The 121,896-nt window shown below is 40.4% G+C and overlaps 1 protein-coding gene across 1 annotated transcript; it reads right to left on the bottom strand.

Annotated features, from left to right (window-relative positions):
* Nucleotides 1-356: 356 nt before the first annotated feature.
* On the bottom strand, nucleotides 357-120,012 carry LOC139744472 (uncharacterized). The gene is made up of 60 exons (XM_071654908.1): nucleotides 119,555-120,012; nucleotides 70,976-71,161; nucleotides 70,129-70,336; nucleotides 59,740-59,902; nucleotides 54,445-54,558; nucleotides 53,821-53,976; nucleotides 52,408-52,452; nucleotides 50,877-50,915; nucleotides 49,766-49,828; nucleotides 49,179-49,253; nucleotides 47,152-47,253; nucleotides 46,054-46,110; nucleotides 45,485-45,592; nucleotides 43,967-44,074; nucleotides 42,974-43,051; nucleotides 42,408-42,506; nucleotides 41,699-41,797; nucleotides 40,784-40,882; nucleotides 39,303-39,347; nucleotides 38,745-38,843; nucleotides 37,916-37,969; nucleotides 37,213-37,257; nucleotides 36,137-36,190; nucleotides 35,236-35,289; nucleotides 34,678-34,731; nucleotides 33,686-33,784; nucleotides 33,254-33,298; nucleotides 32,567-32,620; nucleotides 32,145-32,198; nucleotides 31,011-31,064; nucleotides 30,543-30,650; nucleotides 29,946-30,035; nucleotides 28,528-28,581; nucleotides 27,648-27,701; nucleotides 26,707-26,760; nucleotides 26,234-26,287; nucleotides 24,899-25,006; nucleotides 24,019-24,072; nucleotides 23,616-23,723; nucleotides 22,796-22,849; nucleotides 21,944-21,997; nucleotides 20,900-20,953; nucleotides 20,375-20,428; nucleotides 19,669-19,776; nucleotides 18,941-18,994; nucleotides 17,851-17,904; nucleotides 17,088-17,141; nucleotides 16,413-16,520; nucleotides 15,857-15,910; nucleotides 12,604-12,675; nucleotides 11,602-11,655; nucleotides 10,711-10,782; nucleotides 9,585-9,602; nucleotides 8,806-8,826; nucleotides 8,062-8,551; nucleotides 7,452-7,564; nucleotides 6,440-6,469; nucleotides 3,610-3,678; nucleotides 2,155-2,370; nucleotides 357-897 (listed from the first exon to the last, which is right to left on the bottom strand). Exons 1-60 carry the CDS (start codon nucleotides 119,667-119,669, stop codon nucleotides 754-756), a joined length of 5,256 nt encoding a protein of 1,751 aa, XP_071511009.1. The 5' UTR covers nucleotides 119,670-120,012; the 3' UTR covers nucleotides 357-753.
* Between the last annotated feature and the right edge of the window lie 1,884 nt (nucleotides 120,013-121,896).

Below are 121,896 nucleotides of genomic sequence, written 5' to 3'. Positions count from 1 at the left end.
TACTACCACAGTCCTACTGAAGTTCTTTTTCCTTCATAGATTTGTTCTGTAAAAAAAGACAAAAGACAACTCTGTGTGTTATTAAAAAATATCAAAACTTTTTTTTTATTCACATTTTTTTTTTCATAGTTAAAAGACACTTCTGAAATAAAGTAAAAAAACACAGATGCAAAATGAAGTTGTATCTGTTTGATAAAAGAAGAAATAAGAAATAGCACCATCAAATACATGGATCTCGATTAGAAAGGCTGGATCCACACAGCTAGACGTCGGAGACAGTCACAGAGAAGGTAACAGAGAGACATCTATATAAAATAATACAAAACAAATTACACACTTCCCCCATCACGTGGGGCGAAAGGGTTTGCCAAATCGTAATTATCCTGGAGATGCCAGGCGCAGCTGCTGGTTTACCCAGGGGTCGAATGTTTGCAGAAACGTCTTTCTTTGTTTACGTTTTTATTTTTTTCCTGCTCTTGTTCTCCCATCGCGAAACCATTTTTTTCCCCCAAGGCCTGATTTTTTTCCTCCCTTTCCCTTGTCAAGTTTCACTATTGTCCCCTCCTTCTTCACCTTCTTTTTTTTTGTTTGATTTTTTGGTACAACTCTGCTTTATTCATCCGTCTCCTCCTCCTCCTCCTCCTTTACCACTTCGTTGGTTCTTTTACACAAAAAGTTTGAACTGTCCCGTCTCGTGATCCTCTCCCTCTCACTAGTAATAATAATAATAATATTAAGGCACACATTGCTGGCTTAGTTGAAGCACACTGGCCCGACGGTGTAGCCGAATTTCTGGGTTCGCTTGCCGTAGTCCAAGGCGGCGAAGTCTGCGATGGGCAGCTGATGCAGCCTCGACGTCGCAACTTCGAGCGTGGTCTCGCCCAGGGAAGGCTTAGTCTGGAGAACGAGACACAAGAGGACGAGGAAAAAACAGAAGGAAAATGTGAAAGGAAGCAGTCTTACAACTCTGTAGCAGAGCTGTCAAAATACTATTTGTGAAACAATATTCAGTATGTCTTCTTCAGAAAAGAAAATGAAATTGTGCGTGTTTTTAAAAACGTGTTCTTTTCTGAAATTTGAATTTGTATGCTCAATGTACTCTTTTTTTTTAACCAAAGAAGATTGCTGCTGTCGAATTAATGTGTACTGTGTGTGTGTTTTCCGACATCCCCCCCCCCCCCCCTTTGACAAATTCCACAGGCGCGCAAAATTTTCTGGCTGCTCGCTGACTTTTTACTTTCAAGTCTCGCGCAACTTTTGAGACCAAATTTGTCGCGCCCCGGCATACCGTTCCGAAGCCATACCCCTTCAGAAAATTTTCGTCAACCCCAAAATTGCTCAAAAACGTGATTTTTTGTACAAAGTCAATACAAATTGTGTTTTTTCAATTAATTCATATAAAGATTCATATTTTTAATTTTAATGGCTTAAGTCAATTTATTTTAGTATAATTATGCTTTTAAAAAATGTGTATGACAAATTCTGCTGAAAAAACAACAAAAACAAAAGTTCGAAAAAACAAAACAAAAAAATTGATAAAACAATAAAAAACATAACAGATTAATTTTGATACTGAATTTTTTTTATGCACAAATGTTCGGAATGTCACTAGGAATATTCACACCAAAAATCAGCATTCCATAAGCTTTTATAAGCCAATTACAGACGAAAATTAGGTTTTTTTGCATATATTTGCATAATTAGTTTAAAATAGAAAATGCAATTTTTTTGAAAATTTAACTGAACAGTCTTGTAGATTACATCCGGCTTTATGTTCATGCAAAACTTTGCGGCGATCGCGCGATCAACGGCTGAGATCTGAAGGGGGGGGGGGGGGCATAATGCCCCCCCCCCCCCCCCGAATTCAAGCTTCCTATTAAATAGCCCAGGTAAGTTAGGGTTAAAGAGTTTACATTCTTCTGCTTATAAAGATTGGTAAGTATTTTCCTCCTGTTTTGAAGCAAGAAGGGTGGTGGCTTTGTTTTTCGTTTCCTTTTATTTCGTTTTATTTTAAGAAGACCCTGCGGGAAGTGGTATTGCTTTTATCTAGCTATCTACTGCAAATCTGTATACAGAGACATTTTTCTAAGAGGGATAGCCATAACTGTAAGTTGTCCAGACAGCAATGGACAAGAGGTCAAGTTCGGGACCGACCTTGCACTCGTCCTTGATGACCGTGGGTTCATAAAGGCCGCCTTGTGTGAACTCCTCGTCGTTAGCGGCCAGCAGTCGCAGGGCCTTGGCGTAGTTACCCTCCTCCTCATCGTACCACGCCACGCTGTTTCGGCACTCGTACGTGAAGGTCTGCGAGGCTTTCGAGCTCAGAAGACGTAGGAACGTCAACTGCACAACGCCTCCTTGGTAGCCGATCTACGGAGGGCACAAGATTAATATTTCGCAAAGAACGAGGGAAGGGAAATGGAACAGAGAAAATCTGTCAGAAATATTCATTTCGAGGAAAGAGAGAGAAAAAGCAGACCAGCTAAGATTTAGGCCCACATATACTTTCAGCTAACCTACCATGACAGGAGTATTGATTGCACTGTGTATTCTTTCAATTCAATTCAATTCAATTCAATTCAATTCAATTCAATTCAATTCAATTCAATTCAATTTATTTCACATCTTTCAAAAAAAAAACCCAGAATGATAGACATATGAAGGGTTTGTTCGCAAAAACCGATAAGTCCATATTTGCCAAATGGAGATATTTGCGATTAAAGGTCAAGAAAAATGAAGAGAATAATAAGAAAATATTTGCTTCTTTTGACCATAACTTAAAAAATGTACATTATATGTAGTGACCAATATATCATTTAAAAGGTATTATTTTGTACTTTATGAAAGGGATCGTACTTCAAAATCCTCAAAAATGGACTTATCGGTTTTTGCAAACAAACTGTTCATATGTATAATATGTACAGAACAGAACACAGTAATATACACAAAACAAAGCATAAGCAGTACAAGGACAGTTACAGTGAAGTATAAACACAGTAAAAACAGTAAGATCTGCAGCAGATGTGTGGGAATGACAAAAGGCCATTGGCCTGTCTTTTCATTGTGTATGTCAGGGAGGGCGGTTTTAAGTTGCTTCTAACCACAAAAGCAACGAAAAGATTCAATTCATAACTGACTTTGTTCCTCTGGTGCTTTATTTGGACTCACAAATTCCTGCATTAGTGTACCGGTAGTCTCGCATACCATCGAAACAAAATATATTTTCAATGAGGCAAATGACATGAATTCCTGTAGCTCCTACTTCCTATTAAAAGAGCGATAGTTAACTTAATCAGAACACTTTAAAACAGGAAAACAATAGATCTCGCAGGGTTCGTTATCATCTCAAAATCCCTTTATTTAATCATTATTGTACACGCATTTCCCACAAAAATTACATCCTAAGTAAGAATGAAAAGCCACTTGGGGGAAAGCGAACAACGATGCGGACTACTCATTTGCCTCCTTTCAAATCGAACTGTCTCAATGACTCGTCAGCGACAAATCTCAGACTAAATTGGCCAACACAACACTACGCCATCTAACAACTTCACAGGCGGTTCCATAATAATCGTCTTCAGATAGACACCATATACATAATGAGCGCACCTCTCGGCCTTGTAAGGTGTCTACGAACCAACTACCCGGTGGCACCTTGCGATATCCCTTGGTCTCCGTCTGAAATATACCAGCAAAGATTAAAAAGAAAAAAAAAAAGAAAATGAAAGAAAAAAGAAGGGAAGTACGGGAAGAGACACAGAATTGCAATAAAGCAACTACACAGGCAGTAGTCCTCATACTGTTGTTGTTGTTATTTCTAATTGGGGGTTGTTTGTTTTGTTTGTTTGTATTTATTTATTTTTTTTGGTCCGGGATTGCATTGATAAACGTTGACAGCAGAATGATGCCGAGGTAAATGTAGATGTCTAAGGGTACACTCCAAACACATGACGAACAAACACAGTATAAAGTTGTGTTTTTGTTCTTCTTTTTTTCCCTACGTATGGGGCAATTTTCGTTTTAGACTATGTACAGCGTCTGGTCGAGGGCGCCCCCATGTGGTGAGGACTACTGATGAGGACTACCACCGTTTCAGCATGTGAAACATTTAAAAACATGCAGAAGGAGGAAACTTCGTCATGAGTTACCAATGTCCTTGCCGCATGCCGATTCTGAATAAAACGGTAATGATAACAAGAATGAAAATGGCATACGTGTATTAATGCATAAATGGAATGACTCGGCGTTTCAAAAGAACACACGAGAGACAAAACAGAACGGTGGGTTATCGAGACCTGAATAAGGTCGCCGGGGCACAGTTTAGTCTTCATCTTAAAAACTGGTGACGTCACAATAAGGAGGTCGAAAGAGATTCGTCAAAATCGGCGACAGTACCGAGAGCATGGATGTGCTATTATTTAAAAACTTCCGATGTGCTCCGATTTTTATGTTGGCTTCGAAAAAACCACCCAGTGCATTTCATTGCACAAGTTCATTAAGACTTTACTCTCTCTGACAATACAGATATTTCGGTGCCATTTCTTAGAATAATGTTCACATCAATTGTGACGTCAAGGAAGAACAAAATGCACTGGCCTTTAGTTTTATCAAATCAGATATCTTTTCTTTTTTTCTTTTATGGTCTATGCATGTTTACTGGTCCAATATGACGGTGTGACTTTCTGGGAAACCAACGTAATTTTTTTTTTCCCATTTGAATTTCCTGGTGTAGGTTAACACTCTTTTTTTCTTTTGAAGAATTACGATGAAATAACGATTCACGTATTGGCGAAAAAAAGACTAACTTGACTAAAGAATCGAAGCCCGACTTTATCGATGGGTCATACCACTTAGTTATGAAATGCAAAGTTCCATTACACCATATATAATTTTGGGAAAAGTTCGACATTTCAAAATAGCAATATACCAGGATAAGCCTCCCTACAATTGATTGCATGCCATACACTGCCGGCAAATAGCACAGCTAAAAATGCATATCATTACCAAATAAAATTATATCATATACAATAAATTAAACATATAAAAATATATATCATTTTTTATACATCTTTGTTCTTGCGTATTTAAGAGGACCGAAACACGGCATGTCTAATTTATAACAAAGTCGATCTCCGAGCATAACAGCTAAACTTAACAAAAATGGTAACTCTGACATCATGACTAAAACAAGACCACAACGAACGAGAACATGACCACGGACTGAACATGTTACAAGACGGTGTGTTCATAATAGTGGTGTGATATATCAAGGGAATGTTCTGCAAGATTCGCGAAAGGGTTGCCGTCACGAGTGCATTGTCAACATCTTGTCGGCTATTAATTCACAGTATTGATAACGTCTCAATGTGCGTATTCGCTATGGAGCCTGAATCCGCACGACTCTCAAAGAACGTGACAAATAATGATGCTCTCCGCACGCCATTACCAAGTAGCTAGCCATTTTCAAATGTTCACGGTTTGTCAAAATTCATACCTTCATCATTACTGTGCTTTTAACTCACCGAATAATTTGCCTGTAAATATGATAGATTTGCTCCACTTGATTCTGCCATAGACATTTCAAACTAAATTTTAAGGTATTTTTTTCTTTGAACGTCATTCCTCAATACAATGTACAGGAGTTGTCAGGAAAATTTAATTAGGGTCATACCCTCTTTGCATTTCTCATACTTTATTTACCCTTTACAATTGTCTGCACTGTCGCGGATCTTGCAGAACACACCTGAACAAGAAACAACTGTGGAAACATAAGTATTGCACAAAGAACTTCCAACAGCCATCAACACACTTCGTCAGTACATCTCTTAAGAAAGGGACACACAAAAAAAAAGCCCACACAAAAACAAAACAAAACAAAACACTTGCTCGAAGGTAAATCACAGGTGATAAATGATTACATGGTGAATCATTTTCTTAGAAGAATTCCAAGTTTGAGTTCATGCAAAAAAGGTTATAAAGTGAAGGCTATGAGATTGGGAAACATTGAATGTTCCTATGAAATAGAACTGCAATGGTTTCATACGTGTGCACATCCACATAAAACAGAAACTCTAAATAGGAAAAGAAAAAAAAACAACATTTAGAATAAAGTCAGACATATTTCCGTCAGTCGGTGAATATGGCAGTTGTAAAAAGAATATAGGCCTTAAAACACATTCTTTTCTCCTTTTTTTTTGTTGCAACAAAACGAACTCAAATGCTGCTGCCACACTTGACGCGTGTTCTGTCAATACAGTTTGGTATCACGTAACTTCGAAGAACTCTTAGAGAGCACGGGACAACGGTTGTAAGAGTTACGGCATACAATTTTGAAAATGACATTATGTTTTTACAATGCCATGAAAAAAATAAAAGAAATGAATAAAAACAACCAACAACAACACAAAACATTGATAACAAGGTTTGGAAGTACAAATACCGAATTTTCTTCCGTGTAATTGTAGAGGTGCTGTGGACAAACAAGACAAAGCAGGGGGAAAGCAGAAAAATGCAGATATGGTAAGACGAGGTCTTTAACACAAACAAAAAAAGTTTGACAACAGGGGTACGTAATAGTATGCAAGGGAACCAGCATTATACTCAAGGTATTATGGTTAGGTGAGGTCAAAAAAAATTGAGTACATTAGTGTGCCTCAATACTGCAAAAGATGGATGCCGGGGAGTCATCAATAATCAGACTAAGATTGAAAAAAAAGCAAAACAAAACAAACAAAAAATTACACTCGGGCCGTGTGCACAAAACTATCAAGATATTCAAAGTGCAAAGCCTTATTCAAGCGAAAAAACCTTTAGAATGACTATCGAGATGATTGTCGACACATACGTTAACAATTATGGACGAACTTGGGATTCACACATCTTGTGCGCACAGACATATTGAAGTGGGTTTTTTTTTCACATAACCAATGTCATGTCATAGTGAAACTACAACCACGTAAGTTTCGTCCTCGACTGATGGCCAACCCTACGCTCCAAAGATTTATCTACATGCACACAGCACTTTTGTTTTTCGCGTGATTACCATATATAGATAAAAGACAACTACGGACAACCATGGATATGACTGAAGACACGAATTTACATCTCGTACTTTACTAGGATCAAGTGAAGAAGTGGAGTTGCATATTTTTTTTTTTGGCAAACTACGTGGTCATGGAATAGTACAGTTTACTCGAATCGTTACGTGAAGGGTGAAGCGTAATGGAGGAAAGCGGGGCAAGCATTTCTACAAGCAAAAATAAAAAAAGAGAATAAAATCATACTAAAAACTAATTATAATCTAATGAAGCTGCTTTGGCTATGGATTACTTTTTTTTTACATTTCTAGTTACATTTCACTTTCGCTCCATCGAGTCTTATTATGCTTTTTCAGGGGGCGTGGCTGGACCAACTAGGTCTGGAATGGAGAGGAGAGGGGGGCAGTAACTCACCTCTCTAGTGGTGTTATCGGCTGAAATGCATGTCTCTCCGCCGGCTGTCATATTGCAGTAGGCGTAGAAGGCGTCATCGGGACACCCCTCGTTGGGGTCGATCCAGTAATAACCTGTAGGAGAGAGAAGGTTGAACGGAGAACCGATTGTCAAACTAATAATGTAACGTTAATGGGGGGGGGGGGGGGGCTTTTACCCGTGCTTACGTCACCCTGCGTTAACCTCGGCATAAAGACAGCATTTTATCATATCTAGTCTATCTAATTACCCGTTTCAATCTTAATGAGGCAAAGAGTCAATTACAACAATGCATCAAGGAGCCAGCGTAAAAAAGATGGGTGCCTCCCTAAAATCGTTAAAAGAGTCCTTTCGAGTATTTATTGCAATCATCAATGATTTTCAAACCCCATTCAGGGTCAACCTAACCCTTTAAAATTTCTGACTGACGCGGGAAATTTCGGGAACATTTCTGATGGCTACTGAACATTTACAGTGTACAAACCCCAACCCCATGGTGTAACCCCAACCCGCGGTTTAACCGAACCATCACACCAACAGGCTGCCGTCGGTGCTCTCTCCCTGGGGAGTAACCCTGTCGCGGTTTACTGACCATCCTCAGTATTCGGGTGGCACATGTGTAGGTCTTTGCACGTGCGAGCCGGGTTCGCTTTCGTGCCGTTGGGCTTCTTGATGCCTTCCACGTCGGTTTGCAGCTTGTCCAGCGACCGGAACAGCTCTTCCATGGCCATCACGTACGGCTGGGGCAGGTTCTCGAAGCCCGGCACGTAAGGCATAGGGATATCCTGGATGCTGGGCAGCCCATTACCCGCCAGAATCTCTTCCAGGTCTGAGTAGAGGTTGTTGTCCTCCGGCGGGACGATGGACCCCAGCGAACGCTTTCTCCGCTTGGTGCCGCCGAACGGGCTGCTACTGCTCTGCTCCGAGTAGCCAGATGTTATTCCTGTGGCCGTGTCAGCGCCGGCGCCGGAATCGGGGTATCCGCCGCCACCGCCGCCGCCACCGCCGAAACCACCGGTGAAGTCGGGGTAGATATCCGGTCTGAGTGTGAGCATGCCGCGATCTAACATGGCTTGCAGGTACTACCAGATACACAGAAAATAATAACACAGGTGTATCACTGAGAAGAGAATTATACTTGCATATGGATTTTATGAAATCTCTGTCAAAGATGATGGAAAAGACAATATTCTATCAAGAACACCGACAATAACTGTCACTCATAGTGACACACTGGTGTTTGGTTTGCCACAACAACCAACACTGCGATTTCACTGATGATAACATTCATGAGTAGAAACAGAAACGTGGCTGAGAACAAAATGCGTCTCCTTACCTCAGCCGTGGCCGGGGGACCCTGTGTATGCAAACAAATTGAAAGAAAAACAAATAAATAAAGTACGTGTTGGCTTCTTTCAAGCCTAAAATTGCGCCTTTGATATTGCTTTACAGAAAATCACACACCACTTTGAATGTAAAGTGTCATTAATAGAGGCCTTGGGAATCAAAGCGATGGTACTCCAAAATGTTAAGTTCCAGCTTCTAATATGCTGCTACGTAGTGTTCCATTCATTTTATTTTTAATGTCTTTTTGTCCCTGTACATTTAGTAAACGAACTTCGTACTCCCAATGAACACACTATTTCATTTTTATGCTGTACCTTACTATGCCTTTAAACTTGAGACTGCATAACCTACATGTGTAGAATGCATCTTACTTCCTAAGTATAATTTCGCGGGCATTCATCATTTCACCATGGCTTGTATACCGTAATACACTAGAATGTACGTAACATTCGAAGACACGAACGACTTAACACAGCTGTTGGCTGCAAACCGAACAACATGCACACAATTGGAGAACCACTCACATCACAACCACCACGTATAGTTTCCACAGCTGAATGACCAAACATTACCACCACCATCACCATAAAAAAAAAAAAACAACAACAACATCACCACCACCACCACCAACAACAACAACAACAACAGCAACAACGAAAACAAAAATACAAATACAAATCTCCCAAATATAGAAAAACACTGTATGGCTACAAAATCGTTTTAAAAAATAAATTGAAAGTGAGTGAAATAAATGATGGACAAACTTACAGGTGCACCGGCAAGTCCCTGTAGAATGTCAAGAAGAGAGGGAGGGAGAGAGAGAAAAAGAGAGAGATATCAGAGCGTGTTAGATGCCCTGAAACTTAATTCAAAGCATAATACAGTCAAACCTGTCTATAGCGGCCACCCAAGAGAGACGAAAAGAGTGGCCGTTATAGACAGGTGGCCATTATAGGCAGGTTATCCGACTTTTGTGTGCACTGCGTACATGAATTGTACATGTATCATCGTTGTATACATCTATGAGTACTTACATGTACATGTATATGCGCACGCGTGTTTTCATGCATTGAACAATGCCGGTGTATCAAGTTTGTGCACAGTAGCATGCGCACAGTCGTGAAGAAAGCTTTACACTAGTGCATTATTATGACTGAATGAGTGATGAATGCAGCGGTGGCGATCACTGAAGGTTGTCCATGACTGACTGGGATGGCTCAGTACAAAGCAGAAAACACGCTGAATTATCGGCTTGGCTACGGTCCATGGGTCCTTGGCCGCAATAGACAGGTTAAAATCTACCGCGGGAAACAAAATTTGTGGCCGCTGGCCGTGTTAGACAGGTGGCCGCTATACACAGGGTCTTTAACAGGGCTTTTCTCTCCGCGGGGAGATTTTTCAGTGGCCGCTAAGGCAGGTTTGACTGTATTATTGGAACCTCAATTCCAGTATGCTTTCAACAGCAATTTGCTCATATTGGACACATGACAGCATAACCCAACAGAAGAAGAGGTGTTACAGCGAACGCTCAGGGTCTACTAAGACACAATAATGAATATTACGTGGTGCACTGTTGCATGCACAGAGCAGACAGTGGCTGCCTTCACATCCAGAGTTACGCAACTGTGTGGACGACTATGTCAGGATTAGATAGCAAGAGATTATCAAGCAGTGGGGTGAAGATAATGGGGTATGAGTTGGTTTTTTTTTCCACTTTGTCTGTCTCTGTACAGAGGGAAACAAAGTGAAGAAAATTTATGCCCCATATTTCAGGATTCTTGAAATATCATCATAACCGTTGTTTTTCGTATACCCTTTCCCACTTGCGAAACTGCTTGCCAGCTGTTACACAGGCAGGAACTGAAAGGAACAAGGACAGAGGTTCGATACTCACCGGCGGTCCTCTTTCTCCCTTTGGACCAACTTCTCCTGGAGCACCCTTAGACCCAGACAGACCGTCCCGACCCTGTCACACAACAAATTGGGATGTTCAGAGGCCCGGTAAACGACAGAACACATGACACTTAATACAAGACATACTAACCGGCGTCCCAGGAGGGGCAGGAAGGGGTTTGGATAAGTGCTGGCAAGCAAATTTATGAACTTATGCCTATGAATACTCTGATTGATGGCTGACTTATAAAGCTATAAAGTAATACCAAAGTAATGTCTCCATCACCCATCGGGGCGGCGGAGGCATATAGATTTTTTTGTTAAAGGAGCAAAAAATATCGGTTTAGACTTTTCCGTGTCTTTCTGCCAACTGACCTGGAGCCAGCGATATAAATTCTGACATTGATCAACTGATTGCAAACGCCGGGGGGGGGGGGGGGGGGGGTATATTATAAAAAAACATCGAAACAGGTTCCCATGCTTTCGATCCTCAGCAACTAGAAATGTTCGTCGCGTTTATTTCAAAGAAAAGAGCAGATACACAGTCTACATAGGTACTCGTTGGCATCAAGGCTGTTATGATGGATCTCAACTGACTAGGCACAAAAACGACATTAAATGCTCGACTGCTTTTTCATGGATCCAGGTCTTTCATAATTTGATGGCATGATGGGAGGAGGCCAGTAACAGACGAATTGCAGTCTGGTTGTTTTTCTTCGTCCTCTTTTCATTTTTATTCTCCCAATGGCACCCTCGATTTACCTAGGACCACACAGCAAGAAAATCCATTTACAAAATCATACATTATAATAAAGTCCGTTACAATGGCAGCAATTACCACAGCAACAAGACATATAACATTGGCTTATCAGCTGTTGCCATGGTACTTTACCGGAAGTCCGGGCGGTCCTTCTGGTCCTATTATACCACGGGGGCCCTCTGATCCCTGTAGAGGGGAAAAACAACGCATAAGCGTACTCACTTCAACTAATTGATAATAGAACATAGGACATGATGATTGGATAAATCGGGTTGGTTTTTTCTTCTTCTTCTTCTTTTTTTACGAATGAACGTGTCTTGCTTAGAGTTGAGGACAATAAAAATATAATGGCATGTGACATGCCATTATATTTCTTTTAAACCTGTCATGCCTTTTGTGTATTCTTGTCAGACAACTTGACACTTCTCCCAGGCCTGTAAAGTCGTGGAAATAATCTCTCGGAAGGCGATACATAAAATTATAGACCATCATTGAATACTTTTGGTAGCTATGCATGACTCCTCATGATCAACTATTATTTGACTTGTCTTAGAGAAGTTCTTGTAATGTCACTTACTATATTGGTACGTTATGTTTGTAATAATTTTCATGACATATTACGTTCGCATGATTTTCTCTTTTGATGGTTTGTGACACGAAAATAACTTCATTCATTAACCTGCAGTATTAGAAGGGTGTTTAGATTCGCCTGTTGCGGTTTCATGATTTATTAGTACTTGATGTAAGCAACATTCATCTCCACTTGTCTTATGTTACGAGTAAACAGTTAACATTTCACGCTTTCAACGTTCCGCCTTCTCCTCATGATGTGCAATAATTCTGTATAATAATGATAATAATAATAATAATAATAATAATAATAATAATAATAATAATAATAATAATAATAATAATGATAATAATAATTCACATTTATAAAGCGCAAAATAATTCACAAAATTCTCTTTGCCTTTGACATAACAAATACAACCGATCATGACAGAACATATTAGTACAATAATTAATACCTGAACGGGTAAGTTTGTTCAAGTTGTAACGTTTGCGAGTATATAAAGTACGCTATAAATATTCACTGATATTTCAAAGCCGAAGAGAGGAGTGAGAGAGACTTACCGGGTCTCCCTTGGGGCCTCGTGGACCACTCTCTCCCCTGTCACCCTTGTCTCCCTTCTCTCCCGGTGGACCCTCCTCACCAGTTCGGCCGAGTAAACCACGGTCTCCCTATATCAGGTGGGTGGAGAAAGAAGATGGGAGGCCAAGGTTCAAAAACTTCCAGATGATTTCGCCAAGAAACGGTAATGTACAACATTATTACATCGCTGCTCAGAATTTGACACCTTAAGTGCCCTGTACACATCCTGTAGCCTTGAGGTCCATTCAACCCAAGAATGGCAAATACAAGCTATTAAAAGCATGAAGCATGAAGCGCTTCCTCACGTAGATTAGATCGGCGACGAACATATAAAGATATTCAGAGACGTCAAACCCAGAGGTTTGACGCATTCACACGACAGAACGGGCACAGCGAATCACATCTATGGGCACTGACTCACTGAGCTCTTACAACTTGCCAGGCATTCAATTCAACTGATAAACGGAACATCACTTCAGTTCCTTACGTTAGATTTTAACAGCTTCACACTTGTGTAGACCTACTGGATTCTATTCATATTGGCACATTTACACAAGAACCACATGACATTACTCTTTCTAATTGTCAACTGCGGAGAATCAATTGTGTGACACCGACAAGTTTTACATTCACCTAACACAGTACAGTCATTTACATATAACTGTAAAGAGTGAACAGTGACAGCTAAACAGCCATACGGTTTATCAAGGACCTCAGACTTCGAGAAAGGAAGACTGAAAAAAAAAAACTAGAAATGTTATGCCTCCGCCATGATGCTTGATTTTTCCTAATGCGTCTATAGTACAATCTCTTGACAATATGTGTGATGACAATTTCACATACCTGGCGAAATATTGAAATGAAAGGTTTATCACAAATGTGTTGAATGTTCACTTCCCTTGAATTAGGTTTAATATATTGTCTAAGAGTGCAGGTACATGTATGTATTTGGGGATTTGACGATTTTGACTTTAGTTTTAAATGGATTGAGTTATTTTCAAGGTATGAAGAAAAAGTGTGATTTCAGTATCAAATAGAAAATTTCTTGAATTTTAGCCTGGCCTTCGACCCTTGACCTCTGACCCTATGACCCTAAAATTCCCAAGAGAATCACTGTCAGGTAGAACATGCATAAAATGTACTAAATGTCATGATATCTTGAGTGACTTTCAAGATATGGACGAAAAAGTGAAAAAAGTTTCAAGAAAAATTCTGCGAGCATTGCATCAAATATGAGGGAAATAGTGAAATTTTGAAGAGTTGACCTTGACCTCTGACCCCCAGGCCTTTGACCCATGACCCATAAATTCCCTAGATAATCCCTGCAAGTCAGTACATGCATATGTACCAAGTTCCATGAAGATACCTTGAACCCATTTGTGATATGGAGAAAACAAGTGATATTTGAACATTTTCACCAGACCTTTGACCTTTTGACCTCTGACCTTGTAACCTGTACATTTGACCTTGACCTTTGACCTCTTGCCGATATCACTCAAAATCTACTGAATTAATTGCCCTATCATACCTCATCCTTGGGCAAAGTTTGGTGAAATTTGATTCATCTAGTCTTGAGTTATTGCATAAACAGAGAAATTTCAGGATTTGACCGTGACCTTTGACCTTTGCTCTCCGGCCGATTTCACTCACAAACTACTCGAGTAATTGCCCCATTATACGTCGTTCTTGCACAAAGTTTGGTGAAATTTACTTATTCCAGTCTTGAGTTATCGCGTAAACGGATATAATTTCATGATTTGACCTTGACCTTTGACCTCTGGCCGATTTCACCAAAACTCTAATCAAGTAATTGCCCCATCATACCTTATACTTGGACCAAGTTTGGTAAAATTCCACTCAATAATATTACTCAAGTTATCACGTAAACGAATGGGGACGGACGGACGGACGGACGGACGGACAGACAGACAGACGGACGGACGGACAACCCGAAAACATAATGCCTCCGGCATCCTTCGAGCGGAGGCATAAAAATGCATATCTGTGCGTTCTCGAGCGTCAAGCAAAGGGGGCTAAACAAGAGGAGGACCACACGAGTTATTCCAACCAAATCCCGGTAAAATCTCTTTGATTCCAACCTACCTTTGGTCCAACGGGACCATCGTCTCCCCGTTGTCCCGCTGGTCCTTGCAATCCCTAGAATAAATATAAAGAGAGACACATGATGTTTCAAGGCACTGCTGATAATCATAATGTTGATGATGATGATGACAATGAAGCTGATGATGCGGATCATTACAACAATATATTACTATAAATAATAACAATCATTAACATCAGAGTATCTTCAATGCCATCGGTATCGTTGGCAGTCAAATTTTTTTTATGTTAAAAATATAAACGAAAAATAACGAAATGTAAAACGATACGCTAGGCATCCTTGGTTCATAAACAAACAGCTAACAACCATTACTACCATGCAGTATTACTGTTCATTCCTAAAGTACGAGAGTGGCAAAAGTCTTTATTGTACCTTACACCGCTCTATCTCTCTCTCTCTAAAGAGTTCTAACGATCTAAAGAGTTCTACCACCAGATCCTCTATACTCACAACTTGGCCTTGACCGCCCGGTGCACCTGGCGGGCCTGGTTCACCCGGATTACCCTGTTGGGAGAAAGAAAGAGGACGAATGGTTATAAAAGCAACTTTTTAGAAAAATGTTAACTATTTTGGTATGTAAGTGCTAAATATATTTTTTGGAAATAATTTCTAATTATCTATCACCTGTTTCTCCTGCGTTACTGCATTAAAAGAGCTAAAATATTACGTTTGGGGTTTTCAGTCATATTACTAGGATCTGTCCCACTAACAGCAAGTATCAGTATATTGCACTATTCCCAAGACTCACAAACTAACTTTCTTTCCCAATCCTATATTTGCATGTAGATTACATACACCTTTTCGTCGAGGTCTATAGAAAAGACTCTAAATAATTATCTATCAACATTCCTTGGCTTGTTGACAATGACTTCGGAATAGACCTAACCTGGGTAAACAACGCAGATCTGCGTTGTGGTTAAGAAACCTGGATTTTTCGAAAATATAATTTTGATATAAAATTCAGTAACGCAATGTGTAGCTTTATCATGGATGACTTCACATCAAATTGGAGATTTGCTGCTAGCTACCACGCCCACTGGTAACGTCCTCCTACTTTCGCAATAAGGGATATGCGAAATATAATAACTGTGGGACAAAAACTAATGTTCTACCTCTGGTCCTGGCAGTCCCCTCAACCCTGGTGGTCCTTGTGGTCCATTAGGACCCTGTGGAAAGAGAATACAACGGAAAAATATGACAAACTTATTAAAAAATGTACTAACACTGGTACTTAGATAGACAGGTATATATAGCTAGACAGATAGATAAACAGATAAATATATAGATAGATAGATAGATAGATAGATAGATAGATAGATAGATAGATAGATCGATCGATAGATAGATAGATAGATAGACAGATAGATAGATATATAGAGAGACAGACATTATTGTACATGGTAAAATATAGACAGGGAGATATATAAATCGATGTATTGATATATGACAAGATATACAAATAAAAGTATTTTAATGTGCAGACAGATGAATAATATATGGGCCATAGATACATGAGAAGATAATGTCGGGAGGTGAACAGATCGCAAAACAGCAAGATATGCAGAAAAAGAGAAAGAAAGAGATAAATATAAATGACAGACAGAATGGCAGACAGGCAGACACTAAAGAATTACAAAGAGACAGTGAGAAGGGAATATGGATTCTTACCGGTGATCCTGGAGGACCAGGATCGCCACGGAGACCAGCTGGACCATCTTCACCTGGGTCTCCCTTGGGCCCTTCGCGTCCCGAGGGTCCTTGAGCTCCAGGTGCTCCCTAGTCAAACGGGGGAAGCAAGACAGCAACAACAGCTTACAACAACAAGTTAACCTCATGAAATCCCAGAAGCTGCATTTCTATTGTTTGTTGATGCATCTCTTTAAATCAAAATTGTTTTATCGTTGTTCATGTTTTCATGAAGTCAAGTAAAACACTGTCCTTCATTTGAGCTCCTTGTTTATACATAATCGTTCATTTCAACTGCTAAACTTTAAAACAGATTCTGGTTACTAAATTTATTACTGATTCTAAAATTGGTGTCACACTTTATAAAAGATTGGAGCTCCTGTTTCTCCCTAAATTTGGCAAACTCTTCATTGAATTTTGTGCAGATTAAATCAAATCTAAACGGTTTATTTTTTTCAATAAACGATATACAGTAAATCTTAAGAGGTCTAGTGGGGTAAGATGATAATATCTGTAGCAGAATCACTCCATGACTTGAAGTGAAATGAGTCAAGTGATAACTGAGACACATCAGATCACGAGATTACAACAAGCTCACAAGCTACGGAGGAAAAAACAAACAAACATCAACACATCTATTGACCCGGAAGTACTCACTGGCCGCCCTCTTGGCCCGGGTCGTCCGGGATCACCTGGTACTCCTTGGAGACCCTGAATAAAGCAACGAAAGTATAATGTTAATGACTATCTAATAAGATCCCCTTATATAGCATTTAGAACTGAGAGGAAGAAAAAAAAACCACTTACTAACAAAGCACACAATGCTGTCTTTTGATTCAATGATTCAATGATTCAAACTTTATTTTTACTTTTTAAACAGAATGTACAAAGAAATGCGTGAAATTTGACATGCGTGTCGTTGGAAATATACATTACCCACCAGCGATAACATATTCATGTTCATGAATTGCCGGCAATTGCCGGGAATCGGTATCTGAAAACATCAAGAAATATTAACCAATGAAAGTAAGTCACCTGACGATTTCAAAACCCGTTACCATGGTTACTATTTGCTACATAATCATATCCTGCTGAAACCGTTCCCTTCCTTCGGAACGTATTTATCAAAATCATCCACTTGATTGTTCACTCTGGAATCCGAATGTGAAATCGAAAGTTGTTTTTTTTTTATCCCATATGTATCGATCTATGTCCAATGTTCTTGGCTTAATATTCCCAGATATCTCCAGGAAACCTAAAGCTCAAACATTCAAAGAGAACCACATGTTGTTGATAAAAACAAATCGAACGCGGTCAATCCGACAAACCTACGAACTGTAAGTAGTGTCGGTGATTAGATACGTTGGGCAAATTTTTCACCACGGCAACAACTTTGGTAAAATATTGATGTTATACTTACGATTGGTCCAGGATCTCCATCAGAGCCAGAAGCTCCGGGCTCACCAATTTCACCCTGTGAGCAAAAAGAAGACGTAAGAACATTATTCTAGATGTCCAAGAAGGGGAGGAAAATGCACATATGAGTGCACATACTGCAGATCTGCGGGGGTTCCTAAGAGCAGTCATGTTTATACTTGCACGTTATATGCATCTCATATAGGCTAAATAATTTCCATATCATGTAGGCTTCATAATATTCTCTAATATAGTCAGGATTGAAGAGATATCAGAAGTTTTCAGGAAGCCACCGGCGGGATCAGGAATGCTTGAAAACTCTGACATTGTCTGTAAAAATACCTTTCATTACAGGTGATGCATCCATAGTAAATAATCTTACCCGTGAAAAACACATTTCTGTCCAAATGAATGAACAGACGATAAATATTCGTATCAATATTGTATCAGTACAGAAGATGTTCATCATCGTGGTAGAATCTGAAAGAAAATAAAGTAATCGTTTGTCACACGAAGCGAGGTAAACACAAGGTATGCGTACGACGTTTCGGCCGCGAATTCTGCTGGCCTTCGTCTGGCAAAGTAGACCGAGCGCTGCAGTGCATGCCTATTTACATGGCTGGTGGAAGGCCAGCAGAATTCGCGGCCGAAACGTCGTACGCATACCTTGTGTTTACCTCGCTTTGTGTGACAAACGATTACTTTATTTTCTTTCAATATTGTATCACCTTTACCCGTGAGATCTTCAGACGTACCACAGATTTTTTTTTCAAATACTTTTCATGTAAACACATAACTGTAGCTGCTTTCTATTCGCCTGTCAGCGTAAAACAGGTCTGGAGAAATCGAAATGTAAAGCTTCATGGTCCGTTTCATTTCTGCTTCTTGTTTTCATTGAACATGAGCTACATACGTTGGACAGATGCAACATTCTGCCTCGAAGTGAAAACACCAGGAAACAAACTGTACATAATACAACTTTTGACAAAATACTTCATGGGAAGTCGTGAGCATTCATTTCTACCTCACGACGCAACTTACATCCATGCAACACAAATATTTTGACGCATTTAGTTCAGAAAGTGAATTTTTACCGGTGGTCCTTCTGGGCCGGGAAGACCCATTTCTCCAGCGAATCCAATGGGCCCCTGAAATGGAAGAGAAAGAGAAGAAACGATGACAGACACAGAAAATACATATAGAATATTAGGAGTTTTTGTACTGTGAAGGACGCGAAGATACCTGAAGACTCCTTTAAACGCAGAATATCACACGATTATTATATAGAAGTTCATTGAGGAAGCAACGGTACTGGACAGATAAAACACTCCCCAATGCATATAGTTCCTGCATATTATGGTCCTACCCTTTAGTATATACTGTCAACATTATTCAAAGATTAATTGATATGACAAGTGAAAACTTTACATCCACCACACATGTCATAATCTCTAATTCTCGGACGTTAATTCAAATGAGGAGTTAAGTAATATCATTTCCGTCTACCATCTATTGTAATTCTTACGTAACTAGGCCGTAATTATTGAAAGACACGTATTGAGGAAGTCACGGTAAGCCAATAATTAAATCAATCTATACAAAAAAAAAAAACGACAACAACTGTTATCTACATGAAGCATGCGCAATTTTCCAACCAGCATTATTCATCAATGCCAATATCATCATTCAGAAAACTGTCTCATCACAAGGCAAAGGTGAGGAGGATGCCTTGCGGAATTCTGAACGTACGTCCTCGTATAGGTAACTACAAAAGGGCAACAGTGATATCGACAAAACGAAGGAAAACATATTCTCGACTTACGGGGTTTCCCTTGGGTCCCTGAGGTCCCTCAATACCACGTGGTCCAGCGTTGCCAGGGAGACCAGTTGACCCAGGCTCACCCTTCTGACCCGGATCTCCTTTGAAACCCTGCAGACAAAAATATTCCAGAAAAACTTTACTTTTCTACATATTCGATTTGTAAAGATTTCAAGGTTTTTAAGCGCGTTCAGAGGTACAATCTTCATAGAGGAAATCAACACTCAACGATGGAAACACGTAAAATGTACCTACCGAAAACAGTCCGTCCAGTTCAAGATATGTGTGTACTCTCACATTCGACTGATGCGTTATACATCATACCAAGACAGAATATCGCGTTATTGATCGAATAGTTGAATTTTCGTTACGTGATCAAGTACTTGGATACTGGCACAGTGGAAGAAAAACGGAATAAGATGGACAGAAACGATGTGGAATACACAGATTACACGAGTGGATAGAAAATTCAAAAAGAAATAGGATGATTGATAGATTAGATAGATAGATAGACAGATAGATAGATAGATAGATAGATAGATAGATAGATAGATGTGAAAAGGAAGTCATTTCGTAATAGTTACTAAAAACTTTGGCACCTTTTCTGAAGAGCCCATGACATCTTCGGACAACCCTTGGAAGCAAAACTTGGATCAGAAGAGAGAGGGAGAGGGGAAAAAACATCCCGTCGAGGAAAACAGATACATACCCTTGGACCATCGCGACCTGTTCTTCCTCTTGGGCCGGGGTCTCCTTTGTCCCCCTAAAAATGATGGTGAAGGAGGAAAAGAAAGAGAGTTGTATTGCAAATTTTTGGGGGGAGAATCGAAGGAAAACTTCAGTATGACGAAGGCAACATTTGGGGTAAAATACAAACAAAGAGACAAAGAATGGTTAAATATATAAAATACATGATGTAATGTACAGTTTTTATGTTTCTGAAACCATTTTCCTTCTTCATTTTTCGTTATTCAAATGGGTGTAAATTTCGATTCGTCTGTACAAGTCATGTTTTTAATCTTTGCTGCACAATACAACTTTGTTATTCACGAAATCATTATTCGTCATTGCCAATCTATCAACGATGTTTAACGAAACTATCGTAATCATCACAACATCTTCAAGTCACTGATATCATTCATATCTGTATCAAGATTGTACCAAATCCAACATAATTATGAACGCACATTACTGACGACCATTGCTCCGGTCAATTACGCCGGATGAAACTTACCTTCAGACCTGGTGCACCGTTATCTCCTCGGGGGCCAGGTAAACCTTGAGGACCCTAAAGTTGGATGAATGAAAAAGAAAAATCACCAATAAGATAAGATCCCGTTCGCCATAAGTTTACTTCTTCAAACCTTCGTAGAGTTAAGTAATTATCCCGTCATGTTAGCCTGTCTCCATTCACATCATTTTTCTGAAGCATAATAGTAACCACAAGAATCGGATTATCTGCAAATTACTATGAAGATTTCACTCTCTGTTATTTCTATTCTCTTTAAAGAGGAAAAACAAATGTTCGTCATGTGTTCCAAAAGCATCGAAAATAGATAACAATCAGAACGTCTCTGTTGTTCCGTGTCATACAAGGGCAATATACTCTGTATATATTGCCTATTCATGTTATGATGAAATAGCTACACGAACGTAATTAAATGAATCATAATAATTTCTTTCACCAGAAGACACATATAATTGATGCATCACATGAAGGCAAACTACGTACAATATGCATCAATAGGCACGGTCAGACTGGCAAAAGATCGAGAAGTTTAAGATCGCGAAGTCTTCGCGATCTTTTGTCGTGCGGTCACACTGGCAGGCAAACTTGGATCAAGAAGTTTTGGTCATTGGTACGCGCGCGCAAGAAAGAAGAAAGAGCGCGCCGTCCGACGGCTAGTGATTGTGACGTAACAATGCACATCTGTACATGACAATGGCCTCGCGCTTCGGAGACACCGCCAGCAAGCAGATCGAGATGTTTGACGGGGGTGAGGGAAATATCTCTAGTTAGAGTGGAAAGTTTCGGGAGTAGTTTCGCGGGAAGGTTGCGGGAAGTTTGCGGTCACACTGGCAAAACTTCGAGATCTTAAAGATCGCGATGTTAAACTTCTCGAACTTTTGCTAGTCTGACCGCGCTTAATGCGCACAAGGCTTCGAGGAGTCGCAAAAATCATTCTGCTATACTGTATATCAAAGTCATTCTCACACGCAGTATCGCATTTAAATAGAGAGGGAACTCGAGGCGAGGGGTAAGATTCTGATGTCTTACCTCGGAACCCGGAGCGCCTCGTTTTCCCGGCAGACCACTAGGGCCTGGCGCTCCCTGCAGAGAGAGAAATAAAGGAAGGAGAAAAAGGTTATATCGCAATAACAATTTTTTTAAAAAGAGCACTTCAGAGGCATAGAACGAGATCGCTGGAGAACTACTCGATTATCACATGGTTACCAGATATATTCTCATGCCTTCGGGAACGGGGTGGGGGGTTCCTGCACAGAACATGTGGGGAATTTTAGAGTCACACTCACAGGTGAACTGGTTATGATGTAAACCCTGGATTAGAACTTATCTCACTTTCTCAATTGTAGTTATGATTCTACGATTGTGTTCCTTAGTTCTTTGATTTATTCAACCGCCAAGCATTGGAGAACAGAATACCTTCAATGTGTTTCCAGCGAAGGCAAACTATCAATTTCATAGTGTAAACTTAACTGAATAAAACGAAATCACGCTAATATCACGTAAGTACTTCAAAAGAATGTGCTGGTTGAAATGATGCAATACAACGACTCCAGCGTGGAATGTGCTTGTAAAACTGAGAGTTTGATACGAGCAATTTCATGAGCTATCACACCGTTAAAGACATCATTCAAGAAGATAATCTCCATTTCGTTAGCTCTACCAACTATACCACAAGGTATCAATACAAACTTTTTGATCTACGGTTAAGAAAGATTATCCAGTTTCATACGGAAACAGCTTGTGCCATGTGTCAACTCCTTGAGGACTGAAGAAATACTAGAGTTAGAAAGATACCCTTAAAAACGTAGGACATCGTACTCTTCGTGATTTCATTCTTCAGGATTATACCTCAGTCCAAGCACAAAACACTCAGTCACTTACCGTCAAACCTGAATCACCCGGTTCTCCTTTCATCCCTGGGGAGCCAGGTAAACCCTAAATAAGAGAGAAATTAAAAAAAATGAAATACAAATATGAAAATAGAGTGAAGAATGCCTTGGATTGTTGTCATAATCAAATATATATTACGTGTTGTACACATTATTTCATACATAAAAGCAAGAGCACTTGGTTACTGGATACGATTAACTTTTTGCCAAACCACATAACAATACCACCAGTTTGATTCAATGACTTTGTTGGTTTGTTTGCAAAAAAAAAAATAATAATAAAAATAAATAAAAATAAATGAAAATAAAAAACTAAAATAACAAAACAAAAACGAAAGTTATATAGATTTTCGCTGACTCCAAATACTTCAAACGTCATCATTATGATGTGCGTCTTTTCAAACAACGTGACATGTACATGTATATCACATACTAACATCTCGAGAGCTCTTTACCCTCAAAATTTTTGACGTCGCATGCTGCCAAAACAGAAATTCGGATTACTCGCAAAAACCTGGCGTGTGCTATACAGTAGTGGTACAAAGATGTAAAAGTGTTTAGACGCTCCAGTGATGTATAGGGTAAATTAAGTACGGGTAATCCGCTTGAAAAATTCGGGATTTTTTTTTTCCCCCGTAGTCAAAATAGAATAAATGGAAGTCAAATTTTGGGAATGCTTCATTAATGGAACAATGTACATATAACAAAGAACACTGATCTTATTCAGGATGATTTAAAAGAAAAAAAAATCCAAAAATGTCCCACTTCAAAGGTGGGCGAAGGAAGGCCATAAAACCCCGCACGTGACTTACCTGTAGACCGATGGGTCCGGATGCGCCGGAGTTACCGGGCGCCCCTTCCTCTCCCTTCGGACCACGAGGTCCCGGCTGGCCTGGGATACCTGGATCCCCGTCATCACCCTAGACATGGTCGACGGAGGCAAAACAGAAAATATACACGTGATAGATAGATAGATAGATAGATAGATAAATAGATAGATAGATAGATAGATAGATAGATAGATAGATAGATAGATGGATAGATAGATACAAAAGAATAGATGGTTATGTCATTCCATTTCTGTTTTATTACGTTCATGCTATTTCAGGAATTCACCACACCACAAGAAAGCCAAGGAAGGAATTTCTGCACACCTAGACGCGTTCTTAAGACTATGAGAGAAACATTTTGAACAGTGCCAGAGGCAAAACTTACCGATGGACCAGTCTCACCAAGGGGTCCACGCTCTCCTGCAGGACCAGGTGGTCCCTGCAAAGAACAGGAATCAAATTCAAAATATATCAAGATTAAGAATGTCAAATAAAAATATCATATCTGATAGCAAGGAGAGAAGGAAACCCTAAAAGCAGTGGTGCATCCACGCGGGGCGCACCGGGCGCCCCCTTTATTTTTTGTTAAAAACAAAAGGTATAAAAAGAAAATCAAACGGGGGGGGGGGGGCGGGGAGGCATGCGTCCCTTTAATTTTGTTAAGGCGCCTCCCCTTTACAGAATTCCTGGATCCGCCCCTACTACGCGTCTCATACCACATCATAGAACTGGGAAAGGTCAAATTTACGATTAGTAAAAAAGCGACTCACTGGCATCTGCTCGAGCCAGCTACCACTGACATGGAGCATGGATTGAATTTTTACAAAGTACAAATACACTATCAAAATGTATCTAAAATTTTGCTCTTGTGATAATCCAATACATTATATCTATAATAATATTATACTGTAATCGCTAATATCATCTGCACCATTCTTTGCTCCATAATTGCACCTCATATTATTACATGTCATTGTGACATTATAGCTATCGACATGAGTCATTTCAATTAATTATTAGCAACTGTTCTTGACGAGTTCATACACTGATGCACGTAGTTCTACATGTTTAGATGTTTAGATTTTAGAAATTTTTAGATGTTTGGGTTCCACAAGATCATACAATCGTCATGCTTCAACGCGCGCGCAGACCAATAGACTGATAGCACGTACATAGCCTAACGCTGTACTGAAGGGATAAAGCCATTGCAGAATAATCTGAGTGACATTTTGCCTTCGTGACAACGTAACGACGTGACAACTCACCCCTTCTCCGCGCTCTCCTTTGGTACCCTTGGGCCCAAGCGGGCCAGTGTCTCCCCTGTCTCCCTCAACTCCGGGCGGGCCAGGCTGACCAATAGGTCCAGGAGGTCCCTACAACACGAAAAGACACGTCACTGCTACGTCACTAATACCAGCGAACGAGGTTATGACCCTACATTCACGTCACTGCTAAAATTGTAACTTCATCTCTGTGAAGGACATACTTGTCGTGATAAGTACATTAAATATAATCTAAACACAGCACACGATCGTAATGCCTATCTAAACTGGACTGGGTTGTAAATTATTAAAATCACTCGGCACGAAGAAAACTTGCGGGAGATGTTCGTTCAACATGTCGGCATTCGTATTTGAGGTTCATCGCAGAAATTTGTCTTAAAGTTTTCATACAGATAATTCACCAGTGTATCAGTAACCAATCGATCATCAAACGATCATAACTTGAAAATGACGAACTTTGATTAACCCTAATCAGGCTGGGGGGGGGGGGGGGGCGGAATCCGCTCCCCCCCCCCCCCCCACGTTTCGCGCAATATCTTCGCAGCGCGATAAGCTCCCGCCGCGATGTTTCATGACTTTTTTCTTTCAAGCGTCGCGCAACTTTGGAGACCAAAATTGTTGCGCCCGCGCGTACCGTTTTGACGCGACGCCCGTTCAAAAAAAAAATTGTCAACCCCAAGATTGCTCCAAAACGTGATTTTGTGTACAAATCCAATGCAAATTGTGTTTTTTTTTTCAATTAATTCACATAAAAATTCATATCTTGACTTAGAATGGACGAAATTAATTTATTTTAGCATAATAAAGCTTCGAAAAATGTCTGTGACAAATTTTGGCCAAAAAACAAACAAAAACAAAAGGTCGAAAAACAAAGAAATACATAAGAAATTCAAAAAACAATCAAATACATAAGAAATTAATTTCGATACAGATTTTTTTTAATCCTATGTCTCAGGAGAATGATACAAGAAACATTTTAAAAAAGAAATTAGCTTAATTAGAGAATTCATAAGTGATTTAGAACCCCAAACTGATTTTATGCATAAATTACAATAATTAATTAATATAAAATATAAGAAAAAATTTTCGGAGAAAGCAACCATACATTTTGATAGTATACGTCGCGGGCGTCGCGTGTGCCGATTTTCGGCGCGATCACGCGTTCCATAGGCGAGATCTGAAGGGGGGCGGAATCCGCCCCCCCCCCCCCCCCCCCCCCCAGATATAGCATATAGCCAAAAAAGCCCAGCCTGATTAGGGTTAAAGACAGGGAGAACACAGAAATAGTCAGCGTCTTAGTTTCCATGTGCCACTCACCCTGGGTCCTGGCAAACCATCTCGACCAGCCGGTCCCATGGGACCTTCCTCACCCTGAAAAAGGTAGGAACAAAGACAGCAATAAATTAATCACAACAATTGAAACAGAAATGTGAGCATACACCAATCCAGTCAAGTATACGAGATTTGATAATTGGAGATAATATCATTATGTTCCTTTATGTTCCCAAATAGTTTCCATTACTTTTCGCAGGAAATTGTTGAACTCGTGCGTCACAGTTCATCTACTATACGACATGATACGTATATCAGGTTTTTAGGTGTGTATGCGTTTTCTTTTATATCTTTTGTGTTTGTGTGTGTCATCCAATATCGTACAGTATATCGGTGTGCATTACAACGTTATGCTGTGCTACTTTGAGATAGTACTAATGGCTACAGAGAATGTACTGCAAGGGGAGGACACAGTGAACGAAGGGACTCGTAGACACTCCCCGAGAGGGCCTACTCACCGGATCTCCCCGCTCTCCTGACGGACCGATGGGGCCTTGGTCTCCTGGTCTTCCCTGTAATCCAAGGACAAAAGTAACAATGAAACGATTAATATTTTACAGACAGGGATGCAAGTTCGAATGGCAGATATGACGTAACAACCATCTATCAGAAGCTGGGTTGTTGGTGCAGGAGAGGACCTGTCATGGGATACTGTCAGGGTTTGAATTCAGTCTTATGCCCGGAAGACTGGTATCCCTGTACAAAAAGTTGCACATTTTTTTTTAGGACAAAATCATCATATGGTATGAACATTCCATTCAACTATGAGATGCTACTGTGTTTCGTGCGCATCTATTCCACTACGTTCAGAGTTGTTCGAGAATTCAACAAGTAAAAGCATGAACCCGTATAGGCCGCTCAGATAATAATTATTCATCACTTTAAAGGGATCGTATAGTTTTGGTTGAGACCTAATTTCAGGGTCTAACATTTTTGGCGAGATAATGAGAAACCTCTTATGAAATATGAAAGAGCATGTAATTCCATGAGGAATTCATCGTTTATATGATGAAAATTGGTTTTGAAATGGCTGAGATATCCAAAACAGAGCGATTCTAATAAGTGTGGGACCCGACTTTTATTTTGATCGCTTTATTTTACTTTGTTTTTGGATGTTTCAGTCATTCCAAACCCGATTTTCATCAAATAAACTTTGAATTTCTCTTAAAATGGCATGCTCTGTACTATTTTTTAAAGTGTTTTCCTGGTATCTCGCAAAAAGTTAAAAGCCCAATTCTCATCTCCACCAATACTGTACCATCCCTTTAACATTCCAACCGGTCGAGGTTCTCGTTTCACTCATTCAAGAAGTCCTCACTAAGCAGGGTGCACCTCTACACCCCCAACACACACACCTCCCAATTCTTGATATGTGATGTAAGAGAGATGAGATACTTACGGGAAGACCGGTTCCGCCAACTGGACCAGGCGGTCCCAGCTGCCCTTGAACACCCTAAAACAGAAACGGGGGACAAAATACGACTCGAGATCATCAATCAAGGAGCTTCCTTCATCTCACATTAGCTTGACCTTGTGAAAAACAAGCATGAAATAGAAACAAGCAAGTAAACGTCACACTCACTTTAAACACATCTCTATAGAGACATTGTACTGGCACTGCTGATTAAGCTATACTTATCCTCTGATGTATGGCGATATTTTGGAGCATTTCCCTAGATGTTATAATTACTAGTATATAGAAATATGCTGTATATTTTATCACTGATCTACAGTGAAGTACTTTCACGGGCAGCAGATGTCTTCCATTTGGTACCTGTTTAAATCCTATCACTATCCAGTCCTATCACTCAACAAAACGGGGAGGTTTCGTGGATCACTCCAAGAGAATAAGAGAGGCCTTTGGTAATTTTTTAGGGCATTTTAAAGTGATATTAAATTAAGTTTGAAGGGGGTCTCCTGCAGAATCTTGAAGACTTGGTAACAACTGTAAGAGAAGACATGAAAACACGTAATTCGTTTTTGTAGATAAATCTTGGTCAGACACGCCACTACTGACATTCTTGGCTCATATCTATCCTGCCCTTTTTTATTGAAATGATAGGATGCATATTATTTAGTCTAGTAGAGCACAGTACAGGTTGTTTGTTGTTTATTTTTGTTTGCGTCTGGTTCTGCTGCTACTGATGATGGTATATCGCTGCTTTTAAAGACTTGTAATGGAAAAAAAGTAATCCATACAATGTTACCGATTTAGTTACAATTATTGATATCAAATCACAATACGAGCCTCTGGTTCCCTGTTCGCTGGTGGTACTTACCGCGGCCCCGGGTGGCCCAGGTGGGCCATCATTACCCTTCAAACCCTCGACACCCTGAGAGAAGGAGAGAAAAAGAAGGAAAGTGAAACAAATCAAAGCCACTTTTCATCGTCATCCACTGTACAGGTATACAGCGCAATATAATCATGCATGTGTGTACATCACTGATTTCATAATACTACCATAATATTTTTATGTGAATGATATTAAGCAGTACAACTAGAGAAGTTCCTGATAAATTACATTTATTATATATCAGAGACAAGGCACTGATCAGCAGAAAACCTGGGGTGGTATTCTGAGGTCGTAATTAAGTCTGTAATTAACTTCGTGATTAAGTCGTGAAGTTAATAGGCCCTTAATCATGGGCAAAATCGGTATTCTGAGGACGTAATTAAGGTATAATTAAGTCCCCTGTAATTATCTTAGGTCCCTCCCATCTAATTGTTATTCCATCCAATCAGACGAGTTGTTAGACGCCAAAATGATGATTACACGCGCAAATATGCCCTCAATGCGCGCTCCTCCACGCCCCTGTAATTACAGCCCAAGAGCTCCGTGCGCACACTCCGGTATTTGATTACAACCCCTCACCTACGCACGCGAAGGTCTCAACCTCTTTCCTCATATAAAGTGACAAAATTCCTCGAAGATCGGCTATATTTCTTTTTTTCTCTGAATTCTACGGATACCATGATAACAAGATTCAACCGCTCCTCGGTTACCGAAGACGGTGAGCATCGCTGTGGCAGAGAAAACACGATGTAATGCGTGATATCGGAGTAGTTAATGACACTCTTTGGTATCATTAAGTTTTTCATTAACTTTCATACTTAATTACACCCTCAGAATACCGATTCGTAATTAAGTCTGTGATTAAGTCCTCTCAGAGGTGCACGCGCATTGATACGCGCAAACGCGTAGGTCCTTCCCGCCAAAACGCTTGTTGCTATGGTAGTTAATATACCCCCTACTTAATCATGCTCTCAGAATACCAATTCGGTAATTAAGTGCTAATCAGACACTTAATAAGCTCTCAGAATACGGCCCCTGTTCTAGCTTTAATGATAAGTAAGAGAGTAATTTTGGATAAAGCAATGCAGTTGAACTGCACAATGGTACCGTTCATCCTTGCAGTTCATAAATTAAACTGAAGTGAAAGAGATTTATGCCGACTGCACGCAGCTGGGGGAATGGCGTTTTTTTGTTTTTGTTTTTGTCTTTGTTTTTGTTTTTGTTTGTTTTAGTTCTCTCCAAAGGAATAAGCAATGCAGGATAAGGTTCTTTCCTCAAAGTAAAAATACTGCTGCCAGCTACCGGACTCAAATTAAGGAACTCAAGATTTGGAGATCGTTGCTTTAGCCACTGAGCCTCTCTTGTCTTTTTTTTTTTTCTTCTTTTTAAAGTCTTATTCTCACCTGTTCTCCGCGAAGACCCCGTTCTCCGGCAAAACCACGGGGACCCTCCGGACCCTGGATGCCGGGTGGTCCAACTGGTCCAGGAATACCCTGGGTTGCAGGAGAAAATAAAATGCAAGCCATTATGAACATCGAAAATAACACTACACACTATACGGTAATGTGAAAAGCAGATCACACAATGCAATTTAAGACAGTGTACTTTTCAGGCTGTATTTATTTTCTTCTCGCCTCTCGACCGCTATCTTTCTTTCTGGCTTTTGATTACAGCTGTTATCATAAATTCAACATAATTGTGATGTAGTGCGCGAAGCGCTTTTTACCTCGAGGACTTTATCTGCCAAAGCCACTAAAACGCACCTCACAACTAAGAGCGGTAAGCTAAAGAGGTATCTTTTCTTACAGAAGTACTTAATTCATACAGGAAAGACAGAAACGAAATGATTATCAACATATTTTGAAATCGTAGATAAAAAGAGCAATAACCGTACGTACTGTGATTTACTTCAATGACTGTAGTACTCAGTCGTACTGAGAAATATATGCCATATAAAGATCTGTTCCCTCTAAGCCCAACACAATTATCACCCTGCGTACCTGTGGTCCTGTCTGGCCATCCGACCCTGGCAGTCCAGACTCGCCCGGTGGACCTGGAGGTCCAGGGAATCCCGTTGGTCCCGCTTGACCCGGGTCTCCGGCAGTTCCCTATAGCGGGAACGGAATAATGCAGATTCATTGGTTTGTACAACACTGAGTAGCTCCACACAACGTGCATGGAATCGAATCTAACATAGTGTATATCAGTAATGATGCAACAGAATACAAAACACTAAAACGGATGATTGTTTATTAATCAATTTATTGATTGTTGTTAATTTAGTTCCCGAATGGGGGCGATATTCAATATTCACTTATCCATACATGAATAGATATTGAGGTTTTCAGACAGCCTCTTGAAGAATCAGGGACTTTGCAGTTCTGCCATATTTGAACCTTGGAAGGAAAGAGCATAAAATTAGAATACATCGGCAAAATGGTCTATTTCTCCAGGATGATGTTACTTACCTGAGGTCCAATAACACCAGCTGGTCCGGGTGATCCAGACTCGCCATCATTACCCTACGGTGGAGATAAACAAAATACTTTAAATATGATTCCAATCTCAGACAGGAGAAAGCTTTTTTTTTTCATCTTCTTTTTTTTTTTCGAGGGACGATTCTTTTTGTGATGTTATTTTTATTGTTCCATTATGCAGCAGTTCAATGAGCAAGCGAGGAGAAAGAAGAAAAAAAAATATGTTGCACTTTTCAGTTAAAGACTGTTTGATAGACAGTGTAATGGGAAGGTTGGCCCGATTTAATCGATCTCAATTCACTACTCACTGGGGTATATTCGAAAACCGCGACTAGCGCAGGTTTGCTAGAACGGAAAGCAGCAAATATAAGCACCGATAATAAGCGCAAGCACCGATAATAAGCGCAAGCTCATTGGTAACGTCCGGCTCCGGACGATATTCTTCGACTGCGTGCGTGCTGCGTAAAAAGCTGCACACAATTCATTACGGGGATTTCCGAACATATCCGAGTCGGACCAACCTTCGCAATACACATTCTCCACACGATACCGGGTCTGTGAGGGTTCAGAGATAGTTGGAAGCTCCTGATATTGGATCATATTCATGATGTTGGCAATGAAAGTGATGATGGTAGAGGTGGTGTTGGTGGTGGTGATGGCGTTTGCAATGGCACAGTTGAATGGTGTGGACTTAATGGTGATGGGATGGTAATGGTGATGGTGATGGTGGTGGTGGTGAAGGCATTGGTAATGGTGCTGATGTCATGGTGACGGGGTGGTAATGGTGATGGTAGTGGTGGTGGTGGTGGTAGTGATGGCGCTGGCAATGGTGTTGACGTAATGGTGATAGGGATGGTAATGTATAGTGGTGGTAGTGGTAGTAGTGGTGAAGGTGTTGATAATGGTGCTGATGTAATGGTGATGGGGATGGATGGTAATGGTGATGGTAGTGGTGATGATGAAGGGGGTGGCTAACTGATGGTTGCGGTGATGGTAGTGGTGATCATTATAGCGGTGGAGATGATAACGGCGATAGTGGTGATGATGATGTTGAACGGAGTGGTAATGGTTTTCAATGGATATCATGCAGCAATGGTAGAGAATCTGTTCCAGATAACAACCTACCGACTCTCCCCGCGCTCCGGGGAATCCAGGCATGCCGTCCTGCCCGGGTGGGCCCTGAAAAATCAAGCAAAAGGAATCTGATAGCATTCCATTGCCAAGTATCATCCCTTAGCCATTAGACCTCAATCACAGATAATTCATAGAAAGGCAAACAAACGACTCACCATTATGATGATTTTTTTTTATCAGCATTTAATTCTATTTTACATTCACACTTCTTTTGAAGATTGTTTCGAAGTTTGTTGGACTTTTAATGACGTAATACAAACAAATGAAACAATCTAGTAAAGATATTACATACATATATTAATATATATTTCTGAATTCTGAATGTGTATGTCTCTCCCTAGGGGAAAACTGTTAATCGAATTGATCTTAACAAGGACAACCGTGAACTTTAAAAAAGCATTATTCTATCTTACAGGGGGTCCTCTTGTTCCGGCGAATCCACGCGGGCCCTGCTGGCCTGGTCCTCCCTAGAAAAAAAAAAGAAGCGAAGAAAGAAAAAAGTAAGTTGAACATAGTAAAGTAAAGAAAAGTAAACAAGCTTTTAAAACAGATTCGAAAAGTAAGGTAGGGGAAACATTTGCGTTCAAAACGAGAGATCGTGTATTCTTCCAGAAAGAAAAAAAAGAAAAATTTAAATTACAGCGGAGTGCGTCGTCATTTCTCACTTTTATTAGCCATGGTCACAGTAGCATTCCAAATATGCATATAAGAATGTATATCTGTCTGTCTGTCTGTGTGTAAGTAAGACAAAAAGTGAATATGTATTATAATATTCACTTCTTTTCTCACTCAATAACTTAACTGGAGGAAATTTCTACCATTCATCCTGTTGTTTGCTTCGACATGTACTTTTGAAGTCAACTCTTGCAATTAGAGGCACAGGGCACTGTCCCTCCATTTTTATTGAAAGGTCAAAAAGATCTCTGATGGATTGATTATGTAAAAAAAATTAAAAAGAAAAAAAAGAAACATCAATCTAGACGAGAGAATGGTCTAAATTGTAAAACACACACACACACACACACAGACACACACAAAACAACAACAACAACCAAAAAATATAGCATTGGTAGGAGTTGATAATGCATCTCTTTACTCACCTGTTCACCGGTTGGTCCGGGTGGCCCACGCTCTCCTTGCTCACCCTAGGAAGGAATAGAAGATAAGGCGGGAAAATTGAACATTCAACAGACGACCGGTTCACGACTAGAATGCGTGGTGGTGGTGATGGTTGGGGAAGGCGGGGGGGGGGGGGGGGGTGGAGCGGAAAGGATGGTCTACTGTCTTATTATGTTTTTCAATCTTTTCCTGTTATGATTTCAAGTCTTTCAGAATCTAACTTGGCAAACATTTTCACTCTCTCGAAAATTCTCTTGTAAAAGTTGTTTGTAGACACAACAAGAACAAATCACTTCCCCTGAGAAACTGTTCTTCACTATTGATTCATGCTGATTTCACTGTAACTGAGTTTACGAGAGAGAGTGATAACAAAGACATTGGAATTGAAACTCTTTCCTACCAGTAACACTTACCACTTCCCCCGGTATTCCTTGGATACCCTCGGGGCCCCTGACCCCAGGGCCCCCGACTGGACCAGGCTCACCAATAGGGCCCCTCATGCCCGGTGGACCCTGGAAGGACAGAAAACAAAAATGACATTTTCTTTTTTGTGTGTGACGATAACCACATATCAACGGATTCTTTGCGGAGAAATTGGACCGCAACGCATCTGTCAGCAACATGCTTTCTTTGCATTATGAGTTGGGCTACATTTAGGGCCGCAAACTTTCCCACATCAAAATAAGGGCGGTTTAAAAGAGAAAAAACACAATCACAGAGGTGCTGATGGAGGTACGAGAAGACGTTCTTTATGTTTTCTGAGAGCTGATCCTGTAGAATCATACAGGCGTAGCAGGCCCGTACATTTGATTTCCATTGCTATCGCCTGCTGATAGAGTTTGCAATGACGTCATGCCATGTAACCATGGTAATGAGTATTGTAAATTACAGCTACTGAAGTAGAAGAACTCATGGTATCTCAAGAAGCCATGGTATCTACGGAGACTAGTGAATTGTGAGCAGAAGTTGCCTGTAATATCATCACTCCCGCAAGAGAAAGCTGGTCTTAACTTCAGGTGAGGAAAGACTACGGGACTTTTCTTACATTTTTCTCTTTGCATAGCTTCAACTTAATCTTTTTAAATGCCGAACCCGAGTAGGCACACAACCGAGGAAACAAGTCCATCGGTGTCTCATCTTCATTGCTGTTTTCTATAGTTGTTCATTCTTGAAACTAAGATTGCATCGCTAACGTGGGTCCAAGCGACGACAGTGTAAATCAACTCTTGCGACTTGCATCACCGCATCTTGACCGGACCAAATTCGGTCAACGCAATGCAATGGTGAACCGTAGTCTGACGCAGTTATATCGCATCATGCGAGCATTGTCACATCATAATTTATATCATAACATTTGATATCAAATCAAATCAAATCAAATCAAATCAAATCAAACTGAACTCACTCTTGACCCCTTCCTTCCGAGACGACCTCTCTTCCCACGTTTGCCATCCTCTCCCTGGGGAATAAACGCAAATAACAGACATCAGTATTAGCTGGAAAAATGTTGAAAGAGGTTACGCTGCAACACACTTTTGTCTATACATGGGTACCTTACCGAACAGAGATATCGAATGAATTCTTGAATTAAATATATACATATATTTTTTCTTTTTTTTTCCTAAAAGTGACACTCGAATTCTTTCAAAGTTAGCTTAAAAAAAATGAGACGTCTTTCAAGGCAGGCAACTACGTTTCTTGTTCTGAACAAATATCAATAAAAAGGAATACCAAATCGCTCCGTCTTTCAACTGGAAAAAAAAAACCCACAAACGCCGCCCAAGATGATTATACACTGGTGAGAATGCTCACTATCATCGAAATCAATCGAAGATAAATTTACAATTTGTACAAGTAGAACGACAACAACAATGAAGAGTGACGACAGAGTTATTGATTGTTGGCTTGTTTGTTTGTTTGTTTGTTTGTTGTTGTTGTTGTTGTTGTTGTTGTTGTTGTTTACCTTTTCTCCAACGTTGCCAGGGTAACCAGGCATACCGGGAGGACCCGGTGGACCCTGTGGAACAGAGAGGTATAGAAGAATTATCAAATTAGGAAATACTAAGCGACGAAACCAGTCGAAAAACGAAGTGTTACAACACTTTTCATTAATTTCCTGCAAACGCAATCATGTTTGCCATAATGAGATACTAAGATTCAGTTAATTGCATGTATACACACTTTAATTCCGTTGTCTTTTTCCCACATTATAAGATCACAGTGACCATCAAGCACCTTCATTACCAGTTATGTTTCAAACTACCATGCGTTTAAGTTTATGTCAAAAGGGGCAATAACTATGTAGGAATTCGAATAATTATTAGACAGGCGCTTGCAATGATAATACCTGCTCTCATTTTATGAATGCCACAAATAGTGTATTTCGTAAAATTCTTGGAGGCCGAGCAAATCAACGAAATTAACAGAATGAGGGACAAATTGTTGCGCGTCGAACACATACAAACAAAGCTATCGCACATTATAAGATTAGAGATTGAGCATGTTGAGAGACACATGTAACTCTTGACAACCCCGTCAATCTTACATTACTTGACTAGTGACGAGAACAAAATCGTCATACTGTTATTTCTTCTTTGTTTAGTTTTTCGGCACTGTATTTCCTTATCATCAAGCTGCTTGGTAGATGTATATACATAAATAACTAATTTGAAATATTAATTCTTTGTAATATAAATATGACAAAGAAATGTCCCTCCTAACGCACTTCCCTTTCAGCACGTCAAAATGAAAGTAGCGGAGACTACCATCAGACATTCTTCAAAAAGAGTAAAAATTTGCTACGCCGAAAAACAAAAATAAATACGACAGCATAAAAAACAAAACAGCAGCCAAACAACACTCACTGGATCACCGTGCTGTCCAATAGGTCCAGCTTCTCCGATGTTTCCTTGTTCTCCCTGCATCAGAAAGCACATGAAAAGTATCCCATTGGTTTCTTTGCTTCTTGGCGCTCTTTCACCAAAGTTTATAATTCATGAAGTTTTGAATATGTATACGCCTTCTCTCAGTCTACGTTTCTTTTACAGAAATAAACTTTCCTGCTCAATTAATGAATATCCTTGATTATACTTTTTTTTGTTCAGTTTTCATTAATATAGTTAACAGGTCGTTCATTCATTCATTCTTTCATTGACTTGTATAACTTCTATTTCCACATCTTTTTTTTCCTCTACAGAGGTTCTTTATTCATCCATTTCCAAAGCTTTACATCGAGCGATTTCTTTTTTAAACAATGAATGGGCACATACTCAACAAGTACAGTAAATGATTTCATCATGTTTGATACAATCCCAGAAACATTATCTAACAGTATTTCATTTCTAAAACTAATCCATATTTTCAAACTATTGAATGAATGCCCTTGAAATAAATGCCTCATGTATTGTTTATAAACTGCATACTGCGCATATATCAATATTTTATTTATATTTGTTACATTTGGACTCTTTGATTCCACTCCAATAATCAATAATTTCTCGTTTAATAAAATTGTTTCTCTAAAAGCGAACTGAATAAAATCAGTAATCTTTTTCCAAAACATAGACACTTTAGGACACTCCAGGAGAACATGACTAAAGGTTTCTGTTTCAGAGCAAAATGTACACAAATTATCACTTGCAATTTTCCAGATGTGGAGTGATATGGAATTAGAATGGAAAATTCTATTTCCATATCACTCCACATCTTTTTATTGAATAAATGAAAAAGAAAGCAGCAAGACACAGACACTCTTTTCTCATTTCAAACTTCAAAACGTTATTGAATTCACCATTCCTGTTGGATTGGCTAATGAAAATTCTGAATGCTGAAGATTTGTATTTCTTCGATAATAAACTCTGCATAGGGCACTGCCTCACTTTGCATCGATACCATAACTCGAGAAAATGCGAGACTGAAAGACCACCACATCAAAGTTTACCTTGGGGCCGACCCCACCCTCAACACCACGTGGTCCTGGAACTCCCTGGGTCCCTGTAAGAAAGAGGAGAGAAAAGAGGTAGCTCGAAAGCAAAAGATGAAGTTATGAAGAGAGTTTAAGTTTGATGCACGTCAGTACTTCGTCTCCATCATCTGGTCTACTTCTTATCAACATTCTTTATTACATCACGGACCTGTGGAATAATTCTTTGTCTTCGTTTGATTTTTTTTCCTGCACGTGCATTTTACGTCACTAAAAATGGGGTGATTCACCATTTTGCAAATACTCCCCTGCCATCCCGTCGCCCCCGAATCTGTGGAGCTTTTACCCAAAGATACCAAAACAGTCAAGTATGTGTGTGTCTATTATTTGTCCAATTGAAATGAAATGTCATGAAAGAAAAAAAAATATAAGGAACTTAAATCTATGCGCTCAGGAGGAGTACAATAGCTCTTCTGTGGGAAGTCTCCGCAAGAAATCCGATTCCCAATCGGTAAGACTTCGCCGGTAACCTAGCAACTGTGACCAGCTTTTGGGATTTAGAATCACTTATAGCTCATATATAGCTCATATAATGCTCTTGAATGAAAATCTTCACGAATTCAAAAAGTTCATTCATAAAGATAAGTGTCATCAGAGACTCAAGGGTTGAAAGCTGCGCCAAACTTTGGATACGTCCGGGGGTAAAAGTTGTTCATCATACCCTTTCTCCTTTCATTCCCATTTCTCCCTTGAAACCATTCAGTCCAGCATCTCCCTAGAGAGAAGAGACAAAAATAGTACAATTGATTTTTGCAAGGATCTCATAAAAAAAAAAAAAAAAAAACATGCAAGAAGCACACGCATATACCATCTCTTTTCCAATATCAGAATGATTTTGAACAAATCGTTTCACATTGGTTACGCTTTTGTTCATATTATTCTCTTCCGCTTTCAAAATAAAACAAGGTTTATACGTATTATTTGGTATTATAATTTCATTGTTGCACCAGAAAGAATTTGTCAAATTGGAAATCAAATTTGAATTGAATTGAATTGAATTGAATTAAATCAAATTAGATTAAATCAAATCAAATTTAATCTAATTGAACTGAAATGAATTGAATTGATTTGAATTAAAGGGAATTGAATAGAATTTACCTTAAAAAAGCATCTCCTGAACCAAACGTTAGGAATTTAGCTTGTTCTCTTATCAGTCAAAATGCATTAGACTGTGTTTGTGAAGCCAGGCGATTCAAAGTTCTCACAGCAAATGGAAGGAATGCTAAGGGCTGGCTTCATCTCTCGCCACAAGATGATAACGGCAAGTTTGACCTGACACTTGACATAATTATAGAAGTACAACTCTTCATCTCATCTTTCCATTAAAAATAAGAAGAAGAATGATGGGATATAACTACGAGGTTTCGACTTTTCTACACATAAATCGGTTTAATTGAGGGTGAGGATGCCGATGTTGCTCACTAATGGTAAGAAAACCCCCAAACCCCCAAACAAACAAACAAACAAACAAACAAAAATTACTATCTTACCGTGTTCCCCTTCGGCCCCGATGATCCCATCGATCCTCGCGCTCCCTTCACGCCGGGAGGTCCCCGGTACCCGGAGGGTCCAAGGGGTCCTGGAGCTCCCTAAATAAAAGAGATTCCAATGAGGGAAGGCATATAACGCATATATAAATGTCTGCTGTGAGAAAGTACGCTTGAAGGGATCTTCTTCTTTACACTCCTCCTCGACCTTCGTTTCTTCCTCATTCTTCTTTCCCGTATTATACTTGCCCATCCGTTCATTATCATTATTAACAGTCATATCTTTCATCAGTTTTGCTACATTTTCTGCTACTTCGTCCGTCATCAGTATCATCGATATCACTGTTATTTCTACCTTTGCAACGCTCTGAATACAATACCACTACCAACCATAATTATATACATGCATACACAAATCTTACTCAGTATTTATATAATATACACTAAATTATATGTGTGCACGAATGTATGCAGACCTAGTATGTATATAACTATGTACATATTAATATGATTCACACAGAAAAACTTAAATTTTTCACAAGATATAAAAGATAATCTCACCATGTTCCCTTTGGGACCGCCTTGTCCATCTTGACCTGGGTGGCCCTGGAGGGAAAAAAAGGGGGGGGGGAATCAAATGTAAAATATTGAGTCCTGATGCTTTGATAGCACTAAGTAATTAACACATCAGATAGATTTGAATACCAAAGACTAAAATCATGCTGTTCCATTGACTTAAGATTACATATTCCTACAACTCGGAATTACTTTTTACTGTTAAAACTCAGTGTGTTGAAATTATCTGCTACATTTTTTGTTTCTTTTTGTTTCTTTTTTTTTTGGGGGGGGGGGGGGAGGTGGGCCTTCTTTCCCGTTTTGCAAAAGTAACTAAACTTTCTGGTGTGGTCACAACACTGGCATTCACAGATAGCAAGAGTTCCCACAAACAGGTGAAAATGCCTCCAGAAGAAAAAAAAACCCACAAAAACAAAAAACAAAAAATTAAACACGTAGACCTCTTTAGTAAACGCCATCCCATCGACACCAAAGAAATCAATAAAATAGTCGTTGTTCAGAGTCTTCATTTCACGTTCAACCGGGATACTTTGATACATGGTAGGGCCTACTACACTTGCTACCAAAGAATCCGTCTTTTCTGTGCGTAGTTTCAGTGCCATATTGGACGACGAACACAAAGATAACAATATCTCCTTAAAGGGATCATAAAGTTTTGGTTGAGGCCTAATTTCATGTTTCTAACATTTTTTGGTGAAATAATGAAAAACCTCTTATGAAATATGAAAGAGCACGTAATTCTATGAGGAATTCAACATTTATTTTATGAAAATTGGTTTTGAAATGGCTGAAATATCCAGAAAAAGAGCGATTCTAATAGAGTGTGGGACCCACACTTTATTACGATCGCTTTGTTTTACTTTGTTTTGGATGTTTCAGTCATTCGAAACAGGATTTTCATCAAATAAACTCAAAATAAACTTTGAATTCCTCTTGAAATGGTATGCTCTGTACTATTATCATAAGTGTTTTCTTGGTATCTCGCAAAAAGTTAAAAGCCCAATTCTCATCTCCACCAATACTGTACCATCCCTTTCAGCATATAAACAATTTTTTGATCAATCTTGAATATTGAATGGTATTGATTATATCAAAATTCATTTATGCCTTTTGTGCTGCTCACAAAGGTTGATGATCAATGATCTGCCTCTATAATACATCGGTTCTTTCCACCGCGAATATCATTAAGGACAATACTACAAGTATAAAAGAGTACTTTCAATGACCTAAACCCCCTCCCATCCTTCCATGTCCAAGGTATAAAGAAGGTTAGGAAAAGGAGACAATAATCAATTTCTCATACTTTCACTAACCCAACACTATCAGGGAATTAGGGGGACAAGGGACACGGGTTACACGATATACACGATAGCAGACTGCCACAAACCCACTTACCCCCCCCCCCCCCCCCCCCCCCCCCCACCCCGGCAAGTCGACTGAATGAGCACGCGGGAAATTCAACTCACCGGTGGTCCATCAGAACCTGGAATTCCCGGAACACCTGGCTTACCGATGGGCCCCTGGACACCAGGAGGACCATTTGATCCCTGTGGGCCCATTGCTCCCTGGAAAGAAAGAAGGAAAGAAAGGTGTGGTGTGAACCGAAATAACAACCAAACAAACATCAATTGACATTTGTTATACAGAGTTTATATGTGAGTCAGCGTTGTTTACAAATTTTACCACTTGCTCTGGATGCGTTTTTGTTTTACTTTGTTGGTTTTTGCTCTTTCAGATGGTGTTATCTTCTTAATTATGTTTCTTAATCGTCATTAATTTTTTTGATCATTTCGTCGTATTGACGCAAGGTCAAGACTAAGCACTCTTATTGTACCTTATTTACAGACTGTACTACAGTATAGGCTATAATTACCTTAAAAGAACATAAGGAGTTCATGTAATTGTCCAGGAGTCTCCTAGAGAACTATCAGGAATGTTTGTAAGGGATGCTAACATTCAAACATTAAATTAAGAGGGATTCAAAAGACCAAATGGTATAGATACTTGTGTCCACATGCATCTCAATGGGGGAAAAATCCGAATCGGGGATACACATATGAAGAGATAAGAACGTTTGAAGAGGGTCTCCTGCAGAATGAGGGTCACTCGGTAGATATGCAAAAAAAAAAAAAAAGCCACTTGCCCCAAATTAGGGAGGTTTTTGTATCCTTTCCGCACTAATGCGAAGATTTGGTTGACATTTGATTTGAATTGAATTGAATTGAATAATTATGAATTGAATTGAATTGAATTGAATTGAATTGAATTGAACTGAATTAGACATTTCAGGGAGCATCCTGCAGAATCAGGGAAGCTTAGTAGACCTGGGCTGGTATAACTTTGCGAGTCCTGGACTATAGTAGTTTGTGGAGTGAACTCACCGCCGGACCAGACTTGCCAGCTGGACCAGGACCTCCTGGGACACCTGGTAGACCAACAGGTCCCTTAGGACCAGGATTCCCGGGCTCGCCCTCGATTCCCTAGATTGAAAAAACAAACGTCATCACTACGTCATAATTAGGTAAGCTTCTGCATCAGTGTGGCCTATTCGCGGGCACACCTAGTATCATTTAGGCAATCATCCCGTTTTAACGACATAGATGATGTGAGACTTGTTTGATCATATCATATATATGTCTAATAGAATAACGTCATCTCATACCAGTATGTTACGTATAATTTTTACGTATAATTGAAATTCAATAAATGGAACATTTCCCGTAGAAGATGTATAAGACGAGGGCCAATTTCTCTCACGGATTTTCTCAACTGGAAAAGCAACTCTAATTTCATGTTAGTTTGATGTGAAGTGTAAAACATGCAAATAGAATAAAAATGATGATATTTGAATTGGACAAGGTATGACACACATGCACATATAGAAAATTAAAACATATAAGTATACAGAGTTTTTCTCTCAACTGTTTTAACGAAACAGCGATACTTAACCAAGATAATACTTCCAACTCAAATTCCATTTGGAGGAACTAGTGACATAAGAACACACTGATAATAATATGGTCCAAAACATATCAGTTTGATAAAGAAATATGCAACATGCCAGGTCGTGGTCCCGACTTCTGAACTTACCGGTATACCCTGAAGTCCTGATGAACCTCTCAGACCTGGTGATCCCCGCGGACCCGGAGGCCCCGAAGGACCGGGATCTCCGTACGGTCCTTCCTCTCCCTGGTTGTAAACGGAACAAAAAACACAAAGCCGTTGAAATATCACGTCTGTCAAAAATCAGCACACTGGTCAATGCTCAGAGAGAATCCAAAAAGAGGATCAAGGGCGCTACCCGTGTGTGAGATTCACTTCACTAGGTGAAATTCATTCCAAAACTAGATGGGTCGGCTCCCATATTCCAGTGTCAGGATTATACGAAGAGATACTTTATTTTGTATTTTGTATATTGCGCGTAGTTAAAGCGGGCATCATTTAATTTCAACATTCGTCCAATCTGCATGCTCCCGCGGTTCAAATAAACGAAAGCTAGGTCTTGAATAATATACACCTTAGCATGCTTCCTTTTGGCTCTCGATAGGGACATTAAGGTGGAGAACAGAAAAATCATGTACAAAACGTATGTACAGTTGTCAACACCTTGATGAAAATTAATAATCACCGTATTCTGGATTCAGCCGAGAGGCTACGAATGAGAAGGGTGATGTCTTACCTCTCGTCCCTTTGGTCCGGGAGTCTCCCTGAAATCCTTGCTCTCCTGGTCTACCCTGTAGCGCAACGAGAACAGGTACTAGAAACATGATGAAAGGACTCGTTCGAAAATTTGGACTAGCGTTACGTTATACATCACTGTTATAATGATACATTTCACTCGACCCATCCACGTCACACATTCGACAATGACAAACAGACCTAAAACCCCAAACGAAGTGTTGCTGCTCTTTCATAAAGTGAAATCCTAAACTATCAAAAAAAAAAATATCAGGCGTGACAACGATCATTATAATCAATGTACTAATTGCAGTGGAGGCAAAACGATTGCAAACCTTTAATTTTGGGACATTGTGTTATTCTCATAGCCGTTGGAAATCATTTCAGTCGTTGTAAACTTCAATCAAACGTTCTCCCTACTAATGTGCTTAGATCAAATTTTGACGTGAAACTTAGTGCTTTTCAGTTTCTAATCACTCAGGGGTTAACAAGAGTTGGATGAAGCAGGCATGAAACTCGACTTTCAACAATGACGAAGTTTTTCAAAAAAAAAGTGGAATAAAGCAACAGAATAGCATATGCAGCATCAACTCTGCAATCAGACTTATGAGACACTTTTCTTTTGGGGGAGTATATTATCAATAATTAATGCAGTTGTGTGCGTAGTCTTCTTTCAAGAGGCCTTTGTTTTTAGCACTGACCGCCGTGAACGATGAGCTGTTGGTTTGACTCATTACAGTAGTGACCCTCTGGTTACTCCTTTGGCAATCACTACAGAGGGGTCTGGAGGGTTTTGGAAGAAGGCTATGCGTGCTTGTTTCATTACATGATATTATGACCTAGACAACGGGGATATTCAGGGAGAATCTACCATATCATATACAAAAGGCTCTGCGTGCTTATTTCATTACATGATATGATCCAGACAACGGGGATATTCAGGGAGTATCTGCCATACCACATATACGTACCAGTGCCCCCTTCGGCCCGGGAAGGCCCGGAAGCCCATCGAACCCGCGGTCTCCCTTGTCGCCACCAAGACCCGCTGAGCCTCGTAGGCCGTCGGTTCCTGGACGTCCCTGTGGACATACGAACAAACAAAAAAATCAATGTGTCATTGCAACTTTCTCGTCGGCAATCAATGTGCAGTGACTGTAGTAGTTACCATCATTTCGCGACAACAGGTTATCATAGTAATCATAATGCGATGTTGACAATCAAGTATACAGCCTCTTCTGTTTAAGCCTTCTTTTCCCACCACAAGGCAACTCGCCATTATCACCCAAGCACTGCGACTGACACATTTCTGAAGCTGGCCCATGCAGAACAGATGGGTTAAATTATCTTGGCCATATCCCGCGGATGAACGCACCACGCATTCAACCAGAGTCCCGACTTATACCTACTGGTGCGCTGTCCTTACGTGGGAAGTGAGAGGAACGAGGGATAATAACGGAATCCTGACCAGGACGAGATTTGGGCTCTGTTCGTAAACCTTATTCCGCCATGTTAAAAGTTTTACTTCGTAGTTCTCCTCTGTCTTAGTAACGGAGGCTATGTTGCTGAAATTCAACGCGGCAACCGGAACTCCATTAACTCTACCGTTTTCGCTGACAATCATTGTACTACATAGTGTGTCTGTAGCGTTTTAAAATTATAAGTCTTGAGTGAGGTGAACCAATGGTCTGCGACAGACGACAGGAATATTCGGCAAAGCATACCATAACGACCGTCTCGTGATTTGGCATTCATTGCATGCAATGTCTGACTTGCTTGGATATTTTCATATTATGATAAAAAGTATCTATAAAACATTGGATATATTACGTTCCAGTTTATCTTTTCTTCTTCGTACAATTCAGGATAGGACGTGGTGAATCGCCTCGACACTCCTTGTTTATGTGCTTCATACAAACTGTTTAAGCCAGACTAGAAGTAACCTGGCAAGTACACTTAGTGTAGGGATTTCGTGTAGGGATTTGATCAGGGTTTTTGTTTCGGATAATTAGTTAGGTTAGTTATAGGTCTTCTTGTCTTATTGATCATATAATATCTTGTATTACGTGTGGGGGGAATGCACCCTACAAGCACTGCTTTTTAGCAATCCTCTCCATTTCCAACATTTCCGTATAACACTTACAAGTTTTTGTAAACTTATCCTTTATTTTGCATATGATGAAATCTATGTATTCAATTTCTGTAATATATTTATATGTTTCTGTTGGAAATGAAAAAATAAATGAATGAATGAATGACTATAGAGAGGTGAGGAGACCAATAAGAAACATACGATGTGATGTATCACAAGTTGTGATTACGAGGTATCTGCTACATGGGTGCTGTGTTTGTTATTTTTTGTTTGTTTGTTTGTTCGCTGTTGTTGTTGTTTTGTTTTGTGGGGTTTTTTTGGGGGGGGGGCGGAGGGGGAGGTGTGGGTTTGTTTTAGTAGTGTTGATGTTGTTTCTTTTTTAAATTTTTTTCCAACTTACCCGTTTGCCACGGCGTCCGGGTGAACCTGGAGTTCCTGGGGGACCACGGGGACCAAAGTCTCCCGTACTACCGGGATCTCCTTTTGGTCCATCGGGACCGGGTGGACCCTGAACAGGATATCAAAGAAAAAAAATTAAGAAAACTGAGCTTCTTCAATATTTCATAAACCAAGGTCGCGTTCAGCACTCACCTTCGCATGGAAGTCTCACCCTAAGAGCAGTCGTTCAGGGACTGAGTAAATTTAATAATATTGGGCATACCAAAATGACCAGTTGAGTTAGCAAACTGAAACACCGTTATCCGTACAAAAAAAAAGGGAGAATATCTTTTCAAGTATGGAGAAAACATCAAGACATTATCAATCCTTTTCCCGTGGTTAGAAAAAAAAAACAACAACAGGTGTCCCAACAACAGATATAATAATAATGAAAGCACAATAATGTAAACTCTGCTGCCACAATATAAAACAACAACATCATCATCATTTAAAACAACAACCGTCGACATCACCACTGTCCCGCTAAATGCAATTCCAGTGGCTACAAGATATATGATATTCTTTACTTACCAAGGGACCCATGTTACCCTCACGACCGGGCGGGCCACGTTCCCCTCTCATGGCAATCTAGGAACAATAATAACCAGAGAAAAAAAAAAAACTTTGAATGAAAAGTGAAATAAACGACACGGTCGCTGAATATCGCACATTGATGGCCATCGTGTAGTTTTTTCAAGGCATTATTTACCATTTGCAGATGAAACAAAAACCCAGCTTTAGTGCTTCAAAATATTTCTAAAATGTAAGTCAGGGATAGAAACAACCAATGTAAAAATTTTAATCAGTATAATCAATGTTATAAGTATTGTTAAATGTACAAAATGTGAACATTAAGTATAATAAAAATGTTTCTAGACTAAACCGTCTACAGTTAAGGGTTAAAGAGAAAAAAAGTGATATCTTATGAAACACAGAAAAACAAGGAGTAAATGACAAAGATAGATAGATAGATATATAGATAGATAGCAGGTAGATAGATAGATAGATAGATCGATAGATAGATAGATAGATAGACAGATAGATAGGTATATAGCAGATAGATCGGTTTATAGCTAAACAGGTAGAGAAATAAATAGATAAATAGATAGATAGATAGATAGATAGATAGATAGTTTGATTGATTGATTGATTAATTGATTGATTGATTGATTGATTGATTGATTGATTGATTGATTGGTAGGCAGATAGGTAGATATATACATATATATATATACATATAGATAAACAGATAGATAGATAGGTATGTAGCAGATAGATAGATCGGTTTGTTGCTAAATAGGTAGAGAGATAAATAGAAAGATAGATAGATAGATAGATAGATAGATAGATAGATTGATTGATTGATTGATTGATTGACTGATTGGTATGTAGATAGGTAGAGATATATATAGATAGATAAATAGATAGATAGATAGATAGATATAAGATAGATAGGGAGTAGATAGATTGCTATATATATATATATATATATATATATATATATATATATATCAAAGGCAGATAAACAGAGACATGAATATTTTAGGTACAGAGAGAAGGTGGTAAATTCAGAGGGAGATGGATGGGCAGAGAGCAACGGGAGAAGGAAGAGAAGGGTAAAAAACTCACCCTTTGCTCCTCCAGCACCTGTCTTATGGCTGCCAAATTGGCCTGACTGCCTGGACCCTTGCTTGAAGACGCAGCATCCGTCATAGCTGACATCACCGCTTGCTGGTGGATCGGGGATGGGGGTGGGGGGGGGGGGGGGGAGAGACAAACGCGGAAAGGTTACATAAAATCCGTACACAGTCCTTTTAGCCCATTTCCTCGTATTAGTCAGTTGTCTCTCGTCATCTTCCGAAGTTTGGCTATTATGTAACCTGTCCCTCTGACTTCTTCCGTCTGTCTTCTCTCGATTTGGCTGAACCTAAAATCTCTTGTTGGCCGACGTTCAAGCACAGTACTGGGCCATCATTTCGACGATTCGGTAAACATGAACGCTTGAGGACAGGGCAAATGCTCCTCGAGAAACTATGCAAACTCATATTCTTGTTCATGTAGACGACCATATAAATACAAAAGAAATAACTCGAAATGCCAATACACTACGTATGCCGTCATACGCACTACGATGGGATAGGGCACAAACAAGTGTAAATACCATTACTTCGAGTATGAAAATTCAATCTTGTCGTCAACAAGATTATAAACATTTTTTTTTTCGAGATATATTTGCCCATAATTTTACAGGCATATTGATTTCCTTGTCTTATCTTTTCACAACTACGCGATGTGATGTCGCCTTTGGTTTAAAAGCAGTAACTATGTTCCTCCTCTTTATTCTCTTTCATCCAGTTTAACTAACATAGCACCAGATCGGACTGCTTGTATCAGCCTAGACGATTTTATGATATTGGAAGCACGTCGTTTTAATTCATCACGTAAAAATATCATTCTCATGTAAAATAATACATTCTTTATGCTTAAAAACATCATTTTTAGCTCGCATCATTATTGTTTCACACAACATTATTGTAAGCAACTCTTTGATTTATTTACCATAATGTTTTCAGTAAAGTCTGAGCTGCCTACTATTATGTAGTCCAGGCGAGTGCTACAGTCATAATCGGAGACTGACGTCAATTTGATGAGAATATACAGCTCAAGGCAGGCGACCATCAAACTCAACAAGATACTCTTCCAAACGGAAAAACATTACATAACCAAGGTCTCGTTGGACACCGGAGAGTTCCTGTGAATAGTAGAGCCTCGAAATTAATTGAAGGGGCAAAAGTCGTACCCCAATTGTATCCAACTCGAAACCTGCATGCCTTTCGAACACACTTTAACGCGTAACTTGAACTAAAAAAAAAAAAAATCATAACACTGCCGGGAAAGGAAACGTACCAACAACCAACACACGAATTCACAAAGTTTCTCATATGATACAAGTGTTTTTATAATTCACATAATTACGCGAAACATATTAATACTATTACTATGTTGCCCACAACCATAGGGTGACAATCTTGAAACTCATATCAGAATCAATGCCCAGTATTTCTGTGTATGTATATGGAAATCTAGATAGTGTTATATACCACATCGATTCAATAAATACGCATTACAAGATTTGAATGTTATCCATTCTGAGTATATGCAAAATAACGATGATGATATCAAGGACAGTATGTCTGAAATGGGCTAATCTGGTGTGTGCTAGATGCAAGGAATACATGAACATCAACAATCTACCAATCTACGATGTCATAATGAAAGCTTCTCAATTCCACAAGTAAACGACATTTATATAACAAATAATACATTACAAAAAAAATGATAATAACAATCCATTCTGAAAGGGCAAAGTAACGATATGAAAGAGGACAATTAGTTTACAAACAAGAGAAATGTCCCCATATGTTTTTTTTTCTTTTTATCATCTTATTGTCAGCTATTCTATTGATCGATAGATCTATCGATATCATTATTTTACTGTCAGCTATAGCTAATTGCATAGTTTGTAATGATTTTTATAGTGTCAGTATTTGGTGTTATCATCGTTCAGATTTGCTTGTTATATTTTTATATGTTACTTTTGATTTTTCTTGAAAGATGGAAACAAATAAAATGAAATGAAATGAAACGATTCTCACCGGAATGATGAAGCTAGGGCCCGGAGGTCCTCTTAATCCAGCGACACCGTCTGCTCCGTCCCGCCCCGGGCTGCCCTGACATGGGAACCAAGCAAAGCGTCAATTCTATTAATCATTCGAGCGCTATACATTATACACATTTCTGATGGATTCATCCGTGTCAATTTATTCACAATGTTCTTTTTACTTACCTTCATGTCAGCTTTGAAATGATCAATACATAAAAAGTTATATTTCCTAGATCAGGTTTTCAAGCGGCTGTGTTTCTATCCAACGTCACAACAAAGAGAAGATGTGTTGCTTGTGTGCTTGCTTTGACTGCTGTTTTTACATTTTGAGATTTGACTCATACCAAGGTAAATCTAGACTTAAAAAAGGACAAAAATATACAGACACGATTGCTGTAACTTCTCTTGAATATAAAACTTTCCATCAAATTTCAGGTGTCAAAATATAAAAAATAACTCTTACTTTAAAGATTGAAATCAGTCATAACGAAGCCTCCCTAAAAAGTTGAACGAGCGTTCTCAAAACTCGTAACTAACTACGCATTTATGCCCCCATGCTACCGCCGTGAAGACACTCACCCGTTCTCCCTTCTCCCCTGGTGGTCCCCTGGATCCTTCCGGCCCTTGAGGTCCAGGGTATCCCTGTAAGATGACCATGGAGAAAAAAAAAACATACCAGGAAGGAAAAAAAGTAGCAGTTCATGTTCCAGATACAGGTTTAAAGCTTTACACATAAAAGCTATAGACAGGGCTGCCAACAAACATCTACACATCAAGCTCAGGGAGATTTCATTGGAGCAAGCAAGGAGATAAAAATTTTTAACATGCCTATTAATAGGTTTGGGTAATTCGAAGATCTTGTATATTGTCATGGTATTTTGTCCTATCAATACACGAACAGATCTTGTGATGGTAGCATCAGAGAGGTAGTCTCTTTCCACCACCCTGGTAGCATCTTGTTGAAGCAGCTTTGTATACTTGTAGTAAGTCATATCTGGCACCGCCCAGGGAGGTGAGACGAAAAGCTTACCTCGCTGCACCGCCGGAACAATAGGTATTCATTCACTCAAATTAGTCAGAGCAGCTATTAGTCATCATATAAATGATCGTTCCCCTTCCCTTCTTTCCAAGAGGCCAGGGGATTAATCATTCCCAAAACAAATCACGGGGCAACCCGTGGAATCCAGAAGCAGCATCAAACCCGAGTGAGATCGAAATCAAAGATTTATACCAGAAACGTCCCTATTTCGTCGACGATTCAGAATGGCAGTTATGAGTGTTGTTCTAACACAACCCACAGTGTTTCTCATTTCGCTTAATGAGGCGCATTTTATTATTCTTGTAAAAAAAAGGGGGGACACGGAAGAGAAACTCACATAATAAAATTGCAATGATGACATAATGCTTTATTATGTTGCTTTATTTACTAAGTATAGCATCTACTTCGTTTCTATAGTACCCTACCGCTATCATAACATTGACACTGCCAGGACATGTACTTGCCTAGTCACCCACATTAAGAGGCCGGGGAATAGAACTGGGTCATTCATGTTGACACTGGGTAGGATTCAAACCCACGATTTGTTGGTGAAGCGCCTACAGCCTAATGCACTCTACCACACAAGCTCAGTGCGCCTAGTACTGTATATCCGTGATGAAAAGCCAAAAAGATCAACAACATAACACTTACACGTGGTCCGGCAGGTCCAACAGGTCCAGGGTAGTATTCCTAGATTAGATGGAAGAGAACATTGGGGTAGGATTATTTCGTATCATTCGTGGAGTTATAATGCAACTGTGATTCGTAGTTTTATATTGAAAGATGCTGGGACATCCTCATCATCACACATGGTGTCCTCCTCTGATGCACTCTTTTCAGTGGTCCTGTATTATCATGAGGAGGCGTCGGTCCCTGACCGTGGATGACAAAGAGATGCTAGCTTCTACATTATTAGCAATGGAATGTGGACAATACATATGTTCGGGGAAAGAGCTGTCAATGCACTGAAAGACACTGAAACATCCTCATCGCGTAGAGGAATGCCCTCCTCTTCTCATACCCTTTGAAAGATCCTCCATAACCAGGAGGAGGTGTAGGTCCCCTCTGACAGTGGATGACCCGAGATGCTATCTACAAGATAGCAATGGAATGTGGACATTACATTCGGGAGAAAAACAAAATGCACACCAGGGTAGGTACCTGTGGCCTATTTAAAAGGGCGTCTTCCTCACAGCGTTGAGTTTTGCAGACATATATTTCTGAGAAGCATTTAAATCAAGTTCGTGCCATGAAGATTATTATCATCCATTGTCTAGCACATGAAAAAAGATTACAAAAGACGAGCAACGAATTTATATGATACAAAATAAATATGGGGAAATAATTGCTGCCCTCTATCGACATGATAAAAAGGATCTAGCAAATAACCAATGTAACCATGAACAAATATTGCCGTAGATGTCTTACTGATTAAGTCAAATAAATAACTATCAAGTTAAATGATAGGATCTATATATAGGGCTGACAACATTCACAGATCATAAGCAGGGACATTCTAAAGAGCAACCAGCAAAAAACTCTCAATGGGGAGATGTAATTCACAAGTTAGGACGGTTTCTATAGTCCCTCCTCGGGACACGGGGAGAAAATATCGAACTCATCGGGGTGCCTCAGACTACAGAGCCAGAGGGACTTGGTAGTTCTGTTTATGTACAGGATACAGTTAACCATTTCAAAACTTTGTCAGCTATCATTTAAAAACGAGGTAAAAAAAAACACGAATCCCCAGAAATCCACCCAAAGACACAGACACGAAAAGAGACATTAAACGCAACTAACACTCAATGCAGCTGAAAGGTGTACATCCATTACTGCAATATAATTATAATCTATCAGTACAGAGGAAACAAGCAGATAATCAAGCAAACAGACAAACAAAAACTTACGACTCTGATAGACTACGGACCTGACGAAGCAAAGGGTTTATGGTAAAAATATGTTCCTAAAAACCTCGTTATAACACTGTTTTATTTGATAGAATGTATATTGTTTAGTAATTCATAATTGACATGATTGGTTTTTGTATGCTGCTTTTTCTTATTTTTTTTTCTTTTCTTGTTTATTTCTATTTGTATAATCATGTTTTTGATCTCTGTAATTTTGTTTGATGTTGTTTAATAAAAAAAAAAGTGAAAGATAAAAAAAAACAACAACAACTTACGACTCGGCTCTCTCCTTTCTCTCCCTTCGATCCCTTCGTTCCTCTCTGTGAGCAAATAAAGAAAAGGACAAAATTAATACATCCAAATTCACGAAGGAATGGAAACACATCAGGTACATAGTGATGCCAAGCAATATGAAGCATTTTGAAAGGTTAACTCGCAAAGGTCAATGTCGGCTCCCTAACTCAACATGCCGGCGACACTGCTTCTGCATTGAGTGATGATGTTATCGTAGTCTTTATGTACTCAACTTATAATTTATGTGTTATTTCACATTGTCATGGATGCATATTGCAAATACAACACTGTATAATTTGTGTGGAAACTTTATAAATAAAATGAAATGAGAACATACCTTATCATTGTAATTAAAAGAGCGCTCATGCAGAAACAAACATGGATAAAATCTTATCAGAGTTATCTGACAGCTCTAAAACACAACACAAACCACACAAAAACAAACTAGGAAAAAGGAGCTTCAGGGCCGCATGTTATTACCTCGGTGGTGTAACTGGGACTATGTGCAAGTTGATATACTCGTATGAAACACATCTTAACTGTTAAGGATCACAAAATTTACTTCGACAAAGTTTGGTGTCTCTTGGCGAACCCTCCAGCCCCTCCAACGACCCGACCTAACCCCGCCGAGTGACCCTCGCTCTAGTGAGGCCATCGCAGTAAATATACTGTAGCTCCACTACCTCCCCACCCCCCCCCCCAAAAAAAAATGCTCATGTCTTGCGACTAGCTAAAACTAAACTATTGTTGTTGCTTGTTTAGTTTTGTCGGTTTGTGTCTGTGTGTGTGTGTGTGTGTGTGTGTGTGTGTGTGTATTTGACCTTGCAATCACAAACAACTCGCGTCCCAACTATCATATGCCAAACCTTGTTACAAGGTGTCAAACTTGACGATGAATTTGAAAACGGCTTAGTCCGAGTCGTATATTTCTCCATATTTCAGTATAAACCTAAGTGAAGTACGCATATCATCTTTCTGATTCTGTCACAATTCAATACGCTGGTATCAACACCAATAGTACTGGGGAATTATAGCTAGAGTTATAATGCTGCTGCAATAATCAACTGTCCTCAACAGTCTATGTAGCCCTGGTATGACTGTATCATAATTGTCATTTTTTTCTTTATTATTATCAATGTCAGAATCATCGCATTTTGTTATTATCATTATTACCAAACATAGGCCCCAAGTTTTCAACGTCAGATATTCCACGAACATGTCACAAGTTTGGATAATAAGTGCTAGCACTTCTTTCAATTCTTTATGCTCCTAAGAAACGGATTCCACATCCCTTTTTCACTTTCTTTTCTTTCTTATCAATACATCCATTCGTGCAGTACTTTGTTAGGGTTTTGTGCGCGTGTGTGCGTGCGCGTTTTCTCTGTACAACTCACTTCACCAACTGCGCTGATTGGCCCGTTTTCACCGGCCACGACCACGTTGAGGGTTGCCGGGTCGATGGACGCCTCGTAGCTCCATTCTAATCCATCTCCCGAGCCGTAATACACGTTCGTCGGTCCGTTGACTTGCTCCCCACGCCTTTCGGGTAACTGAATCAAGCAGAGAAAAAAAACCAAGAATCGAGTGCATTCGAGTTATCACTTCCTCACCCCCCCCCCCCCCCGCCCTTTAGCACCAATCCCGCCAAAGTGCATGTCACTATCAAAAAGGCAAACTACAGTCAAAAGTGCCTCAGATTCTACCTACGGTATCGGCCACTAAAATCCCCCCACTCCCCGTAAAGACCCTGTGCATAGCGGCCACCAATTGCCACAGATTTTAACCTGTGTAGAGAGGCCGCAGACCCATAAGGAGTCGCAACAGAGTCGATGATTAAGATGATTTCTGCTTTGAGGCCAAACCAATCCTGCATGGCGATCAAGATCAGTTCGCCACTGCTGTTTTCTCCCGTCATTCAGGCATAGAATTTGACTATATATAAAAAAAAAATCTTTCTTATTGCATGCACCATTGACCCAAAGTTTTGCTGGCTTCTTACAGTGGCCCGTTGTTCTCACCTGTCGTTCTTCGATGAAGGTGTTTGCCGGTCGGCTACATTCCGGGTCGTAAACAAAGCACTGCTCCGCGGCGGCGGAAGGATCGGGGATGATCAACGCTTGCTGGATGAGGCCCTGCGGAGGACGTGGACAAAGCAAAACACAATCAATCTAAAGAAACCTACAACACCAAGTCATGTCAACTTCCCAAGGAAGGTATTTTACTCAACTTTAATGGTTCGGCAATGTAATACATACAATAACAAACAACAAACAAACACGCAGGTACCGATGCCAATCTCAGTGACTGCGGAATGTGTTCATGATTTCAACTGATCCATTGGTTCTCAACCGTTCGTCTGTCGTCATTCCGTCTTGGGAACAAGAGACGGACTCTACATTCTAGACGCATCAGAATGCTGGTGCTTTGAGGACCGCTGAGATGATTTGAAGTGGCAGGATTACGTCCATCGCGCTTTTACTGTCCAAGTGGCCAATTCATTCTTGCTATTAAATGTCAAATGTAGTTTGACCATTCAAGCGCAGCATAGATCGTTTCGACCCATGTGCTTTTCGACAGATATACCAGTACTTACAACGTATATTATCATCTGATTTTATTTCAATGTCAGAACGCCGTACCGCGATAGATTGGTAGCTTTGACGACCGGTTTGCTTTAACAGTCGACGAGTTTTCACCTTCCAAGGTGACCTACGCATTTTTATGGTATACAGGTGTCCCACATAATCTGGATCACACTGGCGCTGGCAATTGAGAGCTCCCTTGTGGGCTTGCCATGTAGGTTAATGTCATAGCCATCCCACAGGTATGTTATGACGCTGTTTTGGGGAAGCGCGATTCAGCGATTACCGACCCCATCGTAATGTTCAAGGCCATAATCCACATAGTTCCTCTTCAGTAGTCTGAAAACGCAAGTGCTGTCTTTCTTTAATGCTCAGTAAAGCAATGCTGAATTAAAGGGGTACTTCCTTGATTTCTTACATAGACCCAAAGATAGAAATATAAAAGCCCTACAGCTGTGGTGCGATGTGTGCGTTTTGGTTTGTTTGTTTGTTTGTTTGTTTGTAGCTTATTTCTTTCTTTCCTTTTGTGATGATGGTATCCAACTTACTTAATTACAGCAAGCTACACAGGGAGCCTACAAAACAGCAACGTTGCCAAACATACTTTGAATGATAACCACACCACTTCAGCTCGTTTTTTATTTGCTGTTTGGTTTGTTTGCGTGTTTTTCTCCTTTTTATTTTTTAAAGACTTTCGCGGGCGAATGCGTACTATCGATACCAACGGGGTTGCTAAGAATAGTCAGTCCTGTGAGGTTATAGGGCGATAACCCAACTCATTTGTTTCACGGTCAGTCACCGTGGGAATGTTGTACCGGGAAAATATTTTCTCCTTCCCATTCCCATAGTGGCATAGCCTGTCTCTATGCTAGCACACCTAACTACACGTACAACCACCTCCAAACACCTACCATATATGTGTACAAGTTGTTGCATAAACGTTTAGAGCTCTGTAATCATTAAATCACCCTTCGTGACATAAATGGATAAATACTCCGTTTATTATCAGAGCAATCACAGTCTACCCATTAGGCAAATACTTTATATTCGAGCTGACAATTCACGGTAAGTACAACAAACACGTCGTCCATGATGTAATGAGTCTTTGTAATATAAAAAATCTTCTAGGCAGTTCATCCTGAGAAAATACTTCATTAACTAATCTGTCCCCCACAACAACAACAACAACAAAAGCGAAACTCACATGAATTTTATCATGAAAATAACAAGCAGGCCCGAGGAAGTAATAATTGCATCTTTCATCACACAAAATCGCCTTTTTTTTTCTTCGTTAAAACGAGATGTTGTCTGCGGCAGTGGGTCGGCGGAAGACGTTGGGAACTGATATTTTCATCGATCTTTGATACTTGTTTCTTGTCACAGTTTATTTTTCTGTAAGTTGTCTTTATATAAATCATTATACAGTGTATTTTACAGTGGATCCAAATTTGTAACATTCGAGACCACTTCGCTGCCCTGCCCCCAAAGTAGACGTTTCCTGTGGATTCGGTTGTCTGAGGACCCGGAGAGGGCCAAACCAGAAAGGAAAAGGGGGAGAGTGTGGGGCTGTATACCAACTTCTTGTATACAGTCTCTCCCATCACGGGTCACCTCCTGAGCTCATAATGTGTGTCCCGGGAGCGCTATCAAATGTTCACTAACTGCAAAAATTTCAAGAGGCTGAACTTTTTCGGGTCAACCTAGCCGCCTTGCGCTACTTTTTTTCTTTAGCCAGTCTACGAAGGACGCAAGTGCCATCTGGAATTTGTTTCCATGTTGGAGAGACGAGACTAAAATATGAACAACGACAGGGTTACATTGGGCGAAAATTTAGTAGCTCCAAATAGCAGACTTGACAAAATTGTCCCCTAAAAACATCTCTCAATATTTTGCTCCGGAGATAGTAAGAGAAGAACGATTTCGCGAAAATTCAACTTACGCCCTTTTGCAGAAGTTGAAGAGCACCTGTTCGTTCTACGACCGGTAGAAGACCATTTCAACTCCAGGGGGTGGACGATCAACACGTGCGCATCATGTAACATACTTGGCGCGCGAAAATAACTGACACTGCTTTTGTTCAAATAAATAATGTGTCTTGTAGCATGTCCATATAGATCCATGCTTGTAGGTACAAATCGCCAAGTCTGGACTTGGTATTTGTAGAGGTAGGCCTACTTTCCTATTTTGTGAGTGTGCTTGACAGCTAGCAAGAAAGTCCATTAAACTACTGAGTATGCTTCTGGTATTGTTCAGGGCGGAGGTACACAATGATAGACAGACAGACAGATAATTATAAAGACAGAGATGTCACGTATATCCTCGTTCTGAGTGACGGCATCCCACTACAGAAATCCGAAAGAATCTCGCAAGTTTACTCTCGATCTAGGGTTCGCTGCTTTTCTCTTTTGCGTTTGAGTGAACAACGCAAGAACTACGAACCGACATACATTTTCGTCAAATGAATATTCGTCTTTCCATCATATCAGAGCATCAATGCACTCTTTTTTTAAAGCCAGTTTATACTCGTAATCAATCCTGTGAACCGGCTTTGGGTAGGGAAGGGGTCTGCCCTAAATATCCCCCAATAGCGTCTGGATGCATGCTTTTGCTGTTACATCTGCACGACTATTTCCAATACGACCAAAGACGTCTGTGCACTTCTTGTTGTTTCTTTCTTCTTCTTCTTCTTCTTCTTTTCCTTCGTCTGTTCCGCACTTTCATAGAGGTTTGCCACATAACGTGTACAGTTACAGTGACCATCTGTCTCTTGGTAGCGGATAAAAACATCGTAATAATGAAAACAATCTTCAATTGTCGTTTCTACTTTATTTCACTCACACACACACACACACACACACTTTCTCTCTCTCTCTCTTACACTTCTGTCTGTCCTCTTCCTATTAATCTATCTGCCTGTCTCCATCTTTACTCCTCTCTATCCAGGTTGTAAACAGTACGCCTATATTCAGTTGCGTAGTTCGGTCTGTCCAAGCATTCATGATTCTTCCTATTGTTTTCATTTTTCACTACTCTCTACATTCCTCACTTTCCCACTTTATAAATACTTACAAGCAATTTCGATATAACCACATCGCAGTCATTACATCCTAATGCCCCACTGCAGACATATTTATGAAAATAATGCCTCCGGCACCACTTCGTGGCGGAGGCATAATAAATGCCTACGTAAGGATCACTGTCTTTATTTGCAAGAGGATCAAGCGACAGTGACCAGACTAGGACGTACCTACACGCCATGAACCGCGGCTTCCACAACGGTAGGGTGTCCATGGCAACCATGGTTTAATCTGCACGCAATCGGCTGGTGATAGCTGGCTGGAGGTAAAGAGGGGGATACATTTCTCCTCGCAAACTACCTTCGAGATGTGCGGTGCATTTAAAAAAAAATTGCATCGTAACGTCTTTTTCCACAGACACAAACGGTGGCACGCTTGTACCACAACTCCCAAATCCGTCCATGGAAGATCTTTGAGGCGCGGTGACCCAGACAAAACCCCTTGCATTTACTTTTTTTTTCTTTTTTTGAACGGTGGAGCCACTTGAGACCTTCTGCTGTAGCTTTCCACAGCTTGAAGCCGAGGTCATTGATTGATGTCAGTTGAGCAGGCTGGTATGATCTCTTGACTTCCTCGTGGTGAATTCAAGAATGCGAGACCATTATCTCTCCAAACAGAGTGAGTGTAATATCTCTCATGTCTGAATGTGTCTAGTTGACGTCCTTCCACGTACCAGTCACCTCCTCCCGGCCACCCGGCCGCGTCTAACTCGGCACTTTGACAACAAAATTCTCCCTTTCCCATTCATCAGTTCCTCAGACTTGGGAAAGCCCTTTTATCCAATGATCTTTCTGTCTTTTTGTCTCCTGTATCTCTATCATCCTCCTGTTTTCTCTAGCTATATTTGCTTCTCTATCTGTATGTCTGTCCAACTGGTCTGTCTGTCTGTCTCTCATTGCATGTGTGTGTGTGTATGTCTCTCTCTCTCTCTCTCTCTCTCTGTTCTATTGTTCGACGGTGCTGGGAGAGCAGACGATATCGTCACGATTGTCGCGAGGGTACACTTTTTATTCGGTGTAGGCCTACCCATTTCCGCAGTAATGATAATTTATGGCTGTGAAAAGTTTCTTTAATTAATCCCTCTCAAGAGTCCAGTATCTGTCCAAAAGACGTGGACAACCGAAGCGTCTTGCAGGCTCTTCAGTAAGCACATTGCTTTTTGGTTTCGGATGTACTATATGAAACTATGGAGCTAACTTTTGACGTCAAAGCAAAGGCCGAACAAGCAAGAAGCTTGCGAACGAGCAGGAATCGAACAAAGTGCTGAATATGTGTTTCACATTGGAAAGAAATATACTACCAATAAGACCGTTCCGTGTCGTGCTGTCAAAACTTTACAGTTTTTATACAATCTTTGCTCCAAGTCTGACCTCACGACGAAACTTTTGTTAGTTAGGCCTATGTAATTCTGAACTATGTAGGCATGTAGTGGCAGGAAGAGTAGGTAAAAAAAAAGAGCAAAGAAAGATTACGGACATTTACAAACAAACGCCAGCACACGCACCCAAACACGCACAATCTAACGCACTTATTAATAGGGCCTACTAACTACTGTATCTCATACACAAGCACAGTATCACACACAATCGCACAGACACACACCCACCCACACACACAATCACACAAGAGCAGCAAATCGGAATGCCCCACTCACTTCGAAGTGTGTTCCGCTGATGCTGTTCCCGAAGATGAGAAGGCCGTCGAGGTCGATGTTGGAGGGACCGACCGACCTCTTGATCGTCTGCTTCTGTGGGTTCATGCAGTTGATTGTGAGTGTCACTTGGTCGCCGCTGACCCGAAATGCTACCCGATGCCACCTAAAGGAGACCAAGACATAGACGAAACGGTGTAAGTTTAGAGAATGAAGTAGTAAGAATAACTAATTACAATGGAAATAATGATAATAATATTAATCAATTCTAAGAATAATGAATTGATAATGAAGATAATATCACTATCATCAAAGCAATAAAGACGTCCACAGCACCATGGATAATTTAATAAACAATAGTCGTACTGTATATTAATCCTCCGAGACAAAATCACAGAGGTGGACACTGCGTTGATTTAACCTCGTTCTCAATTATGAAGCATCACAATAGAGAAAGAGAGGATACTCGTACAAATACTAATGGCTCGGTCACAAATACCATTGAGAACTGTTACGAACGCCGTACGAACGATTTTAGACAATTTCGTAAGATGTTCTTAAGAAGGCCGTACGAAACCAGCGTTCGTAGACCGTTCGTAAGTTCATAGCTTGGTGGATGGTCTTGTCCACGTTTTTTTTTTTTTTTCGTACGAAACCCTCTCTTCGTAAGGCGGCCGCACGAACTAAAGAATTCGTACGAACAGTGCCATTCGTACGAACGCATCGTTCGTACGAACCTTTGTGACCGTAGCTAAACATGATTACACATAAACCAAGACGGACTTTCCTGTGTATCTAGAAAGGATAATGTAAATGCTTGGAGCATGTAGCTCCATGGGATAAGGTAGGCCTATAATTGTGTAGGCTCAGAAACGAGAAAGGTGAAATTTCTTCACTAGGAGTATACGGTAGAGATGTTCCGTTTCAATACTAATCCTTGAGGCCACCTAAAAAAAAAAAAAAGAAATTAGATATGATGGAACGCCAACGTCCGTGTGCAGTACCAGTAGGTCGATTATTATGACAAATATGTATCCGCATCAGCATTTACATTTTAAAGTCCTTTGGTGGCGCAGCGCAAAGTGTTTTTTTTTTTTTCACGTGCGTCATGATGAACCCTCCTCCATCCCAAAATAAAACAAACTCTCACACACACATAAAGAAAGTAAGAAGGACCAAGAATTATGTGATTTTTTGCCATGGTTTTGATTTTCGACCACACGAAGAGAGAAAGACAGAGAGACTTGGTAAACGGGAAGAGCAACACTCGGGAAAATCGTCTGACCAGCTGTAGGAGATTGTAGAGGCGAAAGACATAAAGAAGACGGATGGCATCGACCACAAACTTCCTGCTACCTTCGACTCGGCAGATGGGTTAGCAAGACATGGTATGCTGGGGAAGCGTGCCATCTGCCCGTGTCATCACAATCAGCGCCCATTTCCAAGGGGCAAGTCAAGGGGAAGAGGTCTCCAACCTGTCCGTTCGATACGCCGACAGAATTTGTAGTCAATTTTGGACGGAAACAGCCACTAATTGAGTCAAATAGCCCTAACGCGCCAAGTGGTCTTTCCTTCGAGGGTCATTATCATGCAAAACCCACCCCAACAGGGACAAGCACACACACTTTGATATCATCAACTCCACATTTGAGCCTTCACCTCAAAATGTCATTGACATTGCGTAGTACAAGGTTGTCAATGATTTCACTCATGAGGTCATTCACATTTTGATGTAGGACACAAACGCAACTTGCGAACTTCGTAAGGACGGATTTCCGGTGGCCTTATCCTTCATATCATAGTCCCGTGAAGTCTTCTGTTCAGGTTGGTTTGTACTGTCGACAAGACATCGTTCTGTAAACCGTTTTCTCAACTTTTTGGTGATACTGCTCTGGAGAAGGAGGGTGGGACTATATAAAGTAATGACCCGGAGGTGGTGGATGCGGCTTAACGGGCTATGGATGAGGATCTTGGGTCCGAATCCTGACCGGTGTGTTCATCTTTTGTTGAGATGTTTTGCCCACCATATACCACTTGAGCCAAGTGAATAAATGAATAGATCCCTGGCAATGCTAGGGTAATGATGATGGCAGGTGACTCTATGGAAGAAGTGTTTAGACCGAAGAGGCTAACTATGTTCGTTAAATAAGACCTTATCATTATCATCATAATAGAAGAAAGAGATTATGCATGTAGAGAAGGATTGATCACAGAGCAATAGACAGGACATGGAAAAGGATGGAGACAGTGCTTTGGAGGATGATGAGAATAAGCCGATAAGGATGAGAAGTTACTGGAAACTGAAGAGGAGAGAACAAGAAGAGGCGGAACATTTTCTTCTTCTATTAACTAATAGGAGTAAAACGGATGGCAGGTTCCAGCACTGTCAAGATTACCCACGTCGCAACAACTCCCTCCTAAAAGCAAGAGCAGCGAATTTAGGAAGCGTCCACTTGCCCTTGTGGGTTTACGCGAGGGAGGAAAACAGAGAAGAGGGCATCATCTTTAATGGGTCACCACTTAACAGCTTCACGCCCCAATTTTGGACGATTGAGTTATAATGACAAGTTGCGGCCTCGTAAGTATCAATGGCTTCGCATTCCTTCTGACGATGGTATTGTAATATTGACGAGATTCCAACCAATCTCCCAAATTTTCTCCTCTCTGATTGTAGACCGTACATCTGTCGCTGCCATCCCCAGCTGCCGCTTTTAGAATGACGCGGGGTCAAAACCCGGTGAAAGGTCATTCTCTCGGATATCTCCACGTGGATTCTCCTCCATCTCTGCGTTCGGGCTGATTTTTTTTTTCCAAGACGTGATGTTTTGACTTCATCACGAGAAATCCTCACGTTCCCGTCCTCTTGGGTCTCTTGTGGCTCTCTCTCTGATATTGAAAGATTCAAAGAAAACTCAGATCGCATTGCGAGAAGTTATTTTGAAACAGTGCAATTTGCTCCTAGCAGGCAAAATCACATCATGTAATTATATTGATGTATCATTCATGGCACCATCGTGGTGGCAAAATGCCAGGAACAGCGGCAGAACAGACGTATCATCATCAGTCAATATTCACGTATCAAAATACAGGAAGGTAGAAAAGGGCAATCAGAAAGATACCGCTATTTCACATGCACTTCTTAATCTAATCTGATTACCAAGATTTCACAGATTTAATATTCTCTTGTCAAGACATGCAGAAATTTTACAGTTGACAGAGACCTATCTGCAGAATCAGGGAGAACTGGAAGCTCCGTGTGTAAGGTGGGAAGTGGAAGTGGTCTTTTAACTTTGGACCTTCGGATCATTATTCAAGTTTTTGCGTCTTCAGATCAAGGTGGAGGCAAGCTCATCGATCAATGGAAGCGGTTGCCAAGGAGACGACAGTTCACAATCTGATATCCTCCCACTGAATTGAAGAGTTCACTTCCAACCATCAAAGAGCTTACCTAGATTTGGCTCGTTTAACTGCTCAGCATCTTTGCAGGGGAAGGCAGTAACCACGCCCATAATTACCGTCCTCAAAACTTCAGCCATTTGACCATCGGTAAATGTTATTGCTCTATTAATAGCTCCGTTCCTTGCCAGGATTTATACCACTTGGCGATCCATCATTGCAAAGGGTAAAAGAGGGCCTGCGTAAAGAATCCGTGCAGGGGCAGAGGGTCGTAGGAGTGATTTCCCACGACAACCAGGTCTCTTCAAGAGGGAGTATTTAATGAATCCATTGGGATCGATAACTACCAAGACATCACGTGAAGCTTTTGTCCCCTTGACGAAAGTAAGCTCCCAAATGCTGGCCCTGACGTCAGTTTTTTATGAACGGGGACGACGACCACAATCAAAACCATCCGAATAGGGATGCAACTTGCACGAGTGGCGAAAAGTGCGCGTCCCTCGAGAAAAAGCATTCATGTTACCATCCGCCTCTTTGCTGTGTGATTTATACGTCTGGCCTAGACTTGTTCCCCGGTCTGCTACCCCCGACAGATGATGAGTTGAACCCTGGGTCATTCGCTTGCGGCAACGATAACGATCGCGGGAATAGGATTTTACTTTTCCGTTTCAGGTGACGTTATCAATTTGAAATGAAGAGGGCTTTCTATTCTACCTCCAGGCGAAGGAGAAATGTGCAGTCAACATATTTCATAAACTTCCTGCACCGTAACCAGAAGGTCGTCGTTAAGAAACATTTTTTTTTTTTTTAGAATGAGTGTGTGCATGATGAAATCTATCCTCAATGATTTTTCCCATTTGTGAGCTCAATGATGGAACAATTCACACAAGAACACTTTGAAGGGAATAATACGGCAGTCAGCGCCAGATTCTGTCGTTTAAGTGGTAGTCACAAGGCTCCTCAATCGCCAGCATCCCTTTTGATGAAATATTCAACCAGGACGCGAGTTATTTAGTGGAACTTAACTCTCAGAGATTGACAGACTAAACCCTTTGATCTCAACAAAACTTAGCTTTTGTTTCAAACCGTGTATCGTACGCTCTTTTCGCCAAAGTTTATTGTCCATTTCTTCCATGCTAATCACATATCCACCTAATTTGAACTAATTTTGTACACCACTTGGACAAGTCCTAACATAATTCCTCCATATGAAAGGCATGTCACATTCATTTGGTTGCGTTTTCAATTTCTAACACAGTTATCATTTCAATAACAACACCAACGGGACCAAAAAAAACGATATAGAGAGGATCACATTTATGACATTTACATTAACAATGAAAGGCACCTATCACTCTTTCGGGTAAAACATATGAAACTTTATAATACTATATCACTCCCATTTCATGTCGGAGTTTAAGGGAACTTCTACCCTCTTGAAAAGCTGATTTCATGGTATTCTTTTAACTCATTGATGACGAGCTGACTGTGGTATGAAACATGCATTTCCCATAGACACTTGCACGAGTGTACTGTGGATAGGTCTTCAACGGGTCAAGCTAACGCGGTGTGGCACTGGATCGCACGACATGTCTGACACTGCATGCTCAATCTGCTCATGGAGCTACGAAACTCCATGGTTTCCCACTCTTTTCACCTGTTTGCAATGGTACACCCCTCACGAGCCCTGTCAGACACTCGACTTCGTATGATCAGATCACACACACTCGAAAAGCGACAAAGGTAATACATCTGCGGCAGTCATGCAAGGCGCGCCCGTATAATAAAGTCGGCATCGCAGCATGCTGAGCCAGGCCAAGAAAAAATGGGTCGAAAACGTCCTTATCCATACATACAGTGTGTATGATACCAATGGGTGTTGACATCCACCAACCGTCTTATTCCTCCCATCCCATCCTCTCCCACCCCTACCACTCCTACCCACCACGCCCACCTGTATGCCGAAATAAATAGCTCCAGTGTCATCAGGTGATCGCACAATACGTGCGGGGCTACAGGGCTCTGAATGCACGTACCAGGGAGACCACCTCACCAGTAGTACACCGATGGAAGAGTGTGTGTCACATTGGAGCAACAAAACAGCAGCTCCATGACTTTACGGTACACTCACAGGAGTGTACTGAAAAACCAACGTCTCTCTACTGTGACCTGGGAGAAGGGAGAGACCCTCCCACCTCCCTGCCCCGGCTGTGAGTTTACCTTCGAATTTCTTCCCCCTTACTAGTATTTACTACGTCCCTCCCTCTCCCACTCTTTCCATAAGTAGGCCTATCTATCTATCTTGCTATCTATCAATCGATCGATCTATCTATCCATCCAGCTATGTACAACAGATGATTTCACCTTCCAAGATCTCTTAATTGATCTGGGTTCACAATAGCTCTATCCTCCGATCTAGGAAAATTCGTTGAATTCTTGACGTGGTCAAAAATCTGCCAAGTAAGCAGCAGGCCTTCTTCCCGTGAGGGAGAAAAAGAGCTCGGCATATGGGCGATGAACCGGAAACGGAAAAGGCGTTATGTTCATGTGTCAAACTACTGCAGAAGAGGATGAGAAGGTTATCTCCGTGTCTAGAACTGTTCCTCAGTTCGGCAACGAAGACCCGACGAAGACGACGAAAATGATGAACGGGCAGCGGGTCAAGGAAAATAACTTTCCTTTCACCGGCATCGACAGCTATAACCTCACAGTGGTTCACTGACCCCTGGGCACACGCCATCAGAAAGATAGTGTTTTGCTATAAGTCCCACTGGTTGCAGACACCGGAAATTGAACTGCTGAAGCCATTACCACACTATGTTCTCGAATTTTCCACATTTCTATCTTATATAGCAGTTAATGCTGAGTAATTATGAAAGTGTGTGTATTTCATGCGTGTGTGTGTGCATGAAATAGTGTTTGAATATGGGTACGCTGGCGTAGCCTGTAAACGTTCTCCTTCGCTGTTGGAGGTACATGTAATGTACTCCCTCCTTTGGTCGTACCAGAGAGGTGGTCTTCCAATTACATGTCCAGGCGATAAGCGTCCAGTGGTGTTAGGTCTTCCTTTCTGCCCTGATGAAAAGTAAGAAACTCAGTCTAACAATTTGACAGAAACATTGATGCATAAATGACACAAATAGAGTAATAGATAATGCATCAATACCACTACCAGCACTCTATCGTTTCTTTATCGCCAAGCAGGGGACTCGCGGCCATCTGGGAAGGAATGCAGAGATAAGAATTCCTCCCATCTGACCCTTGACCCCGCAGAGTTCAACGCCGCAGCCTCACATCTGGCAAATGGCTTTTGCGGAGGAAGGAAGAAATTCAAGAAATCTTGCTTACTGTACGACATGCGAGTGACAAATTAGCGCCAGACCCAGGTGGCAAAATCAAGTTTGGTTTAGGTCAGACAGAGACGACCCCACCCCAAACTCGTGCATTATCTGACAAGACCAGCATTTACGTTCGACTTAGTGGGGTGATGGGAGTTAAACTTCGGAGGAGGGATCACGGTGGGTAGAAGAATCTGGTCTTTTCATACTTCCCAGTACCCCGCCCAACGCCTTCTCACAAATCCCTTACAATATTATGCACGTGGTAATCGAACATATGGCCGACGTGACTCTCCAGAGAAGGCGACACAAGGTCAGATGGTTGCAAACACCATTTCTACCATGGCTTTCTTTTTTGTGTGTTAAGAGGGCGCCTCTTTCCTCACCTTGGTTTCGGAGGGAGAAGGATGATACTCTGTATCCAAAAACGCATGATCAATTCTACATTCCCTACACGCTTCCTCGAAAGGTAACGCAATACTACAGCTGAGCAAGACCGAAAACGGTTTACGTTCTCGCGGAGCCAACAATTCTCAACACGAAAGAATTCCTGGAAAACGCAATTATTTAGAGAGGCTTTTGATAATGAACACCTGGAGACCAGATGACAAGCATTTCAAAGTTGTGTGCATACCTAAATAAACACTTTGCCCTGAAAACACAACTATCTTTTAATGGTATAGGCTATATACCAGAGAGTAAAAATTACACATGTTCAAACTAAGCAAACCCGAGTATGATAAGTGTGCTTAATGAAAACATAAAATATATACACCCTACATCGCAAGAAAAATACAAAGTGTCAGCCCTGTCATGCGCATTATGCGTAATGAAAGATAATTACCTAGTCCTAACGGTTGTACCGTTTGTTCCAAGTTTTGCAAATGTCTACGTACTGCGGGCTGTGGTAGTTCTACTCCCCTCTCACTTTTTTTTTTACTCGCTTTGCTGGTTTGGGTGCTTTTAAATCCCTTTCTAATAATATTTACGTCTAAATAGATTAAATAATTCCGATCCACAGAGGACACACAAACCAAAATAAAAATGTTATTTCAGTCATTTAAACATATATTTTCAAGCTCAAAGATATTCCACATCACGACGCCTCCCCCCCCCCCCTTGTTTTTTTTTTTTACCCAAGTCATTTGTTGGTACTCTGCGCATTGAACTTGACCCAGAATGAGTAGATATTGATGATTTCGCACGGGTCTCGACAGTTCTCCTCTTTGACATCAATATCGTAAAGTGTTATCAGTGCCAAATGCGTGTCGCCGCATTTCCATGATTTTCTTCTCTCAAATTTGATGACATTTCTGCGACTGTGTCCCGATTTATCGTACACATTTGTGAACACGTAGGCGTGTGCTGAACTTCTTGACATTTGACTCTTTCGGCGTCACAGAACTTAACTCAATACTATAAAATCGCTCTGTCATAGTTTCTACTCACTCAAAACAATATTCTGTAATACTGTCATACTCTTTAAAGCACCAAACAGTAAAATGTTCATTTTAGTTCTTCCAACACTGATGTTTCCAAACATTGATTGATATAGTAGTTGAACCAGCGTAGGGCTATGCCATGTTGTATCACTAAACCATGCCCGATTACTTAGTAAATACGGTCATTCTTCACCCGTTCTTTCCTTCCCTCTCCCCCTCCCCCACCAAATAAAAAGAATCATTTTATAAGCACACAAATTAGCCAAATCTAAAGTGACACGATCACTGAGGTCGTAGAGACCTGGTAACCACTGCATTTGACCTTATGACCCAAAGGTTATCGTTTGCTACTTTCTTCCCTGAGTAGTGTTCCTGCAAACACGGAGACTATTTTCGAGCAAATCACAATTGTCAGGACTTATTAACCTTTGGCATCCTGATCTTGACCAACGGTAGCTTCAAATATCAAACCACCTAATCTTGACTGATTCATGGGCCACGAGTAACGGCTGTCTGAGTTACGGTGACTCTCCCCGAGTCGCGATGACAAGTTACGAGGCTTGGCAGACAGGTAAACACGTCGTAACTCCGGCTCCATTTGCAACCATGGCATGATATCATTAGACTATTACGATAAATCCACTGACCTGACGCAGTCAGGTGAGATACAGCGGAAGCCTGATAATTTTCATATTCTTAGACAAGATATGAACCTAATGTGTTCTTCTTGATCTAAGTGAGCGAAAGCGCTAAAGGGACTATGCTGAAGATGATAAATACAAGGCCGTCATTATCGTTATTTTTTTCCATAATCATCAAACGCCTGCACCTTGCTGTTTCAAGGGCATTGCATGAAAACAACATCCAACTTACTGCCGTGAGGTCAGAAAAGCTAAAAATAAGTGTGTTAGTTGTTACAAATTTGAATATTGGGATGAAGCCCAAAAGAATGGTCATCCAGTGACATCTTACAATGTCTGAAACGCCCTCTTCGACCATTATTGGCAATTTTTCCCCCGAGAAACACATAATCTTCTTTCCAAAATGAAAAATAGTGCTCGCTGCCGTAAATCCAAAGCTGCGACATCGGGACACGGACTGGCATGTCCACTTGTATCATCCTGAAGCATCATCTGAACACCAGGGAAAAATCCAAACATCTTCCGCAACATCTGGACCGATGAGCAACGTCTATCTTATCACGTAGAATCTCCCTTAGGAGAGGCAAACGAAATAAACTACCACACCACACAAAAAAGCAACACAACAGGTTACTGTTACAGTAAGCCAAACACCAAAGAAGATGGTATTTGTGCAATCGAAGGATGTGATTTTTCCTCCTCACGATGGTCGAGACCCTTTGGTACAACCCTGGCGAATAAGTCCAGGCTAGATTTGTTCTTTGTACAAATGTGCGGATGTTTGACCCAAGATATCTTCCACATTGTCTTCCCACTCCAGAGCACACGCAGGTTGAAAGTAACAGAAAACGGCCCGCAGTTACAAGTCAATTCAAACATTCTTTGGCAACGGCATTGGTGGGGCACTCAGTTTCCAGCAGACCACTGGCTGGAGGAGAGGGGAGGATGGGGGTATAGTATCTATGCCATAATATCAACTGATCTGTGACATAGCATTACAACACGTGATGTAATGCATACCATTTGGATACCTGTCATAATTTCACAACTAAGACACATTTAGGCATAGTTTAAAGGGATAGCACAGTATTGGTGGAGATGAGAATTAGGCTTTTAACTTTTTGCGAGATACCAAGAAAACACTTATGAAATAGTACAGAGCATACCATTTTAAGAGGAATTCAAAGTTTACTTGATGGAAATCGGGTTTGGAATGACTGAAACATCCAAAAACAAAGTAAAACAAAGCGATCGTGTGAAAGTGTGGGTCCCACACTTTACTAGAATCGCTCTTTTTGGATATCTCAGCCATTTCAAAACCAATTTTCGTCAAATAAACGTTGAATTCCTCATAAAGTTACATGCTCTTTCATATTTCATGAGAGGTTTTTCATTCTCACCAAAAAATGTTAGAAATCTGAAGTTGTACAATCCCTTTAAAATGACAGTTAGCACGGAGACAGTCCTCATTTTGTTTTGGGGCTCTTTATTGTTTTTACGTTGATATGCTTATTTTTGGTAGGAAGTGCAAGATAGTATGATATTAAGATCCCGTTGAGGAATATCCTGACTCACCCGCCATCCGAGAGAATACTCATGTTGAATCTTGGCCTGAGGAATTCGTTAGCTCCCATGATCCCGAAGCGAGGGTTTCCGCCAACGGACACCGTTAACTGCTCGTTGCCCCGTGAGTCGTAGATACCGAATAAGGGTTTGGTTGGACGTCGACCGCCCGTGGGCAGTTTTAATGTCAGTAGGATTGTAAAGTCCCTCGGGAAGTAACCTAGAAAACGACGAAATTAAGAATCGCCCATGAGAAAGCATCATTGAACAAAGCTTCATATCAAAATAATGAAATATCATTTCCATTTGTTTCAATCATTTTTATGTCTAAATTAATTGAAATGAAATGAATTGAATTAAACTGAGTAAATCAGTATCCATAATACTCCATACAGTATCGACAGATGCATTCACCGTAATACTTTTTTCTTCGAATTTATAGAAACGTTTGTTCGAAGTGACATATTGGAAGAGAGCGATAGAATATTGATCATTGAGCACTAATTCGGCAGCGTACGAGAAAATCACTTTTTTATCCCTTCGTCGAGTTATAGCACCCACAGGCCACGAGAGAAAGAGAAGACAAGTATCATGTGATTCCCATAAAGATTAAGCAAACTCGGTAATGAGAGGGAATACTTCTGCAGCTAAATAATTTGGCATTTAATAACACTCTATAAAAGCTCTTTACTGGAAATGGAATGCTTATTGGTGCCTCATGAACTTGATTAAGACATAACTCATCTACCCGGACTGAAAGGAAGCTATCTTCTCTCCTGCATGTTAAGGAGATTTCATAGTCTGAAAGAAACGTAAGTAATTATGCAACCGTTTGTTTGATCCATCCTGCAATACTCACCTCCAAAAATTTCGCTGGCTTGCCTTGTTTCGGACATTCTCCTTATACTATACGCTTTGTCTACTGGGCCCGCGGGCGGTGAACTAGGTCTGGAAGTACATCTCCCTTCTACGTCTAGGACTCCTCGTGGTTTCCCATTTCCAACGTCATCTTCAAAATTTAGCACCTTTAGTAGATCCACGGTACCTTTTGGGAAGAAACGGTGGAAAGATCAAATAAAATCAGGTTCTTAGTCAACATAAAACCCCTAAAAAGGGGACAAATGTAGATAGAACATAATGCTATTTCATCGATATCGTCAACTTATTAACGAAGACAACTGTCGCAAAGACATCAGAGATTTGCTTGTCGCAGTCTCAAGCATGAAGAAAGTTTGTAATGCCAGTTTTGTATGTGGACACTCGAAATATAGTTCTCATTGAAAGCGATCGAATATCGGTTACGATCTCAGTCGTAAACCAGGAAGTTAACATAATACTTCAGTCCAAAACCATTTGTATATTCAGAAGTGCCAATATTCTCACAATATAATCAGTGAAATGTTCAAGTTAAAGTTCTTCGATACCGGTAGTTTTTAGTTTAGGTTTTTGAAGGGTATGTTTTCTTTCGACTTTTTGTCTGAGACCTAGAACTCAAGGGAAGTGTATGCAACGTACATAGTGGCTAAAACTTTCAGAGTTTAGAATGGATGTATACACAAAGTGATTCTATATGAAACGTGTATCGTATTTCATCACTTTGCTATCCATGTAAGGACTGCCGATATCATTCGAGTCGAGAAATAATCACGAGAGCTGTCAGGGCTCACGAGTTGATCCTAAACATGAAGAAATGAGAACCAATGATTTGTTGTTCTTACGAGGTCCTCTTGTATTCGATTAACCAATGTATAGGCCTACGGTACATTCACAACATCGTACACTTGCCGCATTGGGCAAGAATGTAGCTTCAAGTTCAACATTATTCCGATATAAAAAAAGAAGAAATGTACGTTTAAATCTCACTACTCAGCCTTAGAATAGCAAGTCATTATTCATGTGACATAATTATAGGACTACTTCACAAATACAGCGTTGACTATTTCTCTTCTGCCTCGATGAATTCGATTATCAACATTATACTGCATGGTGTCGGTTTCCCCTATCCCTCTCCCCTCCTGTTACCAATTGTTAACGCTTGCCTACAAAACGCAATATCCTCACTTTTAAAGTAACGCATCAAATAAAGTTCAAGTTGAGTGCATTTAATGTCTACTAGTGACCTTGAATAATGAAGATATCGGCCTCGAAAGACTGGACATGGATGAGATTTAAAAGAAAAGAAAAAAGCCAGAGATAGTTATACGTGCTGCTATCCAGGGATGGCGACTTGACCTACTAATCCAGACTCGGGAAATAACACGGTAATGGTTTGGATAGAATTCGTACAGGAGATCGTCTGCAGATTTTGCAATGCGAGTCACAATCATTCCGCGAATTTCCCATCGGAAGCAGTCGGAGGAACTACCAAGGCAACCCGTGAGCCAAGCGCCGGAAGAAAAGGGTCTTCTTGGTGTTATTTTGGGTTCTGTTGTGCGTGCGTGTGTGTGTGTGTGTGCGTGTGTGTGTGTGTGTGTGTGTGTGTTGTTCTTTCTTTAGGGGGGCTCGATTTTGGAGCTGTTTTCGGTTTTTTTTCTGCATTGACGATGCATTCTGCACGACAATGACATGTTAAACTGGATTAGTCATATTCTCTGTTTTTACGAGGGATGTTTTATCAACAGCTTTAGAATTGATCGTGGTCGAAGGCTCACAGGATTTTGCTGTGCTATGATAGAAAAATATGGGATGCAATGATTAATTTTGTCATTTCTCGTGATAAATGAGACACCGAGTGTGTCGGTATGTCTCTAAAAAAAAATCGTGTGGTTTGACAGAGCTCATCTTTTTCTCTCCCTCTCTCTTTCCATCCTCGTCCTGCTTTGGTAGCCGTAAATGCAGGGTAAGCATAACGGACGCAGTAATTTGCAGCGTATGTCTGTATGTCAGACGACTCCCTGAGGGTTCGCTCATGGCTGTGTTGTCCTTTTTGCCCCGCTCTCGTTCACTGGCGCTGGTTCCACGCAGCATCTGCGAGCAATTTCTTACACCAGTTACGACTGTCTGCTCCAAAGTATGCTTTTCAGGAAACGTGACTTTGTGAAATATATCAAGTGCCTTGGTTCCATTTCGATTACTAAGTACCACCAAGGAGGTATGAGAGAACAAACCTCCTTGGTACCACCGGCAACGTCTTCATAATGTCAATCGCGTTTCAGTGTGTAGTCTTGAAAGGGTTCAGAAACACTAAGCTCGATGATCACCCTCAATCTTTTTCGTGCCATCAATGGAAATCCCTTGACGTTGTGAAATGTAGGCCTATCTATGGTTAATCAATTAATGTTCTCAACTTCTTTTGGTATTTGTTCGTTTCCTTTTCGTGTTTTGTGGTGTTCTTGTTGTTTTCTCCTCTGTTTTTTTCTCTTTTTATTATTATCATTATTATTATTATTATTATTATCATTATTTTTTATCTATTTATTTATTTATTTATTTATTTATTTATTTTTTATTTTATTTTATTTATTTATTTATTTTTTATTTATTTTTTATTTATTTTTTTTTATTTTATTTTCATTTATTTATTTATTTTTTATTTTTTTTTTTTTTTTTTGGGGGGGGGGGTAAGTAATCACTGATGAATCACATCACGGTTAAAAGGACAGGGCCGTTCAACCAGCACTTAGTCATTGTGAGATCACGGTAACTCATCTTTTCTTTGTGAGAGTAGTGTAGGCTTAAATAGATTAAAAGCTTCACTGCTGTGGTTATGCTTTCAAGTTTGTGCATCTTTCGATGCCATGAAGGCAAACGTGACGTGAGCAAACTTTCAAATCAGGTTGCCGGGTAGCCTTTTGTCAAGGCCCTCTCGCTGTCTGATTGAAGGCTATAACAGGCGAGCTGATTGTCGCTTCGTTCGACCCCACTCGCTCACCACCATACAGAGAGAGGGCCTTGGCAAAAGGCTAGTTGCCAAGTGGCCAGACTGTCAGTGTGTATACAAAAAAAAAAAAAATGACCAAAAGCCCCAGAGCATATAACACACATGCATATGCACGTGTGTAAATAGGCCTACATGTGACATATACACGTTAACTTTACATCAACACTGATTAATCTGAATAATTTTTGAAACAATCAAAATCAGGAGATTGCAAAGAGAAATCAAGGAGATAACCAACTGCATGTTCCATGTTTCTAAATTGGGAACTACCTCTAAAGTCAGACAGATTCTCTTTTCAAACAGTGCATGAAGTTGTAATGAAGCGGCTCTTGCAGTTTCGATGTGAGACTTGCTGAGCAGCAGAGCTGCATGCTCTCCTGGTCTGGTTGGTTGTCGGTTGGAAGTCAGGCAGTGTGTATTTTATGAGAAGTTTGTCGAAACCTCGCCACTGAATCCTGTCTGTCTCCGACACATCCCATAAATAAAAGCTGTTTACCCGCTCACAGGTTTCGCATCTGACATTGAAACTTTGAGCATAAATGCCTCTCATCACGATTTGGGAAAAAAAAAAAAACCAACAGAAAACAACTCCGAAAGAAAATCATTTCAACGCACATAAGCTTTGTAACGCGTCCATGGTCGCTGGGTTCGCAGCAGCGGTTTTACAATTACTGTTCAACCTTGTGCGAAGATTCCACTTCGGGAAAGCTCTCATCATCAACATCGACTAGACTCATCACCAAAACTTTTTATTTAATTAACTGCTCTAATATGAAAAAGACAAAGAAATTACAAAAGGTAAAAAATTTCAACGCAGATCGGAAATAACTTATATCACGTGAGTACTGTAGGGCCTATCTAAAAACTTTGTGAATGATTATTATCAGGTTAATCAGTTCAAAACCTACAGTGTGTATTCACATAATTATAGTAGATCTCATTCCGTAACAGTGACGCGCCTGGCATGGTCTCCTCTTACAATTAGGCCTATATATTTGAACATTGCAGTGACCAATTCATTCTTGAATTAGCACGACAGAGACACTTTGTGTATCAAGAAGGCGACAACCACATAGAGATTATGATATATCTACCACGATGTGCAGTAAATGAACATGATTATACTTGATAATATGGAAGTAATCAGATAACTTTCAAATGTCAGTCCCATTTCACTTTATCAATGTAAGTGATTTAGGACCTATACATACAGCAGTTTTCATTTCACTCCATTCAGAAAATATTCAGAATCCCGGGTTAGTTCTCCTTTAAATCGTAATTAAGACAAATAAATAATTATTCCACTCTTACTCTTCCTCTTAAATAATGACAGTTCGGTGGAGTCGAAGCTGTATCACAGCACAGGTAAAATGCCATTTCTACAACATGAAGGTCAACCGTGAACACAGTCTGAGAAGCGAAGACTAGGTATCTGTCTGTGTTTACGTGTGACGTCAGAGCGGGGCAGGAAGAGTTTTTTTTTTTGTGGGTCGTGGGTGTGTGTTGTGTCTGACGAGTGATCTCTTCTCCGCAAGAAACACACAAGGGGTAAGCCAGCTGCTTCATCGGGACTCAGTAAGTTCCTTTGTGTAAACCTTTTAATAGAGTCAACGAAATTCTTTAAAGGGATCGTTTAGTTTTGGTTGAGACCTAATTTCAGGTTTCTTACATTTTTTGGTGAGATAATGAGAAACCTCTTATGAAATATGAAAGAGCGTGTAATTCCATGAGGAATTCAACGTTTATATGATGAAGATTGGTTTTGAAATGGCTGAGATACCCAAAACAGAGCGATCCTAATAAAGTGTGGGACCCACCTTTTATTACGATCACTTTGATTTACTTTGTTTTTGGATGTTTCAGTCGTTCCAAACCCGATTTTCATCAAATAAACTTTGAATTCCTCTTAAAATGGGATGCTCTGTACTATTTCATTAGTGCTTTCTTGGTATCCCTTCAAGGCACATTCGTCAAAAAGAGGAGAGACAGAACAGATAACTTGGCACAACACGTATAGAAGTACGACAGAGTTAGGAGACAACGGAACGGTGTTTCTTGGCAAGGGATACAGTGACAACAGGCGTGTCTATTGTCTAATAGAAATCGCTGTGATCCCTGCATACCCAAAATATTGAGAAAGATATTAAAACAATAACGCAAAATTCGTGGGTGAAAGAAATATACATATATCAACATTCTCCTCTCTCTGTCTCTCTCTCTATCTATCTCTCTGTCTCTCTCTCTCTATCTATCTATCTATCTATCTCTCTGTCTCTCTCTCTCTATCTATCTATCTATCTATCTGTCTGTCTGTCTGTCTGTCTGTCTGTCTGTCTGTCTGTCTCTATATCTGTCTGTCTATCTGTATTTTTCATCTGCACTTTTCAGGTTGACGAAAGAATGAAACATAGCCGGAGTCATTGAGAAAGCTAAAAATGAAAAAAAAAAAGGTTGTGCAGTACCTTTGACATCTATAGGCCTAATTTGAGTTTACAAGTCATTACCAGCCAGCATCATCGGAAAAATAAGCTTGCCCATTTACAAAAAGTAGAGTTAATTGCAGGTCTAAATATAGGTATTAGCAGTATCATAAGTTAAAGTTTAAAGTACCATAAGGGGAATTCCACTCACGTATCCAGCCATGAGATCACTGCGACAGAATGATCGTAATTCACAAAAATTACAACTAACGAGGGTCAACTTTTGAATCCCAAATGTATATCATTTGTTCTTGACCCAGGTCAGTAAGGACATTATAAATACGCCACAACCCTGCACAGAAACTTAACTAGCTTCATATAAAATCTAAGAAAAACTGCTGGTTAGCTGTTGAGAGACAAATACACCTCGTTATTATGCAGTTCACTTAAATCCATTCTACGAGACTCAGAGTAACTTCGATGGCGTTACCGGATTACCCCCCATCCCCCCCCCCCCCCTTTTCCCAAAGTTGTGTGAAAGAGGCGCCTTCTCCCATCAGGAAGAGCGCACGTTTCCCGCTCATTAGCTGCTTCATCACCTCAGGAAATATTTGACAGGTCAGTTCCTTGAGCCCCTAGTTATTGCGTGGGGATCGATTCATCCTCTGCTGCATCGAAATGTTGAGCTAGCAGCCATAAATCCAGCAGTCAACATCTACATAAACTCTATCAAGGACAACGTGTCACGATATCTCAAGTGTGTTATGCAAGACAATACGATTTTGCCAGGACATTGTACAATTATTATGCAAACAAACAAATACACAAACTCCAGACTTGCAGAAACATTTTGTCGATGAGTATAATTATGCAGACACACCCATCAATCCATCAATATGCTTGCTCCTTCCATTTGATTCTTTGCCATGACGCACATTAATCTTTTTACTGCTAAGTTTGGGAATTGAATAATGATTGAAATGAGGCGTGTCTTTGCACCATTTAACAGTAGAACACCTCTAATTCCACCACAATACATGACCACGGAGTCGTTATAAGGGTATCCGAAAGGCTTAACATCATACCACTACCACTAGTACTACGGCTAATATCTCCCTCTTCTTCTACTACTAATAATAATCATCATTACAACGACAGCAAAAATAATAATGGTTTGATACCAAAACTACCACATATAATAGTTTTAAGACCATGCACTTGGAACTACTACAGGCGGCTCGCCTGGTATAGCTCGACTTATGATTGTGAAAGGATAAAGCTATTATTAGTCTGTGATGATTCATGGTCGTCTAATATTCAGCTTTTACACGTGAAGCAGTGGTCTTGAACTTGGATTCAGTTAATTTTTTTTTTTTTTCAAAACAGAAATTTGTTAGTCTTTCCAGGTTTTTAAAGAAAATTTTCCAAAAAAAAAAAAAATCATGAACCGGAATGAAGAGCATTAAGTTTGGATGACGGCCAACATGTCGTGTCTGGTGTTTCTGCTTTTTTGAGTGCAGCTAAAAATATACACAGGTCGACTATACCAGTGTTGCCTCTCAAAATAGGAAGAGCCCCCGAGTCGGGTTTTTTGTGGAGGCGACTTGGAGATGTTATTGATAGGAAGAGCAGAAAGTGAGACTTCAGTGTACCCCACAGGCTAATAACGAATCCAGCGGTGAGTCGACCTCTTCCCGTATCGAAGTTTGCTCAGACAGCTCTCCTTATCCCCTCCCCTGTCTTTTTTCTCTCAGCCCTCATCCTCCTCCCAACCCCCCCCCATGTTTTTCATTCCTACTCTCCCCATTCTCAACATCATAAAATGATGCCATGATAGAATGTCATAAATATGATGACATTGATGACATACTAATCAGCTCACTCTGTCGCCTCCGTTTGTTAATAAAACACGTAAACAAAACAAAAAATAATCTTTCAAATATCATTACACTGTTTGTCTAGCTGATAAAAGTTACGATCATGTGCACGTATTGTTGACTAAGCGCAGTGTTCTGGACACCCCTTTGCTTGTTTTATGTTGATGTTTTTGCCACATGAGCAAACTTTTGTAGGTAAGTAAGAACTTCGTAGCTCAAACATGCCTTTCCATCACGGAAATAATATACCGGCACGAGATACTAGTACCTTTTCAGTGGTAGCTACATATAGGCAGAAAGAAAGTGTCGTTTAAATAATGGAAAAATAGATCGATCGTGGAAAGTATCACAACAGGACAAATTAGACAACGTAACCCACTCTAAACACATATATTTAGCGTCCAAACTATACGCACCAATCGCGTAACAAACCCTACGGTTTCAATCCTCGACTAAGACTACTGCCTAAAAGGCAAATTTTCTTCATTAATATATTTCCCCCTTTCCCTCTTTATGAGTTTCACACAGCAGCTACGAAGTGAATGTTCAACAAGCCAGTGCTGGTAATCATACATAGCATCACAACACTGACACTTTAACTTCTCATATTAGTTTGGTGTATCGCATGAACCTGGTCAAACGCAGTATGACTCAGAGAAAACCACATATCCGTTTTGATTTTGCTCCAATTTCCCTTCTAATTTTTGTTTGTGGACAGCACTTTGTGCCGTACACTCTAACTATATGTGTCAAAAGCACTACAGGTCTGCCTCATATCACAACTGCCTGATCTGAATATGAAATATCTAACATTAAAAGGAATCCACAGTGTACAAGAGTCCATGTCACCCTAGTACAGAGATTGAGATTATTGAAAGGACAATCTTTCCCCTTTCCTTGAGAGCTCTACAACACGTTTAACACATAATCGGAGTATGATTAAAATGAAACTCAGTGTGACTTCATCATTCTGAAGTGAAATTCCATAAAGATTCTGACTACCCATTAACAACAATGACTGTGCTCTTGATTCCATCTTTTCGATATATAGGGTGTGATCTATAACAATCTATAACAATGGCATAAATTCCACCTTGCAGACTCACTCCCACGAGCGCATTCTATCATCAGGGAGATGTTTCACCTCCCTGGTATCATCGTACAGAATGTCAAAACTCAAAAGAGCCTAATTCACTGGGAACCATCGTAATTTGTCTCGTTTTATAGGCCTCGTGTTACAACCGTCAGTAAACACATTTTTGTCCACACAACAAAGTAGACCCGGCAAGGTGTGGGAAGATTTCGTTTTTTGTTGTTTTGTTTTGTTGTTGTTATTGTGGTTGTTGTTGTTGTTTGCTATTAACGTTTTCCATCCTCCACCTCCCCCCCCCCCCCAAGCCATGTTACCAACCTGAGACATAGTGAAATTGTTTAACAAGAACGTGAAAAGTTTGTGTGTTTTCATCTCAAACAACGCATAAAGTATAGAGACCGAAATGCTCATTGCAGGGAAAATTGTATTATCTAGGCCTATATCCTACACAGGAATTGTCTTTTTTTTTCTATGGAGTAGCTTAGCGGTATTGTGATGCAACAGTGAAAGATTTGTTTCACTGCAAAAATAGACACGGATCCATGATAAGCAAAAGTCAAGATATCGCAAAGTTCCTTACTTTGTGGGGTGCCGGGGGGGGGGGGGGGCGTTGGCGGCGTTAAATAAATATTTGAAGTTACGAAGAGGAATCACTTCTTTCTTTTTTTTTTACATTTCCACTCTTATAGAATAGGATTGCTAGGACCTTCAAACATGCATTGCTTATTTCAAGTAACAATAATATCTGAAGTAAAATATTGTAAATGGTTCCAGTACTCGTAATGGGCATTGATGCAACCAGTACGTCTATATCTACCGTAGATGATAAATGATTATATTGTGGAGAAGATCTCAGTGATTTCATGAATCATCTTGTTGTTGCTGCCGGTGCTCTTTGGAGCTTTTTAAGGCAGAGTCCCTTTTCATTACATCTGCTTCAATTACATCACTATGTCCTATTCATCGGTGGTCAACATAGCCCCTTTCTCCTACTAAGAATAATAAATGGTCATTCGCTCTCAATACACATAATTGTAGAAATGAGTCAGTTTACGGTTTGTTTGTGGTCTGTTTTGTCTTGATTCTACTACTTCTTTTCTCGTCCAAAAAAAAGAAAGAAAGAAGAGAGCAATTAACTAATGTCAATAGCATTTGCAGCACTCTTCTGCCGGCGCAGGTTCACTACCCTGACTACTACGTAATATGCCCGTCAGTTTACTGTCGTATGAACGACGACAAAAGGGGAGGTCATTAACAGCAAGAAAGACGACCCGAATTTCACAGAGAATAAGACTTGTTGTTAAATTAAATATCGGTTACTTATAACTTAATGTTGTTCATAAGCGGTGATGAAAGGTAGACAAAGAAGTTTTCTTCACACGCTAGTATCTTTCATGCGTAGATCTTTTCGGCCACATGGTTTGAGTATAGCACTTCATACACGAATACCTTTGCTGTGGGTTTGACCTACTCTGCATGCTTTGTCAGTCTCGTATGTGGTGTGGTCTGTTCTGGTCTATGAACGGTGGCTGTAATCCAGTCTCATCAGTTTCGAAGTAAGCAATTTGTAATCTCTTATTCATCATAGTTTTTAGTAGGCCTAGCTCTTGATCCCGTTCTGTAAAACAGAGTCCATCGGAAGAGGTTTGTTATGTCACTTTGAAATATCATTCAGGCGATGTTTGTGACTGTTACACTCTCACAGTATTGAAAGTGGTATATTTTGAAGTCAATTTATAATGAAATCATTAACTTTTTTGTCAGCATTCTGCGTGGTGCGGTATGATCTTATCCAACAGAGTTGTTAAGGTGACTCGCCCTTATAAGCTCACCGGATATACGGTGTGGTCCGATCTGATCGCTACCGATAAGAGACGGTTCAAGTGTGAGTAATGAACAGCATTAACCCCAACTCAAGGGTGAATCGTACTATCGTGCATTGTCCCTGCAAGAGGTCAAGGCATGACTGGACAACTGCTTGTCCAATAAACCGTGATTAGCAATCTGGTGATATTGATTATCGTCGCTCATCCACTAAGGGCCGAGGAGTCACTATAGGGTCATGGAAAAGGAACAACAGATCACATTGGCGAAACTTCGAACGTGCGTCGGATTCGAAATGGCATCTACATGACCACAGTCGACATCATTAATGATATAGGACCTACTGGGCTGCAACATTTACGCATCTCAAAATCAGGCGGACCTAAACAAACAATCAGGTGTATACCACTTCGATTTGATTTGATTTGATTTAAATCGATTTGAATCTGCCAAGGACGTCCACAATTGCTTTAAAATAGCAGGGAGGTGAGAGGAAAATAGGGAACTACCGGACCGACAACTTTGGGTCTCCTCCAAAGGGTTGAACAAAGAGGATAAAATGCCTTGTTTAGGGGACTCGAACCAGAGAACTCGTGATTGTTAGTCCAAAGTCTTATCCACTAACCCATAGCAGCTCCTCATGTCGCATGCACCACAAAGATTTCCAAAAGGGAGGCTGTACAATTCTCTTGTAGATATTATAAAAAGATATCCAGGTTTTCAAGGTTCTACCAGCAAAATCGAAGAGCCTTCGCTGCTCCGGCTATAGCAGATATTATAGCACAGGGCTGCCAACGTGCACACATCAAATCGTCGAGGTACCAAAGAAGTCGGAAAGATGCCTGTGTGCTACAAGCATCTCAATGGGCGAAAATATTTTCGAAATCAGAGAGGCTTTTAGTACATTTTCTTGATGAGGACGTGGAAGATAATTATGTCCAATTTTCGGGGAGCCTCCTGCGAAATCGGTGAGACTTGGCAGATTTGGATGTATACAGTTCCTCTTCTCCACATTATTTTTCCACATTTCGGGAATACCTTGAAAGAATGACCCTTCGAAATTTTCATTCTCACAATGATCAGGTCGAACCTGTCTCTTGCCATCAAGTTCTTGCTCTATGAACCCTGTCCCCCCATCATTCCTCCTCCTCCTCTTCCATTCACGACACCAGTCCTCTTTAAATCCTTTTATCAGGTAAATAGCATTCCCAAATCCTCAATGATGTTCAAAAAGTTCTTTTCATATATTCGGATCACAGGTGTTTCTTGTTCCTCTTTTTCGCCTTGTCGATCACGTTGTACACACAGCTCGGAATACCTCTCATGCATTTGCGTCATACGTGCTGTTGCTTCCATTGCAAATCCGTAACAGAGTTAAAATAAAATCCCTGATATCCTGTATTGACGGAGCGATATCCGGACTGAGGATATCTAGTCCTACCGTCCAGTAAAGTCGCGGAAGAGAACCGCTTCCCATTCAAGATGTACGCATAGATGTATTACAGGCCTATACATAATACGCAAATCTGTATCTCACAAAAGCAAGTATTCAAGGCAATTTTTGAGTAACGTTTGCTAGAAAACATGGCTCTCTTGTACTTTGAGGGCTTTCACGTAGAATATAAAGACGAGACAGAGATGAAAGGAATCTGCAGGGGTTACTTGCGAACAAACATTGTTGCTTGTCAGGTTACTTATGGACTTCGTTAAGAGGATCTGTCTTGTTTGCAAGGTTGATTTTTATCATTATTATTTTGTTGCTGATGTCAATCATATTATCTGTTATTAACCACTTCTTCGATCAGTCTCAGGACGCTATTCATTTCCAGTCGTACACCTCGAAAACTGTTTTCAAGTCCCATCACTCTTCGAGATCCAGAGATAGTTTCAAAAATGTCGCTGACATGTTTTCTTTCTTTTTTCTTGACATTTGCAAATAATATTAATTTCCTGAAAAGAATAGACTGTCTGTTGCCATGGCAAACGAGGTAAATACTGGGGAACAATGCCATCCGCTCTGCAGTAGCGGTGCCTCTCAAGGGAATGAGCGTGTCTGTCTGACTGCTACCTCAAGGCCTCCCCCAATCCTGGTGAAAGCGCGTCAGCACTCGCGCGCACTCAGCTGCGAATACGCAGCGACCCATGAAGTCCACTGGAAATTTTGCCGTAGTATCACCGTTTCATCCTTATACATTCTACCTATAAACTTTGAATTTCACTGCATATGCTATATTAACTAAAGTTTAGCTGCAACCGGTTGAAATGAATGCATTAAAGCCCCACAAAATCAGGGGATATCTTTATTTTCTGCTATAATGTTTGGGGCAAAAAAGAGCAACTCTTGATCTCCTACTTTATGTTGAAATCTTTCAATATCAGTTATAAACTTGCCGATTACGAGGAGTTTTGGTAACTCTACGATAGACATGAAAAATAGTAGGAGATTCAAGAAGAATTCTCACATGATAGGGTAATTGTTATCCTACCTTAAGACACGGCAAAATTGTATAGTACAAACACACAAAAAAAATCATAGAAAATAATAGATGTTAATAAAAAAACAGGACTTGATGAATTCTCCCTTAAGAATCTAGAATTGAAATATGAAAATAATAAATAATATATATATATACGATATATATATATATATATATATATATATATATATATATATATATATATATATTATGGTATGCACCCGTAAAGTAGTTATGACAGAGTCAATTGGGCAAGAAAAGTATTTAAAATTCCTGTAAGGTTGGCGCGCCAAACTTGCCTAACATTTCGTCGTCTGCTAAAAGCCATGCATATCTTGTGTCATACTGCCTCAAGACGTTTACATATCTATCAGCATTTCTCCTTCGATCTGACTTGGACAACATCCAACCTTCCATAACGATGAACGAGTTTTGTGTTTGGTTTTTCCCCATCTTGATGCAGTAGTTTATCTTCCATAATTACTGTCAACAGACAATTCACCGTACTTTTCTGACATTTCTCTAAAGGTTAGCAAAATAAACAGACAGACAGACAGACACACACACAAACACACACACACACACACACACACACACACACACACACACACAGCCAAAAGCTTCAATAGTTAAGAAAAGATAAAAGTCATGAAAGCCAACCAATTCCCTTCTATCTACATTTTTGGAGGGTTTTTTTTCCCTCGCTTTCTTCCCATCCTTCCCTCACTCAGGTCGGGGATGTGGTAATGGGGACTGCTGATCTTCACTTGCGGTTTGCTTTCGCATGGCTCAGGAAAGACGGTCGTTATTTGATACAGACGCAGCTAAACTCTCGAAACTCTTTTAGGGACGAACCTGCGGGAATGTAACGGATATGCTTCTCAAAAGGTGATTACAACAGCCTTCTTTTACATATTCGCTCTCAATTACCACGCAAAATACCTTCCCGTTTCCCGGACACAACTGCCTGCTGAACATATTCCAACTCTGGCGTAGAACTTTGCTAGCTACATTGTAAAATGTTGCTCAAATGATGAAACACTCAAGTTTTAACTATCATTCTGTAATTATCAGAGTATCTACGAACAGTTATCAATACACTAGTAAATCTATTCAAACGTGAATTCTTCTAACATTAGTGTTGTTTCTGAATCCGGTTACTCGGATTGTTCAATTTATCGCGTGTTCACCAGTTTATATCAAGGTAATTATTCACAGCTTCGTTTTAATACAATACAATCCACATGTGGCCTATCACAGATGCGTAGAGCATAATAGGTCCATCCAGGTCAGGTATTGTCGGTGTTTCACACCTTTTCAAAACAGAGAAACATTGTTCATTAAGCAGAAATGCTCAAAACGTTGGAGATTGGTGTCTTTCTCCCACCTCCCTGCCGATGGTAGATCGATTCACAGCAGTGACAGTATCCATGGTAACCAGCCAGACACATTCCCACGGGATTGGGACGATCTGCGAAAAACATTCTATCAATAGTCCATCCATTCCGAATCACGTTCCCACTGGCGGTGAACCGCAAGCAGTGCCTAGGACATAATATCCGTGTGTACTCCATTCGCTTCCATCAATATAAATAGTCGGTATCGGTTATCATCCAGCACGAACCTGTTCAAATGCCAGGACCCTAGAGTCGCATCTTTGATACCTTCTCTCTCTATCTCCCTCTCTGCCTCCCTGCCTCTCTTTCTCTGTCTTTCCGTGTCTCTCTCCTCCACCTGACGGAGAGAACGGTAACTAGCAGGGTCAGTCACGTAATCAAGAAGTTCAAGGGTGGCAATCGTTTATAGCTTTGGCGTCTATGGCTTCGCCCATCTGGTGTCACCTCCAGTCTCTCACTGTGTACATTACCTTCTACGTGTTGCACTTTTTATCGCTCTTCTCCATCTTTCGTTTCGGTCCTCTCGCCCACGCTCTCTGGAATATATCGTACCAGCAGGCATGTTATGGTTGTTTCATTATCCATATTTTCCGGTGCAGGGGTAACGATAAAAGGCTTTAGCTTTGATATTTCTCGTGAAAGCACCACTAGTATTCTTTTTCCTTTTTTTTTTTTTTTTTTTTTTTTGGGGGGGGGGGGCGGTCCGCCTTCACATCCAAAGCAGTACAGTATGAAGAACGAACGAACAATCAGTATGATTCCATCGGTTACCGAACTTAATTCAGAGAGAATGAGTTGTCACCGGCTACCCAGGTGGGATAACCTTTATTCATCTTCTAGCATAACAGGATCCAGTTTTTACTGTCACTACCTGGGAAACATTCATGGTTTTGTGGTTGAATGTAGACTTAAAATGCTTGTTCTCCACGTACCGCCCCGTAACACGCTATACACATTCCTTGACATGCATGGCAAATATGTGTGTCAAATCGAGAAAAGAAATACACAGATATTAAATGTCCTGCACCGCCTGCTACGCTAGAGAATTTCTATGATGCTATTATTGCCGTTTCGACAACGGTTTTTTTTTTTGTAACGTAACGAACGTATAACATTGGATATATCTAACGAAATATAATATATTTGCAGTCATGAAAGATATTAATAATCGTACAGTAATCCTGTAGGAATCACTGTCCTTTTACGTTAACACGAAAGAAAAAACTAGCTATTAAACTATTGACTGGGTGGATACTTTTTCCAACTACACTCCCTCCTTGCGCTTGTCAATGGAATCAGTTGGTTGAAAGTGACGCCCCTGACCCCCATGTTAATGCTGATCACATTAGATTTATTATTTCGTTCAGTCATGTAATTGTCGGCAATGGGCAATGCCGTATCCGTATGCTCTCTGACCTTTATTTCTTTTTCCTTGAGCGCCCCCACTCTCTACCCTCTCACTGACCCATCTTCTACTGGCACAACCAGAGGGATGTCTGAATCAAATTACTTCTAATTTTCGAGTGCGGTAAATAGGTAATCTTCACTATAAGAACCCACAGAAAGGTGCGACTGCCGTATCATCAGACCGATAGGTGGTGTATTTAGGTTTGTTCTCATTGTATCAAACTTTCGAAATTTGGGTCGCGATCAGGGTTTGTATTTTCTTTAATCATCGTTCTCACTGTGATGAAAAAAAAAGACAAACAAAGTGGTTCGATCATTTGCGAAGAGCTGACCTGCGAATGCACATGAATTTGTTATCCTCACTACGTACAAGGACTTCAATAATATCCAATTCTATGTACCACGGCGCGCCACAGCTGGTAAAACACAAAGTAATAGCGACACGCGCGGTTCAGTATGGGGTATAAGATTTCGATTTTTTTTTTCCAAATCTCATTTATGTCGTTACTGTTCACGCAATACAACTTCGCGTCTTTTTGAGAAAAAAAATCACATCACGCGAAATTACGCATTATTTGGGTTCACATTGAAAAGTTGAAATTTGGGTCGCGATCCTGATCGCCACTCGAATAATGATGCTTCAGTATAGGGCGGGCGGGCCGGCCCGGGGTGAATCGCCAAAGGTGCCAACTTGCTTGATGCTACACCCGTCCTGCGAAATTGACGCCCTCTTCGACAGAGAAAAATGCCGCGAAACACGGTATGTAGGACACAATCATCTACCCCATCTACCCCACAAATGTCGTCTGGTGAGAGGAAAACGGGGGCATTAACTGAGAGTTCAGTGGGAACTATAGTGAAGTCACACGTACTTTGTTTCCAAAGTACACTCTTCAGTTGCTTTGTCCAACTGTTAAACTTCCCCAACAACAGGTTATCTTCCATTACACTTTGTGAGAGATACCCAGGTGGTCATCCCTATAAAGCGGGAGAAGGAACTCCATAACTTTGTCGTGGAAAAAAAAAATCAGGAATAATACTCTTGACCAAATTAAATATTCATGAGTTACCCTCAGTAAGTTTGGTCTCAAGAAACGAGGTCATCTTCTTCGTATCCTTCGCCTTTTTATATGTACGTTGAGTGCCTTTAAATCTAACATAAACGATTTGTATATCGTACGCAGAATTTACCATGACAAATAAATGCGACATACGCTTGCCAATACAAGTTTGACCGATAGGCCATGCTTGTTTTACTTGTTCGCTGTTCGTATGGGAATTTTCAGGAGAAATTTGTGTATCGAAACGCGCGTTATTCACTGTATACCGTTAAGCTCCCAGAGTGCCTTTAGTAGATTCATACATATACAAATGTAAGTTTCAAGAAGTACAATTTTAAGCGATGTACCACTAGGTTTCAAGTTCTCTCTGATAAAATAAATGAATAAATGAACAGGGGCAATAGCAAACGAAATATCACAAGTTCACGGGTATTTACTTCTTATCATCAATATCCATGTGTATATCAACAATGGCATAAAAACATAAGGAAGCACTGACGTTTCTTTCTGCAGCAAATGTCCAGACTTCAGACTTCAGACTCTCGACGGCTATTCAGCTGGAAACGATACCACTCCACTTCCCGAGATACGACTACCAGGGGTTAATTGACTGGGGCTACCCGGCAATTACTGAAATGGCTAACAGACCTAGCGTGACATATCTGAACCAGTTACTGCACTCACAAATATATTTCCCCGATGGGACGGGTTCATTCGACCCTTCTAGTTCTACATCAAGAGGGCACGTCAACAATCCTCGATTCTGTGTAGTCCACAGACACGCAACTGTCGCATTAAAATTCTTTCAAATCAATTATTTCTGCTCATTTCATAGGCATTGTCTTTCTTGAGTTTAGACAGGTTGGGAGATTCGAAAAAAAAAAACATAAAGGAATTAGGTTTCTTCACTGCAGCGTTGCGAAACGCGCCGTTAAGTGCACGTGTGCATTGTGGTACGTACACTTTCACACAACCAACATTTCCGTTTCTGTTGTATCCGTGAGTAAATAGCAATAAGTCACTATGGATAGGTACGTCAGTGTGGGATTTCTTTTTCTCTTTTTCTTAGTACAGGATATATATCAAGACTATTTGGGGTAAAAATAAACTAAACCGAAATAACTGTTCCAAGAGGCACTGAAGCAGGGGCGGATCCAGGAATTCTGTAAAGGGGGGGGGGGGGGGGGGGGCGCAACTAATATTTCTGGTACCACTTCGGGGTTTCCATTTCATTTTTTCTTTTGTTTTCTTTTGTTTTGACGACTAAGTAAAGGGGGGGGGGGGGGCGTGCGCCTCTTGCGCCCCCTCTGGATCCGCCACTGCTGAAGGGATAAAATGTGTTACATCAGACTCTGTGTTTTGTTTTTGCCCTGCTTGTTTTGGGTTTGTGGTGGTGTTTTTTTTTTTCCCTTTTTTGTTGCACATGCTTTCTTCTTACCAAGTTTCTTCTTTACACCATTTTCATAATTTATTATGTGTGGTGAAGGCCTATGGATACCAAACTAACCTCGCAAATTATCAGATTCTGTTTCTTTTACTCAAACGCCTCACTATAAGGGCGTGTTACCGTAAAGAACCGCTTATTTTACCCAAATTCATGAACTCTTTAGGGCATTATTTACCATTTGCAGATGAAACGGAAACCCAGCTTTAGTGCTTCATAATAGTGTTCCAAAAGGTGAATTAGGGATAGAAACAATCAAGTAAAAACATTAATATTTCATGTGAAGTACATATGGTCAAATATACAAAATGGGAACAATAGTTATAATAATATCGTTTCTAGAATAAACCGTCTTCAGTTATGGTTTATTGAGAAAAATAGGGATATCTCCTTATATTTTAGGCTTTAGGCCTATTGAGAATCTTTAAATATGGTGGGATGTTTTGTAATAAAACTGACCTACACATATTCATTATATGCATCATTTGTGATAACTCGAACATATCTTTTTTTTTTTAATCACTCCACCCAATGGTAAATTACACTCGTTCAGGCAGGATGAATGATTGCCCCGTGACCAAACTGGACGACACCTCAGGCAGGCTGAAGGGTCCCCCCGTGAAGTACCCAGTACAACGATAAGAATGTCATAGCATAGAATTGATGACATCATAATAAGGACCGTTGCCATGGAGATCAGACACCATCATCATACACACCTCGTTTTACTCTGTCGGTGACACTTAAATCCCACCCACATGAGATGGGTTGTAGTGGTGACGAAGGTCTATTATCACCCTCACCGGGGGAATAACGTAAACGCAGTCAGTCACGGCGCTGTTTTGATTCAGATTTGTAAGATTGGGTTGGAAACACTTCCCAACAAATGTTATTATTTGGCAAATTGTGACCATGACAGTAGAGGGCCATACTTAGGTGACAAAATGATATATTATCTTCTACGTAACAGACGCGAAGGCAATATTCATGCATGCTATCATGTACCGTGGAGTACAATACCAGAACAAAGAGACTGGACATATCGTCAGTAATTAACAGTGTGACCTTGCAATATGTTGAATGTATTTATTTGGGAAATATGCAAAGATCGTACAAAATTTCGGTCTTTCCGGGTTTCGTGATGTCTCTGTTCAGGAGAGCTTGAGTACGCACCACAAAGGCAAACACACAAACAAATAAACATACATACATACAATATTACAAACAAAAACACTGCTCTGAATGTCTTCACGTTTTCCACATTCCTCGAGTCAGTAAATCAAAGCGCCTTACAATACACGCCACCAAGCCAGCACGTCACCTGACCCCACTTTCCTATTTCATGTATACCCCGTCTACTGGGGTAATAGCCGACATCCTCATATTTCGTTCAAATGTGGAAGAAATGCAATTTAGGACATTGAAAGTGGATCGCGTGATGAGAAGATTTGTTGGTGGGAAGGTGACACACATACATGGGTACCAACCAAGAATAGTTGTCCAATAACTACGCGGTTACTAAGGAAACGCAATACGGTAGAAGTTAATAACGCTTGTCAAAATGTATTATTTCGTGACATGATAGCGGAAGAGAAACGCATGTATATGGCGACTCTGGGAATATGTGGGGTGGGAGGGGGGGGGGGTAAAAAGAAAGAGAGGGAGAAGGGGGAGGGTGGGGCAGGAGATGTTCACGTGCCCAGCTAAACGCCGTATATAACAACTTCGGATATGATTCCAAACTTGTCACTTTCCTTGTCATTGCGGAAGTGAGTAGAAAGGCGAATACATCCTCAGAAATCCACATTCGCTGTGAGAAAAGGAAAAAGAGATTTCTATTTTTTAGAGTATTTCTTTGAGCAGAAGTCTACAATCTTCGTTTGGTATTTGTGCTGAGATGAAATTAAACCGTTAACACATTGAACAGATATCGAAATTAATATTCGTACAGGCCCATAGGCTTACATAAATTACAGTTATTTCACAGAGATGAACGGGAACAGTTAGAGAGGGAGAAACAGTTGGGGAGAGGTGTCTATTCCTATGTGTCTTCCTCTGCATGTCTTCCTTAACCCCTTCCATACTGAATTCTAAAATCCCCCATAGGGCTACTACATAGATCAATATGTTCCCTTACGAAACGGGTTAATTTTAGGTTTAAATAATAATTACTATGATCTTATTTTCCCAGATGGCCTTTTCAGCGTTCACCCATCACTGTCATTATCATTACCCTATATAGCATTTCCAGGTAACCATTATTTATACACTTGGGTCAAGAGGGACATTGCGTAACAAAACATTTCGTCCAAAGATGAAGAGCATACTGCAGGATTATAGAATCCCAAATTATGTTTACAGATCCAGAGCCTCAAAACCACGGTGCTCCTTGGGCTTCATATATGTATGAATAGTAATATATGTATAGTAGGACTATAATTACGTCAACTCCCCGGATCTACGATTTGGTCACCTATGTCACTTCTAACTGACAAAGATCATCATGCCTTCGAAATTATATCACCAACAATCATCTTCAATTTATTTCAGAGTCATTCTCATTGTCTATAAATACCATTATCATTATCATTATCACTATTATTATCATCATTACACTTTTCTTACAACACTCTACCATAACAAACGAAGATACTGTTACCATCAGTAAAATATCTAAAGACTTAGACATAGTCATTTTTGTTTGTGCCTCGTCCACATCAAGCTCTGCTTATGATGACGTTCCCCATAATTATCTGTTTATCCTTTGTTCACATACGAAAACAATATGCCTTATGTTGCCTTAAATTCATATGATTTAGAGATGATTTGTAACGAAATTGACAATGATACTCTTGCATGGATTTGTACATTTTTACTCTCCTTTTTTCCTTACTCCATATCATTTTGCTTTGATTTGTTATTGTACTTTGAGTAAGAGTGTGCAACAATAAAACCAAACCAAACATGTTTGAGACTACCTCGCTTTTTTATGTCATGAATGAATAGATAAGTATACTAAAAACATTGTATAAAACCCTTTCTTCTCCATCAGACCACGTAGGCCCTAATGTGAATTTTTTTCTTCAAATCAACCATCATGACCATGCTTTTATTCCGACAAAAAGCCATAAATTTAGCATTTGGTGCACATTTTCACGGCTTGTTTACGTCTTTCCAGTATTATAAAAACAGAAGAAAAAAAGGAAAGGAGAAAGAAAGGAAAAGTGTATCGCGAATGTATGAATTCTCTTTATCATACATCTAACCACAAGTGACGAGAACAAAAACACATATCGGCGATGATAAATGGGTGTGAGTTTCACAACGACCCCCCCCCCACCCACCCACACACACCCACATTTTCTCAGAGACTGTCGGTGTCTGCTGTCGGTGTTTGCTACATGGATCTTATGTCACACTGTAACTCCTCGCGATTCATAACTTGGTGTTTGAGAAGAGGGCTTTGGTACACCAACGTTTCTTCCATCTGGTCTGCCTATGATATCTAATAAGCATCTACGGTCTGCCCGTCAGTCGACGAATTTGTCGGCTTTACAGTTTCAGTCATGGGTTTTTCCTTCTTCTCCTACCGTATTTTATATGTAATATGGCGAACCACATTACGCTCTTCTTTGGAAGACAAAGACGAAACATAACCATAAAACGACACACTTATTCGCTGGGCCGGGAACATTGCTAGAAATCACATTCGCCTGTGCAGATAGACTTACGCGCACGCCCTGCCCTCCAGGTCAGAAGGTCAGCGAAAAGTCGCATACTAACTTACTCAGCACATTCGCGTGCATGGTATGGTATGTGAGGTGACTTTCCGATGTACTCACAGACATAAGTGCGTGCTCGCATACACGCAGCTGTAAATGAACACAAAATAACTTGTTTTTCTTATTCGCCCTCTGGTAAAACTGATAAATAGGTACGTTCCAGCTATCGAAAATTCTGTAAGTAACCCACATGTTACGATCTCATCACCTACAGGCTCTGCACTATCCATAACGTAGTCATTCCAACTTGGCAAGATAATATCGGCAGCTTGCGCGGATGATGGTCACGGAAAGCCACACCATAGATCAGTTTATCTATTTGTTTTTGTTTTGTTCGTTTGTTTGTTTGTTTGTCGTTGTTTTTAGAGGGGGCTCGTATTAAATTGGCATCAGCATCTTTCTCCATGAAGTTTTCACTTGCCTCCAGACTGAATGAAAGTCAAGTTGAAAATTTCGTTTAGCTTTCACGAACTAAACGTGTATTTCATGAATTACATATTTAATGTGTTTCTTGCTTCAAACAGTTACTTTATATTTTTGTTCCAGCCGAAGACCTTGACAGAGGAGAAACTGCAACAGGTAGAGAAAAACAAAAATGACTTTACGAACCAGTGAACTGATGAATGATAAACCAAGGCGATGACAGTGTGGATGCCAATACATCCCGTGAGTCAAAATGCTGAAAACTTCATTAATAGTTCCTACATGGTAAGAGCGAAAGGTAGCCTAATTGTCTCTTAAATTTCGTTTCTACGAACGAAATAATATCCGTAGGTCAGGAGAGCCGTGCCAGAACATAATATCATCCATGATGTTATCTTAGGCAGGCTCGTTAAATAAAGGAAAAGTGTCTTTGTAAAGAGTGAAATAGGGCCTAAATTATATAGTGACACTTCAAATCGTTCATGTTCTTCTCTTCTTATCATTATCATTATCATTATCATTATCATTATCATTATCATTATCATCATCATCATCATCATCATCATTATCATTATCATTATCATTATCATCATCATTATCATTATCATTATCATTATCATCATCATTATCATTATCATTATCATTATCATTATCATCATCATTATCATCATCATTGTTACTATCATTATTATGATCATTCTCGTCAACATTATCATAATAATAGACGCGAGTCACAAAAATATATTTATCTCGAGTTTCTTTTATACACAGTACTGGTGGAGATGAGAATTGGGCTTTTAACTTTTCGCAAGATACCAAGAAAACACTAGTAGTACAGAGCATACCATTTTAAGAGGAATTCAAAGTTTATTTGATGAAAATCGGGTTTGGAATGACTGAAACATCCAAAAACAAAGTAAAACAAAGCGATCATAATAAAGTGTGGGTCCCACACTTTATTAAAATTGCTATCTTTTTTTTTTATATCTCAGCCATTTCAAAACCAATTTTTATCAAATAAACATTGAATTCCTCATAGAATTACATGCTCTTTCATATTTCATAAGAGGTTTCTCATTATCTCACCAACAAATGTTAGAAACCTGAAATTAGGTCTCAAACAAAACTATACGAATACGATGCCTTTAAACTAGTTCGTATGACTGCATGCATGAGATCTGAATGGTTTCATTCCAGAAGCCCAGACGGGGCGTCGTCGGGTTTTGTGAGTGGTGTGGCGTCTGCCATGACAATAACCCCAGTCATGGTTCAAGTCATCCGAAATTGGCATTGACTGACTGTACGTATATCATCATAGTTATTCGTCCTCAACACACCGGAACAACTCTCGCCGCTTTTATCACGACTCCCACCTCACCCTATGCATCTCATTCCAAACCCTCCCCTCCCCCTTCTGCATACCAACATACCAGTAATCATGTGGGTATGCCGATGAATGGAAATGTCAACTTTCTGAAATCGAGAGGTCGTAAAGAAAACGTTCGAAAACATTTTTGAAGAATGAACATGAACATGTGAGAGCAAAGCAGAAGTGTTTTTTGGGAATGCAGCCAAAACAGCTCCCTAAGCAACATGTGTTTATTTATGGGCCCCCGGAACGAGTTCTCCATACATATTCCTTCTCGAACATCTTCTTTCACACACTGTACACACATGCATGTGATGGGTATTAACATCATTCAACCCCCCACCTCACTCTCATCTCCTCCTCTCTTGAACAAATGTTGGCGTGTGGTTGTAATATTCTGTATATGTATATATGTATATATATATATATATATATATATATATATATATATATATATACACACATACTGACCACAAAGATGTAAAAACACTACCTCCACCTTCCTGCTTCAAAAGCATATCGCATCGCACTTAAATCAGCTTTTCCGTCACTATAGTTTCATTTCGAGGAAGTTGCACAATAACAAAATGTTATTTCGGCAAACATCTCTTTTTTTCTATGCATTTCGTTTACTGAAAAGGCAAGTATTTTTATATAGGCCTACATACGAGAGCGCATTGGACTTTATCAATTCCTAGCACTCAACGAATTACCTCAGAGCATCAAAAGATAGTCTGAACAGAAAGAATACAATTTTACAAGGACATCAGAAAAATTGGATCGAATTCGGTTAGAAAGTAGGGCAGTTATGAAATTGCGAAGTCTGGTTATTTTTCACAAAACAGTTCTTGAACAGTCAATATGAATATGCAAATAATGAGTTGATGATGTCAGCCCCTCACAACCTGCCCCAGGTTGAACATAAAATCATGAAATATCCTGTTTTGTTTTGTTTTGCTTTGTTTTGTTCAAACGCAGTTACGCCCCAGTCTACAATCCTTATTGATCTCACTGACTGATTATTATTTTGAAGTTATTCAGCCAAGAATAGCATTATATCTTACAATAAATTCTGGAGCAAATTTTTTTAATTTTCGTCTTTTTTGTCAACGATCAACAGAAAATTGTGAGGTGATGACATCGTTATCAGCTCATTCATTTGCATATTTCGTTTCAACTGCTCAAGAACTGTTTTGCCAAACTTAGCGAATCTAATAAAATTTCACTACTTCTTTACTTCTAATCCGATTTTGAATTGATATTTCACTGTTGTGCTTGTAAAATTTTTCCTCTTCCTTCTTAGATTATCTTTAATTGGTTCGGAATTTCCAGCAATTCCCTCATCTCAGTATAAGTTTCAATATTCTGCAAACATATAAATTTCGTTTATTGTACATTGACATTGAATTTATGCATTCAACTTTTTTTTGAGCAAACATATAAATTTCGTTTATTGCACATTGCAATGTAATTTATGTACATTCAACTTCTGTTTAAAAATACATAGGGCCTATGTTTCTGTTGCAAGTTATTTTCCTTCAAATTCTTCCATCTTTTCAAAATATCGAACATACCATTTCTTTCCTGATTTGAAAATACTATTGTTCTCAACAAAGGGCTTATATAGGATAGAAATGTGTGCTCTTGCTGCATGGGCCGGCAATTTAAAGGGATTCTATCGTATTGGTAGAGATGAGAATTGGGCTTTAAACTTTTTGCGAGATACCATCCAAGAAACCATTTATAAAATAGTACAGCGCATACCATTCAAAGAGGAATTCAAAGTTTATTTGATGGAAATCGGTTTTGGAATTGATGAGACATCCAAAAACAAAGTTAAACAAAGCGATCCTAATGAAAGGTGGGTTAGGAATGCTCTTTTTGGGGGGATATCTCAGCCATTTTAAAACCGATTTCATCAAATAAACGTTGAATTCCTCTTCGAATTACATGCTCTTTCATATTTCATGAGAGGTTTCTCATTATCTCACACAAAAAAATAGAAACGGCTGAAGTTAGGTCTCAACTAAAACTGTACGCTCCCTTTAAAGTACAAAACTGGAAGAAATACGACAAGATTTGTTTCGGTGCATTACCAGGAATGCTCCAAATGTGTCTTCTTCTTCTTCTTCTTCTTCTTCTTCTTCTTCTTCTTCTTTTCGTTGCCGCTTTATATCGCTTCTTTTCTTAAGTCACGTTCCCTCACGATCGCACCAGGTTTGGCATCCCGTCATTCAAAGATGAAATTTTCATTCAATTGACAGGTATTCATGTTTTTTTTTCTTTTTAATGTGTTAGCAAGTGACAATTATATGGGAAGATACGGAAGATAACATAACATTATCATGTCATATTAACATGTTACTGAAATCGTTGCTTTATGCAATTTGAATTTATATAAATTTGAATAAACATTGAAAATTTGAAATATAAAAATTTCTTCTCCATAACTGCAACACAAGTGAGCTGCAAACTCTTGTTTTGTTGTTGTTCTTTCCAAACGACTTTCTTGGTGTATCGTATGGGTGGTGGTGAAGGTGTTTGTGTGTGCATTTACGACATGAAAGTGTGCCGAGTGTCGCCGACATTCCCAAAATGTTCCTTATGTTTCTTCGCTTTCGTGAATCGAAAGTACATATGTACTGTATAGTCTTGTGGCTAGAATCGCGTTAGTCGCAACAACAATAACGAAAACAATCCAAGCGGCGAACAGGTGACGAAGTTGCCGATTCCAAGTCTCGGGGTAGTAGGATAATGCATCCGACAGGTTTCAGTACATTTCCCTCATGAATGATTTAACGGTCATCACACGAGACGTTAATTGCCCATTTAAACATCATTACCAGCGGCATGATGGGAGTGGAACCGTCCTTAAGAAATATCCTGTTTTTCAACGAGGTAATCACTCTATCCTTTGTGGCTCACTGGGAGATTGTAGTGGTCAATCTAATTAAAACCTAACTACCCCCCTTACTTTTTTTGAAAGGAGAAATTTAATCGACAATACACAATAAATTCATTAACATCACAGTCGTATTGTGTGCAGTTAATTCTGAAAAGAAGGAGTTAAATTTGTAGAGGCACAACCATGAACATTTGATCAAAATCGGAGAAAATTTATCTCATTTCTAAGCAATTTTGATAAAATTTTCACAGTTGTGCTTGTAAAATTTTACTTTTCCCTCTCAGGCTAACTGTCAACACGTTCGGAATTCCCCATAAAGGAATGGTGTAGTTTCGGTTGAGATGGGAAATCATTTTTTTTTTCTGTTTGCCAGATAATTAGAAACCACTTACGTGAAATATCAAAGAGGATACAAATTCTAAGAGGTATTCAGAATTTATTCGATGAAAATCGGTTTTTGAAAATTAATGGCTAAGATATCCAAAAACATTTTAAAACAAAGTCCTCCTGATAAAAGGACGGTTCCATCTTTAATTAGGATCTCCTTGTTTCTAGATATCTCAGCCACTTCTAAACCGATTTTCATCACATAAACTTCCTGAATTCCTCTCAGAATTGTATGCTCTAGTTTGTAGTTTGAGAGAAACTCTAAAAATGGGCATCTTCGACACTGTGGACATATCTTGCCTCCTTCAAAAGTTTATATCGAGGGGTGGCTTGCGGCCGTCGTCAAATCCGAACAATTGATGTGTGTGAGCCCTCACGTTCGCATAGCCCTGGCTGAGCCATGTATGACAAGTACGAATTACGCACACGTAAGTCGTATTAGCCTACTGCTCCTTGTGTCCAAATATATCTCTAGATTTTTTTCCCCTTCTCAAACGCGAACTTTTGTCCACGATTTGCTTGTCTAGTTCCATGATCCATCCACGGAGCTACCCATGATCCCTCTATGCGATTATCCGCCAGTGCGTCTTCCAGTTTATCTCTCCCATCCTCTCTCTCTCTCTCTCACACACACAACTTATAACTCCCATCCACTTTTCTTGTGTGTATAGAGATTCCAATACATTGTGCCATCAGCACTTTGACAACCAATGCCATCACTGAACTCTAATCCTACTCAAGCCAGGACGTCGAAATAGCATGATTTACAGTAAAGCCCTGGAGGTGTTACCTGGTGTAAAATCATTTTTCGAAGAAACATGAAAATCTGTCAGGATTCGGCTGACAAATAAGGGGGAATTAAAAGAAAAACCCACTAACAGGAACAGAATGATGAGAATGAGGCAACGACGAGGGGGAAATGGAAAAGCCGAAAAGAACATCTTGGCCACGTTGGCGAATTTAGCCTTGACTGGCTGACTGCCGGTCGCGTCAATGTATACAGTACTGATGACCAAGCAATTTACATAGCAAGGCCAAGACGTCGTGCCAGCAACAGTGGCGTGTACATGTACATGTATTTCTTTTATTCTCTCCCTCTCTCTCTCTCAACGTGAACTGTATATCCTGCACTTCCAAACTTCACCATGAGGTACAACATCATTGCCCAAATTCTTCAGCTTTGGAGAGGACAGCGAGTGTGACAGACACAGGGAAGAAGACCGACTTGCAGAGAGAGAAACAGAATGAGAACAGGGTAAAAGGTCATAGAAAGGCGAGGATTTGGAATGAGTATTCTTTTCTTTTTCTCTCTTTGGTCCCAGTGTTTTTATTTGGAAGTTGCGGAAGTTAATCACCTTCAAGGACCAGCGGGATGGAGCGAAATGAAACACTGTCGACGGTAATAGCCCAAATTTGCTCTACAAGTTTTACAAAAATTAGCTTGTACAGCAAACAAGAAGTACAATCGATCGCGATGCACGTACAAGTCGATCGCACGACACGTGACGAGTGTGCAATTTGACCGATGTTGCCATTATGTATGGGTCCCTCCATTTTTTTTTTGGCAGTATAGATCTACATAAAATATATATATGCATATTATACACAATTGCCTGTGTGTGTGTGTGTGTGTGTGTGTGTGTGTGTGTGTAACTATAGATTATAAACAATAACATACTTCTATTTTTAGTGTTTTGAGTATCATTGTAAGCATACTAGTACCAAATTTGAATCATTGCGTTTATTCCATTAAAAAAGAAAACAGAGATAAAATTTAAATTATATGCCAGCATCGACCTGTCCTTGTTATTCAGGAGGGCCTAGACATGGAAGCCGGGTCTTCGAACAGACATACAACTTCGTCTCAATACCTCTTACTTTGCAGTTTGTACCGCAAATTGACCAGTGTCCATGAAGGCAGCTGCTGCCACCTTCAAAAGGACCATTCATACACCTTTAGGGAAGTTGCTAGTGATAGTGGTGCGTATGTTGCCTTCGTTTTGCATTCAAACATTTGAATGTGTTTACATTCGATAAGGAAGCGATTTGCCCCCAATGCAGAGGAACAACCATCTGGTTCGGACCAGGGAGGTGAGACAAACTTTCCTCTCACCTCCCTGTTCGGACTGTGATAGCCAAACCAATGAAGAAAATTCCGTGCGGGGCCATGCGTCAACTATTCGGCGTGAGAGCTTTCAGCAACACTACATGTAGCTAGTCTAATTGATAAATCTGTTCTATGATCCTCTTTTTGGCCTTGTTGTAAGCAAAATGCGATTACAAAACGAACTCAATGACTGTGCCACGCAGGCCTCATCGTGTTAAGGTATGAAGCCATAAATACCCACACGCCGACCTTTACATGGGAATACTGTACTGTAGACCTGACAGTAGGCCTACAATCATGCCATAGAATAGAATATAAACAGCAAACAATTAATCCTCCGCCAAACCAACGCTAACACTAGATAATGAAACCTGTGCCCATGAATCTTCCCAAACTCACGGCTTTTTGTTTTTGTATGCTCACGGGGGCAAAAAGTTTCCCCTTGCCTAAAGCCATTTTGTTGGTATCTCCGGGATGCATTTATGTACATGTTAACTCTAATAATAATTCGCTCAAAAAGGGCGTAGGCCTATATGCAAGGCATTGTACTTGGGTTTCGAGTACTGTCGTAGAAGACACTGAAGTTTAATCAGGGGATCTTCGTATTTTGAAACAGGACAAAGTCAACGATTGGATAAAGGCAAGAAAGAATGGCCATCATCACAAAACGTTTGGTGTGCGTCAATTGTCGCCATAAAATTTAGACGGCACTGACTGCCATTGTGCACCAGGACCAACACCAAAATGAGGAACCGTCCGAGGGTTGTCCATTTGCGAATCTCATATTGATTGATTGATTGTTCATTTTCCATCTGACAAGATGGCTGGATAGCCCATATTCAGCTACGTTAAGCTGGTCTTCCATGGTTTCCAGTTGGATGTGAGGTGGGACCACTTCACCGGGTTAAACACCCTGCTCTTTACGATGAATGAATAAAGCGGAATCTTTTACGTGCATGAGTTGTTACTCCCTCATACACTGGACCTCTATTTTATGTCCTATCCGAGGGACAGAGTGTTTTGCCTCTTGCTAGAGGGGACGGTATGCTTACACACAACATTGCTCAGTCCAGATTCGGGCTCGAACCCGGGCCGCGTGATCGTGAGGCAGACGCGCTACCGACTGAGCCAACTCACCGCCCTATATCTTCAAAAAAGAGACATTTTCACACTGCGCGTGCCTTGGTCTGCTCACATCTAATTTTCAAAGGGAATGTGATTTTGATGGTGGGTGTGCATGGAGCTCCATGGCGGGTGCCTCCATGCCCCTTGGCCACTTCAGAGCGTGGTTCCCATTGGCGAGGCCCTTCCGGGTAAACTCCTGTACTGTTTGGTTGGTTGTAACCAGGAGCTACTCCATGGTTGCAGCATGGACATTATGGAGCTACTATACACTGTAGCTCAATGGTTGCAGCGAGGAGGTATGGCTGCAACAGGGAGGTTCTCTCTTCCACCTCCTGCATGGTTGCAGTCCACTCGTGTGGTTTCCACTAGATTGAAATACTGGTGCCCAGTGTTGCCCAAACGGACCGAGGTCTCATGGCGAAATGATGAGGCCATCGTATTTCGGACCAGTTCTGAAAAGCTGTCGTCGTTGAACCAGGGAAGGTCTTCTTACGGGTCGTTACCTGCAAGCGCGTCTCGTTATCAGTTCTTAATGATCTTGGAGGAGGTGAATTCAGAAAAAGAATGCATTGATTTCTGGTCTTTTCGCCCCGTCCCTGGAGCCCCATAGCAGCCCCATGGCGCCCCAATGGTATGCGTGTACACAGAAGTCCATGTATTACTACCAATGCTCTCTCTCTATCAGACATCACAATTTGTTACATCTTCAGTCATAATAAGAGCCCGAATAGGAATTTCTTCTGCTTCGTCCCATTTGCTTCACTGCGTTCACACTACAAATCTGCAGGGACTATTGTTCTTTTCGCGGACTTGTTTTTAAATCAACACGGACAAACTGCTCCGGGTATAGTATAATAGTTCGGAACTGCGGACGAATCTCCGCAATGTCACGCTAATAAAGAGCCTCGCTGTTGGCAATAGGCGGCGATTACAGCAGTCACAGAAAGTAGTAGAAAAGAATAGGCCGACAGATGGAATGTCTATATTTCTGGACTAAATCTGATTCCGTGTCTTGACACAAGTGCAGGGTATATGAACACCATCTTCGACGCAAGTTGTGAAGGAACAGTCAATGGATCGCACATAAGAGCTTCAGCTATACATGAAAGTCAAAACTGTACACGCGGCTTAGCTTGCCTGAACGAGCCTGACGAATCACGTTGCCCGAAAACTGGAGAGTGTCAAGAGAGGACATCTACCTTTAAAAGTACAGAGCAAAAGACAGCGGGAGACAGGCACAGGTGTGAAGTGATGTAAGCAGTTGAACCATCTTTCTGGGCCGAGTTCCAACAAAGTAACATGCCTTTTTCGTGACCTCCACCGCTGCGAGTCTTGCAGGAAGATTCGACAACCATTTTAATACAGTCACGGGGGCCCTCCACTTCTTCTTCCGCTTTCCTTCTTATTCTTCTCAACATTATTTTCCTCCTCTTTCATCTTGTTATTCGTTATTTTCTGTGCTGCTTCTGCACAGCTTCGTGTTGAACTTCCAGCTTCAAAAGATTATTGCAGACAGTCGCATTATGTGTACGACGGTTTGCTCCGCCTCAGTACCGCCTCAGTGGTACTGTACCACGGAGGTGTTCATCCTTTTTCCACTTTTTTTGATGCCACAAAACTTACCCCACATACTTTCTTTCAGAACTCGTGTAGCTCGTGCCCTCCTTTCCTCACTGAATGGCTTTAAATTGACCGAAAAAGCCAAAGACAACACTTGATTTACGAGTGGGTTATTGAATCAATGGGAGAGATTATCTCGTTTTGGTACTCGTCAAATGAAATCTACTGTTATGGACTGACGCCCAAATCGTCCTGCCTGCGTGTCGTGACCTACATATTGTGGGCGCGAATGCCGTGTCCACACTTTTATGTAGTGAAATCGGGCTTGTGCCATGTTTTTTAAAGCGCTCACACATACATAAGCACATAATCAGCGTCGCAGCGCATCACCAATACTTCGTAATGAAATCACGTCTTCTGTGCACAGCAAGTTCAAAACTTCATCTTCCACGGTGCAATGTGTCGTGGATAGTGGTGAGAAATCCATAAAATGTTGAGTCATCAGACTGACGAATAAGAATATGCCATATTGATAGTGAATCTGTTCAACATTGCGTGTATAGGGCTATACAAGTCAGCCACACCTGGTTCATGAGAATCATTCATTGCGTTAAATGCAGAAACTTTTCCTTTATATAGCCGACGTCACCCAGGAAATTGAATGATGCTGTCACAGTAACTTGAACGACTACACTGATACTCTCAGCATTCCACCCTTGCAAACCTCCCAAAGAAGAGGTTAGCACACGGTTTGACGTCCAATAACGGGAGGCTTCAGGTTCTCTTCTGCAGATGAGATTAACTTCGCGACCTTTTCGGGTTACGAGGGAGGAAAACTAAATCATCTCCATAATTTGCAGCTGTACTGTCTCAACCTGAACGGAATAAACAATGTTGTTTGGGGATATGCAGCGCTTGAGCATGGGCTCAAAGTGCAAAATCTTGTCAGGTAGGGCCTACATGGCACGATTTTTTTTTTTTTTTTTTTTGGCAAATCCTGCAGAGAACGCCCGTTTCAAGAATCCCGTGTAGGAATAGGTTAGGTGTTCGTCAATCGGCAGGAAATGTGACTACCTCTCTCCTTCTCGAGAAGAACTGGAAGAGAACAACATCATTTCAACACTCGAGGCAGAAGAACAACAGAACCTGAGCTTAATATCTGGGTGAAGCTAGACCGAGGAAGTTCATTACTACATGCATAAGGAAGCAAAATATCACAGTTTTGACTTTTCTGTGATGGCGGGCACGATAGTCGATTTGCAGAGACGAATAATATTGGCCCTACTGTTTGTCAAGTACAAACAAACATTTGGAGCTCTCTGAAACAAGTGCCAAAGAAGATGTGACCTGAGATGGGCAATTACAGTAAAGTGGAAAGCTTCACATTTTGCGCCAAGTGATGAGCAATAACAAGTTAACTCTATACATCTTGTGTAGTGAAATACTTTGTTTAATTACACTATCACTACTACCGATTCATGGTCTAATATCGATGACTTCGAACTCCAGTATACAATAGGCCCTACTTTCTGAAGTGAGTAGAGCGGATTACCGTCATACAATTTAACATGAACATAATCATTATCGGAAGAGCACACAAGCTTTACCATTGCTCGAGAGTTAGTTAGTGTTTGACATCCATGGATGGATACCCATGGCATGGGTACACAGACAGGTGTCCCAATTACAAGTACCCTGTCTGATAAGTGTCTGATGCGTCATGCTTGTATATTCTTCCCTAGCTAGCTTGTTCTAGACCTCGCCAGGTAAATGATTTTCGTAGAAAGACATACAGAGTGTATCAAAATGAATATGAATACAAATGTATATCAATAATCCTCCATGGTAAGTAATCCATGCGATTTGTCCATGTGACCATGCTGATATCGCATCCGAGTTCGAACGGTGGCTATTCATTTGTGGGTTGGTTTGTTTGTTTGTTTTTTGTTTTGTTTTGTTTTTTTGAGGGGGAGGGAGGGAAGGGTTGCGATTTTTGTCACAGTCCCAAATCCTGGGGGGGGGGGGGGGTCCTTTAATGCGAACTAAAAAATCTAATTCAAATCTTGGCAAAAGCCCTGGCCATCCTTTTTGAGGAGACAAATTACATTGGCACCGCAGGCTGACCACATATTATATTATAGGGTCCTATACGTTCCAGATCAAGTGCGTTAATATAAAAAAGAGAGGCTTCCACCTTTGCAGCTAAGACCTACTTCTGTGAAGACTCATGTGTGATATAGGATTGCATATTTTTTAGTCAAAGATCATCGACTTACTATAGCAATTGCTTTCTGTTGTAACATTGGTCGATAAACAACATTAAAAAGAATGCATTTGATTGTGACCAGAGGATTATCAACAGACTTTGGTACTACAGGTATTTTGTTATTTTAGGTCATTTTGCGAGGTTTTACTTTTATTGGTATGGCGACCATTTAAAAAAAAACTTAGGCCTATGCCTTTCCCTTCAACTTAGGCCCTACATAAAATGACGATAATTACATTATAACCTAGAAAAAAATCCACGTGCAGTTCAGTCCTTGAATTCCACTCTCAACAACGATTTTAAAGGGAAAAAAAAACAGGTAGGCCTAGTATATATCTTTCAAAGTTCATTGAGAAAAGGTTCTTTAAATTGAATGTTACTGATTGAATGCCTCAGAAATGCCTTATCATCGATAATCACGTGACTACAGCAGCTATAATGCTGATTCTGTTATCGTCAAAAGTGTTTTTGATCCGTGTGAAAATTTCATTTTCTTTCACTGTTCTTTGAGTGTAGTTGATTTCCGATAATTTTCCTGAAATTTATCTATGTGCAGAATGAACTGCATAATTATCGTACCTTTAACAAACACAATTCATAACTATATAAGCTAGTCCAGTCACGTGTTCAAGTATGCTATTCCAAAAATGAACCATGGAGTATAATCATGAATAAATCCTCGCAAAAATTAAGGCATAAGTGCATCTGAATGAACAATAAAAGCCTACATGTGCGGTTGTTTGACTTCTGAGGGAACTATTCTGAGGCTGTTATGTTTTAAGATAGGATAGATTCACCTAAATATAGCCTTTATTTACAGGCCTTACGCGCTTTTTCCTTCACGGGTAAGAGTCGGTGCTGCCAAACGTGAAAAGATAGATGATCAAGCCTGGAACAAAGTCTACAATATTGTACAGTATGTCCCCCCCCCCCCCAAAAAAAAAAAAAAAATACAATACAATACAATACAATACAATCAGATTTTCGCATTGATAACACTCAAAATGATTAAACTCTCTAAATGCTACTTCAGGGTCTTAGAATATAACATCTTAGCTCTGTTTTGCAGAAAACCCCATTCAATTTGGTTATGCGGTCACAGAGAAATGTGGAATGTTGGAAAGCATGTCATGAGTCTGATTCTTCCAAACTTCGATGCTAAATTGTGTGTGAATACAATAGACAGAACTTGGAGGGAAGAGATTCTTGACATCCTCTACAAAATTCCTCATTTCTCTCTGACCACTGAAGCAAATCGAATGGGTTTTCTGTAAGATGTGTGCAATGAGTTATAGTTTCATACCCTGAATTTGTATTTGGATTGATTCACTATTTTTAAAGATATCATTGCGGAGGGTCCCGTTGAAATTCTTTTTTGGGGACATACGGTACTAGTATCCTCTATGAGTGCACAAACGGTGAGGGCGTGTTGCCATGAAAACTTCCATTCGTGTAGTTTCAGAGTTTGGAATAATTCGTTTTTTGAGACAGATGGGGATCAATTAGAGATACCCCAGTAACTCCGGAGTGGTCTTATGTTACTGATTCAGTCGACGACTGACGATTCGGTCAGAGAGAGATCAAAATCTGCACATAAATCGAGACTAGAAGTCTACGGTGTTCTTGGTTTTCGACAACATGAATGCTGGGAAAGCCAGCAAGTGTTCCAGACTGTTGTGATATCTTCGACCCAGTTTCTCTGATGCTGGGGAAAAACTAGTCCAGCTCACAGAACTGCAGTAAACTTCGCTTTAAAAAAAAAAAAGGGGGGGGGGTATCAACTGGATAACAACGAAAGAACCTATGGAATTGTGAAGTTTCACTAGGTCTCACAAAATAGCTCGTGAACAGTCAATATGAATATGAAACTGAGGGAGTTAATGATTTCATCGCTTCATAACGTGCCGTATAGTTTGTAAATTGTACGCAGAATCTTGACACTTCCATTTTGTTTTCTTAATCGCAATATGCCCCATTCTCAAGTCTAAATTGGTCTGGTCATTATTTGTAACGTCAGGAACACCATATGTTTTACACTTTTGAAGTAAGAAAACCAATTTTCGTATCTCTTTTTTTTTTACATTCATGATCAACGTGGCAAATCGTAAGATGATAACATCATCAGCTCAGTCATTTGCGTAATTATTCATATCATTTATTCCAGAAAAAGAACTAAAGCGAAACTTCACAATCTCATAACTTCGCCAATTTCTATCCGATTTGGACCAAAGTTTGTGCTCGTATTCATTTTTTTTTTCTTTTCAGGGAAACTGGTCCGGACCAAGTCAAATAATCTGTTGAGTCGAAGAAAAATTCTACCCACCGCAGAAGGATATAAACAAGTGTTAATTCTATTGTATTAAGTCGAAATTCACAAAACTGGAAGGAGTTTCTTCAGTCCCTTTGAGATTCGACTAGTGTGAGGTTGAATGTACAATGATAAAGGGGCCCTTCTGGAAAGTTTGGCTACGAGAAATTATTTTGGGAGCTTGCCCAATGTTTGTGTTCCTCACTCACTCAAGAGGACGGATGGGTGATGAAAGGGAAAAACTTGAAAGAAAACATAAATACAAACAAACGATAATGACCGACAAAAGTTACAGTGTTTAAAAACCGAATAAGGCCCTATTCTATAAAGATGGGCCATAGTGCCATATAGGACCTACTATAGTAAACGAAGGCAATCTTCTGACGTATACTTCGCTACTTGGGATTGATGGAAAATATTTTAATGGAAATTACCAGGAATTACGGAGCTGCTTTTACGCTGATTTGTTTCGTTTATTTGAACAAGTCATTAATGATATGCTGATCTATACTGTAAATGAAGTTAAGAAATCACGGTGTATAATACAGCAGATGAAATACACACATATCGGAGAAACGACTGGAGGAGAGAATAATCCCATGTAAATTGGAGACATGGTTGCAAACCTAGATTAGTTCATGCATTTCAAAGAATAGTATACAAAGACAAAACAAACAAATAAAGCACACACCCGCAACTAAGGTTAGGACCTAGGTGATAATGATGGGAAAGAAATTGCTATTATGTGTACCTTGAAATCAGATATTGCATGGATAAACACATTGATTAAAGAGGCAATTCAACAGTTTGGCAATTTGTAACAATTTGGCACTTTGCTGACTGAGCTAAACTATGGTGTACAAATTAATGAAAATAAAAACAATGACAAGTAAAGCATACGGAAGTTTTGAAGGCTAGGCTGACACTATCAAATTATTTATAGAAGATACAATATCATGCCTCCATAATCCAACACCACTGTCTGCTGTGGGGAAATCGATTGTGGTAAACACTCATTACAAGCCTCCTATGTTGTTATATATTTTGAATTACACAAGATGGAAACCTCGTGAAATTTTAAGAAAAGGAACTGATGCAGAAAACAAGAAAAGGAACTGATGCAGAAAACAAAAGCACTATCATTGCCATGTTTTGATTTCTTATGTCCAGAACAACTCTGTACTGTACAAACCTATGCTGTATACTAGTTTACATACGTTGCTTCCAACCAGGGAGGTGGGACCCACCTCCCTGCTCCAACTAACCATATGTATAGGGCCTACTTTATAACTACATATCTGCCGTATTTTCAAGAAAACAGAAAGGATTATCGTGTATTTTTCAAACTGTTTGGTTTCGTCACAATTTCACTGGACACTAATCGTTGTCACACAAAGATTTGCTGAGTACATAAATACTCATGATTTCGAAATATTGACATTCCATGAAACTCCAGCTCACAAACGTATCGTATACTAGTATACAAGAGAGACAAGAAAATACCAAACCAGGTAAGGCTCATAAAAGCGTTACATAAAGAGAAACTAGGCCAATGAAATTCCAGTGAAAATGCGCAAATCTAGCAAAAACAAAATGTATTAAACCAGACAAAAACAAAATGTGTTAAACCAGACAAAAAGGCACGCGTGTCACATTGAGAGGCGACTGTGTATTCTCGGCCATGTATGAGTTTGTAATGGAGGTGACAAATTGGTTGTATCAGTGAGTGTACTGTGACCGGCGAAACAGCAAGGTAAAAACGTGCGTAAGAATTTACAAGACAGGATAATACGCAACTGTCTTTCGTCCTGCTGGTGTGGTGGTAAAAGAAAAAATATGACAACATCCTCAACTCAACCATGATGACAATCGAAAGCTACCCATATTGATACCGAAAAGGAAAGTTCAAAACTGACCCCTCTAACCTCTTCCCCCTTCTACCCCCCCCCCCCCCCTTTACCCTTGTCGGATCCCATTATTCCTGAAAAGACACTCCAATTAGAGGTAAGTAACTGCACTTGTATTTCACGGAAATGGTCAGCGTCAGTCGCAAGGATCTGCACGAAGGACTTGGGTACTGAATTCGACACAGTCTAACGTTTTGTTCTGATTCTGAAGAGGATACATTTAATTTTGCCGCGGCATGACAATTTAAGAGCAAAGACTATAACCCAGTCTTATTTACTGGGTGTTTTAACTAGTACCAGTATTATATCAGTAGGCCTGCACTTTATGGCACTTGCATATATACCAGTGTGTGTGGTGGACCGCTATTTACATGATTCATTCCACTGAAAACAAACATACTTTGAAATCATAATAAATCATGATAGTACTTCGAAAGTACCACTTTCGAGGAGTTTCCTTGCGCCAAAACTTGTATTTTCGGTTCTTTGCAAAGCTGCGTAATAGCTAGCATTGCGGAAATTCCTCAGCAGGCCTCCAGAACTGAATATTTCGTTCCAATTTTACGTCCTCAGTTACGTCAAACTTTCCGTGACGAGTAAAGTAATCAGGGCCCCCTTTTGAAAAGTATGGGATGCATTCAACTTCAAATGTCTGTCATCATTCTATTGATGCCGTCTCCCTTTAAGCGAGCCAGTCATCAGAAAGTGCACCTGCACAGTAGCATCAGCTACTTGCCCCATGATAGCATCAAGCACCTGTATATAATCAGCACACGCACACAATCTGCACTGGGACAGCACTGTCTCTCCAGGACAGTACCCGATGGCGCTTTTTATTTCATCGAGAATCAAGAACTTTATGCGAATGAAACACGAAAAGATTTAGAAAGACCTCAAAATAATACAACGGTCTGATTTAATTTTGTGGGCTTTGCAGTAACTGCAGTGATAGTTGCCATCTGTGACAGCTACTACCTTTGAGGGACCCCTATATCAATGCTAAAAACCCCTGCATTGCATGTACCAGTTGGCCTAATTTTATGAACTTAGGTCGAGAGGGGGCCGCTGTGGGTGAAACACCTTTTACAATGACGTAAGTGTATCTGTTCACTGAAGAGCCTCACTTTATCATTATAACCTCCTTGATGTAATCAAGGAGATACATCAAGGAGGTATCTCATACCTCCTTGATATAATTTAGAACGCGACGCTCCTGCAGATCTCACGCCAGCTGAAAGGCTTTTGGCGTTATTGGGCGCATGCTGTTGGTGCCATGAACGCTTCGGGCACGGTTTGATAGTACTTGGTTTCATCAGGGTTCCAGCTTCTTGATCAGTTGGGTGTGAAAAGAATCTAGATGTCTGCATTAGTTTACTCGCGGGCATTATCGCAGTGTCATTCGTTTCTGGCATGCATCAACCGAAGAAAGTGGTTACATCTGCAAAATCAGACAACTCATGACAATGACGGATGACGTAAAGGTCACTTCTGGTCGGTGAAGACAACTGAGAGTGGACCATACTCCTGCTAGCACTCCACATCTGCACAAAAGCCACAAAAGAGTCTCTTCCCATCTCCCTGGTCTATCTGCGTGATGTCGTGCTTGCCTTACTTCCCGAAAAACCATCCGCTCCACAAACGATCCCCTTGGTTAAACATGGTCAGCAACAGGGAGGTGGGCCCATCTCCCTGATAGAAACAACCTTTCCAGCATGTTACCATTTTTGGAATTAAGGCGAGAAGGGAGTTCAAAATCGACACACAAGCCCGGATAGGGTTCGTTATTCTCTTGATTTGAATTCAGTACCATCCTTTCAAGATTGTACTCTGCTAGCTGGCCAACCTCTCAGTTTTTAACTCAGTGATTGTATTCAGTAAGACATGCGAATATATCACCCGACAGCTGACAAAAAACCTGTCGATATTCCCTGATTACAATCTCGAAGGTTACAAAGAGCAATCAAGAAGATATTATTTTAAATGTTGCATGAATCTCACGGGGCAATAACAATACCTAATCATGAAAGCTTTTACGATTATATCTTTCCATTGCCAGGGCATCAAACAAAATTAATGTCGAATTTATGAGGGGATCGAGCCTCCTGCATGTAACCGGGGATCCGAGGCTTAGCAGTTCCAGACGGATGACAAACTACCTAAATGGTGGCCCCAGATATCATTTGCTTCAAGCTTAGTAGTCAGCCGATAAGACATCAAATTTTAATATTCTATTGCTAATGAATTTTCCCACATGCATGGTTTATTGTAGCAGTATCTGAAATTGGTGCAGTGTTTACATATTGCCCTACAGGAATCAAAATTTGGGTTTACAAGCGCTTATTTTTTATTGACATAAAAATGCAGAAAAAGATTTAGGTCAGCCACGCTTTACCGCCTCGTAACTGATAGCGACAAGCCTGACAAACCTCGATGTCATATTCAGTACCGTCTCGGTGCGATACGATGATTCTTGACAGCTGACTATTCTCTGGAATTTCATCTCCGTTCTAAGCCTCCGCCAACTGCGATTCAAATCTGCATCACCATTACGTCGCATTCGATCATCGATATTCATTAGCCGGTCTCGGTTTGGCATATCAAAGTCTCATACAATCATTATCCGCGGGAAAATACATTGGACAGGTAAAGCGCAAAGTATACGTTTGTTCGTTCGAACAAAAATGCATTGGACAGGTAAAAAGCAAAGTATTCGTTTGTTCGTTCGAACATTCTTGCAGTTGTATAGTTGTAAAACACGAGCCGAATTTTTTTTCTCCCTCCTGCTACTGGGAAGGGATGTACTACGAGAAAAACGGTGATGTCCGACCACAATCAATGTCAATATTGAAGTCTGTGTTTTCTCTCCCCCCCCCCCCAATTGCATGTTTGACGACCCCTATAGTTCGGATGATGTATCAGTGCCGACAAGATGTCTGGCCATACACAGAACAGATCGTCCGTTGGCATCACGAATGTAGCATAGTAGGTATACTGGTATCGTAATGTCTGTTAGATGATAGTGTCACTGTCATGCTTAATTTTCCTCCTTTCCCCTTGGAACAATTTAATTCTGCGCCCATGATCACAACGCGTAAATTCTTTCCGCATACAACTTACAAGGTCTGACTGGCGCAGAGGAGGTTACAGAGGTTTCCCAGCGGGTCTTCCCCCTCAGTGCCCGGGAAGGTCGGGCTGCACTCGCCAGGTGACTCTTGCTCCCCCCAGCCCCCGCGCAGTCTCCTGAGCCCGGAGTTTAGTCTGAGATGCAGCCAACGCACGACAGGCTAAATCGGTAGAACTCGCGTGGGTTTACACAGTCCATCCGATCCGCGCTTTTCAGTTCAAATCCGTGCAACCAAGGAGGTATGGTTCTCTCATACCTCCTTGGTGCAACCATTCGAAGGAGCCAACTCCTTTGCTATCACGTACGCTTGGCAGGTAAAAGGAGGTAGCATGAGGAATCCCTGACGTACAATGCACTTTCACATTGGCCGAGATATGGCGCTAACATGACTGAATTCAAGTACAACGTCTGCGCAGAGCAGACTAAAAGTTACCGCGCCAACTGGAAAAATTGAAAAGAGACAGAGAGACAGAGAGAGAGGGAGAGAGAGATGGGATAGGAAGGTGAATCCTCAGTCACATTTTCTGCTTTGTTGCGAATTTTACGACTCTGCGTGTGATGACTTTCGTAGCTCATGTATTTCTTTGTTGTTGTTGGAGATTTTGTTCGTTTGGCTTCTTCATTCGTTTGCTCTTTTTTCTTTCTTTTTCTATTTGCAGACTGCTGTAAGTGCCGGTATCCGTGCCTTCATTTCGAGGTCTGTCTAGACGACCGACATTCCTTCCTACCCTGTCGGTCTTGGTAAGCAATCACGAGTCCGTCTCTATACTTCAGCCATAAGAAAAAAGCCATTTCCACAAATGCTAGCTTTGTTTTGTATGTTCACCTTCTAATAATGTGAGTAAAGAATGAGTGCAGAAAGCTACACATTCATTAAGTCCATCGACCAGGAAAGTGGGAACCCTCCCTGGTCGTACCCACAGGATGGGAAAGAACTAGTAATTACCAAAAACAACTTCTGACCGACTGCTCAAACCCATTTTGATGTCGGTATATTAAAAATCGATGGCATTCAAATCCCCCCCCCCCCTCTCTTCGTCACGTACGTGTTGTTCATGAAATCTTGATCATTTTCTTACACATTATTCTCTTGCAAGACAAATTCGTTTCATGATCCTCGAGAAGCTGCATCTGGGGTATCAGTACATATAGTCAAGAAAATATTAGAAAGACGATTCATCCCTTGAAAGGGGATGGCTAGTAACTGATCAGTGGGAATCAGTGGGAATGCTGGAGGATGATTGTTCCAATCCTTGTGGGATTCATTTAAGAGTACATTGTATATCTATTGTTGTGTGAAAATTATTTGATTCAGAATGGTCTCATATTCAAGTAATGTGCAGTTTAATGTTTCCAGGTTAGCGTGCCTGGTCAGTGACGGGGCATTAATCTGCACATTATTTGAATATGAGACCGTTCTGAGGCAAATAATTTTCACACAACAGTAGATATATAATAAATACTCTTAAATGAATCCCACAAGGATTGGAACAATCATCCCTCAGCATTCCCACTGATCGGTTAGTAACCATCCCCTTTAAGCTTGCATGATGATTAAAAAAAAAAAAGAGATAGAGGATTCCCAGCCAGCCCTGCTTGTACAACTTCGTAACCAAAAAGATCATCACGAAATTGTCCCAGGACGTTTTGTATATCTAGGTGTCATTTCAGTTTTCTTTTAATATGATAAATGTCACCTTTTCTCTGATATTTCGCAGTGTTTACGTATTTCACTACAGCTTTCAAACGACGTAGGATTTTAAATAGCTAAAGAAAAAAGCAAAAAACTTTCTTCGAATACTTATTCGTAGTTCATACACTACTTGATTTAGCTAATTCAAAAGAAAAAAAATCCTCGAATACTTATCCGTAGTTCTTACACTACTGTTTAATAGGCAGGCCTGTAATTCTCAATGTAGGCCCTATAATTATTTTCGGAAAATTTCTTTGCAATGTTTTACTCATTTTGTGTAATATGCAGAAATCAAATCATATCAAATCAAATTTCTCTGAATACAGTCTACATTCGCCTTCTTTGATGGTATCTCTGTAGTATAGTTTTTCAGTGTATTTTATGATATTTATAGAGTATGAGAAATAGATGTCATTCCCAAGAATTTTGATGGTCCTGAAAGCTAGGTCGACACATGCATAATTTAGTATACTAAAGTTTCGTGTCAATCCAGGACCCCTCTCTTCGCATATCGAAACACTGACAGATAAAGTGTGACAAGATAACCACGCAAGCTGTTCCTCGGAATACATGTAGTCCCTTGAACTGCTTTTTTAAGTAGCCTAATACCTTTCAACAAGTCCTTCGCACTGCCCTTTAAATAGCCAAGCATTTTAGACTTGTAAACAAGTCCCTAATCATCTAAAAAGTCAGCGAAGTGAAGAAGAGCTGCCACGTTTATCCCTTATCAAACAGTTGGTTCGAGACATGTACGGTATCGAGTCCAAGGTTGACGAATTACTCACTGACAAAAAACAGTCCGATAAAAATTCATGTCGTCCTGATAGTGATAGATTATCATCGATCTTCATCAAATTTCCCATGGGTCACTTCCACACTCTCGTCACATTACGTAATCACGCACTAGTCGCGCGTTTGGGGGCAAAAACGCTGACTACTGTAATTATTTGTGCCTTCAGGTTTTATGTTCAACCCGTCGCTCATTTTCCTCTCTTTTTTATTCTCAAATGCATGCCTGCTGCGAGAGACATACATCTTTGCTGCTGAAATTGGGTCGTTAACATACCTCACTAAATTTAGCGAGGCACAACAAGGTCACCCCACGGTCATTTCTTTTTTTTCTTCTTCTTCTTCTCGTGGTGGCGTTCTGACCGGAAGCAGTGCATTCGTTACTTGGTCGTATGTTCCCTTTCGTTCCTTCCTTTTTCTTTTTTCTCTTTACAGCCACACAAAAGTTAAAAGGTTCCCTTGAGGTCACGACCCTTATCAAAGGTAACTGCTCAAGAGAGTTATCTTTACATGGATATGTAATATGTTTTGATAATGATTGGATTAGTAATCTATCCTTTTGGATTCTATTTCTTGTGAATTCTTACAAACGAATTCTGCATTTCAAAATGATACGAAATTTGACATGATTAAGTTCTGTTAAATCATTCCATGACATTAATTTCATTTTACTGCTGATCTTTATGGGCAAAGTTTGAACTGGGGAAACATTTCTGACAGAGCACGCGCGAGGAGCTGGAGGAAACGGCGTTGGTTGCGCTATGTGCTGGATTACACGCAACGAACGAGAAGGAGGAGGGCATCTTATAGCAGGGTGAAGCTTAGATCTCCCAGTTCTCCCTCCTTGTGTCCCATAAGTAATTCCCCGATAAATTGAACAGGACAGAGTGCAAGGATTGCATCTTTCTGCACGGAGCCTTCCACTGCGGAGAGTATTCTAATCTTCGGGGCTGTTATCCTCTAGCGGACACGCGGCCTTTTTCCCCCCTCCATCCCAAACTCGTGCAGGCTGCATGGCACAGCCCCTACGCCAACAGGAACTGTCTCTTTAACATGACAGAGCGCCCAAAAAACTCTCAATTACGAGTCATGCTGCGAGAGACTGCGGATGCAAGCCGGTGCAACAGTTGAGCACATGCAAGAAAAAAAATAAGACAGAGGCAACATTCTTCAGCAATGCACGGGTGGCCAATCAGCGACCAGGACAATCCGGAGACGCCCGACAACGTGGCAAGACATAATCGCAAGAAGCTCCCCGCACTCTCGCCATCTTTGGTAGTAATGACCGTCGCAAACTTGATGAATGATTTATGGAAGGTATGGATCACAGCTGGCATTAGGTTGTGTACACAACTCTAAAATGGCGACATCAAAAACTTTTGGCGCTGACATAGGAAACATAAATAAAAACGACAGCCCCCCCCCCCCCTCATAAAAAAAAGGACTTTTGAGGTCATTAGCTCCCTCAGCCCCCCTTACAATTTATATAATCAGATGGTGATCACGAATACTTGAGTGGGAGAACCTATAGAATTGAACAATCATCTCTCTTCACTCAAAGAGCATCAAATTAAGGTTCATAAAAGTTCATACTCTAAAATCATTGTTTAAGACAGGTGTTTAACTCAATGCTTACAGTAAAGAGTTGATTGCACAGGACTTGCCATTGACAGTAGCCTATTAGCGAAGAAAACAGATGAACTAGAATAACAGCATTAACACACTTTCATTGCGCCAACGACGACTAATATTGCACGTATTGTTTTCGTTTTACAGTATTTTTTTTTGAAATGTGATCCTCAACACATTTTGGTGTAAATTTGTGCTTCGACAAAGTGCTATCTATTAAAAAAGGGGTCACAAGGGAAGACTGACTCCAACTCTGCTGTGACTGTGGCTCCACTGTGTCGTGGAATCGCGTTTATTACTTCCGGTCATTGGCCAGGGTGATTAGTTCGCAACGTTTGCGGCTGCTGACACAAACTATTTAGTCCCAGGCGAATAACAAACTCAGCCAAATATTAATGATAACCAATAATTCCAAACAAACTAATATGTAGCGGGAGAGCTTCGGAAGAGGGTAAGGAAACGGAAAAGTGCAAACTGGTTCAAAAGGGAGATGTCGTGGGCAGTCGGAAGCAATCACTGTCCGATAAAACGGTTAAAATACTTTCTCTTCTTAGATCATTCATCACGTCTCCTTCATGACAAACCCATCCATCAACCCCAGTCTTTTCGCTCAAATGCTTGAGTGTAAACGTTCAACACGAATGACAAGATGATTGGTTACAGGGATGGTACAATTTTGGTTGAGATGGGGGATTCAGATTTTAACTTTTTGCGAGATACTAACTAGAAACCACTCATCAAATATTAAAGAGTAAACAATTCCAAGAGGAATTCTATAGTTTATTTGAAGAAAATTGGTTTTGAAAGGCTGAGATATCCAAAAAGAAACTTAAAGTCTCATTAAAAGTTGGGTAACAACTTTTGTCAGGACCTCTTTATTTTTTTGTTAAGTGTTATCTCGGCCATTTCACACCGAATTTTCACCAAATAAACTTTCAATTCCTCTTAGAATCATAATTATGCTCTGTCATATTTCATGAGGTTTCTCATTATCTCATACGATCATCATCAAAAACGTTGGAAACCAAAAACCCTCTCTCAACCGGAACTGTATCATCCCTTTAACTGGGCTTCTCAATGGTTCGGATGCGGGTGCAGATTCATAGAAAGTAATTCATGGGACATACGTTGTACAGCAAAAGAATATGTGCCTGATCATCTCAAAGCTTTCGGAAAGGCATAGATTTTCTCGGTCGGTTTCTGATTCTTTAGAAATTTCGGCAAATTGTGGTGTGTTAAGTTGAGGGCTGATAACAAACAAGTCTTGTATACTCATTTCAAACGACAGATAACACTATCGGTGTCGAAATTGGTCTGAGCATAATTATGGCATGATGATCCTCCGCAAGTTTCTCATTGTATTAACGGAAAATAGGAACCCCTCTGCCATGTCTCCAAACAGCTTATTCAATTTCTTGTTATTGTCACGACCCATGGGCATGGGCAAATACGGCAAAGGTCTATGATATACCAATGTACGATGTGTGTATGCTAAGAGTAGTGTGTTTGTGTGTGTGTGTGTGTGTTTGTTTGTTTGTTGCCTTCTCGGGGTGTCAATATTTCTCAAACTCCTTCAGGCACGCCCACAAACAGAAGAAATTATAAGGGATTTATTCTTCCCAATGAACGAATGAAAAAAGAAAAAAATCCTTCTTTCGTAATCACATCCAAAACCAATACATGTATTTCTTGACATTGGGAGGGATTCACCATCTTGTACTCTGTGATAATTGTAAAAGTATCCTCTTGGCTTGGAGCTTACCTATTTTCAAGCGCAGGTTGATATTCAAGTTTAAGAGTTTGATAATGACATTACCGCTCCAACCATTGCTAACAGGTCCATGGATTCCTGACCTCATAGGGTACATGATATACCAATGAAATACTTCTTCTTCTTCATTAAATGGATATCGATGCAAGGCGAAGCTAGCTGGAGCTTGTCCGATTCACGTAAGACAAGAGAATCATTTTCGTGACCTGGATGACTGCTGTTCGTGTTGCATTTCGGCTCCCTTTATCCTTAGGGAGCAAAACAAGTTGGGAGATGGGTTAATTTCTTGGAAAACTACAAAGAGTGATGGTGAAAAGATATTAAAATGTCCGACACTGCTTCTAACTGAAACTTCCCCTCCATGAGTGATGACTTTCCCGTCGGATTATGAACCCAGAGCTAATTTCGGAACATTCTCGAAATAAGAGGGGGTGGGGGACGATGCGGCCCTTCTGTTTTGTTTTTTCTGTCCGCATCATCGCTGTCTCTCCCTTTCCTCTCCTACATGCTGCAGCGCCCTGGTATTGCGTCGACATATGTTTCTGATAAGCGTTTAACCAACCCACCTTTCCACTCGCTGCCATCCCACATTTCATCAGAAAGCATGTTTACAAAGGGCGTCGGCTGTTTGCGACTACTGGACCCTCAGTGCTGATGCCTGTATAGATGGACAGACGGTGGTAACTAGACACACACGGACAGACAGAAGGCAAAGGCTTTCTGTACTTACTGCCGTCCACTCAAAAAGGATCCGCGTCTCTACAAACTTCTCTCTCCGACCTAAATTTTCCACTCGCCCACACTCACTTCAGACAAAATTCGAAATCGACTGACGTATATTTTGTACTTATTAAGAATTGAATAGAACGGTTGAGACAAAATTTTGAGTGTCATTATCACTTTAGGCAGCCTATCACTTATCATCCACTCCCCTAACACAAGCGATCACAACCTACATTCGGAAACAAACTAAACGGCCGAAAAGAACTAGTGCGCAGAGTTCCGTGTGTAATGCCAAAAGCGCATTATAACAGCATTTGTCTCGACACCATACGCGCATCCTCTTCGGGCTTCCCCACTATTTCCTTCGAATGAAGATGTTTTTGTCACAAGTTACCATCATCGTTTGACTTCACGCGAGGTACCCCTGACCCTTACCAGACCCTGCCTAGACATGTAAGCCTGCAGTGTGCACGGCTTCGCCTGCTGATTTAGCTGGTGAGCGTACGCATGAAAAAACTGATGACGCGGCGAACCAATAGACCGATGACTTCCCGCTTACGTTATTAGGGTTATCACCTCCCGACGTTTATATCCACCCAGATTATTCCGCGCCTATTGACTGCCGATTTACAACAGCAACCTCGATGGGAAATAAAATAATGTTATGAAGGTGAAGTTAATCAAGCTTACCTGCAGGTAATGTGACTTGTCTACATAATGCTATCGTCGATAGGAATAGGACGATAGCTACTCGAATGTTCAATTCCTTCAATAAATGTAGGCTGAAGCCTATAGTCCGATCCATGGCTGGCGTCTTGGCGGCGATCCAAGCTATGATCAAGCTACGACATGAGGAGAGAGTTGGAATTAGGCCCCTAATTGACCCAAGAGTTCAATGGCCACTTGGAAAAGCACCGACGAAGAGCATGTATCGGGATAGTTCCAATTAATCTATGGGTAATCTCTCCGAACACGTCAGATGACAGTTTCTGAAACGAGAGATGGTCCGGGCGAAATGCCTCCGAAATAAAACTGCACACAACCCGTGCGTGATTGTGGCAAGGTTTCGGACTGCAATGCCCCGATGGCGACGAAGTTTTCTGCCGACGGGAGGGCCCACGCCAAGAGAAAAATCTGCCGCTGAATTTATACACACTCATACACATACACATACACAGATTTTTCTAGTCGTCGGGGGCAGTTGCTGGCGAAGTTGGGAGAGGGGCTGGCCTGATCGTACCACCACACCTGCGCGCGGAGATTACGAGCTAACCTGGTTCCGTTGGGATGAACATCCAGCACTCGACCCGGTCCTGTCTCTCGTCAGCGTAAGCTGTCGAACAGAGAGCGTTCGCAGGGGTATGCCACCAACTTTTTCGCACAACTCCGATCAACCTTGCGCTCTGGCGCTGGGACAGCTCAGCGATTCATGAAACAGGATGTGAAAAAGCGCGGACTAGTCGAACTCTTGACAGGGGGAATTTCACTTCACTATTGGAGGGACTGGAGTGAAAGTGAAATATACCTTCACCCTAGAGCAATTCTACATTCCCATTAAAATCTGAATTTTGTCTCTCTCTAGCAAATGATTTAGCAAGTTTTATCATGTTGATTCTTAGCATTTGATTCGAAGTTACCTTGTGATATTGCGTGTTTTTATCCCCATGGTATAAGTCGAACCTTCTAGAAATGTTCGGGTTATTACTGAAACTATTTCCCGTGGGTCTCCGCCGTTGTTTCTGCCTCTCTAGTAATGACATCTGCTCACGTCTGTTCGTGGTTCGTGCAGTAGCCTTACAATCCAGTCTCTTGTGTTTAATCCGCGGGTCAATTTCGTGGGTGATATCTTATTTTGCTGACCTAAAGCCTGGTAAAATCCCGTCACTTTTGTTCGAGTGATGCTGACTTGGCAGACTAATTATGCCCCAAGCAGCGAGCTTATCATGACCGGGTGAGTGCGTCCTGTCTCCAACCCTCTCGCCTCATATATCATAGCCTTGATTCAAGACATTCATATCATTACATACCACTTGAGTTTATTTCCAACATGTTTTTTTACTTTCCAACCCGAATGTTCGCGAGGCACTGGTGGAAAACATCCGATGGTATATCTGATACACATTAGGCGAATAAGTCATGAGAATTCCTGGTAAAAGCAAGTTCAACCATACACTCACTCATTCTGATGTAAGAGACACCTGGAGGTCAAAAGGTAAAACCAAGGTCTGTCTTGACAGAAGTGCTATGCAATGTTCCTACAAATTGTGTCTGCCAGTAGCAACACTTCTCGCATTGAGCCGGGACTAAAGCTACTTCTCGCATTGAGCCGGGACTAAAGGCAAGCTGTTGTTGTTTTATATTGAATTATCTCTATTCGAAGAAGCTTATAATATTCCTAGCTAAAACAGAAATTCGTTTATATCCCATGTGAGGTAAAGCCTAGTAGTGTAGCTAACATCATGGAGCTACAAACGTTTCGTTTGTAGCTCCATGCTAACATCATTCCCCAACCCAAAAAGAATCCAGAGTTTATGTGGCTCTACGACTACACAGCAACATCCATGCACAAGCTGTCACGTGTTCTATTCAAAATGACATTGGACAAGATAATATAACTGTATATTAAATGGTTTAGTCATATACCACTTAGTGATTGGCTAAACACAGTCACGTGATGGAGGCGGCACATTGGTTATGTTCGCCCATGGGCAGAACATTTTTGTAATGTTCTCCCATGGGAAAACATTTTCACGTAACAAATGACAAACGATACCAAACGATTGAACGATCATATTTTCACGCAATCGATAGGATAAATTTGCCTATTCCATCCATACAATGTGAAAAAGCAGACGACCGATTATTGTAATGCGTACGAAATTGATAATTTGACTAACCCATATAATTTTAACAGATGATGACTTTTGTTGTCGGGAACATATACCAAACGGTTAAACCCTTCGGGTGGAACATTCGGTGTGTTCCCTCCCCCGCCAGTCATCATCTAAGAGTATATAGGCCTAATGTGTATA

The sequence above is a fragment of the Diadema antillarum genome, unplaced genomic scaffold (genome assembly GCF_040938485.1).
Source record: "Diadema antillarum isolate AM-2024a unplaced genomic scaffold, OU_Dant_1.0 scf00000035, whole genome shotgun sequence".
Lineage (NCBI taxonomy): Eukaryota > Metazoa > Echinodermata > Echinoidea > Diadematoida > Diadematidae > Diadema > Diadema antillarum.
This window is presented reverse-complemented; position numbering and strand designations above follow the sequence as displayed.

Excerpts from the sequence above, each read along its gene's own strand:
- LOC139744472 (XM_071654908.1), bottom strand. The coding sequence starts at position 119,669 with ATGGATCGGACTATAGGCTTCAGCCTACATTTATTGAAGGAATTGAAC. Across the intron at positions 71,162-119,554 it reads ACAAGTCACATTACCTGCAG|GTACCGTGGATCTACTAAAG; the intron begins GTAAGCTTGATT and ends TCTTCCCAAAAG. Across the intron at positions 53,977-54,444 it reads CCTTCATCGAAGAACGACAG|TTACCCGAAAGGCGTGGGGA; the intron begins GTGAGAACAACG and ends TGCTTGATTCAG.